Below are 144,179 nucleotides of genomic sequence, written 5' to 3'. Positions count from 1 at the left end.
TAATTAACAAAATAAAGTGGTAAACAGAATTCATCCAGAAACACAGAAGCATGAAACAGAGTGAGGAATCTCTAAAAGAAGGCTGGGGGAGGGTGGGTGCCTGGAAAGAAAACATATTTAAAAAAAAAAAAAATAAGGAAATAAAACAATGGGTGTGTGCCAAAGAATGAAGAAAGAGAAGTGGGGAAACTATGATTTTTTTTTTCAGGATGCTGGGCAGGGAGTTGGGCCATAACTGCTTCCTTCTTATGAAGAGAAAAATATTTGGAATTGGTTGGCAAGGGGCAGGATATGGAGAAATGGGAGGAGTTGTAATTCTTTAATTGAAGCAGATCAAACTCCGTTAATTGGCCAAAGATTATTAGTTTAATCCATACACAGGAAAAAAATAACCTTGAATCTAGAAAACATCCTCTGTAGCTAATAAAAACAATGTTTTAATAATATTGCTATTTGGTTGCAGGACTGTACCTGAAAAACTACGTTCTCTGGCCTTGGGTTTGGCCTATATGGTTGTGAGAGTATTTGGTATGAACTTTTAGCAATTTATTATTGCATTGAAATGTTCATATTTTCATGTATCTATATGTTTACATGTACATTTACAATTTCAAACAGATAATAATGGCAAACAGCAAAACAAGTGAATGGGGGAGTTGCTTTGTAGAAATTAGGAGACCACACAATGTAAAAATATAATATAACCCATCCTGTCACATAAAATATGCATTAATATTATATTCAAGTAGAGGCCCAATGCACAAAAATTTCTACACTCGGCTGGGGTGGGCGGGGAATCCCTTAGCCCGGCCTGTGCCTTCTCACAGTCTGGGACCCCTTGAGGGATGACCACCTGATGGCTTAGGCCTGCTCCCTGGGGGATTGGGCCTAAGCTGGCAGTCAGACATCCCCTTGGCAGCCCGGGAGGCCTCGGGGGATGTCCACTTGCCAGCAGGGAGCAGGCCTAAGCTGCAGGTGGACATCCTTAGTGCTGCTAAGGAGGAAGGAGAGGCTCCCACCACCACCGCTGTACTGGCAGCCGGCAGCCTGGCTTGTGGCTGAGCAGAGCTCCCCCTGTGGGAGCACACTGACCACCAGGGGGCAGCTCCTGCATTGAGCATCTGCCCCCTGGTGGTTAGTGTGTGTCATAGTGAGCAGTCATTCCCAGTCTTTCTGTTGTTAGGGTCAATTTGCATATTACCCTTTTATTATATAGGAGTGCCTGTCCAGCCTGAGTGAAGGGCTGATGTCTGTTTCCAGGCTGGCCACAGCCCCTTCAGTGTGGGGGTCCCCACTGGGGTGCCTGGAAAGTCTGGGTGAGGGGCTGAGAGCCATTTTCAGGCTGGCCACACCCCCTTCAGGGTGGGGGTGCCTTGCTGGGGTGCCTGGCCAGCCTGGGTGAGGGACTGATGGCTGTTTGCAGGCTGGCCAAGCCACCCAGCCACCCAAGCTCCCAGTGGAGGCTGGCTGGAAGCAGGTATCTGGGATTTATTTGTCTTCTATAATTGAAACTTTGTTGCCATGAGCAGAGGCCACAGCCAGCTCAGGACAGGCGGGAAGCTTGGCTTCCTCCATTCCCCGGGCAACCAAGCCTCCTACTTGCTCCAGCTCCATGGCTGCTGGCCGCCATGTTGGCTGGGTTAATTTGCATATAATCATTCTGATTGGCTGGTGGGTGTGGCTTGAGGAATGGCAAAGTTATGGTCAATTAGCATCTTTGTCTTTTATTAGTGTAGATTAGAAGAGATCATCTGTTTGATCAGAAGTATGTTCATCAGGCTCATACAATTGGTTTGGTAAGCTGAAATAAAACACATAAGCATAGTAATTATCCATTGCTTTATATTTGGGAAGTCAATAACTTAGACTAGTGCTTTTAAGCATTTCATTAGCAGAGTCACTGAATCTGATATTTTTAAAGATTTGTATCCAAAGTACAAATTAGTTTTGCTGAGGGTAATGTACTCTGTACTCCAGGCTTTCTTAAAATAGCAAAAACTAGCTTTCAAATCCACTTTATTACTATATTAGGATCTCTATTCAAGAAGTTGATTGAAAAAATTGGTGGGGTAAGGAAACAAGATTGGACTGAAGACTGAAAGACATGATAAATGAAGTCAAGAATGTAGAAAAATTTAAGTGTGGCTCTGATGTGGATCAGAGAAATCATTCTATAGCTACATCAGTAGGCAGGGTTAAAATTAGCTTTAATTGGGGGAAAATAGAGGATATTTTTATAGTGAACAATGGTCCACTAGACAAGGACAGGTTTGTAATGGAAGAGGGAGCATAACAAACAGCAACTGCATAGACAGAAAAGAAGCCAGTGAAACATGCATTTTTGAATGGGAGTGGGTAGGATAAGGTGATATTTCAGATATAGACCATCTCTAAATAGGGCTTTGCCATCAGAGAATTTCAGGCTGTGGATAGATATTATCTGATTTACATTTAAAATATAATTCTGCTGCTAGAGGGAGAAATAATCTACACTAATAAAAGACAAAGATGCTAATTGACCATACTGTCGCTATGCCCACCAGCCAATCGGTAGAGTATGCAAATTAACCCAACAAAGGTGGCCATTAAGTTTGCATACTGCAGGTGGGGCGGCACATCGTGAGCCGCTGCCCGTCCGCCACCATCCGGGCCTCCCATGTGCGGCCTGGGGTGGCGGGGCAGGACAGCATGCTCCGCCGCCTGCCCCAGCGCGGGATCCGGGCCTGTCATCTGCGACCCAGGGAGCGGGCCTAAGCCAGCAGGTGATTATCTCCCAAGGGGTCTCAGACTATGAGAGGGCACAGGTTGGGCTGAGGGACTCCCCCCCACACCAGTGCACAAATTTTTGTGCACCGGGCCTCTAGTAATTAGAATATAATGTAGAAAAAATGGAAATGGAGGTTCTCGATAAATATGTAAATCATATTCACATTAAATTGGATTCTGGGGTTGTCATAGAGAGAAAAATCAACACATCCAATATATGTTTGGAGTTAGTGTTACAAAGATTTATCATGGATTGGAAAATTATCGTGAGAAATAGAGGAAAAGCATAGTAGGCCTAGGATTTTTTACCTTGAGCCATTATATGCAGCATGACAGCACTCAACTGAGACCGGGATTTCTGACATTGGTTCTTAAAATCAATATTTAGTATCTATGTTTAAAATACCTTTCTCTTAAATATTTAACTCAAAAATTCACAACAATTTTGAGATGCCAACTAAATGACAACAGGCACACACCATCATGAAAAGATGCAAATCTACCAATTTTTTATATTTACAGGCAGGGGTCCTCAAACTACGGCCCGCGGGCCACATGCAAATACAAATATTGTATTTGTTCCCATTTTTTTTTTTTTTACTTCAAAATAAGATATGTGCAGTGTGCATAGGAATTTGTTCATAGTTTCTTTTTAAGCTATAGTCCGGCCCTCCAATGGTCTGAGGGACAGTGAACTGGCCCCCTGTTTAAAAAGTTTGAGGACCCCTGCTTACAGGGATAAGGAGTTTTCAAAAACACATTGATTTTAATTATTAACAATATTATCTATAAGTAAATTTTTAGGCTATTTTATGTTATTATCCAGGATCAATTCCTAGGTAATTTAAAATGTTATGTTTACAATGATAATAACTATATATATATATATATATATTAGAGGCCCGGTGCACAAAAATTTCTACACTGGGGGGGCATTCGTCAGCCCAGCCTGTGCCTTCTCACAGTCTGGGACCCCTTGGGGGATGACCACCTGCTGGCTTAGGCCCGCTCCCCGGGGGATTGGGCCTTAGCTGGCAATCAGAGATCCCTCTGGCAGCCCGGGAGCCCTCGGGGGATGTCCACTTGCCAGCAGGAAGCAGGCCTAAGCTGCAGTTGGACATCCTTAGCGCTGCTGAGGAGGCAGGAGAGGCTCCCACCACCACCACTGTACTGGTAGCCGTCAGCCTGGCTTGTGGCTGAGTAGAGTTTCCCCTGTGGGAGCACACTGACCAACAGGGGGCAGCTCCTACATTGAGTGTCTGCCCCCTGGTGGTCAGTATGTGTCATAGTGACCAGTCATTCCCAGTTTTTCTGCTGTTAGGGTCAGTTTGCATATTACCCTTTTACTATATAGGATAGAGGCCTGGTGCATGGTGGGAGCCAGCTGGTTTGCCCGGAGGGTGTCCCAGATCAGGTTGGGGGTCCCGCTGGGGTGCCTGGCCAGCCTGGGTGAGGGGCTGATGGCTGTTTACAGCTGGTCACACCCCTTTCAGGGTGGGGGGTCCCCACTGGGGTGTCTGGCCGTCTGGGTGAGGGGCTGGTTTTCAGGCTGGCCAAACCCCCCGGCGACTTAAGCTCCCAGCCTCTCCTTCTTTTTTTTTTTATTCTGAGATTTATTTACCTTCTATAATTGAAACTTTGTTGCCTTCAGTGGAGCTGAGAGCTGGCTCCTGCTTGCTCCAGCTCCGTGGCCACGGCTGGCTGAAAGCAAGTATCTGGGGTTATTTACCTTCTATAATTGAAACTTCGTTGCCTTGAGTGGAACTCAGAGCCAGCTGCGGCAGGTGGGAAGCTTGGCTTCCTCCATCACTGGAGCAACCAAGCCTCCTGCTTGTTCCAGCTCTGTGGCTTCCGGCCGCCATCTTGGTTGGATTAATTTGCATATAGTCGCTCTGATTGGCTGGTGGGTGTGGCTTAAGGCATAGTGAAGGTATGGTCAATTTGCATGTTTGTCTTTTATTATATTAGATATATGTTTAATTTTAGGATAAAAATTATACTGATACCAACCTGTTGTTTTTTTATAGAGGATTAACAATTAATGTGTTTTTTATAGGGGGTATACCTGGACCAATAGTTTTTAATATGGTAGGAGAAAGTTCTTGTACCTTTCGGGATAGTGGACACTGTGGAAGCATAGGAAGTTGTTTGATCTATAACGTGAAAAAAATGGCCTACCTATATTTAGGAATGTGTAAGTAATATCTATTGAAGAAATGTAAAGAGGTAAAGTTATTTTAAAACCTTATGGTTATTTAAAGTAAAGTACAGTAATAATAAACAATGAACAAATGGATACTTTGATGATTAAAGAAGCCTTATATTATTACATAGGAAATATTTTGGAAACTAAAGTACTATAGAATTTATGTAAACATTTGGGTCACTACATTAAATACACTGTTGTTCTATGTTATTCCTGAGTAAAGGGTGGTGATTATCAGAATTTTAATCTGGGGAGTAATTTTTCTTTTTCTTTTTTTAAAAAAATGTATTTTATTGATTTTTTACAGAGAGGAAGGGAGAGAGATAGAGAGTTAGAAACATCAGTGAGAGAGAAGCATCGATCAGCTGCCTCTTGCACATCCCCTACTGGGGATGTGCCCGCAACCAAGGTACATGCCCTTGACCGGAATCGAACCTGGGACCCTTCAGTCCGCAGGCCGACGCTCTATCCACTGAGCCAAACGGATCAGGGCTGGGGAGTAATTTTGCCTGCATACACATCTAACCAAGTTATTTGACCTCGTGACCCTTTTCCTTTCCACAGTAAAAGATTGTCTGATTAAAAAATATTTTTTTTGGCACTACTAAAGAGCATCAATGTACTCTTACCCCACTTAAATGTAAATTTCATATTGTTTCATGCTCAATGACATAACAGTGCTTGGCACATAGCAAGCATTCAGTAATGATTGAACAAATAAGAGATATAGGGAATTGAGATCCTATGGTGGTGTGAGCTATGGGCAAAATGTTGGGAAAGTCTAGATATGCTTGTATTACTTTGGAAACTTCACTAGATCTTCCTGTATTTCAATGTTTTCATTTGTAAAAGGAGGGTTTAGACTATATAATTTCTGAAGTCTTAATCATTATTAACATTGAATGATTTTAATGTATACTAGTAGATGCTATTGGTGTGATAAATATTTTAAAGTGCTTTTGTGTTTTGTGATTTTACTAAGTGAGTTCAGCAATTCAAAGAACCACATAATGATAGACTATAATATTTAACAGGAACAATGATCTGTTTGATAAACAGTATACAGTAATACCTTCTAATTCAGAAATTAATTTTCCAGCAAACTTAGTCAACACTTAACCTGAATAAAGTAAAATTTAAGAAAAACCTTAAAAAGTAAAAATGACATTTAAGGAGTAAAAATAATTTTTCCAGAGATAATTCAACAAAACCATTAAGAAAGTCCTCTTAAAATACTGCTCAGCCTTTTAATTTTCATTTTAGATAAAACTGTAACATGCTTAACTATTTTAAAACATAGCACATAATTGAGAAAGTTGATAAACTGCTATAGATCCTGCTAAGGAGCTACTAAAATGAGATAACAATAATAAAGAACATAGGAAATTACAGTAAGAAACAGAAAACACAGGAAACTGTAATAGAAATATACATTTGTGGCAATTTCATTGTAAACTAGTACATTTTAAAGTGTATTCCATGAGTCATTTGAAAAACTTGGAGTGCTTGCTAAAAATGTAAGTCATGAAACCTTGAATTTGGATACCAGAATTAGTGGTAGACATGTACATTTTTAATAAAGCACCTCAGGTTATTTTAACCACAGTAAATTTGGAAGACAAGTAAGAGATTCTAGAGCTACACTGTCCATATGGTATGCTTTAACCACATATAGCTATTTAAATGTAATAGAATTAAATGCAATTAAAAATTCAGTTTCACAGTAACAATAGCTAAATTATACGTGCTTAACGGTCACATTTGACTGCTCTATTGGACAGTGTGGATGTAGAACACTGCACAAGAAGTTCTATGTACGCTGCTACTACAGATCAAGGCTTATTCAAAAGGGATCCATGAGCCCTAGAAGCCCACACTGAAATTAAGTAGATTTTTTAATCCTAAAATTCTATTTTTGTACATTTCATGTCCAAACAAATTTCCCCTGTGGAGGAAGACTGTGGCATTCATCATCTCAAATGTTTTATTACTCAAAAAAGTTGGTAAAATTTTTATCCTATCAATCTATCAGTTCCCTTTGGCAGCAAGAAAATTCTTCTGATCATTGGAATGACTTATTACATACTTTTTATCTCAAATGAAGGATTCCCATCAGCTTTCTCCCTTTTGATAAAAAAAAAAAAAACTAGAGGCCCGGTACATGAAATTGAAATTCGTGCACGGGGTGGGGGGTGTCTCTCAGCCCAGCCTGCACCCTCTCCAATCTGGGAACCCTAGGAGGATATCCAACTGCCAGTTTAGACTTGATCCCTGTGGGGATCCCTGGCTTCTAACTGCTCACCTGTCTGCCTGCCTGCCTGATCGCTCCTAACAGCCTCTGCCTGCCTGCCTGGTTGCAGCCTAACTGCTTCCCCATGCCAGTCTGATCGCAGCCCTAACTGCGTGCTCCCCTGCCAGCCTGATCGCCCCTAACCACCTCTGTATCGGCCCCTGCCACCATGGCTTTGTTCAGAAGGAAGTCTGATGTCCATCAACCTGGTCTAATTAGCATATTATCCTTTTATTAGTATAGATTACATACCATCCCTAATTTGTTTTATTTATTTTTAGACAGAGAGAGAGAGTTAGAGAGAAACATCAATGATAAGAGAGAATCATCAATCAGCTGCCTCCTGCATACCCCTACCAGGGGATTGAGCCTGCAACCCAACAATGTGCCCTAATTGGGAGTCTAACCAGTGCCGCCTTATACCTGGGTCAATGCTCAAATACTGAGCCATTCCCTCTAGGTGTCAGCTCTTTCTTTAATTGCACTAGAGAGATGATTTATGTCTTTTGCAATATTTCTTATTTTAAATCACCATGTTTATTTTGTTTATTTTTTTGGTGGAATTTTTATTGAAATATGTATTTACACACACACACACACACACACACACACACACACATATTCAGTAAAGAACACAAATTATAAATGTATAACTCAACATATTTTTATAAAGTGAACATACCTGTAATTAACATTCATACAAAGAAATACAATATATTAGAATTAATAAGTAAAGTTAGTAAGGTTTCTTATTATACATCAATATACAAATATCAATTGTGTGTCTACATACCAGGCACAACCAAATACAAAAATAATATAACATAAAAAATGTAGTACCAAGAACAAAAGAATCTATTGAAAATGGTATAAAACCTCTATAATGATGACTACAATTTTTATTTAAGAGACATTAAAATGTAAATAAATAAAAAAATGGATATGTTTAGAGATAGGAAGATTTGAAAATGCTACTTCTAAATTATAGCATTGAGTGATCACAAACAACATCTCAGAACATATATATTTTTTTAATTCACTAGGGAATTGGAATTCATATAAAAGCCAAAGGTCCAAGAATTATCAAGAGAATCTTAAAGATGAAACAAAATTGAAGGATAGATATACTATCAGATATCAAAACCTATTATCAAGCTATAATTAATACAGTAGGATATTAATGCAAGTGTCATCACACTGACCAATAGAACAGAATAGAGAATCCAGAAACAAACCCACACATGCACACTCAACTGATTTATGGCAAAGAACGAAGACACTGCAATGATAAAAGACAGTCTTCAAATAAAGGCTAATGGCTCATTTTATATATTCATATCTAAAAATATATCTTGATCCCTACCTCGAATTGTATACAAAAATCAATTCTAAATTTATTGTAGATCTAAATGTAAAAGATGAAACAATAAAGCCTTTTGAGAAAAACAGGAGACTATCTCCATGGCCTTAAAGTAGGAAGAGATTTCATAAACAGGATACAAAGAGCACTTGCCATAAAAGAAAAATCAGACTATATGAAAAACTATTAAATTCTGAACAAAAGCAAAGTTAAGACAGAAAAGAGAGCTGCAGTGAAGACGATAATGGGAAAGGTAAAAAAGTTGAAAAAGAACTAATGTCCAAAATATATAAAGAACTCCCACAAACAAGTAATACGCAAAGGAGAGATATCTTAATAGAAAAGTGGACTGCTGGAAGCAAGTTCCAGTAGTTAGCAAAATAAATGCAAGAAGTTCATCAGAAGACTGATGGACACCTTCAGCAGGGCTGAAAATCTGCATATTATTACCTGCTGCTGGAACAGCCAAAGGCAGTTCCCTCAACCTGATGGTCCTTTATTGTTTACCAGGCCTTACCTTTGATATGTATATCTGCTTTGCTAATGGGCAAAATGTGGGAATAAAAAGCCATGGCTCCAGAGATTCAGAGAGCCCACTTCACTAGAAAGTGGAGTCTCCCCTTGCTCCCCCATGCCTCCCAAATTTATATTTCTTGTCTAGTCTCTCAATTCATTTATGCGCAGCCCTTCTCCAGATTCCTGAACCCTTAATGCGGAAAGACCCTAGCAGTGGGACAAAAGACTAGAAAGAATTTTCACATAAGTGAACAATCAAATAGCCAATAAACAATGGAATAGATAATAAATTATGATAAAATCAACAAGAGAATTATACAACAATGAAAAAGGAAAGCACACAACTACATAAAATATGAATGAATCACACAAACATAATGTTATAAGAAACCAGACATAAATGCATATGCATTGTATGATTCCACTTGCATAATTTTGACTTGCTATAAAATATTTCTAAAGCAAACAAAAATTAAACTTTTTGGATTAGTGAATGTGAAGAAGCAAAAAGAAAGCTACTGGGGTGTAGACAGTGTTTTGTTTTGTTTTGTCCTGGCTATCGTGTGTTTGGTTTGTGAAGAATGTATCAAGCAGCAATGTAAAAAAAAAAATGAGATTTTTTTTGTAATTAATATACAATTACCTAATATGGATCGTAAGTGTTTGGTTTGATGGCTTTTTGGTAATTGAATGCACCTGTGGAACCAGCACCAAAACAAGCTATAGAAATTTCTCCTGTGCCCTTTTACAAGCAATTTCCCTCCTCCACAGATAAGCCTCTTTCATATTTCTATTACAATATGTTGGTTTTGCCTATTCTATAAATTTATATATAGAAATTTTATATAATATATACTGGTGTGTTTTCTTATCATTTGTTTTTGTATGTCTTGCTTAATGTTATGCTTTTGGGAGATTCATTCGTGTTATTCTATAGCAGTAGTTTGTGCTTTTAAATTTAAAAAAATTTTTTTGTGCACGTACTGTATGTTATCTGTTCTTGTTCATGTACATTTGGGTTGTTTATGGTGTTTGGCTATGGTATTTAAATGTATGAAATATTGTGTCATTATAAATGTCATATACTCATTAATTTTTTCTATTTTAACTTTTGAAGCCACTATTATTAATATTGCTAGATAATTGATATTGTTGCTCTGAAATATTTTTTAAAATATATTTTTATTGATTTTAGAGAGGAAGGGACAGGGAGAGATAGAAATATCAATGTTGAGAAAGAATCACTGATTGGCTGCCTCCAACGCCCCCCACTGGGGATCGAGCCCGCAACCCTGGGCATGTGCCCTTGACTGGAATCGAACCTGGGACCCTTCCGTCTGTAGGCTGATGCTCTACCCACTGAGCCAAACCAGCCTGGACAATATTTTTTACTTTAATCAACATGTTTATTTTCACCCAAAGTTCAACTACTTTTAAATCATACTTGTACTATATTAACTTTCTGGAACTTGAAACATGAAAATGACTTTAAAAACACTATACAATCAATTAATATTTCTAAAATACTTCTGTTTGTATTTGGAAAATCATGAATATTTCAAGAAGAGTAAAGCTTTATGAAATGACTTAAACATGCTCCAGTTCTTATTACTAACTAGAGGCCTGGTGCATGGATTCGTGCACGGGTTGGGTCCAGCCAGCCCTAGCCCTGATCAGGGTTGGGGGGGTGATCAGAGGTGGGGTCACCTGGGTGGAGGGGCTGTGGGCGATTTGCCAGCCAGCCCCGCTCCCTGGTCAAACTCCAGATTGAACTCCCTGTCGAACTTCTGGTGGAGGGGACACTTTGCATATTAGCCTTTTAATATATAGGATTAAGTTTTGAAGGTAGAAATCTATTTTTGTTTTTACATTCTGTAAAATAATAGCACCTGCTGCATTTTTCTAATACTCTATGTTTAAGAAATTAAAAGGTTTTGTAGCCCTAGCTGGTTTGGCTCAGTGGATAGTGTGTTGGCCTGTGAATCAAAAGGTTCCGGGTTTTATCCCGGTCAAGGGTATGTACCCTGGTTGGGGCACGTGCAGGAGGCAACCAATCAATGTGTTTCTCTCATATCAATATTTCTCTCTGTCTTTCCCTCTTTCTTCCACTCTCTCTGAAAATCAATGGAAAAATATCCTTGGGTGAGAATTTAAAAAAAGAAAAAAGTTTGTGTAAACATTTTTTAAATCTCCTTTAAATAACTTGATATGTTTATGACATTAATTACATTTTACATATGGGAAATTGGTACCTTTAAAGATAAAATATACTCACCTTTTCTTTGGTGAATGACAGTCTTTCTGTAAACATTTTGCTTTAAATAAATTGACATATCTGATGGTTGTATTTTTTTTTAATTTAGGTTTTTTTTGCAAACTATCCACCATCTTCTTCACTTCTATTGCATTTAGCCTACACAAACATTTACTAAAGGAAAACACTGATATCCTCACTACAACTGCAAAGAATCCACAAGAAGAACAAAAAGAAAAACAAAAAGAACAAAAGAAGAAAGAAAAAAAGAAAAAAGGAAAAAAGAAAAAAGAAAAGAAAGCTGATTTATAACTGGATCATCATTGTGTAAGGATTATGCATTGTCAGCCTATCAGTGGAATGTTATATTAATATTTATGTATGTTATATATTTATTGTATATTTATTATATTTATTTATGCTATGTTTATTATATTAATATTTATTTAATATTAATACATTTAAATTTTAAAATAATTATAATATAATTATTTTTAATAAATGACTGATCCTTATGATCCTGTTATATTTTTAGTACAAATATAAAATATAGTCTGTGTTTTCAATTTTTAAAATATATTCTGATACACAATATTTTCTTTCTTTTTTTAAAAAATATATTTTATTGACTTTTTACAGAGAGGAAGGGAGAGAGATAGAGAGTTAGAAACATCAATGAGAGAGAAACATTGATCAGCTGCCTCCTTGCACATCTCCCGCAAGCAAGGTACATGCCCTGGACCGGAATCGAACCTGGGACCTTTCAGTCCGCAGGCCGATGCTCTATCCACTGAGCTAAACGGGTTTCGGCCACAATTAATATTTTCAATAGAATGATAATACTTTGAAGAAATGGATGAAGTGGAAGTGGGAAATTACTCAAGTTAATTCTGAGCATTTAATAATACTTGTACTATATTAACTTTCTGGAATTTGAAACATAAAAATGACTTTTAAAACACTATACAATGAATTAACTCAAGTTAATTCAAGTTACATATTAGTTATTGGCCTTTGGTTATATTGGATTACTTAGGTTGTATATGCTTTCTTTTTGTTGTTTTTTATTTGCACTGTGGATTTTTATTTCTCAATAAGTTTTCAAAATAAAATTAAATTTGTCAGTTAATTTATTATATTAAATTCATATAATAAAAATTTAAATTGAAGTTATAATTATTTTAAAAAATATTTTGAACTTTTAAAAATTAACATTTTACTTAACTTTTATTTGATCATGGAAAGGTTTTCTTAGAAAATTTCTCTGGTCAATTGGCCAGTTTACAATACATATTTTTCATGGTCCTAAAAATTCAGTTTGATCCATAATACCTCTCTATTTTTACCTTCACTTGAATTGTATTGATAAAAACTACCTGATACCTGACTTGATATCCATTTTTGTGCTTTTATATTTCATTTTGTGATTAATAATTATTTCATGTGAAGAAACATTCAAATTTGTATGTAGAAAGCATGTCAACCATTTTTGCAATTTTTCTTTTTTTTTAAATATATTTTATTGATTTTTTTACAGAGAGGAAGAGAGACAGAGAGTTAGAAACATCAATGAGAAAGAAACATCGATCAGCTGCCTCCTGCACATCTCCTACTGGGGATGTGCCCGCAACCCAGGTACAGGCCCCCGACCGGAATTGAACCTGGGACCCTTCAGTGCGCAGGCCGACGCTCCATCCACTGAGCCAAACCGGTTTCGGCAATTTTTGCAATTTTTCTTAAGCTTAAATGTGTCAATAAAATGTTTTTGTTATAATTACTTCATGTATCTTTGAACATCCATGCAAATTATTTAGCAATTTTCCAAATATTGGAATGAAAATCAGATTGTTATAAAACAAAAACTTCTTTACAATTGTTTTTATTCTCTTGGGAGAAAGAACAACTGATAACATTTCTCCTTTGTTATTCATATTAGTCAGTGATTTAGTGTGCAAGAGCAGACATTGTTTTATTTGAGGCCATATATGGAGAAAGAAATGTGAAGCAAGGAGTATTCATATCATACTATATACGTTTCTTCCTTAACTGTGACATGCATTTATAAAAATTGATAAATTAGTCTATGTGAAACTCTGTTTAACTGCTTGGCTCTTCTCTATTTGAACCAGCAGGATTGCTGAACATCTGAGGATCAGAGCGTGAAAACAGGAGTTTTTCCTTCAAAGATTCTATAAAACGTGTTGCTGTACTTCACATTCATAAAGAAAAATCAGACATAATGTTTACCTAAGCAGTATCTATAGAAATCTTTCTTTTCAGAATAAAGTACTTTCTTGTGAAACATTTCTAATATGTTTTTAATGTATATAGGATTTTCAATATTAGTTTGCAATATAGATACTTGTAAGAGAATTAAAGTTTAATTGTTTTGGGTTACTTATATCCTTTCTTAACATTCTACTGTCTAAAGTAGTATTTTATAATTTATATAATTAAAAAATAAGGTAAAGCAATAACATTCAGATCCATTTTGAAGGTACTGGTAATGTGTATGTATGTATGTATAAATGTATCTCATCATAGAATTGATGAGAGTTTATTTGTACTCTTCAAATAGCATTGTTTAAAAAAAAAAAGCCAGCAAAGGTATAATCAAAATTATAATAATTTGAGGAGTAGCATTAAGACTTTAAATTTGAATATAACGTTCTGCTACAATAGAGCATACAACAGTTCATATGTCAGAAACTAGTTCATAGAGGATTAGTAAATAGAGAAATGATGTAAATATAACTCAGACATTCCATTCATTAATACCAATTTAGTGGTTTTTGAAACAATCAGGGGAAGTTTTATAAGAGAAGACCTTAGCAATAAATTAGGTCTTAAGAAAAAAAACAGCTAAAAATTCTACAGAAGTACTCGGTACTTTTAGAGTCAGTTTTGAATGATTTAATGTTATCAAGAATCTTTGTATTTTCTACAATGTTAATGCACTTAGTGAAGCTGCAAGTACCAATGAAGAAGCTGCAAATATGTCTAAATATCATATTTTTAATTTGTGATGAAATATCACTATTGAGAATTCATGCCCTCAGGGAGCTGCATGTCAAAGTTGGATGGTGAGCTTCACCATTTAAAAATACAATTGATTGCCAAAACCGGTTTGGCTCAGTGGATAGAGCGTCGGCCTGCGGACTGAAGGGTCCCAGGTTCGATTCCGGTCAAGGGCATGTACCTGGGTTGTGGGCACATCCCCAGTGGGAGATGTGCAGGAGGCGGCTGATCGATGTTTCTCTCTCATCGATGTTTCTAACTCTCTATCTCCCTTCCTCTCTGTAAAAAATCAATAAAATATATTTAAAAAATAAAAAAATAAAAAAAAATACAATTGATTAACTATGGTAACTATGGTAGTCAATTTAAACCTACAATTGATTGACTATGCTAGGTGAAAATACTCGTGGGAATATAGCTGTACTAAGATTGATTAAGACTGATTGTTTTTGTCAGGAAGGGTTACAAAGTTGCATAGGCTTCTGAGTGGTTTACTTCTGCAATATTTTCTTCCTAAACCTAGTTATTTTTGGTGCTTGAGTTTACCTAAAAGGGACACTTTAAAGGAATTGGTATATAATATGATAGCAGAAATGCTTATATTTTAGAATTGATGAGAGTTTATTTGTACTCTTCAATTAGTATTTTCTCCAAAGTTGTGGGATAATTTATATGAAAATCTAGTTCCTCAAACTTTTCCTTTTCGGGATTCTTTTTTTATATTGGATTGAATGTTTTCTGCTTTAAATGAAGCATGTAATCTTTCTTATGTAGAATAGAAAAAGTATCAAGTTTTGATTTACTAATGGCATATATCTCCTTTTGCACTGTCTACTCTAATTTTTCTTGTTTTATTAAGATATAATTGACATACAGCACTATGTAAGTTTAAGGTGTACAGCATAATGACTTAACTTACATATGTTGTGAAATGATTACTACAATAAGTTTAGTTAGAAGCCATCATTTCATATAGATAAAAAAGAAAAAGAAGAATATCTATGTGTATTACCTTGTGATGAGAATCCTTAGGATCGCCTCTCTTAACTTTCAGCTACATCATACAGCAGTGTTAATTATAGTCATCATGTTGTACGTTACATCACCAGTCCTTATCCTATATAATAAAATGCTAATATGCAAATAGACTGAATGGCGGAACAACTGGTCGCTATGATGCACACTGACTACTAGGGGGCAAACACTCATTGCAGGAGCTGTGCCTTGGTGGTCAGTGTGCTCCCACAGGGGGAGTGCCTCTCAGCCAGAAGCCGGGCTCACAACTGGCGAACACAGCGATGGTGGCGGGAGCTTCTCCCACCTCTGCGGCAGCGCTAAGGATGTCCAACTGATGGGGAGCGGGCCTAAGCTATCAATCAGACATCCCCCGAGGGCTCTCAGACTGCGAGAGGGTGCAGGCTGGGCTGAGGGACAACCCCACCCCCACCCCCAGTGCATGAATTTCATGCACCGTGCCTCTAGTTTATTTTATATCAGAAGTTTGTATATTTGAACACCTTCATCCAATTCGTCCACCCTCAAAACCATGCCTCTGATAACCACAAATCTGATCTCTTTTTTTAAAAAATATATTTTATTGATTTTTTACAGAGAGGAAGGGAGAGAGATAGAGAGTTAGAAACACTGATAAAAGAGAAACATTGATCAGCTGCCTCCTGCACATCTCCTATTGGGGATGTGCCCGCAACCCAGGTACATGCCCTTGACCGGAATCGAACCTGGGACCTTTCAGTCCGCAGGCTGACGCTCTGTCCACTGAGCCAAACCGGTTTCAGCATGATCTCTTTTTCTATTAGTTTGGGTTTAATGTTTGTTTTGTTTTATTCCACATATAAATGAGATCATACAGTATTTATCTTTCTCTGTCTGACTTATTTCACTGAGCATAATGCCCTCAAGGTGTCCTAATTGTTTGTTTGTCCATCTGTATATCAAGGCCAGGTGATAAATGGAATGATGACATTTAAGTGAACTTAACATGGATGGAGTGCAAGGAACTCTGAACTGTGCATGGGGTAAACTTTACCATATGTGTCTCTGCACTACTCATAGTTTATCAGTGTTCACTGTTCTAGTACATGCCCAGAGCATCCTACCACAGGCTCCTCTGACTTCCCATCGTAGAGATTTCTTTCAGCCTATGAGTCAGGGAAGGCCATAGTTTCAAAGAAGTAATGCCTCCAGGAGTTGCCCTTAGCCTTAAGGGAGTTGGGGAATAAATGTGAAATATTTCTTGCCCCTCAGGCAAGACCATGTTTCACCTGGTCTCCCAGAGGAGTGATAATCTGCATTGGTGCACCATCTATTGGCCTCTTTGCATCATTCCCTGTCATATTTTTCCTTCCTTCTCTGGTGCGGTGCCTTTACTTCCCAAATAAACCACTTGCTCTCCTTGTCTTGGGTTGTGCTTCTAGGGGAATGCAGCCTCAGAGAAGTATGATAAAGTCTTGTTTTTTTAGTGTTCATCTGTTTCTTCAACCTCCTGTAATTTCTGCTTTCCAAAAGCAGTTATGTGTTTCTGGTACTATAAATGTTAATAACTCTATAGTCCTTTGAATGCTTTTTGTTCTGAAATTTTCCTTGTCAAATATTAAAATGTTGTAACCCCTTCTTCTCTTTTTAGTTGTATTTTCTTGTATATCTAAGCTTACTATTTTATTTTGACATTTTCTTAGTCTCTTTATTTTATTTTTACAATATATAAAATAAATCTATTACCAGATTGTAGATACAAAATAATTATCCATTTACATGCAATAAACATTAATATTTCAGAAAACAATTTTAAATATATTACATGCAATAAACATTAATATTTCAAGAAAAAAAAAGATTTCAAACATATTACCACCAAGACTGTACTCACATAGTATAATATCACAAAAATTGTAGGAAATACTAACAATCTGCAAGTAACAGGATTATTTCTATTATATTCTAAAACTGTGGTCAGCAAACCGCGGCTTCGCGAGCCACATGCAGCTTTTTGGCCCTTTGAGTGCGGCTCTTCCACAAAATACCAAATGCGGGCGTGTACATACAGTGTGATTGAAACTTCACGGCCCATGCGCAGAAGTAGGTATTTTGTGGAAGAGCCACACTCAAGGGGCCAAAGAGCCACATGTGCCTCGCGAGCCGTGGTTTGCCGAGCTGCAGTTTGCCGACCACTGTTCTAAAACATTCTTTTCCTCTGGCTCTATTTTTGTTCATCAGTTTATGTTGTTCATTATATTCCACAAATGAGTGAGATCATGTGATATTTATCTTTCTCTGACTGGCTTATTTTGCTTAGCATAATGCTCTCTATCCATGCTGTTGCAAATGGTAAGAGTTTCTTCTTCTTTATAGCAGTGTAGTATTCCATGTGTAGATCTGCCACTGTTCTTTAATCCACTCATCTGCTGATAGGTACTTAGGTTGTTTCCAAATCTTAGCTATTGTAAATTGTGCTGCTATGAACATAGGGGTGCATATATCCTTTCTGATTGGTGTTTCTGATTCCCTGGGATATATTCCTAGAAGTGGGATTACTGGATCAAATGGGAGTTCCACTTTTAATTTTTTGAGGAATCTCCATATTGTTTCCACCAGTCTGCATTCCCACCAGCAATGCATGAAGGTTCCTTTTTCTGCACATCCTCGCCAACATTTGTCCTGAATCATTTTTTATAAAAATTTGTTTCTTAAACAAAGCATAGTATTGATTTGTGTTTTGTTCATCAATCTGCCTGCACATGCAATGAGAAATATTTTATATCTCCTCCATTGTAAAATGATTTTAGAAGTACAGTATAAGAGGCCAGAAGGAATTGTGAACCAAGAAAAATGTGGCTCAATCTGAGCAAACTTGACTGATTGAAAAGGTATACATAATGATACTGATACAAGTGCAAGACAACTTTTTCTATCACATAATATTCTTTGCTTTAAATTCTCTCTTGTCTCACAATATCTTACAATAACATAGCTTTACTAGTATTTTTATTTGCCTGGAATAACTTTCCCACATATTTTAATTTTAAATTTTCCTGTGTCTTTATATTTTAATTACATGTTTCCATCCAATGCGATAACATCTGTATTTTAAATGGCAATATTAAGGCAGATACCGTAACATAATTATTGATATAGTTTTTAATAATGCCTACTATCTTGCTTTTGCTTTTTATTTTTCCTGAATTTCTATTCTTTTTTTAATCTTAAAGTAAAATGTTGGCTTATCAGTGATTCTCAACATGTGAGTCGCGACTCCTTTGGCAGTCGAACGACCCTTTCACAGGGGTCACCTAAGACCATCCTGCATATCAAATATTTACATTACGATTCATAACAGTAGCAACATTACAGTTATGAAGTAGCAAAAAAAATAATTTTATGGTTGGGTCACAACATGAGGAACTGTATTTAAAGGGCCAGAAGGTTGAGAACCACTGGCTTAGGTTTTACAAGCATTGTGTATAGTGTATAGACACATTGGTGCTCATGCCCAAAGCTCTATATAGGGTAACCCCCACTTGCTTGCAAACATTTGCCCCTTGACTACCCTTGGGGCCTAAGAGTGTGCATAGTCATTGTGGTATGACCTCCAGATGGTAGATATAGGGAAAAGGAAGAGGCCAGGTGGGTTGAGGAAGTAGGCTTAGGGCTGCTGAATCAAGAAACTTTCAAGTTCTGGGAAGTCCTGGTATATTCCCTTGGCCTCATGGACTCCTCACCTAGTGGGAAGGGGAGAAGCTGGAATATAGCTAGAGTAAGTGAGGACTCATAAAGCAGAGACCCTTAAGACAAGGATACTTGCTGCCTTGGTTTAGGGCAATACTGAATATATTAATAGACATAAATATTAAAACTTCTAAAACTCAGGCAGCAAAACACAACCCCCTAATCTATAATAATAAAAGTGTAATATGCTAATTGGACTGGACAGCTGAACAGCCTTCTGGACGTCCTTCCGGATGATCTCGATGAAGCCAGGGCTGGGAGGGCTGAGCCCCTTGCACAAATTTTGTTCATCGGGCCTCTAGTATTAAATAATAGAAATAGAAAAGGCATCTTCATGGGTTTGAATTTTTAGATCATTTAAAACATTTTTTATTGTAGTAAAGTATACACAACATAAAGTTTATCATTTTCACTGTTTTTAAGTGTTCACTGGTATTAAATACATTCACATCATGCAGTCATCACCAGCATCCATCTCTGTAACTGTTTTCATCTTTAAAATTGGAACTCTATACTTATCCTATATAATAAAAAGCTAATATGCAAATCAACCGAACAGCGGAAGGACTGGTTGCTATGATGAGCACTGACCACCAAGGGGCAGATGCTTAATGCAGGAGTTGCCCCTGGTGGTCAGTGTGCTCCCACAGGGGGAGTACTGCTCAGCCAGAAGCCCTGAGCCGGGCTCATGGCTGGCGAGCACAGCGGTGGTGGCGGGAGTCCCTCCTGCCTCCGCAGCAGTGCTAAGGATGTCCAACTGCCAGCTTCGAACATCCCCCAAGGGCTCCTGCTCTGCAAGAGGGTGCAAGCCAGGCTGAGGGACGCGCTCCCCCCCAGCCCCCCCCACCACCACCAAGTGCATGAATTTCGTGCACTGGGCCTCTAATAGAAAAATAATGAGCATTTTATAGAGGAGGAAACACAACTGCCCAATAATCATATGAAAAGATGTTTGACCTAATTAAGTAAGCATGAAAATACAAATTGAGAAAGACACAATTTAGCTCTCATTAGAACTGCAAAAATTAAAAAGGCCTGACAATATTTCCTGTAAAGGATTTGGCCAAACAGGGCTCTCTTAGACTGCTGGCAAAAGTGGAAAATGGTGCAAGCATTATAGATAGGCATTTAGTTTTATCTTCTAAATTCAAAGTATATACCCTGTAGCTCAGAGATTTCATTCCTAGGAATATATATCTTAGAGAATTCTTACAAATGTCCAAAAAGAGAAATGTCTGACATGTTTATAGAAGCCTTGGTTTGTATTAAGAAATAAAGGAAACAATATAAATATTAATAAGATAATGTACACATACAATGTGTTATATTTTTGTAATGGAAACCATACTCTATGAAAGGGAATAAAATTGATGTATAGCTATCAAAATAAATAAATCTTACAAAACATTTTTGAACAAAAAGTGCCAAATTGCAGGTTAAATATAGAAATGTTTATAACATACTATTTTATTATTTATGAATATATACATTTGTAACATAAAGAAATTTAAGGGAATAAAACATTAGTTGTAGCAGCAAAGCTAACATGCTGCATAGCATACATTCATTGGAGGAGAAAAACTATCTTCCAAAGTTTGAAAAGAATAATAAAAATACTCACTGCCTTCCGTCTGGTAGGACGACTTTTGATTCAATGCCTATCCTGAAACAATAACAGTTGCAAAGTAAATAATAACAGATTGACTCAAATTTGAGCTCCTAAATTAATTAATACCAAGGGGAATATAATTGTTATAATTGGATGGTTTAATTAGGTCCTGGCCTTGGAGCTGAAGATGCAATCAGCTACCCTATGTCCCATGGGCAGTTTGGGAGAGGTATATATCATGCACAAAATTCTTTTGAGAAGAAGAAATTTATAGGAGTTAAGTGATAGAATGACCAGGACTACAGTAGTACAGTGATATTGGTGGTAGAATATGAATGTTGAGGGATGAGAGGTGAGATAAGGAGGGGGGTCATGGAGGATAGGGAGAGAGAGAGGGAGAAAGAGAATGGGAGAAAAATTAAACTTGGCACCCTTGGAGCTGGCTTATATGTTTTGATACAGAGTGCTATCATTTATTAATACACTAGTGGCTTGGTGCACAAATTTGTGCACTAGTGGGGTCCCTTGGCCTGGCCTGTGGGATTAGGCTGAAACCGGCTCTCCGACATCCCCTGAGGGGTCCCGGATTGTGAGAGGGTGGAGGCCAGGCTAAGGGACCCCACTGGTGCATGATCAGGGCTGGGGAGGGACACGAGAGGTTGGCCAGCTGGGGAGGGACTGCAGGAAGGCTCCAAAGCATGTCTGGCCCATCTCACTCAGTCCTGATCAGCTGGACCCCAGCAGCAAGCTAACCTACCAGTCAGAGCATCTGCCCACTGGTGGTGAGTGCACATCATACCAAGCTGTTGAGTGGTCTTAGCAAATCATTAGCATATTATGCTTTGATTGGTTGAACAGATGACTGGACACTTAGCATATTAGGCTTTTATTATATAGGATAGGTAGGATAGAAGATTTAGAAGATAAGAATTCAGTTGTGGGCATATTAATTTTGAGGTATCCATGAGGTAGCCAAATGGCTTTTGGCATTGAAAATATAGATATGAAGCTCAATTGGATTCATAATTGGGGATCATCAGTATAAAAATAATTATTTATCTTTATTGGATAAAGATAAATTTGCCCAAGAAGAGAAAGCCTACTATAAACTGAGGAATTTTGAAGAACATAACATATAAGAAATAGCTAGAGGAAGAGACTAAGAGGAAGAAAGAAGAAATCAATATAATAAAAGGTAAGGTAAGAGAGAATATGAAGATGATGGGAATAGTCAAAATTGTCACATGTTGCTGAGAGGTCAAGGGAGTAGGCAGTGAAAATGTCTACTGGATTTAGCCACAAAGAATTTGTTGGAAACTAGGAGGAGAGAAATTTCTGAGGAATTAAAGGAGCAGAAGCTAAATGCTAATAGATTAAGAAATATGTTGGGGGAGAACCAAGATGGCGGCATAGGTTAACGCTGGAGTTTGCTGCTTTGAACAACTACTTCAAAAGTGAAACTAAAAGACGGAACGGACATCACCCAGAGCCACTGGAACGCTGGCTGAGTGGAAGTCCTACAACTAGGAGGAAAGAGAAACGCATACGGACACTCAGAGGAGGCGCAGTGCTGAAGTCAAATTCTGAGGTGCAGAGTGCGCGGAGCGGGCTGGCGGCGGAGGGCGCGGTTGGCGTTTTCAATCGGGAGGGAGTCGCAGACTCTGAGCTCCAGATGCAGGCGAGTCTTTAGGGACCCAGACTCAAACGGGAGAAGCGGGACTGCCTGGCTTTGGTCAGAGCGAGTGCAGCTTTCTCTCCGAGCTTTGCAGCGGGTGCTGGGACTCAGAGAGGCAGAGCCCCTGGGGACAGGACTGAGAGCCGCCATAACTGCTCTCTCCGGCCCACCCTGTTGATCCTGTGCGACCCGCCCCGCCCAAGCCTTGCACAGAGGCATTTGCCGGATAGCCTCAGGCAAACGCCAGATTAGCACCTCCCTAGAGGACAGAAGTTCTCTCACTGCTGACACAGCTGATTCTCATAGCCACTTGGCCTGGAGGTCAAACCCTCCCTGGAATTAGCTACAACAATCAAGATTTAACTATAAGACCACGAACAAAGACCACTAGGGGTTGCACCAAGGAAGCATAACAAAATGCGGAGACAAAGAAACAGGACAAAATTGTCAATGGAAGATCTAGAGTTCAGAACCACACTTTTAAGGTCTCTCAAGAACTGTTTAGAAGCCGCCGATAAACTTAATGAGATCTACAAGAAAACTTATGAGACCCTCGATGTTATATTGGGGAACCAACTAGAAATTAAGCATACACTGACTGAAATAACGAATATTATACAGACTCCCTACAGCAGACCAGAGGAGCGCAAGAATCAAGTCAATGATTTGAAATGCGAAGAAGCAAAAAACACCCAACCGGAAAAGCAAAATGAAAAAAGAATCCAAAAATGCGAGGATAGTGTAAGGAGCCTCTGGGACAGCTTCAGGCGTACCAACATCAGAATTATAGGGGTGCCAGAAGATGAGAGAGAGCAAGATATTGAAAACCTATTTGAAGAAATAATGACAGAAAACTTCCCTCACCTGGTGAAAGAAATGGACTTACAGGTCCAAGAAGCGCGGAGAACCCCAAACAAAAGGAATCCAAAGAGGACCACACCAAGACACATCATAATTAAAATGCCAAGAGCAAAAGACAAAGAGAGAATCTTAAAAGCAGCAAGAGAAAGAAACTCAGTTACCTACAAGGGAATACCCATACGACTGTCAGCTGATTTCTCAACAGAAACTTTGCAGGCCAGAAGGGAGTGGCAAGAAATATTCAAAGTGATGAACACCAAGAACCTACAACCAAGATTACTTTATCCAGCAAAGCTATCATTCAGAATTGAAGGTCAGATAAAGAGCTTCACAGATAAGGAAAAGCTAAAGGAGTTCATCACCACCAAACCAGGATTATATGAAATGCTGAAAGGTATCCTTTAAGAAGAGGAAGAGGAAGAAAAAGGTAAAGATACAAATTATGAACAACAAATATGCATCTATCAACAAGTGAATCTAAGAATCAAGTGAATAAATAATCCGATGAACAGAATGAACTGGTGATTATAATAGAATCAGGGACATAGAAAGGGAATGGACTGACTATTCTTGGGGGGGAAAGGGGTGTGGGAGATGCGGGAAGAGACTGGACAAAAATCGTGCACCTATGGATGAGGACAGTGGGTGGGGAGTGAGGGTGGAGGGTGGGGCGGGAACTGGGAGGAGGGGAGTTATGGGGGGAAAAAGAGGAACAAATGTAATAATCTGAACAATAAAGATTTAATTAAAAAAAAAAAGAAATATGTTGGATATGAGCAATTGGACACATCAAATGTAAACAACTTCTGTATATGTAGCTGTGAACAGAAGACATAGCCAGTAGTTGGCTGAAGTCCTGAGGTTTGTTGAGGGTGGCAGATGTGGTGGTTATTTTTTTTAATCTTTAAATTCTTTATTAGTTAAGGAATTACAAATGTGTCCTCATTCCCCGCCTCCTCCCCCCCCCCCCCCCATGGTGGTTATTGCTATGAGTGTTATGATGGTGGCTGAAGCATGTTCAAAGGCTGGTGAGAAGGAGCAAGTAGGAAGAGACTGTGGTCAAAGAGCAAGAAAATGATTAATAGGCTAGATTACTCAAGGAGGGAGAGGGATAGGATGGATTCCAAATCATAGGAAGAAAGGTTAACCGAGTAAAGGGAAGAACTTCTTCCTTGGCAACAGAGGGCACAAAGGAAAGGATGGGTGCGACTGCAAGTGATATTATAGATATGGTGGCTGGATGTGTAAAAGTTTAGTTTGTCACCAGTGGACTTTTAACCTAACAGATCTCAGAGGCCACTATGAAGAAATAAACAACTTAGGGACCACTGAAAAGAAATGAGCTATCATGCCATGAAAAGACATGGAGGAAACTTAAATGCATATTACTGGAAGAAGATAATCTGAAAAGACTACATGCCATTTTGGAAAAGGCAAAACTATGGAAACAGTAAAAAGATAATAGATGTTAAGTGAGGAAGGGAGGCAAAAGCAGAGAACAGATCATTCTTAGGGCAATGAAACTACTCTGTATACTATGATGGTAGATACATGTCATTACGAGTTTGTCCAAGACTGTGGAATGTACAACATTAAGAGTGAAACCTAAAGCAAGTGATAATGATTTGTCAATGTAGTTTCTTCGATGGTACCAAATGTACCACTCTGGGGGGAGGTGTTGATAAATGAAAAGGCTATGCATGTGTAGGACTAGAAAGAGGGTTTACATGGGAAATTTCTGTATCACTTTTGCTGTGAATCTAAAACACAAAATCTATTATTAAAAAATGATTGTCCCATCAGACCTTTTATCATATAACTAGAGGCCTGGTGCATGGATTAGTGTGCAGGTAGGGTCCCTCAGCCTGGCCTGTGCCCTCTTACAATCCAGGACCCCTTGGGGGATGTTGGACTGCTGGGGATCGGGCTGAAACCAGCAGTCTGACATCCCCCAAGGGATGTAACAGTGCTGAAGTGGCAGGTTGCTGGGGAGGTGGCCCCACCATTCCTGCTCATCCCGTTCCCACTGCACCTGCTGCCACCACCGCAGCTGTCACCTGCCTGCTGCTGCCACCACTCAGTAGCACTGCCATGGAGGCGAAAGAGGCTCCCGCCACCACAGCTGCGCTCACCAGCCGTGAGCCCGGTTTCTGGCTGAGTAGAGCTCCTGCTGTGGGGAGCGCACTGATCACCAGGGGGCAGCTCTGGTTGACTGGTCCTAAAAGGCACATAGGCTTTTATATATATACTAGAGGCCCGGTGCACAAAAATTTGTGCACTCGGGGCGGGGGGGGGGGGGGTCCCTCAGCCCAGCCTGTGCCCTCTCTCAGTCTGGGACCACTCAGGAAATGACCACCTGCTGGCTGAGGCCTGCTCCCCAGGGGATTGGGCCTAAGTAGGCAATCAGACATTCCTCTGGCAGTCTGGCAGCCCTCGGGGGATGTCCACTTGCCAGCGGGGAGCAGACCTAAGCTGCAGTCTGACATCCTTAGCGCTCCTGAGGAAGCAGGAGAGGCTCCCACCACCACCACTGTACTGGCAGACATCAGCCTGGCTTGTGGCTAAGCAGAGCTCCCCCATGTGGGAGCACACTGACCACCAGGGAGCACCTCCTGCATTGAGCGTCTGGCCCCTGGTGGTCAGTGTGTGTCATAGTGACCAGTCATTCCCAGTCTTTATGCTGTTAAGGTCAGTTTGTATATTACCCTTTTACTATATAGGATAGAGGCCTGGTGCACGGGTGGGGGCCGGCTGGTTTGACCTGAATGGTGTCCCGGATCAGGATGGGAGTCCCGCTTGGGTGCCTGGCCACCTTGGGTGAGGGGCTGAGGGCTGTTTTCAGGCTGCCCGCACCTCCTTCAGGGTGGGGGTCCCCACTGGGGTGCCTGGCCAGCCTGGATGAGGGGTCGAGGGCTGTTTTCAGGCGGGCCTAGCCTACAACTGAAGCTCCCAGTCTCTCTCTCTCTCTTTTTTTTTTTTTTTTATCCTGGGATTTATTTACCTTCTGTAATTGAAACTTTGTTGTAGCTCCAGCTCTGAGGCCAGCTGGCTGAAAGCAGGTTTCTGGGGTTTGTTTAGCTTCTATAATTGCAACATTGTTGTTTAGACTGGAGCTCAGAGCCCAGCTGCGGCAGGCGGGAAACCTTGGCTTCCTCCATCACTGGAGCAAGCAAGCCTCATGTTCGCTTCAGCTGCCTAGCTGCCGGCCACTATCTTTGTTGGCAGTTAATTTGCATATCACCCTGATTAACCAATGGGAAGCGTAGCGGAGGTATGGTTATTATTAGATAGGATATTGCTCATTTTTCTTTTCTTCCATATGTAACTCTTATAGCATTGATCTACATCTTTCTGCTTATTTCATGCTAAGTATAGCTAGTTATGCTTTATTGGATATGGTTTTGTCATTCTAAAATGTCATAGTTCTTGAATGAAGAGATTCTATTTTATCCCTCTGAATATTATTTCTTCCAAGTTCATATATATTTTGATCTCTGTGTGGTTGTAAATAAAATATAAGGACAAGTATATTCTGCAAAATAATGTTCAGTATTTATTTTTCCTCCCACTTTCCATCCAAATATCTACAATTTTTCTTTGATTCAGCAATGCTGACATTATTATTCTATATTTTGATTAATGTACTTCTTAATACCTTTTTATTCTAAAAGCATTGGAAGCAAGAGGGTGCATTTTTTTTTAAAGGAGAAATAAATTATAGGACTATCTAGGAAAACAGGATTTACTTGTTCCAAAAATTGGTACTGAAATGGGTATGCAATGTATTACTGAATTCAGTTTTCTTCTTCCTTGTCTCTAACACTAAAAGGAAAACATATTGTATTTTGTTTACATGAACTGATAAAAGGTAACTTGTCAGTTCTTATACTTTTAAAATTTTTTAAATATTTACCTTTATTATTGCAAGTATTACAGATGCCCCTCCCCTCTTTCTCCACCCCCCTCCCCCCGTTGATGCTCATCCCCCCCTCCCCAGGCCTTTACTACACTATTGTCTGAGGCCATAGATTATCCATATATGCATATAAATTATTTGGTTAATCTCTTCCCACCCCCCTGCCCTTCCTTCTCTCTGAGATTCCTCAGTCTTTCATTGTCGAACATAAGTATGCATTATCTTTAATATCAGGGGGCGCCAAAGCTGCACAAATGCTTTTTATATCCTACTTGGTAAGCAGAATGATGGCCCCTCAAAAACTGTCCACCTCCTAAACTCTGGAGCCTGTGAGTATGTTGTTATGTCGCAAAGGAGAATTCAGTTTGCAGATGGAATTAATATTCTAATCAGCTGATCTTAAAATAGAGAGTTTGGCCTGGTCGGCATGGCTCAGTGGTTGAGCATCGGACTGTGAACCAGGAGGTCACAGTTTGATTCCCAGTCAGGGCACATGCCCAGGTTGTGGGCTCGATCGCCGGTGTGTGGCATGCAGGAGGCAGCCGATCAGTGATTCTCTCTCATCATTGATGTTTCTATCTCTTTCTCCCTCTCCCTTCCTCTCTAAAATCACTAAAAAAAAATATTTAAAAAAATAGAGAGTTTATCCAAATTAATCACAAAGATCTTGAAATGTGGAATACGGAAGCAGAAGAGTTAACTGTCAGAATCATGTGATGTGAGAAAGATTCAACTGCCTGTTTCTTGCTTTGAAGCTGGAAGAGGGCAACAAGCCAAGGAATGCCAAATGCTGACACTTTGATTTTAATTTTGGATTTCTGAAATTTACAACTATAAGGTAATACATTTGTGTTATTTTAAGTTACTAGTATGTGGTAATTTGGTATAGCAGCAATAAGAAACTAATACATCTATCATATTAGTCCTCGGAAACTTGTAGGAATGGCATTGTCACAGAAATAATATTCATCAAATATTCCCTCTCCTCACATTTTCCGGTCCCTTTGATGTTAGATGTTACTCATTCTGATCACTGAAATGTGAGCAGAAGTGAAATGGGTCACTTTCAGATCAAGATTCTTTTCTTCTGCTGTGCCCATACAGTTCAAACGGTACAACAACTAGGCGGTAACTCCTCAGTCAACCTAGTCCCCTGAGTGACTATGTATAGCATAGCAAACACACTCAAATCCTCCTTAAACATTGATCTAGAAATAAAATTTTTATTACATTAAGCCACCACAATTCGAGTGGTAATTTGTTATTGCAATGGGACATAGTTTATCATAAAAAAATAAGGATACCAAATAATAGCTTAGTAAAAATATTTCTATCACAAACTAAGTTTCTCTAATTTCTAGAGTTCTTGGCTTGAAGATAGAGTTTATGGAATTTAGATTTTATGGCTAACGTTATGCTTAGTCTGTTACATCCCATCTACACTCTTAGCACATAATATTTACAATTCTAAATTGTGCTCTGTGACTAATGCCTGAAATGAAAACTGTATCTTGTACAGTCATATACCTTTATGAACAATGGTCAGTAGCAGATATAGTTAAACCAGTCAAGAAAGAGGTTCTCTTATTTTTCCTTAGAGTAACCTCACCTCCTCATGAAAGTGCCTGGGGCAGAGTCTACAGGAATGGCTGGCAAGAAGCCAATATTTTCTCAAAGAGCTTCAAGCCTCTTGTATGCCTGAACAAATACTTCTTTGGTAGCTACCTGCCAAATAACGAAATTTATGATTTTATCTTGGCCTAGTGGTTTTTAATGGCAAGTTGTTGCCATTTGACCCAATTATAGAATGTAAGTGTAAATCTGTTATATAAATGAACCAAAGTTGGTCCCTAAGTTGTTTATTTCTTCACAGTGGCCTCTGAGATCTGTTAGCTCAAAAAAACCACTGGTGCCAAACTAAAATTTTTACACATCCAATTTTTTTCAACATAGCCCAAATAAACAGGTGTTTAGCCATTTTGCATATCATTGGAAACTGTTTTGCATATCATAGGAAACTGCGCCCAACATCCCTAACTATAGATAAAATAAACTCTGTAGCTATCAAAGATCCCAAACTGCTGCTGACCTTTTAGAGCTCCCTGACCCAGATTCTCTGCTCATCTGCTGCATGACATCACCTGGACATGTTAGCCCCTCTCTCTGACTCCTTTCCGCCAGAGTTCCCTGGCCCTCCTCCCCTTCTTCCTTTTGCCATAGCTTCTCATGGCATTGAGCTGTGAGGGATTTCCCCCACATGCAAACTTGTCAAAGAGTTGCCTAAATAAATCTCATCTGTGCTACCGCTATCTCATGGTGATGGTCATATCTTTTTCTTTGATCAGCCCTGAAATTCCATGAATATACTACAGAATCTTATAGAATGTCTGATTTTATCTATCGTTTCTGGTCCCACTAAATGTTAATTGCCAAAAGTACTTCCAAGTATCTGAGAGAACTCAACTAAGTAGGATTATTTAATATTACCCATTCGGATGGTGGTGGAAAACATCCCCAAATCCCAGGGTTTTGCTTTGATATAGTTGCATACTAAGAGATACTTTTTTTTTTCCTTAAATTTATTTGGCAATAGGTTCAGATGTTTTGTAAACCTTTACTCTGGTTTAGAACAATTTCATTAAGAAATATAACCACACCTGGCCAGCTTGGTTCGGTGGTTGAGCTTTGACCTATGAACCAGAAGGTCGCGGTGTGATTCCGGGTGAGGGCACATTTCTGGGTTGGGGCTCCATCCCCAGTGGGGAGCATGCAGGAGGCAGCCAATCAATGGTTCTCTCTCATCATTGATATTTCTGTCTCTCCCTCTCCTTCTCCCTCTCCCTTCCTTTCTGAAAGCAATAAAAATATATTTAAAAAGAAAAAAATATATAATCACTATTTTCAGGGATCTTATGAGCACATTATAACTCAGTGATTAAAACCACAGACTTTGACTTTCTTTTTTACAGGATACATAAAAACACCGAAAATCTTAAAATTATTTACTAATTAAAGGCATATAAGAGGATAGCATTAAAAAAAAAAAAAAAAGAGGATAGCATTTAAAGTACACCACTGTGCCCTAACTGGTTTGGCTCAGTGGATAGAGTGTCGGCCTGCGGACTGAAAGGTTCCGGTTCGATTCTGGTCAAGGGCATGTACCTTAGTTGCAGGCACATCCCCAGTAGGGAGTGTGCCGGAGGCAGCTGATCGATGTTTCTCTCTCATCGATTTTTCTGACTCTCTATCCCTCTCCCTTCCTCTCTGTAAAAAAACAATAAAATATGTATGCATGCATATAAGCATAACCAATGGACACAAGACATGGGGTGGGGGGGGGGGTGTGTAGGGGAGGCCAGGGGAAGGTCAAGGGGAAGAAGAAAAAAAAAAGGAGACATATGTAATATTCTTTGTAATACTTTAAGCAATAAAACAAAATTTTAAAAAAATGCATTCAAAGTTTTAAAAAATCAATAAAATATATTTAAAAAAAAATAAAGTATACCACTGTGAAAAAATATACCTAGAATGAGTGAGCAATATTCAAGGGTCTTTTTCTTTTTTTCTAATTTATCTTTATTGTTGAATAGACTTTGACTCTGAGAGACCAGTGTTTGAATGCATTTTGTCAATTATGTAACTTTGGACAGTTATCTCTAAGCTACTATTCTCATTGGAAAAATAGGAATAATAATTGTGTAGAAACATGGGTCTTCATTATTTATTACTATGTAACAAACTAATCCAAAACTTAGTAGCTTACAACAACATATATGATCCAGTTTCTGTGGGTCCAGATTCTGGGTACAGTTTCCCTGGGTTCCATCACTCAGGATCTCACAAGGGCTGGAATCAATGTGTCCTCTGTGGCTGCAGCCATCTCAAGGCTAACCTATAGAAGAATCTGCTTTTAGGCTCAATCATCTGGTAGCTGCATGGCTGTTGGTAGGATTCATTTTCTCAAGGGGTTTCTCAGTGGCTTTGACCGGAGGCCACTCTCAGTTCCTTGCCTGTGGGCCTTTCCATGTGGGCTCACGGCGTGGAACTGGCTCCATCAGCGTAGCAAGCAAGGAGACCCAGAGAGTAAATGTAAACGAGATGGAAGTCACAGTCTTCTATAGCCTAGTCTCAGTACTGATATCTCAACCCCTTTTAAAAAACTAAACTACAGCTTTATTTAGAGTTCACCAGTTTTTCCACCGCTGTTCCTGTTCCAGGATGTGACATTTAGGAGGTCACATTGCATTTAGTTGTCTTGTCTCCTTGATCTGTAATCATTCCTCTTTCCTTGTGTGTCATGATCTTAACATTTTTCAGAACGGTAGTTATTCTGTAGAATGCCCTTCAGTTAGGTTTGCAGAAATAGTGCAAGGAAGTTCCATATACCCTTTATGTGAAGTGAAACCTATATGGCAGTACCAGTTTTGAATTATTCTTTATGATCAAATCTATTCTCTTCAGAACATCTAAAATGGTATACAGTCAGCCCTCCATCTCCCTAAGTTTTCATCCACAGATTCAACCAAGCAGTGACTGAAAATATTCTGGGGAAAAAAGAAATCCAAAAGTTCCAAAAGGCAAAACTTGAATTTGTCACCTATACCAGGCATAACCTGCTTTAGCCTATCTGCAAATATAGGTTATATGCAAATACTTCCCAATTTTAAATAAGGGACTGGAGCTTCTGTGAATTTTGGTATTCCAGAGGAGTCCTGGAACCAATCGCCTGGAGATATGGAGGGACCACTGTACTGGCCTTACTTTTCTAGGATTCAAAAATCAACATTTCTAGACCTACTACATAAGAAACAGGAACCATAATAATTATGTCACTTTTCTTTATATATTCATATAATAAATGCAAAAATGTTTGGGGACTATTGAGATTCTCTTTAGTATTTAAGTTGGGGACAGCCACAGGCTGGCACCTATTGCCTGGCGGGAAATTATTTTCCAGCCTCTACTGTCTGGTGTCATGAAGTGTCATGAAGTTTTATTTTACTACTTGTATTTCACTGTAAGATTTTTGCCTTTACTCTTGACTTTTTTTGGGGGAGAGGGGCTAGGGAACAAGAAACTATTGGTATAAGTTTCTGAAACATGGACATTCTAAAATAACTAGAGGCCCAGTGCACAAAATTTATGTACGTGGGAAAGGGGAGGTCCCTCAGCCCAGCCTGCACCCTCTCCAATCCGGGACCCCTTGAGGGATGTCCGACTTGCAATCCGGGACCACTGGCTCCTAACTGCTCACCTGCCTGCCTGCTTGATTTCCCCTAACCACTCTACCTGCCTGCCTGATTGCCCCTAACTGCCTCTGCTTGCTGGCCTGATCGCCCTATACCTGGTCCTTGCTGGCCTGGTTGCCCCCTAGCCACCCCCCTGCTGGCCTGGTCGTCCCCTAACTGTCCAGAAGGAAGTCAGATGTTCAGAAGATGTGCGGTCGACCCAGTCTAATTAGCATATTACCCTTTTATTAGTATAGATGTGTAATTGAATCCAAAACTTTGTCATCAACGATGACGTTGAATATGACATATACATTATAGTAACTAATTAATGTTATGCCTACAGTAGTTTCATGCTTACAGCATACCATACTTACTGTTTCAGTATACTGTTCTAGGCAGTCTCGAGTGGCATTCAGGCAATATAACCTTTATGTTCAGGTCCATTATTTGAAAAAGTATTTGTATACAACTGTATGTGCCTTACTGTGTTATGACTCATTCCATTCCATGAATGACATCAAAACTAGATAGTATCTTCATTCTTGTTTTATTTCCCACCCAGAACTGAATCTTTCTCTCCTTGCTAACAAGTACTTTTAATGCCTTAGACATTAAAAGAAAACAAGAGTGGGTGGGAGTAAACAGTACTCAGAAGCTTAAGAGATTTATTGTCTATTCAGTCAAGAATACTAAGAAAGGAAGATGGTCACAACAAACAAACATCTCACAAACAGTGAGTTCATGAATAGTTCCAGTTAGACTAGATAACAGTCCATTTACTGCCTGGCCAAGGTCTGGGGGAAAACAAGGTTGCTAGCTACGGGACTACATCAGGAGAAGGAATAAATATGGTCTAGTGGAAAGACAACAGAATTCTAATTATGAACCTGACCCTAAATAGTTGTTAGATGAAAAAAATTTAAATAAATTTATATTCTTGTCAGCATTTTATGAAATTGATGGATTATTACAGAGTTTTAGCATCACTAAATTTCATATTTGCAATAGGCTTCAGTGATTGCCAACCCATATCTCTATAGTTTGAATGCCTCCCATACCATCATTAATAACTGACCAGCTTGCTCCTCCAGTGATAGCAAATTTATCTACCCATTTCGTATGGCTCTATTCAATGGGTGTTAAACATTTTTGTCTTAGAACCAATCCCAACCTGTTTTTAGTAAACGGTCCCAGCTGGCAATTGAAGCAGGAAAGATGGACTTCTACATTCTCATTCAACTACCAAGCCTTCCTTACCCACAAACATATCTACTCTGCCCCCATCCTTATCTCTGCCCTGGACATCCTGCATTCCCTTCCGCCCTAGACTTCTGAACCCTATGCTCAGGTGACGTTCTCTTCATCCTCTCAGAAACCTCACAACATAGCTCTTTACACTCTCACTTTGCATTGGGTTTTACCTTTCAGCTTATAAATGTGTTCAATTTTTCATCATCCCTTGCCTCGTGTCCTTGTCTACATTAGCTCTCATCCTATATTTTCCTTTTTCTTAAAACAGTTTAATGAGCTACAAGTCACATACCATACAGTTTCCAGTATATGGTCTCCAGTATAGTTGGAGTTGTGCAACCTTCCCCCAAGTCAACTATATGTTTCTTTCTTGACGTAGCCAAATAGCTTACTAGAAGGCTGCAGGTGGTCTCCTGTCTCATCTACATTAGCTCCTCAGTGCACCACATATTGGCTTCTGCTTATACCTCTACTCAAGCTTAGATCACCAATCCTACTCTAATTGAGAGGCAGGTATTAGAATTTCCATGCATTTGTCTATTTTTCGTTACAGGTTTTGTTTTGTGCATTTTGACACCTTGTTTTTAGGTGCATAAGTCCTCCTGATGAATTTACCCCTTTACTATTAGGAATAACCTTCTTTATCTCACCTAATTTTTTTTTTTGCCTTAAAGTTTATTTGGACTGTTATTAATAACCATTCCAAGTTTCTTTTGATTAGTGTAGGCATAATATAACATTTTCAATTTTTTACTTTTAGGCTACTATAATTTATATTTAAAGTATGTTTGTTGTAGTCAGCATTTAATTGTTTCTTGCATTTTATATGAGATCTGGTAATGTTTTCTTTTTAGTTGGAATGTTTACCATATTTACACTTGATGTGATTATTAATATAGTTAGGTTTAAATCATCATCTTGTTATTTGTTTTCTTTTTGTCTTTCCATTTTTGTTCCCTTTGTCTTCTTTTTCTGCATTTTTTTGTCCTGATCCTTTAGGAGCATGCTTTAAAGGCTTTTGCAGTTAAAAAGTAGAAATGTAAGGGTTTTGTTTTGTTTTACCTATGTCTACTGCCTTGAACTCTTTTCATTAAAGCTATTACTTGTGTTTACAAGTAAATTATTTTGCTAATTAATAATAGCCTGCTGGCTTTCTCAACCTCACACTACAATTCTCCCAACTCCCAGTAAATTATGGAAAGATTACTGTGAAAGAATATACAAAAGTTACTCACTCACCACTCTCATTTCGTTATTGGCCTAGTTCCTGTTTTTTATTGCATTGAGCTTTTAGGTGCTTTTGACATTAATCTTCCCAGAAGCAGGCTGCAGAAACAAATGATATCTTGATGTCCCTTATGGTTCTATAAATCTAAATTTTAATAATGTTCACCATTTACTTTCTTTTGTTAAAAAACAGATAGGAATTAAGTTATGGGTTGGTGGGACTATCAAGAGTTGTAGTTTGTTTATTCAATAAAGATTGCATTTTGTCATGATCATAAAATTGTGATTACATATATCCTATAGAATCATGGCATATTATTGACTATTTCTAAGCATCAAAATCTGATCTTGAGTGGAAAAGCAATACGTTTTAGAAATTATATCCTAATTACTAATTTACTATAGAATAATTTCTTCTAGTTTAAAGCATTTAATATACATAAGTCCAACAATGCTCCCTTCACTATATCTAATGTTGTGATGATTGTATCATAAGTATGCTTTTATAGAGTTCATAATGTTTTGAATAAATTATAATTATCACATATTAGTGAAAAGCTTAACTTCATACAGTATAGTATTTTACACTAATACTAATTTATTTTTCATAGCCTGTTAGGTTAGCTTTCTTATGGGATTACTGTATTAAATGTTTGTTTTCTTTTTTAAAAATTATGATCAGCCTTGTTTATGTATGTATTTAATGATTTATGGTTAGTGTGACTAAAAAGTATAGCTGCAATTTTTTAAAAAATATTTTATTGATTTTTTACAGAGAGGAAGGGAGTGGGATAGAGAGTTAGAAACATTGATGAGAGAGAAACATCGATCAGCTGCCTCCTGCACACTCCCCACTGAGGATGTGCCCGCAACCAGAATCGAACATGCCCTTGACCAGAATCGAACCCGGGACCCTTGAGTCCGCAGACCGATGCTCTATCCACTGAGCCAAACTGGTTAGGGCTGCAATTTTTTAATATAAATGTCTTTCTATACAACTACAATTCAAAACATTATTTTAAATAGCATAGCTCAGTATTACATTTTTTTCTTAGATATAATTTGTTATTTCTAATTACGCATTTTGTGGGAGCATTTAAAATGGCAAAGAAAAGTGAGGAATATAAGATCACTTAGATTGTTGCATTGCTTTTATTTAGTAATATGAGATCAAGTGGCATTAATAAATTTTTAATACTGGGATTTTTTTCCACAAGATATATTTTTAATCATTTATTTACTCATCCATCTAACCACCCCTCCATCTATCTATTCAAGCAATAGTTATTGCGTACCTACTACAACTATGAGTTCCATCTATGGGGATACAGCAATGAGCAAGTTTGACAATCTATGCTCTCAAGTAGTTTACATTCCTTGGAGACAGATCAACAGCAGATAAATAAGAAAATAACATCTCATAAAAAGTGGAAGATGCACATACAGTGATATCATAGAGGGTGCTTAGGTGGGTGGCCCAGGAAAGGCTTCTGAAAAGGAAGCATGTAAACTGAGATAGGAGCACCAGGAAGTAGCCACTATGACAAGAGAAGGGAAGAGCATTCAATACTGGCTTCAACAATATTTGCCCTTGTCCATCTTTGCATTCAGGATCTCTCCAAGATCCCTCTAATTTTAATATTCTATAAGTCTCAGTGTTATACCTGTAATGGAGTCGCATCCAGTCTGCAACGTAAGGGAACTAATACAATATTAAAAGTACACAGAAAGGAAAATGATAAAATACTTGACATAGGTATATACTTCATCCTATTGGTGTATATCTACATGGAAGGCCAAATTATAATCATAAGATTGCTCTTAAGCATGGAATCAGAGCAAGAAGAGTTAGTGAGATAATCCTGACAGCTTCTGTCATTAAGCCACTCTCCTTGGTTTATCCAGTGCCTGATTAGGAAGACCTACCTATTATATATCCTAGAGAATATCCATAGGCAGGGGCTTCTGCTCCTTTGTAGATTGTTGGAGCTTTACTATAACATTTGGGTACCTTTCTTTTTTCCATTCTCCACCTTCAACAATATAACAAATAAAGTCCACAAAATTAATAGCAGTTTATTAGTTATCTTCTGAAATTTAACATGGTATATTTTGACTATGCTTACTAGACTTGCCCTAGGTTGACCAAAGAATTAAAAAAAATAATGGGATCACTGTATTACTGTAAAAGATAATTTTCCATAGAATTAGCACAAACAAAACCTATCAAGTTTTTTTGTTTGTTTTGTTTTGCTGTCTGTCTTTGTTGCAAACCTGAACCACCTTCCTTCTATCATTGCAGCATAAAGGATGTAGGGGAACAGGAAAGTGGTGTTGATAACACTTTCAGTAAGAGCAATTTGTATTTCAAATGAAGCAACAGTACTTATGCTAGTCTTTCAACAAAATTCTAGAACACTACAAGAGAAGAGATTTCTCCTTAGATAGTATAGATTTAAGTGCATGATGAGGGCACTACTTTAACTTTGATAGTATGGTTTGAACTTATTTATTTTTTTAAATTGAATTTACTGGGGTGACACTGGTTAAAAAATGATACCACTTTCAGGTGAACAATTCTACAATACATCATCTTTTCACTGTATTGTGTGTTCACCACCCCAAGTCAACCTCTGACCATCACCATTTATCCTCCCAATATCCTCCTCCATCTCGCCAGACTCCTAAGGTATGACTGTATTTAATTACCTCTGATGAAAGCAATATTTGCTTATTTGTTAAATGCTGGGGTCCAGCCCCAGCAGGTCCAGGGGTTCCCAAAGGTGTGGACGGAGTCGGCAAAGAAGGAATGACATGGAGGCAGCGTTCAGTTGATCAGCATGGTTGGGTTCTCTCTTTATTGTTCTATTACATCTATATTTATACTATTTGATCCCATAAGCATGCCTCTATAATCACATCATGGTATGTTTTGGGAAACCTTCTACAGTTCCTGCTGGAAGCTGGTCCATCCTTGCTGCTTGACACAGTTGCTGCAGGGAAGAAACATCTGCACAGCATATGTTTCAAGGGACCTGGTATATATGGCATACGTTCTTAATATGTTTGCTCACCTTGGTGCTATGTGTTTTAACCAAGGTCACCTCTCCGAGAAAGGTTGTTTCCCTAGGTGGGGATTTTTCCCTGAAGTTAGGGAGGGAATAAAACGCCTTAACTAAGTGCCAGGTGGGTAGTTAATCACTTTAACTACGAACAATCACGCTTAAGCTACATAAGCTTTACTCCCTGGAATGGAGATAAGAAATGCCCTAACCTTTGGAATAAAAATTGGCAGGATTAAAATCAACTGGTATAAATACAGATGTAACAAGAAATAAAACACTGAACTTGGCTGGAGATCCTGGCTAGGCTGCTGATCAACTGAACGCTGTCTCCATGTCATTCCTTCTTCGCCGACTCCGTCCACACCTTTGGGGACCCCTGGACCTGCTGGGGTTGGACCCCAACAAGTTCCTAGTTTCATTTCCATAATCCTGTCTCTATCTAGTTCTGTTGATTTTAATCTTGTCTATGTTAATCTCTGTGTTCCATTATAAGGGCTATTCCAAGGTCACTATTCTATTGCTCTACTGATAAGCTACAGGGAAGTGACTGAAGGAGATTATCCTACCCAGGAAAGGTTATGTCCTCCCAGCCTCGCTGCTTGCCTTCCCTGGGACTGCCCTGTGTCAGTGGGTCTCCAGGGGTACAGGCTTTGGTGCTTTCCCTGGTGGGCAGACCCCTGGGATGCAGGCCCAACAAGTCCCAAATTTATTGCCAACAGTCATAAGTCCAAGTTCTTCATAAGTAGTACATGGTATTTCTGTAACACTAGGGGGTTAACTCCAGGGAAAAATCCCTACCTGGGGAAACAACCTTTCTCGGGGAGGTGGACCTGGTTAAAACACATAGCGCTTAAGAGGAGGGAGCAAACATATGTCATATATGCCAGGTCCCTTGAAACATAAGCTGTGCAGATATTTCTTCCCTGCAGAGACTGGGTCAAGCAGCAAGGGTGGATCGGCTTCCAGCAGTTAAATTGTTTCATATTTCACAGATAAAATGGCGATCATATCTAAACCTTTAGATAACACTTTAAGTCCATATCTGTCTACTTTTTTTTGATAGATGGCCTAGGAAGATTACATACTAAACCTAATTATTTGGATATCTGAAAACTCTGGGCATTCAGAACAGAATTCGTCTTCAAACCTCATCAACATCTGGTGTATATGAGTCTTAATCTCTTATAATTTCTAGACAATAATTCTAACCAACAGAGTTAGGCTGTAGCAATTAAAAAAGAAAAATGCAAAGACCAGGGAAGATATCACTGAAAGAACTGACTTCATAGCCTTAAAAAGTGGCAGACCATTTATTAGCTATATGACTTTGGGAGTTAATAATCTGCTCTTTACTATGTAAAACATAGGTAATAACAGCTACTGCTTGTATAAAGATTAATAATGGGATATTTGGAATACATTTAAAATGTTATTTTAAAACTAATGTCACCCGAATAAATTTAACTTATTTTAAAAATGTAAAAAAAAAGTTATTTCTTATTTCTACTCTTTTCCTATATTTTTGGTTAGTCTAGACCTTTTTTGACTGTGAGGGAACAAGAAACACAGGATGTACGTCTGTTCAAAGTATGATATATTTTTATAATTTCAATCCCTCGGGCGTTTCCAAGTCTTAGAATCCTGATGGGGCGGATGGTGGAGCTCTCCTTTGTGCCCTAGACTGGGCTAGGGAAAGAATACCAGGGTTCTGGGCCAGGCTTTGCCACATTTCTAGCTTCTCCACCTGCAACGAGGTCTTCATCGGCTCTTAGGGTACCTGTGAACATAGTTTTAGAGCCTCGATTCTCAAAGTTCAAAGTGTAGCGGAATCCACCTGAGGAGCTTGTGAAAACATGTTGCTGGACCTCACAGGGTAAGCCTGGGTTGGGGCTGGAGACTTTGCATTTCTAACAAGTTCCCAGGTGGTGCACAGAGGACTACACTCTGCAAACCACTGGTTTAAACTCTGTGGGATGCTCTTGCAAGAGCTGTTGGAAGAAACACTTGCCCCAAAATTCATCCTATATGGGGAGAAGCTTCTCATTCACTTAACAGATTGATTGAACACCTTTGATGCTCCAGGCACTGTTCAGGGCACTATGGCAAGAGCAGCAGCAGAGACAGATGGGGTTCCTAGCATAGGCTAGGGGAAGAGTCAGATGTTTATCAGATCATCATATGGCCTCAGAAGCGAGGCTGGCTGAGAAGTTGGGCAGCCCATGACCTCATCCCACAAGGTTCTAGGCTAGGTCTCCAGTCACTATACCACCTGCCTGCCTTTGCTCAGAGTATGCCCTCTGCCTAGAACACCCTTTCCCCTCCTACAGGACATGATCAGAGATTCCCCCATTCTTCAAAGCTCAGCTCAAATGTCACCTCATCCCTGACACCTTCTCTAACCCCAACTCCCAACACTTGTCTCTGTTCCTTGCTTGCCCACACTACTTCCTGTTCTTCCAGCCATGCCTTATGTCCCTTTAGGACAATATTTCTTTTTTGCCCATCAGGAAACTGAGGCCCAGAGTGGGGAGGTGACTTGCCCAGATGGAATGGGCAGGACCTGAATCCCAAGCCATCAGTCATTACCAGACTCCTAGAGAAGCTGCAGACGGCAACTGGCAAGAGTTCTCTGGGATGTGAGAGGCTGGGCCCAGGCCGTGGGAGACAGCCTCTGTCAGAAATTCCTTCCCTCCAACTGCAGTCCCAAGGAGTAGGGCTAAGGGTATGGGTGGGGGTGGGGCTAAGGGGGCCCCTCCTCACCCCCTGGGGTGGAAGCAGGCCCAGCTTGCAAATGCCTGGCATGGCATCTTCCTGAGTCACATCCCCATAGGCAAGGGTGGGCATGGGAACATTCAGCTATCCCCCTACCCTCTGCATAATGTGCATACTCTCCAGGTGGTTTTGGTTAGAGTCACAAGGGCTCTGAAATCACTGCTGTACCCCCTTCCCCAATACTCATATGCCCTCCCTGCCTGGTACTCTGGAGGCCAGGCAGGCCTCTTGCCAGTCTTCAGCCCTGGCCCAGCCTGCTCTGTGAGATGGAGGCCTGCTGGGGGCCATACCAGAGCTGGGAGGATCCTTAGCTGGGGGCCCTGGCACAGGCTGCCATTGCGGGACTGGAAAGCCAGGTTGGCAGGGACACCCTGACTCAGGCTGACTCAGACTCTGCCTAGGCCCTTGCCCCACCCAGTGTCCACAGCTGCTGCCTGACTCTCCTCTGGGACCCACATCTGGCACACTCAGCCCCCCTCCACGTACACACCCACCATGCCACACACTGACACTCATTCTTCTTTACTCACAACTTGGCCCCTGCTCACAATTCATTATGAGGCAGTATAACAGTGGTTAAGAGTGTGGGCAAGTTACTTAACTGCTCAAAGCCACTATTTCCTAATCTATAAATGAGTGTCATCATAGCACTGACTTCATAGGATATTTGAAGAATTCAATAAGATCATGAATATCAGCACCAGGCTCAGAGTAAGTGCTCAATAAAAGCTTGCCGTTTAAAAAAAAAAATTTCAATCCCTTGATTCAGTAAATAAAGCATATATAACTGAAGCTAAATTTTCACAAAATAGCACTTATGCAATTCTTCTGAATTCTGGTTTATTTTATTGAGAAGTAATAGTGTTTGAAAAACATTCCTCAAGTCTAAGCCATCTTAACTGAGCCTAGTGCCTATAGTTAGAAGAAATAAGAACATCTTATTTTAGGAGGCAAGGGAGCCTTTTTATCACCATCTTCTCTTCTCTAAGTTAAAGGGTACACTGGATATAACCATCATATGCTACCAAATCAGGGCTATTTGAGATGTATTAACACTGAATCTAGAAGTAGCTTCTTGGGTAGGTAATCAGCCATGTGTGAAATGAAGATAGCAAGACTTGAAAAGTCTCTCTAGGACTTGATAGTGTGATGAATTAATATGTAGTGAAGTACTCTAATGTCTAATAAAATGGGGACCTTATATGTAAATAACAGTAGTGTATTGAAAAAATATAATATAGCAGTATAGTATCCAGTAACATCTGAGACCTTTTTGAGATTTTATCATCAGTAATTAGATCTGAGGAAGTGGGTTCCTTAACACTGTACAGTCTTATGAAGCATAACAACTTTGTATATATAGCCCTGAGTAACTAGCAAAAAGAAAATATGTATGTTTTATTACATTCCTTATTGGAATAAACATTTAATTCAGGGAAAGAAACATTTTGAGATCTTAATATACAGTTTTAAAAACATCATTGTTTAAAATATACTAATTTGGGATATCTTTGTCTATCTTTAGAAGGGGAGAGAGAATGGATCCTTTGAAAACCCAATCATGTCATTCCTTGGCTCCACATTTTCGTATATCACTCACAAGAAAAGCTGAAGTCCTGTAATGGCCTACAGAGTCTGGTCCCAATCACTTCTCCCCCACCCCTTTACCTGCCTGGACTCCTGTTCTCCAACTATCTCATTCTACCCCAGCTACTGTTCCCCAACATACGGGCTCTCTCCCTTACCTCCTTCAAGTCTCATTTAAAACTGCGTTGTGTTCCGCCCCTTCTCCAACACACACACTTTCCAGCCTACTCTTTATTCCCGCCCCCGCCCCCACCCCGCACTTATCACAATGAAATGTACTTTATAGTTTTTACTTATTATCTGTCTCTTATCAGAATGCAAGCACCATAAGGCTAGAGGTATTTGTCAATTTTTAAGCACGCTTGTACCTCCAGAGGTACCCAGGAAATAAATATATCTCCACGAATGAATGAATAAATTGTAACCACTACCGTATAATGGCGTTCAGCTCTTCAATGTGCTTTTAAAAATTTATTCCACAGGTAGAAATCACATGCCTGCTTTTAAAATTTCTTAATTTCTTTTCTTCCAGTTTGGGGGAAGTAAAATAAAAAAAAAAGGCGGCTCCGTTGTGATGGGGAGCAAGCAGGTAGGAATTTCCTTGTTTAGGGAGATGACGGGTAAAAGTCTCACCATGGTGGTCGTGGAATCCACAGTATTGTACCCGTGGCCGCTAGATTCTTCGAGTCCAGACCCAGCCTGGTGTGGTAAGCGGCCAAGGAAGAAAGCCACAGACTATTTTCTTGAATGATCTCCTGATGCAACTGTGTTTACACTTCCCTGCCAGCACCCAGGGGGAGCTTTACGGTCACCAGACTCCTACGACCTCTACGGGTTCCTAGTCCCCGGGCTCCGGGAGGGAGAGGGGCGGACGGGCGGGGACACACCCCTACCCACCCGCCCCGCCCCGCCCCGCCCTGCCTCACCTGGCGGCGGCCGCCCGCCCGCCCGCACGCCCACGCCCACGCCCACGCCCACGCCCACGCGCCGCACCCGGTTGGTTCCAGCGGCCGCAGGTGAGCCTCGGCGGGGCGCCACCTCCTCCGCCAGGAGGCGCGCGCCGGAGGAGGGTCCGGGCGGCTGCGCGGCGAGAGCGGGAGGAAGCCAGGGCGGCGGTATCCCCCCGCGCGGGGGCGCTGCCACCTGCCCAGGGGAGGAGCCAGAGCGGGACCTGGCGGGTTTTTCTTTTTTCAGCTCAGACGCCCTGGAGCGGGGAGAACCCGTCCGGACCATGAAGCGCAGCGGAGGCATTGAGAACCCGGCTTTCCTCAGCTCCAGCCCCCACTCCCCGCGCCGCGTCTCCGCCGCGCCCGCCAATACCAAGACGGAGACTTCGCGGCCACCCGAGCCGCCGAAGCACCCCAAGTCACGGGAGCCCCCTCCGCCTGCGGCTGCTGCCCCGGACTCGGGAGCGCGGTCCGGGCCCGAGTCGCTGTCGGAGTCCGAGGGGCCCTGCGGGTGGGGCAGCTTCAGACCCCAGTGCCTCCAGCTCTGCAACACGCCCCAGGGGTTCCTGGTGCACTACTGCCTCTTGGCCCTCACGCAAGGTAAGGTGTGGCCCGCTGCGGGGGGCGCGGGGCAGGGGTGCGGGCGGGGGGCGCGGGGCCGGCGTGCGGGCGGGGGGCGCGGGGCCGGGGTGCGGGCGGGGGGCGCGGGCGCGGAGCGGGGCAGGTGCGCGGGGCGAGGCGGCCCCGGCCGCGGACTCGCAGGAGCGCCCACCCACAGTCCGCAGCTCGGCTCAGACTTCCACATTTTAGCTTCTCTGTTGTCGCTCAGACGTTTACAACTTTGCACACAGCGTCGGCGCCTCGGCGTCCTGCCTCAGTTTAGCAGACTCGATCCCTCCAGGGGAGATGGAAGTTCTCGGAGCCTCCCTGTGGGGAGGGGTTGCCCTGGGGGATTCCTTCCTTCTACATGACAAAAGTGTGCATTCTTCTAACCCTCCAATTGCAGGGATTTTTTTTTTTTTTAAACAGTTTCTGGAACGGGAGGATTAAGAAATTTGCAGGTGAGGGTAGGGTGGTTCTCAGAGGAGGAAGCTTGTTGAGTATGTATAGTATCGGTTGGATATTAAGTTTTAATATTTTGTGACTATAAGGGTAGTCCAGTTAGCCAAGGTTTCAGGCGTTGTTGAAGGGTGGGGTCTTTCCAACAGAGTGAGGCAGCCTCGGTTTTGTGGAAGCGTTTCTTTGACGTTCCCTTGGGAACGTGAAGGTAAAGCCCAGGCTTCCCCTCCGGGGTGGGCTGGGAGGGCTGAGCCGCAGGGTGGAGGAGAGTGGCTCCCTGGAAGGGAGCATGGAGAAGGCAGAAGCGGCGGGGTGGTGCCTCTGCTGCTGGGGATGACAGCAACGGGAGATGACACCCACACGAACGTGCCACAGGGAGGAAGGACAGGTAGGCATGGCGGTGGGGCATGTGAAAGGACAGGCTGAAGGTTAATTAGAATTTAACGGTGTGTTCATATTTTCCTTTTTTGTCACTTAAGTCGTAGTTTTAAAATATTATGTAAAGGAGGCAAGCAAGGATTGATCGAAACAAGTGTCTAAGAAACTTTGGTGGAGGGGTTGGAAATTCTCTTTTCTAAGATTAACAGAAGAATAAATATAAACATACTTGCTCCCCTGTTTCAAAGGAACATAACGTCCCTTGCTTTGCACAAGTTAGGTGCTAAGTATTTGTTGATTGTAAGTGGGACTAACTTCAGCTCTTCTGCTAAAGGTATTTCCCTTTCCACCTTTCTTGTCCCCACCAAAGTTCACCTTCTCTCAATATCTTCATCCTAGTCAATTTCTTGATCTCAGTTGTCCAAAACCTTGAGGATATTTTTTCCATTGATATTTTTTAGAGAGAGTGGAAGGGAAGGAGGGAGGGATAGGGAGAGAGAGAGAAACATAATGTGAGAGAGACACATAGATTGATTGCCTCCTGCACATGCCAGGGGCCTGAATCGAACCAGCAACCCAGGTACGTGCCCTTGACTGGGAATGAACCTGAGATCTTTCAGTGCGAAGGCCAATGCTCTAACCACTGAACCCACCAGCCAGCGCGGTTTTTGTCTTCTTGAAGGAAAGATTTCAGTCAAGAAACAAAGTGTAGAAAAAAAAGCAAGCAAGAATTTATTGATCACAGCAAAAATTTACTTAGATCAGTGAAACAAGGGCACAGAAGAAGCAGCAGGAGGGCCTCAGCTGGGCTGCTTTGGCTCACTGGTGAAGCAGAATTTTTGGACTGGAACCCGGATTCTTTGTCTGCTGGGGTCGAAGAATAAATCCACAGACAGAAAGTAGTATAGCAAAGGTGGAGATTTATTGAAGAACAAGTATAGACTCCCACGTGGGGACAGGGAAGGAGTCCCACAGAACGGACCCCCACGTGGGGGAGGGGCGAAAGGGTCCCACTGAGTTCCTTTTCCTTACAGCTTATAAAGGCTGCAGATCTTGGTGCTTTGATAGCCCCTCTGATAGGTCACTATTCCAGACTGGTTACTATAGTAACTCCTGGGCTCAAAGGTCCAACCTCATATGGTCCCTCCTTTCTTAGTGTTTTCCTATACCCTTTGGGCTTTCTTCTTCTCCTTCTGGATGAAGGGCTTCCTTCTCTTTATTTTGTAAATAGAGACCTTCTGCTGTTCCCAGCTCCCTCATTCTATGGAAATGTACCTGTTGCAGCTTTTCAGCTCCCCCATTCTATGGAAATATACCTTCTGCTACTCTTCAGCCCTGTGCTTCTTCCATGGTCCCCTTAATTTCTAAAATTTCCTAAAACCTGTCTTTTTCACCCCCCAATATTCCCGTTTCACTGGGAAGTTAGAGAAAAGGGGGCCTTGGAGAGAAGTTCTAGGGGTTAGCCCAGGATGAGCTGCTGCTGCCATTGCTTCCCTAGTTGTAAGTCTTTTTGGGTCCCTTAGAGTTTAGGTCTTTAGGAGATAAGTGCCTGTGGGGAAAGGATAGGGGGAAGGGAATGGCCTGGGCAAGACCCCTGAGACCTTCCTTTTCAGGGGTTTTAAAGGCAGGGCATTTAGGGGGGGTCTTACGGGAGAATCAATAGAATATTCATCAGTTTAATGCTGATGTACCAAAATGAGATTGATTCTCTTAATTTCTCTGTCCTTGGTTGTGGTTGGCAAAAGGCACTAATTGGATTTCTGTTATTTGTCTCCCTGAGGTTGATTTAAGGCAGTGGTCCTCAAACTACGGCCCGCGGGCCACGTGCAAATACAAATATTGTATTTGTTCCAGTTTTGTTTTTTTTACTTAAAAATAAGATATGTGCAGTGTGCATAGGAATTTGTTCATAGTTTTTTTTTTTTTTTAAACTATAGTCCGGCCCTCCAATGGTCTGAGGGACAGTGAACTGGCCCCCTGTTTAAAAAGTTTGAGGACCCCGATTTAAGCTATAAACCATTTAGTCTTAAGTATCCTTGGTTTAGGGAAGATAGGATTTACTATGTGGCTGTAAACTGCTGTGCAGCTATCTTAGTTTCCCTATTATGCTTGTTCTGGAATTTTCCTAGCTTCTTATTCTATAACAGTTGGCCATAAGTAAAAAAATTCTTGTGTTTTATCTTAAAACGTATTCTAAAATTTCTATATTATTCCAGATGACATAATTTTATATTTAATATAACACTTTAAAAATTATTATAAAATATAATTGTCATTCTTAAGACGTGTTTATCCTGGAGCTACATCTACCTGGAGGTCCCCACTTTATTACTGTGTTTCTCAAACATGATCCTTGGGAAGACCATTTCCATTGTATATGAATACGTGTTTAATTTCAAGAGAACCCCAAAACTTATTAAGTGAGTTTACTTAACCCAACATTTCTCAGAGATAAACAGGATTTCTCTTAGAACTTAATTTCCTAACGTACTTCCTAACTTCAAGCATAATATGCAGTATTTCATATAATTATTTTTTTTTAATAAAGCAGAGTTCTTGGAACTTCTGTAGCATAAAATTCACATTCGGATTCATAGGCTTAAAGTGCCATACTTCCATAAGAGTTTACAAACGAACTTTTTCAGAAAAGTTCTATCATAAAGGCAAGGAGTTCAAATGATTGACTTTTGATCAGTATGGCAAATACGTTGGGAAGCTGATTTTTAGATGAGGAAATTTTCATATTCTTATCTCCTTACACTAGTAAATATGTCATTCCTAGGTACTTTAGATACTTTATTTTACATACAAGTATTTTAGAACTTTTAGAAACTTGTTATCAATTTTCTTGATAAAGAAAAATTTTAAAAAATTACAAATATTATGACTTCTGTATACTTTTCCTATTAATAAATAAATGAAAACAATTCATGATATTCTCTTAAGTAAAAGGGGTAACTAATTAAACACTTTGTAAATTGGTCAGATGCCTTTTCTTTCCAATTTATAGTAATGTATAAACTAAATTTAATCGAAATTTGGACAGAATATTTTTGTCATCAATCAAAATTGGATTTTCAGCTTTTACTTCTTTACATTATATGCCTCCATCATAGTTATAATAAACAGATGAAGTGTAAGGTGTTTTTTTTTCTTTTACTTTACCTATGATTTAGAATCCCAGTGGTTGAAATAATGCTCTTAATTTATGTTTACTTTTAAAAAATATATTTTTATTGAATTCAGAGAGGAAGGTAGAGGGAGAGATAGAAACATCAATGGTGAGAATCATTGATCGTCCGCCTCCTGCACGCCCCCTACTGGGGAATCGAACTCACAACCCGTGCATGTGCCCTTGACCCAAATTGAACCTGGGAACCCTTCAGTCCGCAGGCTGATGCTCTCTCCACTTAACCAAACTGGCTAGAGCAACTTATGTTTACCTTTGATCCAGGACCTTTAACTTTAATATCTTCAAGAACATTAGACGGAAAAAGAGGCTCGAGAACTCAATTTTAACTTTCAACAACTTAAGTCAAGGATCTCTTGTGATAATATAAATACGTTTAAGGACTGAATAACTTGGGAAGTGTTTGAGCATTACTCAGATGACCTCCGGAATCAGCTGTACTTTTTGTACTCTTCTAAGTTAGGGCAGTGAAAGTACAAGTGGAAACTGGCAAACTGGCCTCGTGAGACTTTACCCGTCTGACTTTTTGATTGTTATTTAAAGAAAAATGAAGTTAGCTACAATTTAGGATGTGGTAAGCATCAATTTTATTTAACACCTGCAAATTCCCAGTTTACAATTTAAGAGCAAACTGATTTTATAAGCAAATATGTTTAGGGTTGCCTCCCTTTGAAACCTTGAGTCTTTTAAAATTGGTACATTTAAAAATATCAAAAATAATAAACAACCAAACTTTAGTACTTTGTGCTAATAACTATAATCTATATGGTAAAGTTGTAATAATGCCATATTTTTTTTTTCTCTTTTAGGTGTTGTGGTAAATGGCCTAGTAAATATTAGTATTTCCACTATTGAGAAGCGCTATGAAATGAAGAGTTCCCTGACCGGCCTGATATCATCAAGCTATGATATTGCATTCTGTTTGTTGTCTTTATTTGTTTCATATGTTGGCGAAAGAGGACACAAACCAAGATGGCTTGCATTTGCATCTTTTATGATAGGACTGGGAGCACTTGTATTTTCATTGCCAAAATTTTTTAGTGGAAAATACCAGTTGGGGTCCCCTTTTGAAGGTAAGTTTCTGTTGTGTTTTTGTTTATTTTACTTTAAGAAGGAGCATGAAACTAGGCCATTAACTATATATTGCACCTCACTTGTACAGGTAAGTAGGGTAAGCTCTCTCCCACTGCTCACTGCTTTGTCTTGATGGGAATTGTGTGAAGTAGATTACAGAGGCAGATTTTGCATCAGACATCACTTCAGTGGTTCCAAACTTTTAGTCCTCTGATACTCTTTCCCCATATTATACACAGAAAACAATGACCTATTTTTCTTTGAGGTTGTGATCTCATTGGCGTTTTAAGATCTATAGTTTTTCCCTTTGTGGTTTTATTTGCTGTGCTTACAGCTCTGTACTCAGACTTGTTTATTCCTGATTTGAGATAAAAAGAGGTGAAATTTATAGAACTTAAGCATTTCCCAAGAACTGAAGGATTTAAGAGTCTCTGGAGGAGGAAGAGAAAGTGTTTTTCATAAACTCATTATCTGGGACTGTTTTCTAGCTGTGGGAGGGACTATGTCATCCTTAGGCCCCAGTGTGTGGGGGCAGTGCAGACTTGACTGTACAAAATATGTTTTATCAATGTACTATTCACCTGCAAATAAAATTGGTAACAGACACTTCCACACAAAAAAGAGTCCCCAGAGGCACAGAATTTCATGAGTTTTATAATGTGCTGTTCAAGTTAGATGAAAAAGCATTATTCAGGGTCTCAAAACAAGAGATTGATTATTTGTTTTTCTTTTTTTTTCTCTGAAAGAATGACTTTTAATGGAAAAACAATTATGGTATTGCCAGAGGAATGTACTAGTGAAAGTAGATGTTAACATTTCTATTGTCCTTCCTGGCATCTTAAAAGTAACATAGAATAAAATCAGAGGGCTACCAAATCAGAAGCTTTCAGGGCCTGGGTAAGTGAAGAAAAGGCTTAGAGTAAAAAGAAAGGAGAAGTGGGGGCTGCTGCAATATAGGCATTATTTTTTAGATTGTTATGTTTGTGAGAATTAATATTAAAAATTAATATTAAAGTGTTAACATTTCCTAAGACCAAATTCCCAATTATAGAATGACTAGAGGCCTGGTGCACAGATTCATGAACATTGAAAGGAAATTAATTAGAAGGCGGGGCAGGACTGGGATAGACTGACTGGACACGCCCTGGAGCCAATGTCCAGCAGTCCCTGCCCGGCCTGGGGCGGCACCAGGGCTCAAAGGGCTTCTGCAGAGTCTAGTGCATTATCTAAGATTGGACAAGATTTCATAAAGTTGACAACATAATTTCACTGGGGTAGTTTTAGAAACAAGGTATATAGGCTTTAGTATGACACCTTTGAAATCTTTAACAGTAAGGGAAAATCTAAATTTTAGTCTGTCACACAAGAAACGATACTGATTTTATGATGGTAAAAATATTACAATGTTTATAGCATGTAGGAGGTAACCTTTGTCCTGAATTTAATCTCTCACTTTTTTTTTTTAAATATATTTTATTGATTTTTTACAGAGAGGAAGGGAGAGAGATAGTTAGAAACATCAATGAGAGAGAAACATCGATCAGCTGCCTCCTGCACATCTCCCACTGGGGATGTGCCCGCAACCCAGGTACATGCCCTTGACCGGAATCGAACCTGGGACCTTTCAGTCCGCAGGCTGACACTCTATCCACTGAGCCAACCCGATTTCGGCTAATCTCTCACTCTTGTAGTTATCAGATGCCCTACTTGTTCATGTAGGACACAAACTTTGATAACAAACCTCTTACTCTCTAAACCATAATCACCTATTCCAGTACAAAAGCCTGATCTGTCCTCAGCAATCTTCTTAGCTTTGTCTCTTGCCACATGCACCCAGAGTTGCGGCCTATCTGAATAATTTATATTTCCCACAGGGAAGTGATTACAAGTTAAGGTATGGGCCAGAGATGAAGCCAAGAAGATTGCCGAAGCCAGATCATAAACTTTTAGTACATTATTGTATACTGTGTAAGTTTTCACCAAATTCTTAACTGATATTTTTTCTTATGTTAGCTGAAGTAGGTTAGATAAAGGTATTGGCCAATCTATAAAATTTTTACTCTAAGACTCTTAATTTAAATAATAACTTATCTGTGGCACTCAGGTTGCCCTTTTGTTAGTCTGTCATCCATGTAATAAATATTGGTATGAACTATATGTTGCTGGGAAAATAGCAGTGAAATGGTTGATGCTATCTGGATGTTATGTACTAGTGTGAAGAAATAGAAAATTAAGTAAGTAAACAAGATAAAGATTGAGGTGAGTGTATGAATGGAACAGATAGTATGAAGTAGTGCACAAAAGGAAGAATATGTGGCAAAGGGAAGGCTATTTTGATAATAACCGGAAATGAGGAACCAGCCTTGAAAGAAGCTTACCAGCCCGGCTGGCATGGCTCAGTGGTTGAGCGTCAACCTATGAAACAGGAGATCACGGTTTGATTCATGGTCAGGGTATATAATATGCCCAGCCTACAGACTTAATCCCCAGTATGGGATGTGCAGGTGGCAGCCAATCAATGATTCTCTCTCATTGTTGATGTTTCTTATTTCTCTCTCCCTTCCTTTATGCCAGTGGTTCTCAACCTTCCTAATGCCACCGCCCTTTAGTACAGTTCCTCATGTTGTGGTGACCCCCAATTTCATTGTTACAAATTGAACATAATTAAAGAATAGTGATTAATCACAAAAACAATATGTAATTATATATGTGTTTTCCGATGGTCTTAGGCGACCCCTGTGAAAGGGTCGTTCAACCCACAGGTTGAGAACCTCTGCTTTATGCAATCAATAAAAATATATATTTTACAAAAAGATGCTTTCCAGGATGGGGAAAAATATGATCAAGGGCCCTGGAGCAGGAAAGAGTGTGGCAGGTTTTATGACTGTCAGTTTTGTCTAGCATGATTAAAACAAGGGAGAACATGGCATGAGATGAGCTTGGACAGGCAGGTAGAGGCATGGGTTTTCCTTTAAATGCAATGGAAAGTGTGAGAGAGAGAGTTTTACACAGGGAAGTGCATGGTCTTATTTAAAATGATCATTTTGGCCTCTGTGGTTCTGAAGGGTAAGATTAAGTGGGAAGAAATCACTCCGGTCGATTTTACAATAGTCAAGGTAAGACACAGGTGGTTGGGACTGGGTTGGTAGCAGAAGAGATCTAGAGGAGTGACTGATTTTCAATGTATTCTAAAGGAAAAAGAGATTGGACTTTCTAGTGGATTGATTGTGAAGGAAGAAGGAAGAATGACTCTTTGATATTTGCTTTGACCAACTGGGGCCCTTTGCTAGAATGTGGAACACTAGGTAGAACAGCATATTATATAGCTGGTGTTGTAATATATATCTGTGAACACATGTGTATGTAAATGTGCAAGTCATTCTTTAGTCTCTATTCCTAGAAGTGCAAATACTGGGTTTGAAGGGCTTCCTCATTCTAATTTTTCATAATGTTACATTGACTTTTAGGAAGGAATATAGCAGCTACTCTCCCATAGTCAATATGAAAATGCCCAGCTGCTATTTTGAGTTTTTACATTATTTTTTCCTGAAAAATTTCTTTAATGGAAATATCAATATGGTATGTATGTGCAGGTGTTGACACTGTAACAGATACCAAACTCACGACTGAAGTTGCATTATATATTTAAAGGAACTCAGACATTTAGGAATATAAGAAATGTTAGAAATCATAAATCCCTTTTTTTTTGCAGTGTAGAACCTTAGGATAAGAGGTAAAGTGACTTAAAAGTGGTTTCATAGATGGTCAATAACAGCCAAAACTAATACTAACTTTTATGCTTTGTTAAATGTTTTCTAAATTGTTATTCGTAGTAGATTTTTTTTTAAAATATTTTATTGATTTTTTACAGAGAGGAAGGGAGAGGGATAGAGAGTTAGAAACATCGATGAGAGAGAAACATCGATCAGCTGCCTCCTGTACACCCCCCACTGGGGATGTGCCTGCAGCCAAGGTACATGCCCTTGACCAGACTCGAACCTGGGACCTTTGAGTCCGCAGGCCAATGCTCTATCCACTGAGCCAAACCGGTCAGGGCGGTAGTAGGTTTTTGTTTTGTTTTTTAAACTATATTGAGTAATTTAGATATTTTTATGATTTAAACTATTTTTTCCCCAATTACAAATAGCCAGTTATAATTGTCTGTACTTTATTGTTATTTTTTAAATCTTCACCCTGGGATATGCTTTTATTGATTTTAGAGAGAGGAAGTTGGGAGAGATAGAGACAGAGACAGACAGACATAAGAGAGAGAGACAGAGAAAGAGAGAAAAACATCTATTGGATCAGTCCTGCAGCCTTCTGTTGTACAGATGATGCTCCAACTACCTGAGCCACCTGGGCAGGGCTGGTCTGTGCTTCCTTTAAAACAATTGTCTGCTCAAGTGAATTAATCTGTTTTTGCAAAAAATGGGATCCTATCACCAAAATCTGAATTATTCAGTGTAGAAGAAAACTGAAGATTGATGTGGGAAAGGAAACAAATTAGTTGGAAACTTCCTGTGGATAAATTAGAAGCCAGGGAATGTACATCTGCTTCGGCAACATAATATAAATAGTCTAAAGAGTATAACATTGAGAAATTATTTTATTAGTTAAATCATACATGCAACTTGATTTGAAACTGTCATTGAAAGAATTAACATATTCCCTGTGTGCTTTTTTTGTGGCCGTTGTATTTGAATAACCAAAAGTCAGGCCTCAGTTTGGGTGAGATAATTTCTGTAAGGAGAGATTAAAGTAATTTAATATAGTTGGTAAATAGAAGAAAACAAAATGTGAAGTATGATACTCATTGAAATTTCCACAGGTGTGAGAACACAAAAGGAGGTTAGGACTTAGCAAAAGGTAGAAAAGTGTGTTTGGAAGCAGTTTGAATTTTCTGTTTTGTGAAAAAATAAATTTAAGTACTTTTGGAAAATATTTATTTATTTGTCACCCAAGGGCATGCTTTTTATTGATTTTAGAGAGATAGGAAGGGAGAGGGGAGAAGAGAGATAAAACATTGATGTGAGAGTGAAACCTCAATTGGTTACCTCCTGCACAGGCCCCCATTGCACTGCAACCCCTTAGGTATGTACCCTGACCATCAAACCTTGGACATTTTGGTGGATGGGGACACACTCTAACCAACTGAACCACATGAACCAGGGTGGGAAAGTATTTTTTAAGGGGCGCTTTTATGGAGATACAAGGGTGAGAAGTGATTATCTTACTTTGAAGGGAGTTAAAAACATTTATTAAAGGTAAGTTTTGATGGTTGCTGTTGGATACAAAAAAGGGGAAGAATTAAAAGTGAGAGATATAAATGCTTCTAAGAGCTAATTTTTGCATGTTAACCTGAAAAATAAAATGGTGTTAGAAAAAATTTTCAAGTAAATCCTTTTGATACTTTTTATGTATTTTAACATAACAATAACATAATGTAACATATTTTAATAAAACTGAAATATTTAAAAAATGTAATAAATCAATCTTTATCATATTACATTTTCTTCTTATCCAAGCACTGCTTAATTCCTTTTGGATGAGTGTTAATTTAATCTTGTTAAGCAAAATAATCATTTCTCTGAGACTGGGCAGGAGGTCATTAGTCATTAGAATATACTTAGGAATTAAAGAGAATAATTACTAAATCCAGAAAAGCTCTTTTTCTTTATTGGCCAATATTTGGATAACTTTTCTTAAGTTGTGTTCTTTTCTTTTTTCTCTTTTCCATTCCCTTGTCTTAAAAAAAAGCTCTCAACACTTTTTTTGCTTTAGCACTGAATTTCTAATGTAGATTGATATTTCAGGGAGAATTTTTCAACAAAGGACTTTGGTTATGCAAGGTGACTACTTAAAAAAGTTAAAGTAGGAAAATGATCAGACCAGAACTCAACATTGTACTTAATTTTTAGTTACTGTTTTGTCTTTTATCTTGTACTCTTAAGGCCTTTTTTAAAAGTATGGAATGCTTGCCTAGATTGGTACAGACATAGTGCTGAGAATCTTAGTTTTTCAAGCACTAATTTGATATAGGATGCCTTAACTTTGCTTGGCCTGTTCTTGATATTACTTCTTCCTTATGAAAATCACTTTTATTTTTCTTATATTTCATTTTATTGTAACTGTTCAGTGATGGTTGTTGGCGCTAACAGGAATCCCCAATCTGGGGTGCAGTGAAGAAGGAATAGTACATGATACAGCATGACTGTGAGGCAGCCCTGTGGCCAGGCCTTTCTTTAGCTGGGCAGTTCCGCTGTCTGAGCTGTTCTGCTCTGGCGAGACAATGTCTTTGCTGCTTAAGTTCCATCTGGAGAAACACAGTCTTCAGTGGAAGGGAAAATGGGCTCTGGTCACTGATTGGTCCATCCTCATGGGAATGAGGTCTCCAAATTCTCCCAGTTTGATTGGTCCAAAAGGCACTGTCCTGATTGGTTAGAATAAAGCTGCTCTAATTGGTCAGAGAAGATGTTGATAGGGATATCGCTATGCAGCTCCGATTGGATGGAGAAGCCTCAGTCTTATTGGTTGAAACAGGATTCCAGGAACTCCTCAAGGGTTGGTTTGGATCGAAGAAATATGTACAGTGTAGGAAGCAGTGTAGTGCAGGTTTCTCCCTGAAGTACAGTTTGTGTGCGAGGCCCCTCTTTAGAAATGGCTTCCAGGCTCTGTTTTTGTCTTGCTGTTTTTTAAAATTTAAGTCCAGTTAAACCACCAGGAACCCTTAGTAGGTACGTTCTCAGGGTCCATATAATTGAAGTAATAAAGAGGAGAGGTGATTTCTTAGGTTCGAAGATATAATTTTGTAATAAAACAAATTGTTCAGAAATATTATTAAAGTTAATATGAAATAAAAGAGCTAGATATGCTCCATATAAAATTATCGCAATTTTTAATATCAGAAGCACTTTAGTCTTCACCAAAATTCCTAGATAATATAAATCACTCTGTATGGTTGTTACCCTTATTTAATAATGTCCTTTGGAGATCCTTATTCAGTAAGTCTGGAGTAGAACTCAGGAATTTATATTTAAAAAAAATTACCGAGGTTATCTTATTAGTCCATTTTTGGAAACATGTCCAGTTTAGTGTTTAATTATTTTGTAAAGTTTCAACTGTGGGCATAAAGAGAAAGGTTTCTTTTTATTTCAGGATATCCTATATAATAAAAGAGGAACATGCAAATTAATGTCCCTCCGCTATGCTCAAACCATGCCCACAAGCCACACCCACAAGCCAATCAGGAGCGAGTATGCAAATTAACCCAACTAAGATGGTGGCAGCCATGGAGCTGGAGCAAGCAGAAGGCTTGGGTTGCCTTTCAGCAATGGAGGAAGTCAAGCTTCCCGCCTGCCCTGGCTGGCTCTCTCCTCCGCTCAAGGCTACAAAGTTTCAACTATAGAAGATAAATAAATCCCAGATACCTGCTTCCAGCAGCTTGGCCTCTGCTCAAGGAGGGGTTGGGAGCCTGGGTTGACAGGGGCAACCCAGGCTTCCAGCCGGACCTGGCCTCCACTCAAGGATACAAAGTTTTGATTATAGAAGATAAATAAATCCCAGGGAAAAAAAGAAAAAAGAAAGAAAGGAGAGGCTGGGAGCTTGGGTCGCCGGGGGGCTGGCTAGGCCACCCCAGTGGGACTCCCCCACCCTGAAGGGGCTGTGGACAGCCTGAAAATGGCCCTCAGCCTCTCACCCAGGCTGGCCACACCCTCATGGGGTGAGGGTCCCCCCTGGGGGGCTTGGCCAGCCTGCAAACAGCCCTCAGCCCCTCACCCAGGCTGGCCAGGCACCCCAGTGGGACCCCAACCCTGATCTGGGACACCCTGCAGGGCAAACCAGCTAGCCCCCAACCGTGCACCAGGCCTCTATCCTATATAATAAAAGGGTAATATGCAAATTGATCCTAACAGCAGAATGGGAATGACTGGTCACTTTGACACACTGACCACTAGGGGGCAGACGCTCAATGCAGGAGGTGCTCCCTGGTGGTCAGTGCGCTCCTACAGGGAAAGCTCTGCTCAGCCACAAGCTAGGCTGATGGCTGCCAGCACAGCAGTGGTGGCAGGAGCCTCTCCCGCCTCCTCAGCAGCACTAAGGATGTCCGACTGCAGCTTAGGCCTGCTCCCTGCTGGCAAGTGCACATCCCCCAAGGGCTCCCGGGATGCCAGAGGGATGTCTCACTGCCAGCTTAGGCCTGATCCCCCAGGGAGCGGGCCTAAGCTGGCAGGTGAACATTCCCTGAGGGGTCCCAGACTGTGAGAGGGGATGCAAATTTTTGTGCACTGGGCCTCTAGTTGCTTTATATCTTCCTTTAAAGTAGGAGTTTCACAACCATCATGAAATTCTAGGTACCTTACTGTAGCCACTTTTGTTGAAATTCAAATGACCAAACTTCTGAAATAGAGGAAATTCACAGAGATAAATAGAAAAGCATGTGTCAATGAGAAGTTAACACAGTCTCCACTCTGTTCATAGTTATAGTTTGTAGAAAGGTAGACATTTTCAAAATCCCTGGCCTTGACCAAGAAACTATGTCTCAGCATTTCCCGAAGTGTGATCTGCAAAGCATAGTTTCTGAAGGTATTAAGACTGTTAAAAATGTGTTCTATGGTTCAATGAGTTTTTGGGAAAAAGTTAAAGAGGTGTCTGTCTTGCATCACTGTAAAAGAGAATGAATTTTGTGAATCTTTAGCTAGGTAAATGATATAAGAATTCTGAACTTATTGACCAAGGCACTCTGCTGTTATGCTTGTCCCCTTTTACCCTACTTCCAGGCTTTGGGAAAAATCTCTTGGTACTCTTTTATATCTAAGTACAACAGGTCCTCGGGTTACGTTGGAGATCCGTTCCTATGGTGTGACGTAACACGATTTTCGCTGCAAGTTGGAACCCACCTACATAAGCACCTACGTCACTCACATGGAGCACATGCACAGCAGTAATGAAGTGGAACAGTAAAAAAAAAATGAAAAGAAAGATAACAATTTCTGACCTCTACTTGTGGTAAATAAATAATACAAAACATAAAGCACATATGTACATACGTCGAAATGACAGAACTTTTTTTTTTTTTTTTTTTTTTTACAAATAAATGGGAGATGGCGACGAAACCACTAAATGACATACTTTGAGTCCTACGTAACCTGAGGACTGCCTGTACTGTATCGATTTTGAAAGCTCTTGTTGAATTTAGAAATGTCCTTATGGCTACCACTTAGAACAGCATGTGATAGATAGTAGGTGCTCAGGAAATGTGTGTTGAGTTGTCAAATAAATTAATGAATGAATGGATCCCTTCAGTGGAGGCATATTAGGAATCTGATGACTTGTGCTTCCACAGGAGGCATTTAAGAGTAGGTAATCACAGATAAAAGCAGATTGTGATTCTCTGTTCACATTTTCCATAAACTTGGCTTAACATTTAATGGGGCATTTTCTCTTCTTTTGGCCACTGAATCTGGGAAGAATTGTGTTATCAGATACAATTTTTTGTTGTTGCCGTGAATGAACTTTTTTTGGGTAAGAATTAGGATCTGAAAATTTTACAGTGTGAACAAGGAAGCTAAAATAAGAAGAATATTCAAAAATAGTAGCTTTTGGTTTTTGTCTTAATTATTAAAATAGTGATTTCACTGTGTATCTACTGTACTTCTAAAGTGGTGCTAAATGTCAGGATTATTTATTTTATTATTTTAAAAATAGTTTATTGATTTTGAGAGAGAGGAAGGGAGAGGGAAAGACAGAAAGAAACATCAATGGTACAACATCAATCAGCTGCCTTCTACACTCTCTCTCCTCCTCACCCCCCAGACCAGAGATGGAGCCTGCATGCCAGGCATATGCCCTTGACTGGAATCAAACTGGCAACCTCCTGGGGCATGGGACGATGCCCAACCAATTGTGCCACACTAGCCAAGGCCTTATTTATCTTAATGTATAGAACAAAAGGGAATGCTTTGACAGGGCATTCAGGTGGATCATAGGCATAGTTGTATCTAACCAGATGTAATGTATGTGGGAGGTAAAGATTAAGCAATGCTTTTTGTAGCTTCCTCAGAAAGGTTGGTTAAACTGTGGTTAGTGGAAAGAACAAAATGAGGAAATTCTATTCTCTTAGTGTTCTTAAGAAATGCACAAATTAGCCAGTGTGTGTTTTAATGTATTTTTTCTTAAATTTTAATGCTATTGGCCTGTTACATTGAGTGAAAGTATGCCATAGTAGAGCAGGGATATTAGGGGCAGACAAAACTGAGCTTATGTTTTTGCTTCAGCACTGTATAACAGTATTACTGGTATGTGACCCTGGACAAATTTATGCAACCATATCATGATGATGATAAAAACTGCTACCTTGTGGGAGATTCTACACTAGGCTGTACCTAGTGTTTGGTTTGGTTAGTGCTCAGGAAATAGGAACAATGACTAATAATGATCATGATAATTCAGTAACAGCTATTCTAACGTAAAACACTGCCTATCTTTGTTTAGTTATTGGCAATGGTAGTTAAAACTAATATAAATAACTACAAATCTTTTAATATGGTACATTTTTAAACAAAAATATGTTTTTATTGATTTCAGAGAGGAAGGGAGAGGGAGAGGGAAAGAGAGAGAGAGGAACATCAGTGATGAGAGAGAATCCTCAATCTGCTGCCTCCTACACTTCACCCAGGCATGTGCCCTGACTGGGAATTGAACCTTGACCTCCTGGTTCATTGGTTGACACTCAAACACTGAGCCACACCCCTGCTGGGTTGGTACATATTTTTTTTTGTAGGCACCACTTGATATTGACATACCCCCAAAGTATGGCTAACCACTTTCAAAATAATATATTAGAAAGAGTGTTACTTAGATAATGTTTCCAGTATTGTATTCTTCTTATGAGGTAAGTAAATAAACTTATTTGATGTAGCTCAGATTAATTGGATCCACTAAAGTATCATGTTGAAATACTGCCTTTTAAATGGCCAACTTCTCTCTTTTAAAATATCTTTTTTCCTAATTAAAATTTTTTAATGTGTCCTTTGCAGGACATTCAGAAGATAGAAAACAAAAATGGAATAAAAGGAAAAAAAGTGAAACAAAAAAAGGAAATAAAAATTGCTCATAATATAACCTAGTTACACTGTTAATATTGCTCAAGCTTTTAAATGTATATACATATTCATACATGCATTCACAAATAGTCACATAAGTACACACTTATTTTGCACAGTAAGCACACAGTCATATCCACACACTCTTACTGACATCCATATATAATAATTACATCACATTTATACATACACATTCAAATGCACATTTTAAGGAAACAAGATTTTGAAATTAATGGATCTCTACTGTTTTTTACTTAGAATAATATTGGACATTGTTATATATGAAAAAAGCTATAGAATATGCTTTTATATTATTTTATAGGTAGTTTATTTAGTCAACCCTCCTTTGTTTAAAAATTTATTGTTGACAGTATTGTAGATGTCCCTCAATTTTCCCACACTTTGCCCCTTTTCACCCATCCCCCACCCCCATCTCTGGCCTTCCCCACACTATGGTCTGTGTAAATGGAGTATGCATATCCTATATAATATATAATAAAACCATAATATGCAAATTGACCGAATGGCAGAACGACAGGCAGAATGACTGGTTGCTATGATGCGCATCGACCAACCGGGAGCAGCTCCTGTGTTGAGCGTCTTCCCCATGAGAGGGAGGTGACTGGCAGCGGAGATGAGGGGGGTGGGGCTGACTGGTGGGCAGCGCTAGGCCGCCAGCCAAGGCAGGTGCCAGCGGGGGCCCCGATCGCTCCGCCCACCGGTTGCCCCGCAGGTGGCCCTGATTGCCGGCTAGGTCTAGGGACCCTGCCCTATACACAGTAGGTCCTTGGGTTGCATCGGAGATTTTCACTGTAAGTCAGAACCCACCTACATAATCACCTACGTCACTCACATGGAGCATATACATAGCAGTAATGAAGTGAAACAGTAAAAAAAATTTAAAAGAAAGATAACAATTCCTGACCTTTACTTGTAAATAGATAATAAAAAACATAAAGCACATATGTACATACGTCAAAATGACAGAAATATTTTTTTTTATAAATAAATGGGGGTTGGCAACATAACCATGAAACAACATACATCGAGTCCAACGTAACCCGAGGACTGCCTGTATTGGGAACAGTCCCTTAGTTTTAAAAATTAAAACCTGGCAAGGCTACTCTAACGCTGAAAAAACAAGATGCTGCTGCGATGACATGCATGGACTCTGGCTTGCACATTTTGTGGTTAGCCCTGATTCTGATGCTTATAACTGTAACAAAGCCAATTACTTAACTTATCCTGCTTCAGTTTTTCCACCCATAAGATGGGGAAAATGGTACTACTGCCTCAGAAGGACCATGTTATGTACTACTTTCTATAATCAGGGCAAAAAAATGTAGCAGCCCATACAACAGCATACTTTTCACCTGTATGAAAAGTATGGTGCATGCAGCATCCTGGATTGCGAGAGGGATGTCCAACTGCCAGTTTAGGCCCGGCATACCCTGAGGGGTCTCATATTGTGAGAGGGCACAGGCTGAGCTGAGACACACCCCCTCCCCCCCCCCCCCACCTTGTGCATGAATTTCATGCAGTGGGCCTCTAGTGTACATATATGCTCTTTGGTTAATGTCTTGCCCTTCCCTATAAGCCCCCTCCCTTCCTAGATCTGTTATTCTTTTTAAAAAAATATTGATTCCAGCACTTGTTATTTGTTAATTTATTTATGGTAGCCATTCTGACAGGTGTGAGGTGATACCTTATTGTGGTTTTAATTTACATCTCTCTGATGATTAGTGACATTGAGCATTTTTTCACATGTCTTCTGGTGATCTTTATGTCCTCTGTGGAGAAGTGTCTATTCAGGTCCTTGGCCCATTTTTAATTGGATTGTTTATCTTCTTGATGTTGAGTTGTATGAATTCTTTATATACTAGTATTTTGGAAATAACCTCTTACCAGAAGTATCATTGGTGAATATATTCTCCCATACCGTGGGTTCCCTTCTCATTTTGTTGGGGGTTTCTTTTGCTTTTTATTTTGATGTGGTCCCATTTGTTTATTTTGTCCTTTGTTTCTTTTACCTTAGGAGATGTATGGGTGAAAATGCTGTTATGTGAGATGTTTGAAATTTTACTGCCAATGTTTTCTTCTACGATTTTTATGGTTTCATGACTTAACTTTAAGTCTTTAATCCATTTTGAGTTATTGTGTATGGTGTAAGATGGTGATCTATTCTCTTTTTGCATGTAGTTGTCCAGTTTTCCCAACACTGTTTATATAAGAGACTTGACTCCATTGTATGCTCTTGCCTCCTTTGTCCAATTTTAATTGACCATATTGGTGTCGGTCTTGTTATGGTGTGTCTATTCTGTTCAATTGATCTACATGCCTGTTCTTATGTCAGTACCAGGCTGTTTTGGTTACAATAGCTTCATAGTATAGTTGGATAATGGTATTGTGATCCCTCTAACTTTGTTATACTTTCTCAAGATTGCTGAGGCTATTCAGGGTCTTTTTTGGTTCCATATAAATTTTGTGAATATTTTTTTCTAGATCTGAAACATGGATTGCATTGAACTTGTAGATTGCTTTGGGTAGTATGTACATTTTATTGATGTTAATTCTTCCAATCCATGAATCAGTATATGCTTCCACTTGTTTGTACCTTCCTCTATTTCCTTTTTCAGTGACTATAGTTTTCTGAGTGCAGGTGTGTTAGTGCTTTTATTAAGTTTACTAGAGGCCTGGTGCATGAAATTTGTGCGGGGGTGGGGGGGGGGTGGGTGGGGAGGTGTCGGTCCCTCAGCCCAGCCTGCATCCTCTCCTATCTGGGACCCCTCGAGGGATGTCCGACTGCCGATTTAGGACCGGCAGTCTGACATCCCTCTCAAAGTCTGGGACTGCTGGCCCCCAAACTCTCACCTGCCTGCCTGCCTGATTGCCCCTAACTGATTCTGCCTGCCAACCTGATCACCCCCTAACCACTCCCCTGCCTGCCTGATTGACGCCTAACTGCTCCCCTGCCTGTCCGATTGCCCCCAACTGCCCTCCCCTGCTGGCCTGGTCACTTCTAACTGCCCTCCCCTGCCGGCCTGGTCGCGCCCAACTGCCCTCCCCTGCTGGCCTGGTCACCTCTAACTGCCCTCCCCTGCCGGCCTGGTCGCCCCCAACTGCCCTACCCTGCCGGCCCCGAAAACTCCTAACTTCCCTCTCCTGATGGCCTGGTCGCTCCCAATTGCCCTCCCCTGCCGACCGTCTTGTGGCGGTTATCTTGTGACCACATGGGGGTGGCTATCTTGTACGAGGATGTGGTGGTCAATTTGCATATTACCTCTTTATTATATAGGACTCCCAGGTATCTTATGTATTTATTGTTTTTGTAATGGTCAATGGGATTGTTTTTTAGTTTCTATTTCTAAGAGTTCATTTTATATATATAAATGTACTTCATTGACACTTCCAAAAATACTGAATATGAAAACTTCCTAAGCTAATGCTCTCAAGATTTTATTATTATTTGCATAACTAATTCACTTCATTGTACTGATGGGGTGGTCATAATAATCTAGCTGGTCATCATAATCTGGTCACTCAGTGTATATATAAAGAGGTAATATGCTACTTGGTCCTAATGGCGTCCAAGTCCCCACCAGGCAGAAGCGGGTGGGCGGGGATGGGGGCGGGGACTTCCGCCTCACCGCCAGCATGCGCAGGCCTGCCCAGCGCTGATGTCACACTGCCTCGGAGATGGAGGCCGCTCCCAACTGGTTGGAGGGCACGGGGGCGGCCTGTGGGAGCCCGAGGCCACCCCAGCCCCCGCAGGTCCCAGGACAGACAGTGGCTCAGCAGCAGGCGGCGTCTCCATGCATGGCACCAGGGGCGGCTGCGAGGGGCGTGGGGCCTCCCCGCGGACTGCTGCGCCGCCACTGCCACTGCTGCTCGGCGGAAGCCCGGCAGCCTGGAACCGGAGTAGGTATGCACAGACTGCCAAGCCTGCTAGCGCCATGCGCCCCACCCCACGCCTACCTCTGTGGCCCAGCTGCGGACCCCGCCCCCACTTTAGGCAGGGGGAGGAGGCTCGCAGTTGCCAGTGCCCTAGGCTGCACCGCCTGCACCACCACCACCTGCCTGGCTGGCATGGACCAGAGCGTCACTGGTGAGCTGCTCCCGCCCCCAGTGGTGGAACGGGGAGGAGGGCGCTGGGTGCAGGGAGGGAACCTCATCTGGGATCCTCCTGGCACCAGGAAGGGGTCTGGCCTGGGCCCGGTGAGGATCTTGGAAGTGTGGCTGAGCAGGCGCTGGTTCATACCAACTGTTACTCTGCCATCTTCCTCCAGCTTTCCAAGCTAGCCTCCCTGCCCCACCTGCCCAGGGTAATGGGCTCCGGGCGACTTACCCAAGCATAGTCTGTGGGCTCAGAGACTCAAGGAAGAGTGCCCAGTGGGGCCTGGGCGGGGGCCAGGGCAGAACTACCAGGGCAGAGCTGCTTCGGTGTCTTGGTGAACTTGCAACTGACCCAAGGAGGAAACTGAGGGGAGAGGCTGGGAGCTGTTGATTCCCAGTGCTTTAGTCACTTGAAAACAGCCCAGCTTGCAATGTGAGGCAGCTGTACGTTCAGCTGAGAAGTGAGGGGGCTGAACACAACTGTAGCTGGGCTCCGACCGAGCGTCTACCACGAGAAGGAAAAAATGGAGGGAGGGGCCTGAAGGAAGGGAGAACAATCGAAAGAAATGTGTCTAGACTTTGCCCAGCCCTCTCCCTCTTTCTGCTGCCTGCAAAAGTCCCAGGCCCGGCCACAGTTCTGTCTCCGCCTTTTAGTCCCCTGTTCTCCAACCACAGAGAAAAGAAATAAGGAAGTAGTCCGTGTTGCCTCCAGAAAGTATCTATATACCTGATCGGTCGGTCGCCTCCACAGAGGGAGGCCAGGCTGCGGCTTAGGCTGTCATTAGGTTATCCCGTGAGGGCTCCCGGATTGTGAGGAGGGACAGGCCAGGCTGAGGGATCTACCCCTCCCCCCCTCGCCTGTGCACGAATTTTCGTGCACCAGGCCTCTAGTTGGTATATAAAAGTGCCTTCAGTTTCTTGGTGTTAATTTTTTATCCTCCTTCTTTGCCAAATTTATTTATTAGCAGTTTTGGTAGTGGATTCTTTAGGATTTTCTATGTACAATATCATGTCATCTGTGAGTAATGACAAGTTTTACTTCCTCATTTCCAAATTGGAAGCCTTTTATGTCTTCCTCTTTTTCTGATTGCTGTGGCTATCCAGTACTATGTTGAATAAGAGTGGTGAAAGCCGACATCCCTGTCTTGTTCCCGATCTTAAAGGGAAACACTTTTAGTTTTAGCCCATTGAGCATAATGTTGACTGTAGGTTTTGTATATATGGCCTTTGTTGTGTTCAGGTATCATTCCTCTATTCCCATTTTGCTGAGAGTTTTCATTATGAATAGGTGCTGGATTTTGTCACATGCTTTTTATACTTGAACTTGGACTCTGCATGTGGGCTCTAGGGTTTGTGCTTGGGGAAAAACAAAAGCTGCAGTGAAGGAAGGTGAGCAGTCCCACGGGGGCAGCTCCTGGGAAGGGCCGTGGTGAGCTGGGAGGGGTCTGTGGCCAGGTTTGTTGGCATTGCTTCTCAGAGTTGCAGACTAGAGTGTACAAGCCGTGCGCATTGAATGGCATTAAAGTTGTTGTGACCCTCTTGTGCGTGAACCTTGTAGCTTCAGTGTCCTTTCCCTGAAGCGGCGACCCGCGCGACCCCACAATGCAGGTCACCCCGACAGTAGTAAAGGGAACGTGTGCAGGCTCCCTGTCCAGGGCTGCCTCCTGCCCTGCCAGGACAGGAAGTCTTGGGTGTGTTCATCGTATTCTCATGTTGGCGTTTTTTAGAAAGTGGATGGTTAGTTAGTAAATAGCCTAAGTTTTATAATAAAATCATTTGATACTCTTATATGATCATGTGATTTTTATCCTTTTTTTTATGGGATGTATCATGTTTATTTATTTGTGAATATTGTACCAGTCTTGCATTCCCAGAATAAATCCCACTTGGTGATGGTATATGATCTTTTTAAATTTATTGCTGGATCCAATTTGCTGATATTTTGTTGAGGATTTTAGCATTTATGTTCATCAGGGATATTGGCTTACAATTTTCTTTCTTTGTAGTGTCTGCATCTGGTTTTGGTGTTAGGATAATCCTGGTCTCATAAAACGAACTTGGAAGTCTTCTCTCCTCTTATTTTTTTTTGGAATAGTTTAGGAGGATAGGTGTTAGTTCTTTGAATGCTCGGTAAACTCCCCTGTGAAGCCATCTGTTTGCTAGGAGTTTTTCTATTACTGCTTCAATTTCATTGGTTGTTACCAGCCTATTCATGTTTTCTTCTTCCTGATTGAGTTTTGGAAGATTGTATGTTTCTAGGAGTTTGTCCATTTTGTCCTGGCTGTCCAATTTGTTAGTATGTAGTTGTTTATAGTATTTTCTTATAATCCTTGTATTTCTGGCATGTCAGATGTTACTTCTCTTTCATTTCTGATTTTATTTGAGTTCTCTCTCTTTGTTTCTTGTTAAGTCTGGCTAAAGGTTCATCAATCTTGTTCATCTTTTCAAAGAACCAGCTCTTGTTTTCATTGATCTTTTGTATTGTTTTTTAGTCTCTATATAGTTGCTGCTCTAAGCTTTATTTCTGTTCTAAGCTTTATTATTTCCTTCCCCTCTGCTTACTCTGGGCTTTTCTTATTCTCTTTCTAATGCTTTTAGTTGTAGGGTTAGATAGCTTATTAGAAATTTTTCTTCTTTTTGAGATAGGCCTGTAGTGCTTGCCTCTCAGGACTGCTTTCGCCCTTTCTCAGAGATTTTAGGTAGTTGTCCATTCATTTTTGTTTGTTTCCAGGAAGTTTTTGATCTCTTCCTTGATCTCATTGGTAATCCATTCATTGTTTAGTAACATGCTATTTAGCCTCTATGTGTTTGGATGTTTTTGAGTTTCTTTATTGTAGTTGATTTCTAGTCTCATGCCATTGTGATCTGAGAAGATGCTTGATATGATTTCAGTCTTCTTGAATTTGTTAAGACTTATTTTCTGTCCTAACTTGTGGTCTGCCTTTGAGAATGTTCCTTGTACACTTGAGAAGATTGTCTATTCTGGTGGTTTGGGATGAAATGTTCTGTAATTATCAATTAAATTCATCTGATCCAGTGTGTCATTTCAGGTGGCTGTTTTCTTTTTTTTAATTTTTATTTTTTAAATTTTTTTATTTTTTAAAAATATATCTTATTTATTTTTTTTTTTACAGCAAGGAAGGGAGAGGGATAGAGAGTTAGAAACATCGATGAGAGAGGAACATCGATCAGCTGCCTCCTGCATACCCCCCACTGGGGATATGCCCGCAACCAAGGTACATGCCCTTGACTGGAATCGAACCTGGGACCCTTTGGTTCACAGGCCGATGCTCTATCCACTGAGCCAAACTGGTCAGGGCAAGGTGGCTGTTTTCTTGTTGAGTTTTTATCTAGAAGATCTATCCGTGATGTTAGTAGGGTGTTAAAGTACCCTACTATGACTGTATTTCTATTGAGCTCTCCCTTAATGTCCTCCAAGAGTTTATTTTATTTTATTGATTTTTTTACAGAGAGGAAGAGAGAGGGATAAGAGTTAGAAACATCGATGAGAGAGAAACATTGATGAGCTGCCTCCTGCACACCCCCTACTGGGGATGTGACCGCAACCAAGGTAGATGCCTTTGACCGGAATCGAATCTGGGACCCTTCAGTCCGCAGGCCGAAGCTCTATCCACTGAGCCAAACCGGTTAGGGCCTCCAAGAGTTTTTAAAAATATATTTAGGTGCTCCTATGTTGGGTACATATACGTTCACAAAGGTTATATTTTCTTATTGGATCATTCCCTTTAGTATTATGTAGTGATGTTCTTTGTCTTTTTATGGCCTGTGTTTTGGAGTCTTTTTTGTCAGATATGAGTATTTCTACCCCAGATTTTTTTTTCATTTTCATTTGCATGGACTGTTTTGTCTGACTTACTTCATTTAGAACAATACTTTCTAGGTCCATCCATGTTGTCACAAATGGCATGATTTCGTTCTTTTTTATTGTTGAATCATATTCTAATATTCTATGGTGTATGTGTGTGTGTGTGTGTGTGTGTGTGTATCATATATTTTTTATCTATTTGTATATTGATGGAAACTTAGGTATATCTTGGCTATTGTAAGCAATGTTGTAATGAACATAGAGGTAAACATATTTTCCAACTCATTCTTTTTTTAAAATTTTTGGCTAAATACTCACAAGTGGAATTGCTAAGGGTGTATGGTAGTTTTTCTTTTTTGATCTACATCTAATATATATTTAATATAACATGTACTTATTCCTTATTAGATATGCCATTTGCAAATATATCCTTCCATTTGTCTTTTTGTTGTGTTGATAGTTTCCTTTGCTATATAAAAACTTTTTAGTTTAATGTAGTCCCATTTATTTATTTTTGCTGTTGTTGCCCTTGCTTGGGGAGACGTATCCAAAAAATCATTGCTAAGAATGATGTAAAGAGTCTACTGCCTATGTTTTCTTCTAAGAGTTTTATGGTTTCTCTGTCACAAATCAACCTTTTGGCATTTCCCTTGTGTTGTGACTACTTGATATCTCTTGCTGCCTTCAAGATTCTCTTTGTCTTACACTTCGTTATTTTAATTAAATATATCTTGGTGGGTCTCTTTGGTTTCATCTTGTTTGGAGTTCCTATGTTTCCTGGACTTGGATGTATATTTTCTTCCCCAAGTGAGGAAAGCTTTCCATCATTATGTCTTCAAGTAAGCTTTTTGTCTCTCTTTGTCTCTCTCTTCATTATGTGTTTCCTATAATGTGAATGTTAGTATGCTTGATGTTGTGCCAGAAGTCTGTTAAACTATCCTCATTTAAAAAAAATCCCTTTTCTCTTTACTGTTTTTTTTTTTGTTTGTTTTTTTTGTTTTTTTTTAATAGATTTTATTGATTTTTTACAGAGAGGAAGGGAGAGAGATAGAGAGTTAGAAACATCGATGAGAGAGAAACATCGATCAGCTGCCTCCTGCACATCTCCTACTGGGGATATGCCTGCTACCCAGGTACATGCCCCTGACCGGAATCGAACCCGGGACCCTTCAGTCTGCAGGCCGACGCTCTATCCACTGAGCCAAACCGGTCTCGGCTCTTTACTGTTTTGATTGGGTAATTTCCACTATTCTGTTTTCCAGGTCACTAATCTGTTCTGTATTTTCTAATTTGTTGTTGATTCCTTCTAGTACATTTTTTATTTCAAATTTTTCCTTAGCTCTGACTGGTTCTTTATTTTCTAACACTATGTTAAATTCCTCATTGAGTTTCCCTATTGTTCTCCCAAGTTTGGTGAGCATCTTTATGACTATTACTTTAACTTTTTTTTTTTTTAATATATTTTATTGATTTTTTACAGAGAGGAAGGGAGAGAGATAGAGAGTTAGAAACATCGATGAGAGAGAAACATCGATCAGCTGCCTCCTGCACACTCCCCACTGGGGATGTGCCCGCAACCCAGGTACATGCCCTTGACCGGAATCGAACCTGGGACCCTTCAGTCCGCAGGCCGACGCTCTATCCACTGAGCCAAACCGGTTTCGACTACTTTAACTTTTTATCAGGCAAATTACTTATTTTTGTTTCATTAGGGTTTTTTTTTCTTGTTCTTTCATGTATTTGTCTTCTCATTTTGTTTGACTTTCTGTGTTTGTTACTATGAATTAGATGAAATAGCTATCTCTCCTGATCTTGAAGGAGTGCCCTTGTGTAGGAGTGACTTCTGTGTAAGATTGCTTGTGCCCAATGCTGGCTCATATGTGCTTGGGGAGCCGTGGAGGGCTGGCTGGTTGGCTGGTGCTGGCTGAGGAGGCCTGAGATGTTGGGCTGGGGGAGCTAAAATGCCTGGTTTATATTAGCTACCCTGCAAATATTTACTAAATTGAATTAAAACTTATGACTTTTTGCTATAAAATTTAATTTAATCTTGTATTCTTATCTTCTTGATTTCCCTGCCACAAATTCAAAAAGGCCTATGGGATATACATTGTACTGGATAGTTTTCATTTGCCCATTCATATCCTGGGGGGGATAGAAACTAAGTGGCTATGCTAACCTTTAAAGGAAAGCTTTGCTCAATTATTCAAACAAGTTCCAGAGATTGAATTGACATAAGTGGAAAAATTCTAAGTGTTATGGGCTAGAACTCCATCTGAATCAGTATGCTGGGGTTTTACAACTCTTAAACCAACCAGTTCCAGGCCTAAGTAAGTTTATTATTGACTAGAGGTCCCGTGCATGAAATTCGTGCATGGGTAGGGTCCCTAGGTCTGGCCGGTGATCAGGGCCAATCAGGGCCTCCGGCTGCCAACCAGGGCCTTCCTTCATGCCACGCTGGCCCCTGGTGGTCAGTGCATGTCATAGCGAGCAATCAGTCTCCCGGTCGAACTCCGGTGGGGACAATTTGCATATTAGGCATATATATATACATATATATATACATATATATATATATATATATATATATATATATATATGGAAGATAAATCTCTGTAAATAACTTTACAACACAGCCAGGAGTATATAATGTTTCTCTTCCCCTAAACCTATCTTGACACCTTTTATCCCAAGTTTGAGGGGAAAGTGTAGTATTCAAACTCATTGGTGGTGATTTGATAATGACTTTGAGCTGATCTGATCTCTGGAACTCTAGAATACTGCCATGGTCCTCTTGTAAAATGAGGACTTATTAAGGAGTTCCAATAATAAAGGTGGCCCAAGACTACTCTATCTCACAGTGGATCCATCCTATAGTCATTTTCCTAGTCTGAGGATGTAGAAAGGATATAGGTATACCAGCTGGCAGAATCCCCACATTGTTTGCCTGACTTGTGGATTAAGAGATATTAATGAAGGAAGAGCTAAGTAGAGCCCCCTGTATGAGATAGTAAACCAATAAGGGAATTATGGATCTTAGTGATACCATCAAATATTTGAAAGACATAGGGGTGGTGATTCCTAGTACACTTTCTCTCTTTTTTTAATGTATTTGGTGCAGATGTAGAATAAAATAATAGAAAATGACTTTAGATCATTGTAAACATAATCAGGTGGTCTACTAATTAATAGCTATGGTTCCACATTTGGAACTTACTTCTTCTGGAGCCAGTCAGCACAGACCCTGACACTAATCTGTGGTTGTTGATCTAGCAAATGTTTTCTTTCCCTTCTCAACTGCAAAGACAGTCTAGATAACTTGCTTTTCTGTGGAGGAACAAGAGTGGATTATCACTATCTTATCTCAGCATTACACACATCCTCTTGTTCTTTATCATAAGACTAGAGGCCCGTTGCACGAAGATTCCTGCAATAGGCTTTCTTTCCTCTGGCTGCCAGCACCAGTTTTCCTCTGGCACCCGGGACCCAGACCTTCACTCTGGCCACCGCCTTCCATCTTCGCTCTGGACACAGTCTTCGCCGTGGCTGGAGCCTTCAGTCTTTGCTCCTTGCTCCAGTGGGAGTCTTCAGTCTCCGGCCAGAGCTGCTCCTGTAGCTCCTTCCATCCCACACCCTCCCCCTCATAGCTTGATCGCTGCTTCGCCTACAGACCTCGCCGATGGGCTCCTGGGTTCCAGGGGGCCACCTTGCCTGCGGCCTGGCTTTTCGATCACGATCACGGGCCGCAGGCAAGGTGGCTCCTGCGTCCGAGGGTGCTGCCTTGCCTGCGCCCGGCTTTCAGATCACGGTCATGATCACGGGCCACAGGCAAGGCGGCTCCTGGGTCCTGGGTGGCGGCTCCTGCTGGCCCACCCTGCCTGCAGTATGAAAATTAGCCACCATCTTTGTTGGTGGTTAATTTGCATATCATGCTGATTAGCCAATGGGAGGCGTAGCGAAGGTGTGGTCAATTACCATGTTTGTTTATTATTAGATAGGATTGTCTAGAGCAGTGGTTTTCAACTGGGGACAATTTTTCACTTCTAGAGACATTTTTTATTGTTATGATTAGAATGGAGGGAACTACTGTCATCTAGTTGGTAGAGGCCAGAGACACTGGTAAATATCCTACAAGGAACGGGAGAGCCCCCCCACAAAAAAAGAATTATCTGGCCCCAAATGTCAATAGTGCCAGCATTGTGAAACTAGTCTAGAGGTACCATGATCATGCCCAGCTGTGGGCAAACTACGGCCCATGGGCTGGATCCGGCCCGTTCGGCTGTTCTATCTGGCCCGCGGAGCCGAAAGAGCAGAGGGTTCTCTTGCTCTCCCCTCCGCTCCTTCACCACCAGCAGCAGTGTTAACATGGCAACGTTGGGAAACACGGCCGCAGCTCCTTCTTCTGAGTCCAGTTTAAGAACCCATTGTGGCCCTCGAGTCAAAAAGTTTGCCCACCCCTGTGCTAGACTCTATAGTGAAGGTATTAAGCTAATTGAACTTGGTGAGTTGAATTATTTCAGTTGCCATAGTAAAGCATGTATGTACCAGAAGGTAGGAGATACACCACAAAAACTTTAAGGGTCATACCATAACAGGTAAGTTTTTAGTGGTCCAGTGGCCTGGGCCATGTCACAACTTCCACTTTGAGTTTTATATACTCTGCACTTGCACAGGGCTTGGGATTTGGGAGATATCATCTACCACACTTGTGCACATTGCTCCGAACCATTTAGCAGGTAATACATAAGGCTGGAACAAGATAAAGTTCTTGCAGCAGATACAGACAGTGATTAAGGCAGGGAGGATGTAGAAAGCCTCTGGCAAGTCTGCATGGTAATATCAAGTAAGAACCCCTAAGTTTTTGCAGTAAGATCATCCTTCTGCCTACACTAGTCTCCTTTTTAAAACAAACTCTTGGCTTGCTCCTTGATACTGGATTGTTAGATTAAAAGTGATTATGAACACCCTGTGATCTGAATTCCAATCATGAGGTATATGCTACCTACTATAACAAATCATAATATTAGATGTGTGAGGTACCCCTCATTGTTAAATGAAATCTTAGGTACAGGTAGGTTTGGAAGGCACAAGTAGCTATTTAGGCAGCTATCTCAGACTACGGCTGCTTATTTTTATTGCCTTGCATTTCTCTCTTCAAATGCAGAAAAGTTATCTTTGTAGGCAGAAGTTAACATGGCCTTACTAAAAAACCTACATGCCTTCATTATAAGGACCTCAGAGTTCCCTGTGTCTGGCTCAGAGGAGGAAGAAGTATAGCCTGGTTTACAGAGGGTGTGTAAGGTATGTAGGCACCCACCAGAAGTGGACATCTCATGAGTAACAGCCATAATTAAGCATGTCCCTAAAAGGCAGTGATAAGTGGAAATTCCCTTTGATAGGAGAGGAGAGGCAAAGGGTACAGATTTATATTGATTCATGAACTACACAATAGATTAGGTGGCCAGTCAGAAGCTTGGGATAAACTAAAAGGAAAGTTATTTACAAAGATGTGTAGTGTGCCTTTTGGCATGGACCCAGAATACAAAGATATTTTTGCCACTTGTTAATGCTCACTTGAGGACATTCTTTGTGGAAGAGGCTCTCAATCAGGAAGGAAAGATGGTCTCTCCAGTGAACGTCAATCAGTGTTTTGCACTGTCCACTGTGGTGCTTATATAATTGTCCTCTGTTAAAGGTGACTGTATAGCATAAAAAGAAGCTAAGCCAGAGTTAAAAAACAAAACAACACATGCCCTTTCCCTCTTTAAGGCTTCTCTGATTAACTCCACCTCCACTGTAGATTCATTGCTTGATTACAAACTGTAGGGGCAGTCCTGAGAGTTCCTGGTATTGCAGCATTCCCCAGAGCAACCAGTATACCCCAGGGCCACCAAAAAATATCTATCCTAGTTGCAATTTATCCTCCTGAGGTAAGTGTATATTCTAGATATGAGTTTGTTTCTCCTGGGGGCAATGTTTCTACCGGCACTCACAGTTGTTTGACTTCCAGAATGCCTTATTCATTGTGATTGTGTCATATACATCATCACTTCTGACCAAGAAACTCACCTGCAGCAAAAAAACGTACTCATGAAATTGGCTTGTTTTTTGTCTCCCAACACTCAGAAGCCTCTGATTTGCTAGAATGATATCTGTTTGTCACAACTTTCAGAATAATAATTTCCTTCCCTATAAAACACGGTATATTTGTTAAATAAGGCAGAAACTACTTATGTTGTTGGCTCCTCCATAGCCAGGATGCATAGATAAGGGAGCAAGGAAGTGTTCATGGATTGGTGTCTCTTACTACTGTACCTAAAACTTTATTTATGAAATTTTTGCTTCCTGTCTTGGTCTTGTGGAGTCCTAGTCCCCAAAGTATGAATGCTTCTATCAGGCAACATAGTCCTTATTCCCTTAGAATCAAAGCTGACATTGTTCTCTAATCATGTTTGATCTCTTCATGCAAAATAATCAAGAAGAGATGGTCACTGAACTGGCACAAGTGAGAGATCCTAGTTAACAAGAGGAAGTTGGGTCACTTCCATACATTGACAAAGAAGATGTATTTTGGACTGAGTGAATTCATTTGGGTGCCTCTTAACACTCCCACACCCAATAGTATTTGTTAAAAGGAAAACTGCAGCAACCAATAGTGAGAGAACAGCTGAAGACTTGTAAAGGCAACATAAAATCCCAGACCAACTGGGGCGCCTGTCAAGTAAAGGGAACATGACCTGCATGATAGGAAAATAAGCAATGATTGCCAACACAGGGTTTCTGACCAGCTGCAGAAGGAAGAACTTGTTAGTTGTCCTACTGCCCTTGTTTTCCTCTACCGCTTACATGGCATTCACTGGTGGCTAACATCTCAGTGCTGGGTTCAGATGGGAGAATAACTGGATTGACGTTGCCCAGGATGCTATTTTGCTGATAGGTTTTTGTGGATTTCTTGTGTTGGAGATACATTTTTCATTCTGGATGAAGATAAAAGTGTGTGCTAAGGTACCAAAGAAAAGATTGGGCAGTGCTGGATAGTCTCTGTTTATGCCCCAGATCTGCCGTTCATTATTTGTCACCCGTTGTATCACTTCACAGAAGTTCCACGGACCATATAGCCCCAGCACATTTGGTTTCCAGTTGAGTTCAGTGAAAGGGAGTTTGCATGTTGAGAAGAGACTGTAGTGCGTATTTCCCTCATTTGCTCCCCACCAGACATGTTGCAAAAGTTGCTACTAGCTTCTACCTCAGGCCACAGCTCATAGAGGATGCCCCCTACAGTATAGAACTTGCAGGGTTCCCGTAACTGCCAAGTGGTAGTAGCCCTCACTGATTGTTCTCTTAACTCTGCCTTTTTTGTTAAAAAGTCTACTTTATAGCCTGGTCAGTGTGGCTGAGTGTTGATCTACGAACCAGGAAGTCACGGTCTGATTCCAGACCAGGGCACATGCCTGGCTTGCGGGCTTGATCCAGTGTGGGGCATGCAGAGACACTGCATGCAGTCATTCTCTCTCATTATTTATGTTTCTATCTCTCTCCCCTCTCCCTTTCCCTTCTTCTCTGAAGTCAATAAAAAAATACTTTTTAAAATCTACCTCATGAAACAATCGACATTCATTAAAAAATGTTTAATTTGCTTTAGTTATTTCTTTTGTTTGTGTCCTACTGCAGCCTTGATATGTAAAAATATCCATAGACATATTTTAACTTTCATCTTTTAAAAAATATTTAAAGTTCCTTCTCACAAATGACTGCTGTTTTGAAATGAAATTTTGCTAATATACTTATATTTTTAACCCTCACCTGAGGATATGTTTTATTGATTTTAGAGGAAGGGAGGGAGAGAGAAAAACCTCAATGTCAGAAACATCCATTTGATGCCTCCTATACTCATCCAGATCGGGGAATCAAACCTATGATCTGGTTGTTGCCTCTCATACACACCCTGACTGGGGATTGGACCTGCCACCTAGATATATGCCTGATCAGGAATCATATACACTGATGGGGAATCGAACCTGAAACCTTTTTGGTTCATGAGACGACACTTCAACTGAGCAGCCAGGCCAGGGTTGTGCTAGTGTTAATTATAACAAGTTTTGAACTTTTTATTTTCTTTTCTATATTGAGACAGTTTAAGTCAAGAATTGATTGTTTTTTATTGAGCTTTAATGCAAATTCTCTAGAAAAATAATCTCAGATAGGTTGATTTCAGAGGTAGACTTTTGCATCTCACTTTAGCTTATTCCAGAATTATGGCTTCATTCAAATTTTATATCACTTATGGCCAATATTTTTATTTTAAGAGATTTTCAAATTTCTTGCTTAGGTCATGACTTTGCATTTTCAAGAAGATAAAGATTGACTGTAAGATCTTATGCCAAAAGCTTTTGTCTCTTTATTTTATCTTGATAGAAACCCTTATAGAAATGTTTTGAATTTATATCCCAGGTTATTTAAGCAACTGGTAAGATTTACTTATGTCACCATTAATCATGAGTTGAATCTATTAAAAGCTTAGCCTCTTAAACCTAAGAGATATTGTAGGAGTTAATCTAATCTCAACTTTACTGGTCTGTAAAATGAGCCAAGTAATTGTACCTCCTTCATAGGATTATTTCTGGGGATTAGATAAGATAATGCATACCAGTGAATGATCTTGAATAAGATAAGCACTCAGTAAATATTACTATAATTATTGCTATTGAGATATATGAGGATAAGAGATAAGTTAGGCATGATAAGCAAGAACCTGGTGAGTCATACAGGCAATTAAAACTTGGTTTATAGTCACTGAAAGAAGAATTCCCTTGGGCAATTTAGGGGAAAACTTAACAGGAAGTGGAATTTGAGCTGGGCTCGAACAATGGGTAAAATTTCAGTAGGTAAAGCATGTGGTGTGGTCGTTATAAACAAGGAATATGCTACTAAAGAATTTTTATGTTTTAAACTTGGTTAGAAAACGGATGTTAGAAAATCAGAGAATTTGGTTTTGTGAGAAAGAGAGTGAGTTTGTTTTAGAGGTAGGCATCTGGCATTTGAAAGTGAAGCTCGAGATCAGTGATGGCGAACCTATGACACGCGTGTCAGAGGTGACACGCAACCTCATTTTTTGGGTTGATTTTTCTTTGTTAAATGGCATTTAAATATATAAAATAAATATCAAAAGTATAAGTCTTTGTTTTACTATGGTTGCAAATATCAAAAAATTTCTATATGTGACACGGCACCAGAGTTAAGTTAGGGTTTTTCAAAAACGCTGACATGCCGAGCTCAAAAGGTTCGCCATCACTGCTCTAGATCATAAGAGATACTGGAAATTCAACTTTGAGATTTGGAATCATCTTCATAGTGTCAACATCCATGATAGTGGATGTTTATTCTAAAGGAGAGAGAGTAGTAAGGGAGAAAGTGAAAGAGAAAATCCTAAATCTTGACAGTAGGAATCATTAAGTGATTCCTTAAGGAATCATTGAGTGATGAGACTAACTCTCTGTGATTTAAGTCTATCTATACAAGGATTAAATTTTAAAAATTTTATTACCCAGAATTGTTTTGCTCTACTTGATACCTTTGTCATACTTCAGACAAGTACTTTTCAAAATTGTGTTTTATAGAGCACTGGTTCTGTGAGATGATAGACATTAATGGAGAAAATAAGGTAACAACTATATGATTGGTAATATGTAAAACTTTGTCCTTCTACATATAAATGCATGCGTATTACTCTGTAAGAGGAGAGGTACAGTGATAGAGTACAGTGTTTTCCAAACTAATTTGACCATAGAACCAGTTACAGAACAGAAAACCCTGTCTGGGAAGCTCAGTTGGTTATAGCGTTGTTCAGATAGTCTCTGTTGCAGTTCGGTCCCTGGTCAGGGCACATAAAGGAATCAACCAATGAGTGCATAAAATAGATGGAACAACAAATTGATCTCTCTCTCTGTCTCTCTCAATTGTCAAATAAATAAATAAATAAATGCATACATACATACATTCAAATATATAAATAAATACGTGTGTGTGTGTGTGTGTGTGTGTGTGTATATATATATATATATATATATATATATATATATATATATAGCGACCAGAACGGTGGAACGACTGGTGACTATGATGTGCACTGCAGCAGCCAACTAGCCTAATCTGTGCCCCAATCGGCTCCTCCCCCCGCCAGCCCAGCCCAATGGTCCCCATACTTGTCTGAAGTATGACAAAGGTATCAAGTAGAGCAAAACAATTCTGGGGTGGGCTGGCCGGACCCCACCTGTGTACGAATTCATGCACCAGGCCTCTAGTAAACAAACAAACAAACAAACAGAAAGAGTTTGTTCTCCCATTGCTAGCAGAACCAAACACTAGACACTAAGAATTGTAGTGGAGAAATATAGGTTATGTTTTTATAATGGCACCATGAAGGAGAACGGGAAGCTTATGCTCAAAAGCCTGAAGTCCCTGATGGCACATAGGTTACAGATTATATAGGGCAATATCACAGGACACTGTGGATTAGGGGGCTGGGGTCCTGTTGGGAGCTGATTGGTCAGAGGTGAAATGATGGAGCTGAATCATTTCTTCAGGTGTTGAGAACAGCTCTGAGGTCTGTTCCTGTGTCCCTTGTTCCCTCTCGTGGGAAAGTAGCCAAGAGATCATTCCACTTTAGGGCTCAGGACCTGAAACACACCTTAGGTTAAGAGGTTTTCTTTATCCTGCAATAGGAGAGGGGGAGGAAAATGTGATTTCTAGAGCTAGGATTTAAAGCTAAAAGTCATAAGGACCCTCTGTTTCAACCCCTTTTTTCATGGAAATTCTCAGAAGCCTAGGGGTTTCATAAAATATATTTGGGGAAATCTTGCTTTATACCCTTTTGGAGGATGGTTCAGCTTATTAAATTGTTGTAGCTTAAACTCATGGAGAATACATTGGAGGAGCAGAAGAATAGGAATCAGATTATTGGTTTTGTTGCACAATGTGGCTTTGGGTTTCTAGTTTCTTCATTTATTAAATGTTTGCAGAAAGTTTTAAAGGTTAGACTGGGAAATGTATGTGAAAGCTTTGAGTATTGAGAAGCACCACAAGTTTAACCATATTTGTATAGTTGTTTTTTTTTCTCCTGGACAATGCAATGTGTAAAGTAGGATATATGTTTTGTAGTTAAAGGTTTAATGGGATGTTTTTCAGAAGGTGCTATTCATATTCTTAGCTTCAATATTTTTCCTTTGTACTTTCGTAATTTGATCATTACCTTTTTAGAATTTCTTATCCCATTCTTACATTAGTTAAGAACTCAATAGCCTCTGTTCACCTGTGTATTCTGCAGTCATTTAGAAGTGCTTGTGATATTTGATACACAGTATACTCCTGGTACTCTCTAAAAAGAATACAATAGTCTCAATAGTCCATATGTCTATGCAATTAAGTATCTCTTGAAAGTCCATACTAAGCTATGTCTTAGTTGTGGCTGTTAATGTCATCTTTCCCTGACACCCAGTTATCCATATTGAAGTACTGTTTATGGATTTATATACATACTTTAACTTCTAAGAATGTTTTCTGAAATGATATATTTCAGTATTTTATTCAGTTATGTTAGTTGTTTTTCCCTTATGTACTTCACTTATGTGTACATACAGTCTCCTTTGCCACCTTGTTTATTAACATTTGTTGTTCTTTTTTTTAAATTATTATTCATTTAAATAATTTGTCATGGATACACTCCAAGTATATTTGACTTCTGAGCTTTGTTCTGAACTACCAGACTGCTTCTTAAGTGTTCTTTTTTAAAATTTAAAATCTTAATTTAATTTTAGTAATTGAATTTATTGTGGTAACATTGTTTTGCAAAACCATACAGGTTTCAAGTGTATAGCTCAATAATACATCATCTGCACACTGCACTGTGAGCCCATCGCCCCAAGCAAAGTCCTTTTTCCATTCCCATTTTCCTCCCCTTTGCCTACCTCCACATACCCTCCATCACCCTTTTTCTCTGGCTATCAGCATACTGTTTTCTGTGTCTTTGTGTTATGTATATATGTTTTCTGGCAAATCCCTTCACCTTCTTACATCCAGCCCTCCGGTTCCCCCAAAAAGCTGTCAGTCTATTCCCTGTATCCATGCCTCTAATTCGATTTTGTTCATCAGTTTATTTTATCCATCAGATTCCATATATAAATGAGGTCATGTGATACTTGTCTTTCTTTGACTGGCTTATTTCACTGAACAGGGGTCCTCAAACTATGGCCCGCGGGCCACATGCAAATACAAATATTGTATTTGTTCCCGTTTTGTTTTTTTACTTCAAAATAAGATATGTGCAGTGTGCATAGGAATTTGTTCATAGTTTTTTTTTTAAACTATAGTCCGGCCCTCCAACGGTCTGAGGGACAGTGAACTGGCCCCCTGTTTAAAAAGTTTGAGGACCCCTGACTTAGCATAATACTCTCCAGGTCTCTCCATGCTGTCTCAAAGGGTAAGAGATCCTTCTTGTTTATTGCTGCATGGTATTCCATGGTGTAAATGTACCACAGCTTTTTTATCCACTCATGGGCACTTGGGCTGTTTCTAGATCTTAGCTATTGTAAGTAATGCTGCTATGAACATTGGGGTACCTATAGTCTTTCTAATTGTTGTTTCATGATTCTGAGGATATATTCCCAGAGGTGGGATTGCTGGCTTAAAAGGTAGTTCCAATACTGTTTTTCACAGTGACTACATCAGTCTGCATTCTCACCCACAGTGCACTAGGGTTTCCTTTGCCCCACATCCTCACCAGCACTTGTTTGTTGATTTATTGATGGTAGCCATTCTGGCAGGTGTGAGGAGTATTTCATTGTGGTTTTAATTTGCATCTCTCTGATGATTGGTGATATTAAGCATTGTTTCACATATCTAATGGCCTTCTGTATGTCCTCTTTGGAAGTGTCTATTCAGGTCCTTTGCCCATTTTAAAAACTGGATTATTTGTCTTCCTGGTATTGAATTGTGTAAGTGTTTTGGAAATTAATCCCTTATCAAATGTATCATTGGTGAATGTGTTCTCCCATACCATGGGTTTCCTTTTCATTTTGTTGATGGTTTCTTTTGCTGTGCAAAAGCTTTTTAGTTTGGTGTAGTCCAATTTTTGTTTATTTTGTCCTTTGTTTGCCTTGCTGAATGAGATATATTGGCAAAAATATTGCTATGAGAGATGTCTGAAATTTTACTGCCTATGTTTTCTTCAAGGATTTTTATAGTTAGGCAACATACAGTTATGTCTTTTATCCATGTTGAGTTTAATCTTGTGTATGATGTAGGATGGTGGTCTATTTTCTTCTTTTTTTTTGCATGTAGTTGTCCAGTTTTTCCAACACCGTTTATTGAAGAGACTGTCTTTACTCCATTGTATGCTCTTGCCTCCTTTGTCCAATATTAATTGATCATAAAGGCATGTGTTGATTTTGGGGCTCTCTGATCTATTCCATTGAACTATATATATATATATGCCTCTTCCAGGCTGTTTTGATTACAATGGCCCTGTAGTATACTTTATATAGGTATTGTGATCCCTCCAACTTTGTTCTTCTTTCTCAAGATTGCTGATACTATTGGGGTCTTTTTGGGTTCCACATACATTTTTGGAATATTTGCGCTAGATCTGTGAAATAAGCTATTGCTATTTTAATAGGAATTATGTTGAATCTATAGATTGCTTTGCAGTGGTGAGGAGATGGGAAGTAGAGCCAGGGGGAGAAAATTATAGTCACTCCCTGGGAAGGGAGAGACTGTTTTTGATTAAAGTTAGCCACCTCAAAGTACCTGATGCAGGCAATGAGGCAGTCTTGATTCCCCAGAAAACTATTCTGCTTCTCAGGAGGTATGGATACTTTCTGAAAATACTGTCACAAAACTGTTGTTGGGGGTGTGGAATGTCATCTCAGATGTCAGCATCCTGCTGTACTGAAGGCAGCAGGATGAGCCCTGAGGAAAACATAGCCCCTTTAAATTTCCAAGATTTGAAGGTAAATGCCTGGGGAAGAGCAGGCTGAGGGCCTCTGAGTGGGGATGACAGTTGAGCTGAGCTTGATATTTAACTCGTAAATATCTTTCTATGTAGATTTTATTTAGCCTTGTTTGTCTTTAGTTCCCATCCATGTTAGTAGGCCAGACAGGACACTAGTTTGTTCATTAAGTGAAGTTCTGTGCCTTAATTTTATTATTAGCAACACTCCATGTTCATGAACAACAGAGGAGCTCCCTCTTGTGTTATATTGTCAAATCAGATGTTTTTAAATGGGTGATACAAGTATAATTTTCAGGTATTTTATTATTCCCCATTAGAAGTTGAAATTCTAGTTTAAATAGTTTCCTCAGAAAATAATACCACAGAGTTTACATAACAGGTAAATCTAGCTATTTTTAAAGATGTTTTTAACAGATGCAATATAATAAGTGATTTAATATTACTTATGATGAATGGTTTCCAGGTCCCCATGGCGTCTCTGAAATGCACCCTCTAGTTAATAGTTTTTGTTTTTCCAGGAAAAGTTAATTTCATGAGATTTTAAATATATTTAAATATTTTTTGTTAGCCTTTATGTTCCTATGACTGTTGGAACATAACATGTGTGAGTCATACTATCTTTCACTGGTTACTTTAGCAATTCCTTTACTTCTTTACGGGATTAGTGTTGCTGGAGAGAAGTCTGATGTCAGCTAAGTGGTTTTCATTTCCATCTGCATAGTGTGGCTTTCCCTGACTGTTCAAATAAGTGTTTCTTCATCTTGAAAATACGGTAACTTTATAAGGGACTGTCTTACTGTTGAACTTTCTGTAACAAAATTTTCTGGGATGTTCTATGCCCTTTTAATTAATTGCTTAACGATTTTTAAAAAAAATCTTTATTGTTGAGATTATTACAGATGTTCCTTGTTTTTCCTCCCATTGCCCCCTCTCCACCTGGTTCCTGCCCGCACCAGGCCTTCTCCACCCTATTGTCTGTGTCCATAAGTAATGCATATATGCATCTAAGACAGCGATGGTGAACCTTTTGAGCTCGGCACGTCAGCATTTTGAAAAAACCTAACTTAACTCTGGTGCCGTATCACATATAGAAATTTTTTTGATATTTGCAACCATAGTAAAACAAAGACTTATATTTTTGATATTTATTTTATATATTTAAATGCCAGTTAACAAAGAAAAATCAACCAAAAAAAATGAGTTCGCGTGTCACCTCTGACACGCGTGTCATAGGTTCGCCATCACTGATCTAAGATCTCTGGTTAATCTCTTCCTGCCTTCCCCAGCCCCTTGCCCTCTAAGAATAGTGCACCTGTTCCATTTCCATGCCTCTGATCCTATGTTATTCACTATTTTGTTCTGTTCATTAGATTCCACATATGAGTGAGATCATGTGATACTTACTTTTTCTGACTGGCTTATTTTGCTTCACATTTATTTCTGAATGTATTAGTTAATTTTTCCTACTATACACTGGTTTTTTCCACCCCTCAGATCATCTAACTTGCGCATATGAAGCCTACTGATTTTTTGGTACGTTAATTTTATATTTTACTGCTTTTATAAATTCTCTTATTGTTTTTATAGTTTCTTCATTTATTGTTTTCAGTGTTCCAGAAAGACAGTTAAAACTTCTGCAAATTGAGATAGCTTTACCTCTTCATTTTCAATTCGTAAGTCTCTAGTTCCTTTCTCTTTCCCTCGAATACATTATTGAAAACTTGTAGAGGAGCCTGGCTGGTGTTGCTAAGTGGTTGAGTCAACCCATGAACCAAGAAGTCACGGTTCAATTCCTGGTCTGGGCACATGCCCAGGTTGCTGGCTCTATTCCTAGTAGGGGCGTGCAAGAGACATCCCATTGCCCTAACCGGTTTGGCCCAGTGGATAGAGCGTCCGGGACTGAAGGGTCCCAGGTTCAATTCTGCTCAAAGGCATGTACCTTGGTTGCAGGCACATCCCCAGTGGGGGGTGTGCAGGAGGCAGCTGATCGATGTTTCTCTCTCATCGATGTTTCTAACTCTCTATCCCTCTCCCTTCCTCTCTGTAAAAAATCAATAAAATATATTTTTTTAAAAAAGAGGCATCCCACCAATGATTCTCTCATCATTGATGTTTCTCTCTCTCCCTTCCTCTCTGAAATTAATATATACATATAAAGTCCTGCTGTATTTTTCTTTTGTTAAACTTTTTCACCTGCTGGTGCCAATTTGTATTCAATTCATAAAAATATTTTGGTACTTTTAAACCCTTTTTCTATGTTCTGGAATAGTTTTAAGTAGCATCAAGTAGTATACTAATATGATTATTGTCATTATTATTTAATGTTTAAAATATTGGGAAAATCCATCTCTTGTTGGTGCTCTTGTCCCAGCATCAAGAAGGGTTCAGGAATCTAGAGAAGGCTGTGCGTAGATTTTAAATAAGAGTCCAGAGATAAAGTAAAATTTTGTAAGGCATTTGGGGGTCAGAGGAGCCTAGCTAAAGGAGCTAAGATCCAAGATCTAAATTCTCAGGTCTTAAAGTCTAAGGTCTTAGGTTCTCAGGTCTCCTCCTCCCAGGACCCCATGCTTTTTATTAACACAATTTGTCCTGAGGCAAGGCAGAGATATACAGTTCAAAGGGTCAGGGTTTCAGTACAGAGTCCATTGTCAGAATGGGGAATTAGCCTATGGCTGTTCAGGTGTTTGGCCAGTAGGAGGCAATAGCATGTAGCTTAAGATGTCCTTTTAGCTGTCTGGCAGCCAAACAATAATCCCTTTCAGGTTTGGGGAGATGCCTTCAGCCATTCCCAACAGGTGACTACATGTGTGACTCAACCCTGTTGAGTCCCCAAGTCTCATCAACCTTTGATGAAACTCTTGAAATTATGACATGCTGGAATTGGTCTCCAGCAATCTCTGAACTATGGGCTTGAGAATTTAATCATTTTAGATTTTCAAATTTATTTGCTAGAAATCTGCTTTAAGTAATCTCTTGTGATTTTTTAAAAAAAATTTCTCTCTTTAGAGTTTATTTCCTTTTTTCATGTATTATTTGTATACATATATAATTTTTTCTTTTTCATTATGTTAGCCACTGGCATATTTTACGGATTATTTCAGATTACTTTTTGTTAATTATAATATTTTTTTATTCTATTAATCAGATTTCTGTTTATTTGTTAATTCTTTGTTTTAATTAGGGAGGCCTCTTAATTGCTTGCCTCTTTCATTACTGTTTTTTTTAGGTATTCTTTTGTATGTTATTTTCTCTATAGATTTTTCTATAATAACCTCATCTAGCTGCAGTGGTGGTAGTGTTGGGAGCAGCTCATTAATGTGTGATTTCTTTTTATATATTTTAAATTTTGATTTCATTATTTCTGGTGTGTTTTTTCTGTTTGAATAAGATGCTTTCTTGTTAGTATTATAGTAGTTTTCTCATATAATTTTTGATGTGCATTGTTTCTAGTATCATTTCAAGAAACTTTGCAATTCCAAAGTTTTTTGATCTAATAATACTTTTAATAGAGTTTTAAGTTTTTTTGAATTTTAGATTGAAGGGCCTAGAAGTTTCTAGTTTTGTTTTATTTTGAACGTATATTTTATTGTCATTTACTCTTTGGAATGTAGATAGATATTTTTGCATTGTAATATTTTGGTTAGTGTTTCTTACACTTGTCCATGAGACCTAAATATGGAAGGCACAATTTTGTCAGAGAATGAATTTGACATGCTTTCCTAAATTCAATACTACTAATTATATTGTTCAGGTTTTCTCTTTTCTTGCCTATTTTTAACAATTTGTGCTCTTGAACTGAGAAAGATGAAAATTAAATTCTGTGTTTTAACTTTTTCTGTTTATTCTTGCATCTTCTGGTGGAATCTGCTTAACTAAAATTGCTGTTATATATTTTCGTGATTTATTTATTTACTATCAATTTTTATGAAAGTTTGAACCTGTATTTATAATGGGTTGTTTTATTCTGTACTTTAAAAAATTTTAATAAACTTGATTTTCAGAACAATTTTAGATTTACAGAAAAATTGTGAAGATAGTAGTTTCCATTTCCCCATATTATTTACTTTATATGCTACATTTCTTATGATTAATGAACTAATGTTGTTATATCATCCATTAGTGTTTGTAATTATTAACTGAAGTGCATACATTATTCACATTTCCTTAATTTTTATCTAATGTTCTTTTCTGTTCCAGAATCTGATCGAGGGCACTGTGTAACATTTAGTTGTCATGCTCAATTGGCTCCTCTTGGCTATGATGATTTCTCAGATATTTCCCTTTTTATTTCCGATGATGTTGGCAGTTTTGAGAAGTGCTAGTCAGATATAGAATATCCTTCAACTGAGATTTACCTGGTGTTTTCCCGGTGATTAGACTGGGTTGTGAGTTCTTTTAGGAGAGGACCACACAGGCAAAATGCCATTTTCATCACATCATATCAAGGGTATATACTCTCAACGTCACTTACCACTCTTGATGATGATCTTGATCACCTGACGGAGGTCCTGTTTTTCAGGTTAATACACTGCGAAGTTGCTCTTTTTGTTCTTGCCTCCCATACGTACTCTTTGGAAGAAAGTCACTATGTGCACCCACACTTTAGAAGTGGTGGGGTGTTATGTTCCACCTCTCTGAGGGTAGACTATTGACATAAATTACTAGACATGCTTCTGAACTAAAGATTTGTCTTTTCTTCCCACATTTGTTTATTTAGCCTTTTGATTTTCAGTGTGGATATTACACACACACACACACACTATTCCAACAATACTTTATTTTGTTGCTCAAATTATTCCAGCTTTGGCTATCAGAATCCTTTCAGTTGGCTCATGTGTCCCTTTGACAGACCTCCATCACTGTGGGGTTTTGTTTGTTTTTAACACTTCTTTACTTGTTGGCACTATGAGATGATCCAGGCTCATCCTGTATAATTCTTGCCCAGTCCTAGAATCAACCATTTCTCCAAGATAAATATTTAAATTATTAGCTGAATTTCTTTTTTTATAGATTTTTTTTCTGTGCTCATTTATTCGTTTATTGCATTTATTGGGGTGACATTGGTTAATAAAATTATGTAGGTTTCAAGTGTAGAGTTCTATAATACATCATCTGTATATTGTTTTGTGTATTTACCACCCCAAGTATCCTCCTGTCACCATTTATGCCCTCTTCTGCCTCCCCCTACTTCCCCTTTCCTCTGAGGATCACCATAAGTTTTTTTCTTAATCCCTTCACCTTTTTCACCCAGCCCCTCAACTCCTTCCCCTCTTTCAACTGTCAGTCTGTTTTCTGTCTCTATGAGTCTGTTTCTATTATGTTTGTTAATTTATTTTGTTCATGAAATTATAAGTAAAATCATATGGTGTTTGTCTTTCTCTGAATATGTTTATGTTCACAATTTTATTTTTCTCCCCCTAAAGATACTTGCATAATAGCAAGGAATAGAACCGGTTGTACCTCTTCAAGTTCTTCACTTTCCAACTTCTTGTACGTCTTCATCTTGGGACAACTGTTGCTGGGAGCAGGAGGAACTCCCCTCTATACCCTGGGAACAGCCTTTCTTGATGATTCTGTGCCCACACACAAATCTTCTCTCTATATAGGTAAGTTTGCTCTGAAATATGAATGTCTGGGTATCATTTCATCTGATTGATGTTTAAATTAATAAGTAATACATAACATATGCTTATTTAAAATTAGTTGTAATGTCGTAAAGAGTATCTATGAGATAAATGCAATATTGCTTTTTTTTTGTTTTATTATTTACTGACATAATATGTCTTTCCATTGAATCTCGTTGAATGTCCTGCACTATTTCTTATAGCGGGCATGCCATCCTTCCTGGAAGTGCCATTCAAGCAGTAGACTCTGTAGACTGCTTGAATTCCAGGCTGATTTACACAGGATGTGGAGATCGAGCCCTGCCATTCTGTGGGACTTACTGCATCCTATTGACTAAAGTCAACAACAGAAAACATAAGTGCCCAGAAGCTCTGTGGAGTTTCCACTTCAGATTAACCCTTTTGATATAGAACTTGATCCCCCCTCCCCCCCCCAGCTTTGTGATCTGATTTTCTGGTAGCATAAATTTCTCTCAGATTTCTTTCCTGATACATGGCCCTGCATCCAATCCATGGCCCTATAGCCAATTAATATGCAATTTATTTGAACATGAGTTTTTACTTTATCAATTTATTATTCTAATGTAGAAAACTATCTTAAACCATTGTACTGCTATAATAGAATAACATAGACTGGTTAGCTTATAGACAACATACATTTATTTCTTAAAACTTATGGAGGCTGGAAAGCCCAAGATCAGGGTACCCACTGATTCAGAGTTTGGTGAGGACTTACTTTGCAAAGTTAAAATGTTACATGTGATGAATTTTTACATATCTGAGAGAAATAAGGTCAGTTTAATTTTGCTGCAAGTAAAAATGGAAGATTCACTAAAAGCATATGGCTAAATGAATTGCTTATTTTTTAAGAAACAGACTAATGACCAGATCCAGGTTTTTATCAGCTGCTGTCATATAAAATAAAGAAGGCTTTTGTAGTGTGTACAGAGTAGAAAAGGCTTTTACTTTTATATATTTTCCATAAGGATTGTAAACAGTAATTTCTACAATCATCTGTAAAGGATAATAGTCGATGCACTACCTCTGCCACCAGTTAAAGATATAACCCTCCATGGATTTATAATAACTGGATTTATTGCAGTTATTATTATCACAATTATTATTATTATAGTGTAACAGCTTTTCAATTATATAATTTAAGCTCCTGGATTTTACAAGTGATACCATTCAAATGGTATCACATATTTTTTTTTAGTGAAAATATGCGTAATTTTCTTTTTTTGTTTCTTTTTTTGGTTAATCCTCACCTGAGGATATTTTTCCATTGATCTTTTAGAGAGAGTGGAAAAGAGAGAGGGGAAGACTGGGAGAAACATTGATGTGAGAGAAACACATTGATTGGTTTCTTCCTGCACGTTACCCTGACCCGGGTCCGGGCTGGGGAGGAACCTGCAACCAAGCTATGTGCCCTTGGCGGGAATCAAACCCAGGAATCAAACCACAGGCTGAGGCTCTGTCCACTAAGCCAAACCAGCTAGGGCTAACATGTGTAATTTTCATGTAATTCTAACCATTTTGATTTTTCTACAGTAAAATATTTGTTTCTTTACTATTGTTAGACATTTAAAGCAAACTACAGACGGCAATTTTCCTTGTCTTTGTCCTTCTAGGAATTGGCTATTCTATGTCAATATTAGGCCCTGCTGTTGGCTATGTGCTGGGAGGACAGCTGTTAACTGTGTACATTGATGTTGGTTTGGAACAAAGGCAAGGCAATATCTGTTTTTCTTTTCTTTAAATTTATTTCATTACTAGAGACCTGGTGCATGAAATTCATGGATGGGGGGCGGTGGGATGAGGGCGGGGGGTGGGGGGGGGGGGCCTGAGCCTAGCCTACACCCTCTCGCAATCCAGGACCCCTTGGGAACCGGTAGTTGGACATCCCTCTCGCAATCCGGGAATGCTGGTTCCTAACCGCTCGCCTGCCTGCCTTCCTGATTGCCCCTAACGACTCGCCTGCCTGCCTCATCACCTCTAACCACTCACCTGCCTGCCTCATCACCCCTAACCACTCACCTGCCTGCCTCATCACCCCTAACCACTCTGCCTGCCTGCCTGCCTGATTGCCCCTAACTGCTCGCTTGCCTGCCTGATCGCCCCTAACTGCCTCTGTCTTGGCCCACTGCCTGCTGTGGTGGCTGCCAGGTCATCTGGAAGGACATCCAGAAGGTTGTTCAGCTGTCTGGTCTAATTAGCATATTTCACTTTTATTATTATAGATTATTATAGATTATAGTCTTAACATCATAGACAGAAACGTTTTCACAGTATTTCCTTAGTATATTATGAAGATTTTTTTCAGGAAACAATTGAATACACACAATTTTTATGTAATGTTTTGGTTACATTGTTTCATGAGTTAATCCATACCATCTCTTACTATAAAAACATTTATTATTTATAAATAAGGATATTTAATAGTCACCTGGTATAATTTTTCTATACACATATAAGATGCCATAAATTGCTCTGAAGAAGAATTTAATCAAAATTAGTTATGTTCTTAGTAGATTTAACTGGAGGTAGATAGCTTGAAGAGTCAAGAGTGTATGATTCTCAGACTAAATTCTCTAGTATCTCTGATGATATCTTAGAGATCACAATTAAGATATCTTAGATATCTTAGAGATCTCCAACTGACCATAGAGGATAGTAATAGGTAATATTTATTTGTCTCATACAGAGACTATAGAAAAAGGTGTCAGGGGAAGCCTTGAAGCAGAGAGCTGGATTTTAAGAAAGGACATTTTAATTTTAGTGGAGAATTGCATAAGTTTTGTGGGAGTGGAGTATTATGGGGAAGAGTCTATTATAAAATATGAAAGCATTATAAAAAAAATGTAATGAATCATTTTACAAAGACATATTTAAAAGAATGCTGTAATTTGAAGCACAGTATATGGGCTTTTAACATAGGTCAGATATGTGGGAGACGTATTTAATATAGTAGAGAATGAAAACTTAGCCAAAGAATGTTCAGAAATTCTATGTATACTTTCAATAGTATATTTAGTATTAAATAGTTTAAATTTTTATGTCTTATTTGCCATTCTGAAATATGTTGCAAACCATTATTCTTATAGCTCTCATTTATGCTTGCTGTCTGTCATCTGATTCATCAGAATGGCTCCTCTTAAAATTTTGGATATTATAAAAATATTCCTCTATAAATGTACTTGAATTATAAAGTATATAATGATTATAACTGAGTTTTAATGAACAAAAATAGAGTTGACTTTGACCTTTCGTTTTTCTGTCGTATAGCACTGATATCACTGAGAATGATCCGCGATGGCTCGGAGCGTGGTGGATTGGATTTCTTATTGCTTGTTTCTGTGCTTGGTGTTTGATAATACCTTTTTCTTGCTTTCCAAAACATTTACCAGGTAAAAATAATATCTTTAAGACAAGGAAGTTTTAGTCCAATTCTAGGTCAAGTGTTGCTTTCTATATGATTGGTAAGAACTCTAGAAAATTTATTTGTTTTTTAGAATCTGTTTTCTGCCTATGCAAACTTTTGAATACCTTTCTCTATTTTGGGAAATATTAGGTAGCAATCTTAATATTCATGGTTTCTTTTAATTTTCCAATTCATAATCAGCAAAACTATACATATTCACCTATTTACTATATACTTATTAAATTTGTTGCTTATTATCTGGAATCGTGCTGTATATATCTATATAAGATACAATATCTTTTAAACTATTAGTCTGTATTTAGCTAGTCACTAACTTCAAGAGCCCATCTGCTTTAAATTATTAATGTTTATTTGCTGTTGAAAGTACAAGTTCTTTTCTTTTAATTATCAAAGACATGCTGTAGTATACTCATTTTCACTACAGTCTGTTCAAAAAAGAAAAGATTAATAGAAGAAAATATCTTTCTTTCTCTTTGAGACTTTGCTTCTGTATAATCATGAAGTTCAAATATATATATATATATATATATATATGGCCTGGTGCACGAAATTCATGCACTTGGGGGTGTGTGTCCCTCAATCCAGCCTGCACCTTTTCCAATCTGGGACCCCGTGGTGGATGTCCAACTGCGGGATGTCCCTCTGGGATCGGGCCTAAACCGGCAGTCAGACATCCCTCTCACAATCCGGGACTGCTGGCTCCCAACCGCTCACCTGCCTGCCTGCCTGATTGCCCCTAACCGCTTCTGCCTGCCAGCTTGATCACCCCCTAACCACTCACCTGCCAGGCTGATTGACGCCTAACTGCTCCCCTGCCGGCCCAATTGCTCCCAACTGCCTTGCCCTGCTGGCCTGGTCGCCCCCAACTGCCCTCCCCTACTGGCCTGGTTGCCCCTAACTGCCCTCCCCTGCAGGCCTAGTCCCCCCCAAATGCCCTCCCCTGCTAGCCTGGTCACCCCCAACTACCCTCCCCTGTGGGCCTAGTCATCCCTAACTGCCCTTCCCTGCTGGCCTGATTGTCCACAACTTCCCTCCCCTGCCAGCCATCTTGTGGCTCTGGGTGCCGCCACTTTTGAGGGCGGGGCATCAATTAGCATATTTCCTTCTTATTGGCTGTGGGTGCTGCCATCTTTGAGGGCGAACAGTCAATTTGTATATTCCCTCATTGGCTGTGGGTGCTGCCATCTTTGAGGGTGGGGCAGTCAATTAGCGTATTCCCTCCTTATTGGCTGTGGGTGCCGCCATCTTTGCATCAGCGTGAGGGTCAATTAGCATATTCCCTCTTTATTAGATGGGATATGCATTGTTGTTTGAATATTTCCATAATGCATAGTTGTTTGCTTACATAGACGTATGTATGTTTCTCTAGGCCAGTGATGGCGAACCTTTTGAGCTCGGCGTGTCAGCATTTTGTAAAACCCTAACTTAATTCTGGTGCCGTGCCACATACAGAAATTTTTTGATATTTGCAACCATAGTAAAACAAAGATTTATATTTTAGATATTTAGTTTATATATTTAAATACCATTTAACAAAGAAAAATCAACCAAAAAAATGAGTTCTCATGTCACCTCTGACATGCATGTCATAGGTTCGCCATCACTGCTCTAGGCTCAGGTATTGTTTCTATTATTTACCACAGGATAGATAATTACCATTTGGAAATGGGTAAAACAAATATTGACAGAGTAGAAGTAGATGAAACCATTGCTTTTTTTCTTTTTTAAAAAGATGTTCTTATTGATTTTTTGAGAGAGAGGAAGGGAAAGGGATAGAAAGAAACATCGATGAGGGAGAAACATCAATCAGCTGCCTCCTACATGCCCAGTACAGGGGGTTGAGCCTGCAGCCAGGCATGTGCCCTGACCTGGAATTGAACTGGGGACCTCTTGGTTCATGGGTCAGTGCTCAACCAGAGAGCCACACTGGCTGAGCTGATTTTTTTTTTTTCCTTTTACCTTAGAATATCCAACTGATGATTCAATATATTGGCTGTTTTCTCAGATTTATTCACAGAACCATTATTAAAAATCAAAGGGACTTGGTAATAGATGTTAAACATTGTTTCATCTGCAAAGTATGTTAGAATTAAAGAGCGTAAAAGAAAAAAAAGCCACAAACATACTTTATTTAATATATAAAAGATGTGAAAGAGAAACATTTGAACAAAAGAGATATTTTTAAAGAAAGATTTTTAAATAAAGAGAATGGTATGTGATTAGAGGAAGAGTATCTAATCTTAAATTTTAGACCAGTTGGAACTTTCTTTGCTAATTGTAATAATATTAACTCTTGCCAGATTGCAAACATGAATATTTATACAGTTTTTTTGACAAAAAGGGGAACTGGCTTCTTAAGTTATGGAATTTTATATACGTGTAGAAGTGTGTGTCAATTAAAAAGCATTTTTTTAAATAAAGAATGAAGTGATAGAGCAAGTACATTTACTATTTTTTAGGTACAGCAAGCATTCAAGATGGAAAAACTTCCCAGACTCATCAGAGTAATAGTTCCTTAGATCATATAGACGAGGATTTTGGGAAAAGTTTTAAAGATTTTCCAGCTGCACTAAAGGTAAAATAACATTGTTCATACACCCACCCCCTCACACATGCATATGTAGATATATGTATACCTTACAAATATACATAAACACATATATATCTATACAAATATTCTCACAATGCATTGTTGTTTGACTATTTCCACAATGCATTCATTGCTGTTTGCTTATTTACTATTATTCTAGCTCTTGTAAAAAACTCTCCAGATTTAATTTCTTTGAGCTTTGAGTAAATGAAAACTATTTCAGAGCAGAATGGTTGAAAGAACATGAGTTATCTCATTGGCAATATCAATATTAAGTGGTTCCTTATTAGCACAATAACCCGTTATTCCATGCCATTTCGTTTATGTAATGGATCGATCAATTATCATTGAATTGTAAATATGTATTTGAGAATGCCAAACCTGTATATTTGCCTGTGAAGGAAGTGGAGGTTAGTGGTTACTTGGATTGAACTTGAGGTTAAAGAAACAAGTGTTAATGGTCAATTTCTTTGAACTCAGCAGAAAAGCATTCTTTCTATTTAGCATCATAAAAGTTTTATACAGAAAGAAATTTATAATTTTACCTTTTTGAGATTTGAAATTATTTACTTTTTCTTAGATCATCTGCCTCTGGCTCTTGTGTTTGTGTGTGCGTGCGTGTGTGTGTGTGTGTATTGTGGTTGGTTTTATGAATTTTTTGTATTTAATATTCCAACTATACTTTGGTTTTCAATGTGTGGTAAAGTATATTGAATTAATGAATGTCTATATTCCCTTCTGATAGATTGATAACATTCTGAGAAGTCTAGCAACATAGACACCTTTTTAAAATGACTTAACTCTGTGCCTATTTAAGGTTCTGAACTACTGAGATGTAGACTCATAGAACAATACTACAAGTTTGATACTTAAAGACCATTCTTATGCTCACAGTCAAGTTCTTCACTTACTGGACATAGTAATTCAGAACACAATAAAAATGTCAGATAAGGGACAGATTTGTTGTATGGAGGTTTTACAGTAAGACTAGGTAGGGAAGGTCGGCTTCCAAGTGGGCTCTTACCTCCTTTTTCTGGTCCCTTGCATATGACACAGGCACAGTCATCCTACTGATGCATCATTTGTCAATCCTCTCAAGTGCTTCACAGGTACATTTTCTCAACATTCTCTAAATAAAGCTTTTTAACCCATATTTATACTTTTATGCTGGAGGAAAAAGCTGAAATGTTATGGATAAGTATATGGTTTTTATTAAAAAGTTGCCATTCTGTGCTGTATTTTGCACATTCTGTGCTGTATCATAGTTATTCATTTGGTGAACTGTATTTTTTCTTTAGAATTCCTTGAGGAATACTGTCTTTATGTGTTTAGTTATATCAACTTCTACAGAAGCCTTAGTTACTACTGGATTTGCTACATTTTTACCTAAATTTATAGAAAATCAATTTGGATTATCATCCAGTTTTGCAGCTACCCTTGGCGGTAAGACATTTTCTTTGTTCTAATGTAATCTTACTGTACCATGTTAAATGTTTAATGGAATAGCATATACTTTTAGATAGCCGAGTCCTTGAAATTTAAACTTTATACTGATGTTGATAAAAGTTTCTGATTTTCTGACATCAAACAATATTTTACATGAACTTAATAGGTACAGAGGCTGTATAGCTATATAGCTAATAGACTATATATTAATGTTAATATTTAAAACATTTATTTTATTAATCTCTTAATATAACAAATCATTCATTCATGTGTCTAAATCACGAGTGCTTTGATATGTTAAAACCAATTTGCTGTTTGTTTTTGATATTTTCCAGTTGTTGGTAGGAGTTACTGAGTATATTTGTATGTTTTCTGTCTTTCTCATTAGGGGCTGTTTTAATTCCTGGAGCTGCTCTGGGTCAGATTTTAGGTGGTGTTATTGTTTCGAAGCTCAGAATGACATGTAAAAACACAATGAAGTTTGCTTTGCTCACATCTTTAATTGCACTTGTGCTCAGCTTTGTATTTGTGTATGCCAGCTGTGAAAATGAGCCATTTGCGGGAGTGTCTGAATCATATAATGGGTAAGTATATTTCAATGTTTTTTGATATTAATATCAGTAATAAACTATGTGTGTATTTCTAAATATATGATAAAATGATGAGAGATTGGCTTTTTAATTTTTTATCTGAAAGGCTTTTTCTTTTGTAAGCATAGGCACCTTTTCTTTTTAGTTTAAATAATTGACATCTTATTAAAAGTTGGGTATTTATTCAGAGAGCAACTATTCTGTACTGGGTACTATGCTTAGATTACAATGATTTAATATAGTAGATTCTTTGCCCGGAAGGGATTCACATTATAGGAAGGCTTTCACATTGTTTGTTCCTATTAATTTAAATTTTTAAAAATGAAAATGCCTCCCTATGGTGAAAGTCTTGTATTAGGTGGGCTGAAAATGGGTTAGGAGAGAAGTTAAAATGAAGCTAGTCCTAGATGATACTAATCGTTGCTTTATCTGCTTTAGAAGTTCATGTTTCTGTAGAGGAATAAATAACTTCTTATCCTTCTGATCTGTAAACATGTTTCTACCTATGACTGGTTTAATCATTTTACTTTTCTTTGCCTTGTTTGTTTCACACTTAACAAACAAGTTAAGTTTGGTAAGCTGAGCACGGGTTCAGGCAGGAGGTTGCATGACAGTGTACTAGTATTTTATAGCCTGCAGTGATGCCTTAATTGTTTGAGGCTGTTGAGGGAGATGGTAGTCCAGGCCAGGGACTCCATGACTTTGTGTGACTTGGCATTCAGATAACCTAAGGAGATACACTTTGGAAAAGTTTGCCATTAACAGTTAGGACTGGTAGTTGCTGTTCATGTCTGTCATTCTTTTACATGAATGAGATGTGAGTGTTCTAAAGCCGTGTTTAATTCAGCTCCGCTGCATGTGGTCAGCATTTGTTGACTGCTCCCTCTGGAAGAACTTATGGCAAAATTCCATACACTAAAGGAGTTTTCCGCGTAAGAGGAGAGACTGGGAAACAAAACAGCGAATGAACAATTAGGTAATGAGAGGCATACAAAGGGCTATGGAATTCAGAAAGAGAACTTTTCAGTTTCCTTTGACTAGATTCAGGAAAGGCTTCATGGCATAAGAGAAAAATGGGATTAAATATCCTTTCAGGATGTGAAAAGTTTTGAGAGATAAAGATTTTAGAAGAGGGAAGAGTAGAGGAGATATGTTAAGCCAATACATGCTAGAAAGTGAAGGCTAGGTTCAGGGACCTGTTTGAATGGACTCAGTCCCGTGTCTGGAAATAGTAGAAAAATATCTGGGACTGTGGAAAGATAGATGGAGGTAAGTTGGGCAGACCTGGCTTTCACATTTGTAAATTTCACCCAAACCTGTCCCAAGAAATGACTGTTCTTCCTCTTGGGAGAACAAAAAGTTTTGGATAGTGTAACACTAATTTATCACCTTGACAGATGAATGATAGAGATGTGAGTCCCTTTGGTATTTTCTACCTTAAACAAGAGTTACTCCCAGATGAGTTGTCCTTAGTCTGATCAGAAGGCAAGGCCGGAGAGATGTTGTCAGTTTGAGGTGCATGTGGAGGGTGGGGGGCTGGTCATCCAGAGATGGCAAGAGCTGGGACACAGAGATAGTGTTTAATGTATATACACATTGTTAGTGATGGGAAAAAACAAAGTGAGTATACACTCACACACACATACATGCACATTCACGTGTGTGTTTATATAGATATCAATATAGGAAGAAATAGACATTGATGTCGCATAGGAGATGTGATGTTGTCAGATAACTGTTTTCCCTGTACCACAGATTCTTAATTTTAGCTCTGTAACCTGCATTTAATGTCCATATCATGGACAGCTTGGTCAAAATAGTCTCATTCAAGAAACATGTATAAGGAAAAATATATGGAAAGAACAAACTTAAGAAATTTAAAAATACGCCATGAGTGAGTAGGAGAAAGAACAAGGAGGTTGCAAAGATGTAGGGTTTCTAGTTCAGTGGTGTGATGAGTCTTTGCTCTTTGCCATGTAGCACAGGTGAGCTAAAAACAGCTTTTGTGACTATACATGAATGAATTAGGGTTTTTAATAAGTTCATGTAAAGTATACCCAAAAAGCTTAATATCAGTAATACTGATTATGTCAGGAGATATTTTTAATATTTATATTTTTTCTATTTGAAATAATATTATTTTATTATTTTTATTAAATTTACTAGAGGTCTGGTGCATGAAATTCGTGCATGGCGGGGGTGGGTGGTGGGTGGTGGTGTCCCTCAGCCCGGCCTGCACTCTCTCCAATCTGGGACATCCCTCTCACAATCCGGGACCACTGGATTCTAACTGCTCGCCTGCCTGCCTGATCACCCCCAACTGCCCTCTCCTGCTGGCCTGATCGTCCCCAAACTGCTTGCTCCCTTGCGCCAGCTTGATCTTGCCCCTAACTGCTTGTTCCCCTGCACCGGCCCGATCTCTCCCCTAACTGCTTGCTCCTCTGCCGGCCTGATCACCCTTAACCTCCTCTGCCTCGGCCCCTGCCACTGTGGCTTTGTACGGAAGTAAGTCAGACATCCGGGAGATGTATGGTTGACCTGGTCTAATTAGCATATTACCCTTTTATTAGTATAGATTGGAGTGACACTGGGTAACAAAATTATACAGGTTTCAGGTGGAATTCATTATTAAATCTTTATTCAATATGGGGAAAATACTAAATTCAATTGAAAGATGATTAAGCATGTTTTCAGAAATCTATTAATTATTAAAATTTCCTATTGTTCTTATATTGCTTTGACAATCTTTAGGATCTTTGGGCCTGCTTTGGTAATCCAGTGTTTGAAATGGTGATTTGTGCTTTATTTTGCACACCTCATAAACTATGATAATACTTATTGTCTGGGGTATGGTAACTGGTCCTCTTTTTTAAAATTCATACTCTGTATAGCTCAGGGGTGGGCAAACTTTTTGACTCGAGGGCTACAATGGGTTCTTAAACTGGACCGGAGGGCCGGAACAAAAGCATGGATGGAGTGTTTGTGTGAACTAATATAAATTCAAAGTAAACATCATTACATAAAAGGGTACGGTCTTTTTTTTCTTTTTTAGTTTTATTCATTTCAAACGGCCCGCGGGCCGTAGTTTGCCCACGGCTGGTATAGCTCCTAGGATTATCTTTTAAAATGGCCTTTTGACAATGTCACTTTGCAGTCTGAAAATACTTTTATTGCCTTTTCAATATAGGTTAAAGTTAATTGTTTTTAACAAGGCCTATCAGGCCCTCAATAATCTGGTCCTTGACCCATCTCCACCTGCATTTCCCATCACTCTCTGTCACAGATATCATTAATATTTTTTGTAGAGGGTGATATTTTTCACCTTTATGCCTTTGTACCAGCTTCTCTGAAGTTCCCTTCACCTGCCCCATTAACCCAGCTAACTCTAACATATCCTTTAAACTCATTTCAGACAGTAGCCCTTTCAGATCCACTTATCTAAATGTTGGCTTGCTTTAAATCTCATTGCCCAGTGCTTCTAAAATACACTTTGCATTTTTATAACCACACTCACCAGACTGTGTATAATTATGTGTCCATCTCTCTCTACTCCTAGATTGAAATCTTTGAGGATCATGAGTAGCGTACTCAGCTTTGTATTCCCAATAGCTAGCATGGGGCCCAGCACTTGCTTAATGTATATTGGCTGAGTCAGTGAATAAATATGGGATTGGAGAAGTTTCCTTGCTTAGGGTAACCCTTTAAATTGCCTCCTATTTAGAGGCAGCTCGGAACAATACTGAGCCTGGGAACCAGGAGTATTATATTTGACAAAGAAAGAAAAGTAGTAAGTTAATCTCTATGGGCCTCATTTTTTCCTGTTGATAAAATGAATATGTTGAACACCATGATTTTACTCATCTTTTCAGGTTTAAAAATTTCTTTGTATTCCTGGGAAATTTGGCAATGTCTAGGGACATTTTGGTTGTCACAACTAAGGGGATGCTATGGCATCCAGGGGTGGATGCTGCAGAACACCCTACAATCTTCAGAATCAGCCCCTCCTCCCTAAAAAAAAGGAGTTCTCTGCTATCAAATGAGAAACTACGTGTGCTTACTCTGCCTATTTTTCTTCTCACTGACAGACATAATCTATAACTACTAGGGGCCCAGTGCACGAATTCATGCACGTTGAAAGGAACTGTGGGCCACGTGGCTGTGGTGGGCACAGAGGCGGGCCTCAGCCCATTCTCCACACCCTGCCTGGCCTCTCCTGCTGCAGCCCCTAGTCCCATGTCTGCCGGCAGCCTTGCTCCTGCCACCGCCACTCCTACTTGCTGATGGTACCAGCCCCACTCACACCCGCTGACAGCGCGGAGTGATGCGCTGGAGCCGGCAGTGGGAGCAATCAGGGCCAGTGCTGGCAGCATATGCAAATGGTGGCTGCTGCTCAGATTGCACTCAGGAGTGGGGGGGTGGGAGTGGAGAAGCCCTCAGGGGTGATCGGGGCTGGCAGCCACCGCTTGTACCTGCTGATGGTGCCTAGTGATTGGGGCCGGCAGTGGGTGCGAGTGGTGCCTCCGGCGTTGGCAGCAGGTGTGAGCGCTGGGGTGGGACCGTGGAGTGCGGGAGCAAAGAATTTTCAGTAACCATCAGAGGCTTGCCCTGATGACAGCGACTGGTGCCCCATCTTGGTCTGGCACACTGCTCACCTACTCCGTCATCCTGCTGGGGCCAACGGCTGCCATGTTCCGCGCACACCCCCTGGTGGTCAGCACACGTCATGGCAACTGGTTGTTCAGTTGTTCTGCCGTTTGGTCTATTTGCATATTAGGGTTTTATATAGATAGATTGTTTCAAATCCTTTTCTTTTCCACAAGAAGTTGAGCTCTATGGGAAAAGGCAGACATTTTGTTTTATTTATTTATTTAGTAATTAAATATATGCTGAGTGAGTGAATAATTGACTGCATGGTAAGACATAGCAATGCTTCGGAACTGTTCATTAAATATTATAACAGATAATTAGCTTGTCTTTCATTTCTTGTTGACAGGACAGGACACATGGGAAACTTGACCACCGCTTGTAACGCCAACTGTAACTGCATGCGGTCACATTATTATCCTGTCTGTGGCAGAGATGGAGTCCAGTATTTTTCTCCCTGCTTTGCAGGTTGTAAAAGTTCTGTTTCAAGGAAACATTCAGAGGTAACTTGTGTCTGCTACTTCACCTTAATGAGGCAATGTATTTGTCTAGGTATGGATGGCCTTCTTGATCCCTCTATGGAGTCACACAATGCCTGTTCTTTCCTTTCGGGCCCACCTCCTCCATTCAGAAGCCAGGCATAAGGTTTCAGTCACAAGATGAATAAGCTTTAGAGATCTGCTGCACAACATTGTACTGATAGTCAACAATTATGTATCGTACACTTAGGATTAGTTAAGACCGTAGATCTCATGGTAATTGTTCTTACCTTAAACACACACATGCACACACACACACACAAAAAAAACCCACACACACTAAACCTGACCACACCAATTTGTGCATGGGTGGGGTCCCTCGGCATGGCCTGCGGGGATTGGGCCAAAACCAGCATCCAACGCTGCCTGACGCCCCTTCTTCCTCCTCCTGCCTGCCACTCCCGCTCATTCCGGCCCTGCTGCGCCTGCCATGGGCTCACGCTCAGTCAGTCCTGATTGGGAGAGGCTTGTGCCACTGCAGCGGTGCTCGCCAGCTGTGAGCCCTGTGTCCGGTACCTGTCCTGAGGGAGCTAATGGGGGACCGGGAAGTGATCGGCCCTCTGAGTAGGGCAGTCAGATGCCCTTGCCTGGCCCAGGATCCAGATCCGTCCCACTGATGTTCACGCCAGTTGTTGGGAGCCACCTGGGGGCCGCTTTTATATCATTTCTTCCTTGTGGAGTGTCTTGCGAGAGGAAGTGGCCACAGTGCCTGAGGCCAAGTTCCAGGAGGCCAGCAGTGCAGTCAGGATCATGTTGGTGGCGCCAGTCTGTCAGTGCCTGGCCTGTTCCAGAGATTGGACCTGCAGGACTACTGAGGGAATGAGTGGGTTGGTGGGCCACTGGGAGCACACTGACCACCAGGGGGCAGCTCCTACATTGAGCATCTGCCCCCTCATGGTCAGTGGGTGTCATAGCAACCGGTCAACCAGTCGTTTGGTCGTTTAGGCTTTTATATATATATATATAGATATTCCATGTAAACTCATTTTTTCTTGGGATTTTTTTCTTACAGAATATTTCAGATAGGTGAATGCACTGATAATAATGTAATAAATATCTATATGCATTTGTTCACAGAAATATTAGTTTTATATTTAACACCAGTGACCCAAAATATAAAATCAGATGCTGACTAACTGCAACTATATTTAGGCAAATGCATACTTTTTATGCAAGAAAGTTGTAAAGTTTCATCACAAACAGGACAAAACTGGAGAAGGACTAAGGGGGAAAAGGGGACATCTGTGATACTGACAGTAATAAATTTTTTGAAATTAAAAATATATACATTTGAAAAAAGACAGAGAAAACTTCTCATTTTTTCTTCTGAAAAATTTGAAAGGTGACATTACTTCACGGTTTGATACATCTGATTGCTGAGTCTCAAATAGTCTATTTTGGGGGTGTGATCTGCATGTTTGGGTGTCCTGAATCAGTACCAGTGGCCATAGAACATTTTAGACCCAAAAAGGTCTCTGACTTCAGAACAATAAAAGCACCACTTCCTTTTGACTTCTCTGGCTCTGCTGACTTCATTGAGTCCTTTAATGTGTAAAAAGATTTATTGCAGGGATGGAATTGAGATATAAAAAGGCTTTAAAAAATAATCATGACTAATTTTTAAAATATCTGATTTTTTCATGCAAAAGCAACACTTGTGATTTATTTACATGTTGCCTTTCAACATTTCATATTTTTAATTATAACATAAAATAATATTTTATATGTATATGTTATTTATACATAAAATAGCCTACCAGGTAATGTAATCACTTCTAGTTTTTGATATTCATAAATATGTCCTTAAGAGAGAGACAGTTTGCTTTTGGTAAAACAATTCAACAAGTTCAGAAAATTAGAGTAAAAAGGTTTAATTGAAAGCAACAATTTTCCCGCCAACTCTTGTGACACGTTAGTTAATTTTATTGAAGCACTTATTAAAATTATAGTGTTTGTTCTTTTAAACTAGTGTAGTGGTGAGATTGTCACTATGCATGCTTTATTTGTGTGTCCTGTAATGGAAATGAAGAAAGTGAGCAGGTAAATTATTTGAACAGTTAAGCTCATTCAAAGCAGTGTAGAATGAGTGTGATAACACATTGTTATATTCTTGTCAATTTGTTTTATAAATCCTGAGTCAATAATAGGTTAAAAATTGAAGTAATGAACACAAAAGTCAAATAGAGATGATTCTGCTTCATAAATATGGCTGCTTGTTTTCCCTTGTCTAATTTCTGAGTGTTAATTACTCTTTCTCACATTATTTGTTGTGTATGGATGAAGACTGCTGGAGAGAACCATGTCAAGAGATCACCTAATTTACAATGATAAAACATGTTTTCAAATTAAACACTTTCGGTATTTTTATGTCTAATATTCTAGGTATATTACAACTGTTCCTGTATTGAAATGAAAACAGAAATAACACCTCCTGCAGAAAGCTCTGGTTATGAAGCTAAAGCTGGAAAATGTGAAACTCGATGTACAAACTTGCCCATATTCCTTGGCATTTTCTTTGCTGCAATTGTTTTTACCTTTATGGCTGGTACTCCTATAACTGTGTCCATCCTAAGGTATGTATTGTATTTTGAAATTTGTCATCTCTAAGGCAGCATGTTGAATGAAAAAGAAAAAAAAGGACTCGGTTTATATTGACCATTAGTTCTAATATGAATTCAGCCCTTACAAGATCATTAGTTTGATGCTTTTAAAAAAACCTACTTTATTGAACGCCGGATGTCTGAGGTTTAAATGAGACCATGTATGTGAAAGGTGTCCTGACATTGTCCACCTGTTATTTATTTAGTTAGCTTCTCTGCTTCTTTCCTGAGGCTTCAGTTGTAAGCTGAAATATTTTCAACTGTATCTGAGTATGATGGAAATGCAATGCATTCCATATATGTCAGAATCAGAATGACATGCATTCTACCTCATACAGTAGGTGCTGTGATTTTAAATCTTCCTGTGAACAGCGCTAATAGATAAGAAGCCAGCTGTCATCTGACTCTTCACAGTGTTTTGTACTTTTTGTTGCTCTTCCTGCTACATTTCGTTGTAAAAATATTTCCTATCTGCCCTTCCATAAGCTTATCAGCCTTTCTATTTCTCTCCTAATAAACTTTGCCCCTTTCACTTTTGGTTCCCTGATACTTACCTTTTCACATGCTTCTTGATGAATGGAAGTTTTAGAGGCTATGTCTAAAAACATTAAAGAGTCTTTTAATATTTCACTACATGGAAATTGGAGTTATTTAGAAAATAGGGACTCTGCTTTTTTAAAATTTATTTTGAAAAAAATTATGTCACCTTTCAACTGCAAGTTTGTTTTTAAAGACTAGTTGACCTCTTTTCTCTCTCTAACTCTTGTGTCCCAGCACTGTGTCTCATTCATACTTGAGACATGATGTGAATGTGCTATACAACCATTTTTGGCTTCATGTGTATTTACTGTCTCCAGGTGTGTTAATCAAAAGCAACGGTCTCTAGCCTTGGGAATACAATTTATGATGCTTCGATTATTAGGTATGCCATTTTTCTCAATTCATTAGTAACTTGGTTATTTTTGTTCATAGTGTTATTGATTTATTTATTTATGGTATGTGCCAAGAAAGTAATTAATTTAAATGCAGTAGAAAACTATGTCATTGCTGTTGAAGAAACTATTTTCCAATATTAAAAAGATACATTATTTGATATCACATAAACAAATAATGACTTTACTTTTTACCTACCTGCTTTGTTGACTATTGTTTCTAATTCAATTCCAAATATAACCTTAAAGAGTATATCATATTTATTTGAAATGTAATATTTGATCATCAATGCATTTCTAATAGAGCATAGTAAGTGACATTTTTTCCTATTCATATAAAACCCATTACCAACAAATTCTACTAATCTTATCTATAACTACTGTAATGTTTTTTATTCCTGCATTTATCTCTGTTTGGTGCATGATTATGATTCATCAACAATGAAAAATAGTTAAGAATTGATGGAAGAAATAATTTATACCAGAAAATTTTATAAGATACCAGATGCAAGAAGAATAAGAAAGACAAATTAAGCACATAATATTAAGATCATTTTTTAAAAAAAAACTCACCAAAAGTAGGAACATTAGAAGTCACCTGAACCAACTTTCCCATTTTTCAGATGAGTACATGAAGGCCCAGAGAGATTAGGGGCTTGCCTATAGTTATATAATGAATGGTGCAAATGAGAGTAGGAAAGTGGTCTCCTTACTCGGTCCAGTGCTCTTCTGACTCTATCATGCCACAGTTCATGAAAGAATAGGTTGGATGTAGCTGAAACCTTTGTCTAAAAAATACCACTTTGAATCATGTATTTGATTTGTAACAATTGGAAGTTCTTTAATTATGTGAAAGCTTTGTGCCTTCTGACCTCACATGGAGGAGGGTGTGTGTTAGACATAGCAGTACTAAGCATGTTAGTATTAATATTGGTGTGTACACATGCATTCTCATGCATCCACATATATGTTGATATGTGTGTATATGTAACACATATAAACATACTGTTTTTAGTCCTTACTTTGTGCATCAATAATTTATTTTGATTCCTTAGAAGTATAATAGCTAATTTCAAAGACGCTTATTCAGTTAGAAAAGCAGTGAATTAAAATATTTACTTTTACTAAATGTCAGTGCACTATATGCCAGAGATTTTTATTACAATAATTTTTAATTGGTTAGGCAAATATAATTATGTTCAATTATTTTAGAATTTTTGCCTATGTTTCTTTCTGTCCATATTACTTGTACATGAACTGATTTATTTACAAATGGACAGATTAATACCTATCCTTATTTGTATAAAATATATGTATAATCATGGGCATAAAACTCTGTAACTATAAACTGTAATCTTCACTTTATATGTGTGTTTCACATATAATCCTCTAGGCTCAATACCTGGACCAATTATTTTTGGTGTCACAATAGACAGCACATGTATTCTCTGGGATGTTAATGAGTGTGGAAGGAAAGGAGCCTGCTGGATTTATGATAACATCAGGATGGCCCGTATGCTTGTGGCTATAAGTAAGTAGTGACTTCTTAATAACTTCAGAGTAAATGGATGATGTCCAGATTAAAAAAAAAAAAAAAAGTTACTGTTACTTACTTCGGTTTTGAAATGTCCAATCCTGAAGCAGAGATTGGGTACAGGCAGGATACAAAAGCTTTACTCGGAGTCTGTAAGACTCAGTCTATAATGGAAGAACATTATAGCTTTCATTACATCACATATTTAATTTTCCTTTAACAATTTCTCTCAGAGTTTTTTGGGAAATCTAACAAAAACCGAAGGAGAATTCTAAGATGCTGGCATGTGTTCATCTCGGTACCTGGGCTTTGGAAAGCATATAGAGCGGAGGCAGGGAAGTGTCCTCGGCTCTAAGGCATGTTATGAGAACCTTTTTATAAGTTTAGAAAGTCAGCCATGATATTTAACCTCTTTACCTTTGGCAGTCTGTTTTACAGAGTCTTGGTTAAGCAATAACTGAAAATTAAGATTAAGGAAACAAAGCAATGCATCTAGTTTGTAAGAGTAAGATAATTTTAAATCAACCTAAGAAATTAGAATATTTTTAAAACAGAAATTCTAGATAGAAAATATTTACATGATGTTACATGATGTGTTATTTTTATTGCAATTGTATTCGCAGTTATTTTGGCAAATGTAGCAGGATAGCTTATTGCTCTTATGTGTTTAGACCCAGAGTACGCTGTCTGAATTTATGATGACAGAGTAATAAAATATCCACTGCCAAAATAAATACATAAATTACACACATACAAAAAGGAGATTAAGTATTGATTAGAATAGACAAAATTAATCTTCCTACTACTTTTACCTGCTAAAAAGCATTTTTTATTCAAAATGTCTTCATGTTTAAAAATGTAATTGATTATGTTTGTACTCTTTCACCAGAAGATACAGATAAATTGTTTCTTTTCCTACTGTGATAAATGTGACTAATTTTATCCCCCAAGCATACAGACCTTTACATTTTTCAAAAACATTGTAACAATGGTACTTATGTAATTAATTTTCCTATAAACCTAGAAATACTTAGCTCATTCCTGTTTTTCAAATACACATTTTGAGTAAAATATTAATGATTAACACAAACAAAGTAGCTACACTGCAAAAACTACATTGTAAGACCATTTAGCTTTTTGACTGGAACTTAAATGCTTGTGATGTGGCCAGAACTAGTTTCTCTTAATATAGCTGAGCTCAAAATCTGAGTTCTTTCAAAACAAATCAAAGCTTGTGAAGTGAATCTTGATGTTTCATATTTTTAGTTGATGCTTATAAGTAAATTTGGTTGAGTATTGAATGTGATATGTTTTCATAGAGGCTTTCTCCTAAGAACTCCAAAGCTTTTTTATTTTTAGAGTTATTTTCCATTATGAACATGAAAACTCTGCAACTTTATTTCATGTTCAAGGATGTTGTAAGCTGTTTTTCTTTGTCATTAACTCTTGATTGTAGTTTTTTATAGATAAGGTATTAATAAAATTAGAAATGGAATTACTTCTATACAACATTTATTTTATAAATACAGAGGGGCCTTGACTTACGAGTTTAATTCGTTCCGTGACGGAGCTCGTAACTCAAATTACTCATATGTCAAATCAAAAAGTGAACGAGTGAGACATGTGATGCTGGGCTGATGTTGTGGTGTTCACTGTGACCTTTGCTGCGCCAACTAGCGGTGGGGTATCTGAAGCTGGCTCGTAACCCGAATTTTAGCTCGCAACTCAAAGCAAAAAATTGGCTGAGAGATGGCTCGTATCTTGAAAAACTCATTAGTTGGGACACTTGTAAGTCAAGGCCCCACTGTATGTACAATTATAACCAAGAGTAAAATAATTATTGTATGTTTTTATTGTTTAGAAAGAAAATACAGGATAGTTCATTTAAATGTGTACTTTTTTTTTTATTGAAGAATATCACTTTTCATCCTAAAGTTTTAAAAATTTAAAACATAGAACTATAATGCCTATCCAATTCTACTTTTTAATGTAATGAATTTCTAGTTGGGAAGAATTTCTCAGTGAGAATTAATTTTTGTAATAAAAGCCCAATGCATAATTACCTTTTCTTTTTATATTTAGGTGTTATTTGTAAAATTATCACCATTTTCTTCAATGGGCTTGCAGTCTTTTTGTATAATCCTCCACCATTAGACACAGATGTGTCATTTCAAAATTCGAGTTCAGTTTTGACTTCTGTTTCATTGGACTGTGACCTCAACAAAGCAGGAAATGAAGGCTGAAATAGAAAAAGAGGAGAGTGTTTTACAGCTGGAGAATTGGCCTCCATTTGTAAGAATGCACATTGCCATTGCAGCATTATCTATTCAACATGGACAATCATTTTAAAAATTGATGTTTTATAATTAAATGTTTTTTTGTATATTTATGGCATATAAATATATATGGACTCATTTGTTTTATTTTAATGTAAGAAACAGACCTGTGCCTTCAAAACCCCACCAAAAGCCTCAAAACACACACACACACACACACACACACACACACACACACACACACACACCATTGTCTAGGTATGAAATTCCCAACTAATAAACTAAACTAGAAAAAAAAAATAGCCAATGATTAGTTAAAATCTATGGTGTAAAAAGTTTGTTAAATTTATGTGTGATTTTCAAAAACTATTATTGAAAACCCATGAATTTAGAACCAGCTAAATAATATCATTTGTTTTTAAATTGACATATACTAATCTGTCCTTTATCACAGAAAGTTACCGAACGATTATAACACAGCTTATCTTCTTTGTGTCCCACTATATAGTGAATTTAGAAATATCAACATTGTAGATACATATTTTCACTTTAACTCAGGAAATCTAGGAGGTAATCTGTTGATATTGCTGATTTTTAACACTTACCTCTTAATATGAATCTGTGAAAGTGTTATTCAACTACATATCTTCCTGGGGAAAATACTAGCTTCAGCAAATAAAAGTGCCAATTAGACACAAAAAGATTTATTTAAAAAAACAACACATGACTTAGATGTATTTTATTGGTTTTCTTTGAGAAGATTTCTTAATGAACTTTGACCAATGTTTAGATACTCAGTACTTTAATTTTTATCATTAAAAAATGATTAGCTAGTACATTTCTTATAGCACCTAAAATAGTGCTTTGCTTATAGTAGGCATGCACTATTATTGTTGATTAAAACAAACTACTCTGTAACCGATCCATTCATTTGAAAGATAGGCTATTTCACGTGTCTGATAACGTTGCAACACTCCATCAATTCAGGTCGGACTTGAGCCAACTTTGTCTACTCAGGATGTGGAGAAAATAGATCAGTGAACATCATCAAAAACAATATCTGCCTGGTCAGGAATTTTACTGATTAAGGAAAGTGTTGAGCCATACCCACTTGAAATCTTTGTGAAGTAAGGTTACTAACTTAGTAAGGTTAGCTTTTTTACAAGCAGTGTGTTATATATACACTGTGAGCAGAATAACAGACAATAGCAGACTGAGAGGAAAGGCCTGGTAGGGAAACCAGGACCAGAAGCACTAGTAATTCACAAAATTTAAGAGATTATGTTTCATGGTAATCTGTGGCCAATGATGATTGAAGAAACCAATAGCATTTATGTCTTGAAATGCAAGAAGGAAGGAATGCAAACACACTTGAGTGGTAGACTTAGAGGAGCAGTGGGTCAGGAATCAGAGAGACAGATGAACTTAAACCAGGAGCATATAAAAACCAGAGGCTGAGGCCAGATGGGTAGTCAAAAACCAGATATTTGGGAAGCAGGAGATTCATAACAACCAAAGAGACAGTGCAAGGTAACACATGATACCTCGATTCAGAATCAGTCTCCCTTCCACCCAGCCAAACACATTTAAAATGCTGCTCCTGTTGGAGCCAAGGCGAAAGGACAGGCTAGGCTCTCTGTGTCTATATGTGGAAGCAGGGGATTGAATAAAAATAAATTTCTAGATGTAAAATAATGGCAAATTCCAAGGAACTCATTGATAGAGATGTGAAACAGCAGCAAGAAAGGAAGCAATAACTATGAAAACATGTTCCTCTAAGGCAGCGGTTCTCAACCTGTGGGTTGCGACCATCGGAAAACACATATAGCTTATCAGATACTTACATTACGATTCATAACAGTAGCAAAATTACAGTTATGAAGTAGCAACGAAAATAATTTAATGGTTGGGGGTCACCACAACATGAGGAACTGTATGAAAGGGTTGCGGCATTAGGAAGGTTGAGAACCACTGCAAGGCCAAAAAATAGAAGAAAAAAAAGCACCCCATACAAAAAAAATAATTTGTTGAACAAGTCACTAGATAATTGGCATTAATAATGATAGTTTCAGGGGTTTTATTGTATTCTATGTACTTACTCAGTTTTCTGATACATTTCACAAACTTTTAAATAATGTTTAAAGTGAAAATAATTTTGGCACTTGAAGGAAGTCAGTCTCTTATTTATAATATATATATATATTTACAAAGAATACCTCCTTTCATGATTGGGCAGTATCGACACTACTGTAATTTATAAACATTGTTTATACTTTTGAATTCACCTAGATTATACGGGTTGGTATGATGCTACTTTTAAAAACAAAATTTTGCATAACATGTATTTTTCACAATTTGTAATGATTTTTAAGCAAGCTTGAATCTGTCAGTTGACCTGTGGTGATTTTGGTATGTGATTAATTACATATGTCTTAAACTTTTATTTTAAGATATATGTAATTTATTTTAACATTTGGATTTCCTCTCTGTAGGAAATCCAAATGTAAAACTCTTATACAGGGAGAGAACTTTACAGTTGGTTTAGCTATGTAAATTAGAGGAAAATATAAATAAAATTTTAGCTCTATTTTCTTTCAAAAATGTTTCATTGTAAACAGTTGTGCAAAATGTATAGACATATTTTTCTTAAAATCAAACTATACTGGTTTGTTTTAAATATTTAACCTTATTAAATGATACAGATTTTGAAATATGATTTGTCTGTTTATGAATACATGCACGTATGATGGTTGGGAGAGGGAAAATCAGTGTACTTTTGAACTTGGTGAATGTGATTTAGTTAATCGGGTGATTTGTGGTATCTCAACAGATGTATTTAATTCAATATAAACCACATACATTATGAAATATATATTAAAATTCTTCACACAGTAGTTTACATGTATGAAAGATAGATATATAAGATTTATGAGTAGGATACATGTTACAGATGGTTGGTTGTGAAATACCTGACACTGCAAAGTAATGTTTTGGAAAGGTTATATTAAATTCATTGTGGGTTATCCAAATCCTATATAAAAAAGCCTAATATGCAAATTGTCCCCTCTACTGGGAGTTCGAACGCTCACTATGACGTGCGCTGACCACTAGGGGGCTTTGCAGAACATGGCGGGTGTCAGTGACGCGGTACTGGCAGCGGGTGGCAGTGGAGGTGCTTCCGGCCCCGATGGGCCCTGATGAGAGTGGGACCACAGCGGGATGGTGGAGCAGGTGAGCAGGCGGCACCAGGCCAAGGCGGGTGCAAGCAGGGCCCAATCGCCCTGCAGACGGCGACCAGTGGGGGCTCCCAGGTGGCTCCCAGGTGCTAAGGGAGCTGGGCGGGGCCCAATGACTCAGGCGGATCGGGGCGCACAGGGTCCTGGGGGCCCAGATGCTGCCCAGGGCCTAGAGGTCAGCTGGAACCTGCCCTTCCACACCAGACGCTTGTGCTTCGATCACCGGCCAGGCCTAGGGACTGTACCTGTGCACGAATATTGTGCACCGGGCCTCTAGTAGTGTAATAATTTTTAAAGAGATCATATTGGACATTAATTTGAGATGTGTCATTTTCCCCCTCACTACAACACATTCAGGCTCTTTCAGCCTTTTTGTGTGCCACAAACAATAAACATTAACTTATATGTGAGTGCTGAAAAATAAATAAAATAATATATTTTAAAAAATGGAATTCGTATATTGGATCAGAATATTTTAGTAAAATAAATTTACCTTATAAAAATCATCCTCAGTAATTGAATCCTATCTTTTTTAGATTTAGCTTATCTGACTTTAAAACTTTGTAATAGTTTTAGACTTATTAAAAGTTTTAAAAATAGTACACACAGTTTTCTTATGTTTTACTCAGCTTTCCCTAATGTTAACCTTTTATGTATCCATAGAGCAATTATGTAACACAGGAAATTAGTATTGGAGCAATAGTAATACCATATTTGCAAAAGGGCATGGCAAAACTATTTCCTGCAGTGGCAATGTTAGTGTCTTTTTTAAAAAATTGAACTTACATATTAAAATGATGCACTTTACCGTGAGTGAATTATGCCGCAGTAGAGTTGATTTGTAAAGGAGAAATATTAGAAACAATATTTCAAAACAAAACAAAACAAAACATTGCTGGGGATCATGCTAGTGATAAAGATGTTTCTCAGAAAGGAGGCTGGTAGCTCCTCCGTAATTGGCCGTTTGCTGAGTTCATTACCATCACAATGGAGTCTGTGCCCCAATATGTTGAGGGAAGAAAGGATCACAGAATTGGGTGCCTGGCTTAAGCCTAGTTTAAACCAGACGGGAAGCCTCAGGGTTAGCTGCATTGATCTGAAGACAAGAATTTCCCTGCCCTGAGAGGCCAGGAAACATGACATTCCTGAGCAGTCTTGGTGGGATTCTGCCCAAATGAGCTGCCTGCTGTGAGGTCCTGCAGAGGGTCCCCGACTTAACAATGGTTTGACTTAGGATTTTTCAGTTCTGTGATGATGGAAAAACAATAAATGGTCAGTAGAAACAATACTTTAAATTTTTATCTTTTCCCAGGGTGGTGATACTGGTCAGTGGAAGCAAGAGGCAGGGCCCAGTCAGCCAGGCAGTCAGTAGGGTAAACCGCTGATAGGCCACAGTGCACTGTGTTACCAGCGTGTCTTGTAGTTCAATGCTTCAAACGTTCTTCAGGCCCGGCGTGCTGTCAGCTGTGTAGGTGAACGGTGAGCACCTCTGAAACCATTGTTCTTCACTTTCAGTGCAGCATTCAATAAACTACATGATATGTCCCATACTTTTTTTTATAAAACAGGCTTTGTGTTAGATGGCTTTGCCTCGAGTACAGGCTAATGTAAATGTTCTGTGCATGTTTGAGGTAGACTGGCTTAAGCTATGATGTTCGGTAGGTTAGGTGTATTAAATGTATTTTCCACGTGTGATTATTTTAAATTCATGATGGGTTTTTTGGGACGTGATCCCATCAGTGGATAAGCATCTGTCTAGGCAGGAGCTAGTGTGAGTAGGTGTGTTGTTACAGAATTTACCGGGCGACCGAAAAATACACAGGGAGTACTCAGAAATTCAGGAAAAACCCATTTATTTTCAGATGTACTAGTACAGTGACTCAGGGATGCCTGTTTCCAAATCCTGAATGAGTGAATATGGAGGGAGCTTTCCCTTTATACCCGTTGGTTTCTTTGTCCCCCAAATATGGATCAGGCTTCCCGACCTTTCTCAGGTTTTGCAAAAAGCCCCATGTGTTGGGATGGGGGATGTGAGACCACACCCAAAGGCCTGGCCTGGCACCAGCACTGATAAACCCTTGTGCGGTTTGTATATGGTTTATGGTTTATGGCCTCTGTAAAATGGGAATATTCCAGGAAACAGGTTCTGCAAGACAGGACAGGCATCAATGGAGTTATTATCGGCTAGCAAGAGTGTGTGTTAGAAGGCAGGTTACTGGCACAGATTCAGATTGCTAGGCACCCCCTCCCCCAAATGTCTTATATTCCCCATCAGTGTAAGAAGTCAGTTCAAGACAGCACCAGCCTGTCTGGGAACTGATCACTTCAGGAGTCACTATGGACCTACAATTGCACCCCATAATTTTTTTTTCTTTTTTTTATTGCTTAAAGTATTACAAAAAGTATTACATATGTCTCCTCCCCCCCCCCCTTGACAATCCCCTGGCCTCCCCTACCCCCCCCCCCCCGTGTCTTATGTCCATTGGTTATGCTTATATGCATGCATACAAGTCCTTTGGTTGATCTCTTACCCACCCCCTTCCTGCCCTCCTACCCTCCCCGGCCTTCCTGCTGTAGCTTGACAGTCTGTTCGAGGCAGCTCTGCCTCTGTATCTATTATTGTTCAAAAGTTTATAATGGTCTCTATTATCCATGAATGAGTGAGATCATGTGGTATTTTTCCTTCATTGACTGGCTTATTTCACTTAGCATAATGCTCTCCAGTTCCATCCATGCTGTTGCAAATGGTAAGAGTTCCTTCTTTTTTATAGCAGCATAGTATTCCATCGTGTAGATGTACCACAGTTTTCTAATCCATTCATCTACAGATGGGCACTTAGGCTGTTTCCAGATCTTAGCTATGGTGAATTGTGCTGCTATGAACATAGGTGCACCCCATAATTAAGCCAGCATTTTACAGGCCTGCCAGAAAGGAGGGCATGGAGGTCATCTAGGTCCTGGTGGTGTCAGCTTTTGCCTCTCTCCCACTCCCCTGCAGAAGAATAGAGAAAATGAGAAGGACTAGTGAGTTTGTTATTCCTCTTCTAATAGGACAAGTTAGTTCTACAAGCTTTTCTACAAGTTAGTTCTAATTTGGGGGTATGAGGTCACCGAGACCTTTCTGATACTTAAAAACAGGCCTCATAGATATGGAATCTATCCAAGAATGTTGTCAAGGGTGTGGAGCTAATACAGGGGTGGGCAAACTTTTTGACTCGAGGGCCACAATGGGTTCTTAAACTGGACCGGAGGGCCGGAACAAAAGCATGGATGGAGTGTTTGTGTGAACTAATATAAATTCAAAGTAAACATCATTACATAAAAGGGTACGGTCTTTTTTTTTCAATAGTTTTATTCATTTCAAACGGCCCGTGGGCCGTAGTTTGCCCACGGCTGACTAATAAGATCCTATAGGAAGTATTTGAAGGTAGCAGTGGGATAAGGTTGTTTGCATGAGTTCCACCTTTTCTAGTTACCTAACTATCTTTGTATCCTATTACTTATTCAGAGGAAATAAACACTATGATTTTAGTATATTTCTTTTTCTCCAGTGAGAAAAGTTATTCTTTAACCCTTTGAAAAATTATTAACTAGAGTTTGGGTTGAATGATTAACAATGCCTGAAATTGAAATCACCTGTTCAGCCCCCTCCAGGACCAATTAAATTCACATGTTAAACATCTAGATGATTCTAAAGTGAAATCAGAGCTAGAAACTGCCAAATACAGTTTAGTCCAGGGGTGGGCAAACTTTTTGACTCGAGGGCCACAATGGGTTCTTAAACTGGACCGGAGGGCCGGAACAAAAGCATGGATGGAGTGTTTGTGTGAACTAATATAAATTCAAAGTAAACATCATTACATAAAAGGGTACGGTCTTTTTTTTTCAATAGTTTTATTCATTTCAAACAGGCCGGATCCGGCCCACGGGCCATAGTTTGCCCACGGCTGGTTTAGGCAAAGGTCGTGGATCACATTTTGTGAGTGGTTTAGTTGTGTCTTATTTTTAATTTGATCTCTAAGAATAAAAGTTTGGATTGAAAGCAAAGGATAGAAAAGGAATAATGGGGTAACTTTGGGGGCTTCTGAAAATAGGAAAGTATTGACTTGTGGCAGAAAGGTGCCAGAAAGTTGGAAAGCAATACAAAGAAATTTACCAGTTTTTTAAATTTTCCCAAGGCTCTTCCTTTCAGCAATAAAAACTTAGAGATGAGCACTTGATAAATTCCTTCTTTTCGTGCATAAGTGAGCCATTTCCATAATAATGTGGGCATAACACTCACATAGGATATTTCCTGGAAAGATCCAAGGTTAGGGTTGGGTGTATGGTATCATGTGGTGATAATGTGAGGAATTCTGGTAAAGGAAAATGGAGTAGATTTGACATAAGTGGAGAAGGTTAACACACGGACAGACATGAAACAGACATCCCTGCACATATTCTTCAACTATATTCTTGAGATCTTCCAAAGAATCTGGAAACTGACCCATTTGGCTTCCCAATGACAGAATACTCTGACTAGTTTCTTTGCTAGTTGTCAGCAAAGCAGAAGTTTACCTAAGGAAAGGAAAAGAATAAATCACTGTATCAAATATATCAATTTTTTTTTTTAAAATCTTCACCCAAGGATATTTTTTCCATTGATTTTTTTAGAGAGAATAGGAGAGAGAGGGAAAGACAGAGCAAAATATCCATGTGAGAGAAACATACTGATTGGTTACCTTCTGCACTTCACAAGCCCCGGCTAGGACCTGGGCCCATGAGGAGTCTGCAACCGAGGTATGTGCCCATGCCCTTGAGCAGAATCAAACCCGGGACCCTTCAGTCCACAGGCTGATGCTCTCTATCCTCTGAGCGAAACCGGCTAGGGCTATCTACATTTTTTCTTCTTCTCTTTTTCTTGTCTTATATACATCTTGCTTTTGCCTTGCTTAGATTAAGTTAAGCTATTATTGACTTTCCTTTTATTTATTTTTTATTTTTTAAAAAAAATATATTTTATTGATTTTTTACAGAGGAAGGGAGAGGGATTGAGAGTTAAGAAACATCCATGAGAGAGAAACATCGATCAGCTGCCTCCTGCACACCCCCTACTGGGGATATGCCTACAACCAAGGTACATGCCCTTGACCGGAATCGAACCTGGGACCCTTCAGTCCATAGGCCGACGCTCTATCCACTCAGCCAAACCAGCTAGGGCATTGGCTTTCCTTTTAAATGTATATGTAAATTGTGTAATGATAATTATCACATGCCTTTGACAGGCAATTGGAAGGTCTGAAAAATAAGCAGCAAAACTTGTTGGCTAACACTGCTCATGAAAACACTTAAAAAAAATATAACAAGCCCTAACCAGTTTGGCTCAGTGGATGGAGCATCGGCCTGCGGACTGAAAGGTCCCGGGTTCGATTCTGGTCAAGGGCATGTACCTTGGTTGCGGGCACACCCCCAGTAGGAGGTGTGCAAGAGGCAGCTGATTGATGTTTCTCTCTCATCGATGTTTCTAACTCTCTATCCCTCTCCCTTCCTCTCTGTAAAAAATCAATAAAATATATTTAAAAAAATATATAACAAAGATCAAGTAATTCTAGTGAAAATGAGGCTGCTATTGCTTTTTGAAAATACCAGTTATTGCTTATCTATTGAGTATGAGGAAATGTGCTAGTCGTATTACACATTTTATACTCTCTGTAATACTAAGAGTTATTTCACATGAGAGACAACTAAAGCCCAGGAAAATTACATTTTCAAGGCCAAAAAGCTAGTAAGTGTCAGAGCTAGAACTTGAATCCAAGTATCTGTGGTTCCAAAGCTTGGCCTTTTTTCCCCACTGGCGTATGCTGAGGATAAGTACATAAATTAAAATAAAAAAGCCACAAATTTAATTATGAATATTTTAAATCCTAAAAAGTATATTTCATGAAGTTATAGTTAGTAAGCAAATCTGAGTCACTACGTATAAAATTTGCTGGTCACAGAAAAAAGTGTTATATTTAAATCCTTTCATATTTCCAGGTTGCAATTTATATTTTTACCAGAAGGTGGCAGTGTTGTTTTTAATTACCACAGTAAAGATACTTTGCTTTCAGAACCTTTCCTTTTCTTAAAGAGGAGTATTTCTTGTTCCTTGGTCAAAATTTTATTTGCATTTTTTAATTATCATTGTTCCTATACTTCTGGTGATTTTTCCAGAATTATTTTTTCATTGCAGGTAATGGGAAGGATTTCCAGTTAGAAGAGAAACTATTTAATGAGAATTATTTGCCGGTGCAACTTTCACTACTTCTTTTTTTTTTTTTTTCTCATTTGAAACAGAATGACACACATTTCTGATTTCATTGGTTTTCTATCCAGATATTGGCCAAGAATTAATTTTAGATAGTCTATATTTTATTTTAAACACCAAATAGCTGTTTAAATGATCTTCCATTAAAATAGTATTTCTTATAATGCATAGAAAAGAACTAGCAAAAATAATAAATTTCTAGGTTTTGACCAGTTAGTCTCTCCTTTGGCAAGCATGAATTCTAAAATTATTAACTTTTTTACTGTTATACTGGAATTTCCTGCCATTAATATCTATAAGACCATCTGAAAATAGAATTTTAGAAAATGAATCTGAGGATATAGATAATATGTTCTCATATTTATTATATACAAGTATGTTTCTAATTCTCAAACCCTTCTTGGCTAGCCAGGAAATGCATTATGTTCTGTAGTTCTCTTAAAAAATGTCTCTCTCATAGTTTCTCTTTAATTCAATTGGGGCTATAATACGCAGTGCTGTGACTAGAGTTACTGTCCTCAAAAACTTAGTATCTAATTGGTGAAATAAAGCCTTAGTTTTTGCAGAGATAACAAGTACTACATTTCAAGATTTAAATAAACGTCAAAACATTCAGCTTCCAGAAACATTTATTGGCCTTTTACTTAATTCCAGGAACTGTTGGATCTCCAAATCGGCTATATTCTTTTGGGTCTCATGGACTTTGGTAAGTAGAATTGTGGTTAAACAATTATATTAAAACTAGAGGCCCAGTGCACAAAAATTTGTGCACTGGAGTTGGGGGGGGGGGGTCCCTCAGCCCAGCTTGCCCCCTATCACATACTGGGAGCCCTAGGGGATGTCTTACTACCTGCTCCCTGATCCCCTTGGGGAGCGGGCCTAAGCCACAGTCTGGCCTCCCTTTGTGGGAGGCGACTGGGCTGATCAGGGGAAGGCACCAGCCCCATCACCGCACTGTTGCAGCCACTGCCAGTCACCACAGCCACCAAGGTGCTTTCATCAACACGGACTCCAGTCCCTTTACCATGAAAAAATGACAACTTTCTTTAGGCATTTTCAAGAAGTTTCTTTCATAGGATATGACCTTTCTTTCTTTCCCTTTCTTTCTTTCTTTCTTTCTTTCTTTCTTTCTTTCTTTCTTTCTTTCTTTCTTTCTTTCTTTCTTCCTTCCTTCCTTCCTTCCTTCCTTCCTTCCTTTCTTTCTTTCTTTCTTTCTTTCTTTCTTTCTTTCTTTCTTTCTTTCTTTCTTTCTTTCTTTCTTTCCTTTTCTCCTCACCTGAGGATATGTTTCCATTGATTTTTAGAGAACGTGGAAGATAAAGGGAAAGACAGAGAGAAACATCAAAGTGAGAGGAACACTTTGATTGGTTGCCTCCTGCATGAGCCCTGACCTGGGCCTGGGCCAGGGAGGAGCCTGCAACCTAGGTACATGCCCTTGGTCATAATTGAACCCAGAATCTGCGTTGGGCAGGCCAAGGCATTATCCACTGAGCCAAACCGGCTAGGGCGGGATATGACATTTCTTAACCCTCCAGCAGCAGACCTTCCTTTTTTTCTCCAGGAGTGTGGTAAAGAAACTCTAGATCACCTAATTGGACTCTTATTACCCAGTTACTAAGAATATTATCAGTGGCATAGAGGGAGCTTAACCAATCAGCAGTCAGAAAAGGTGTTTCCTCTGTAGTTCACACCAATTGCCAGCTCGGCCCCTGCCCAGGCCTAACACCTCTGGCGAGTCATTAACCCTGGGAGGGGGCACTCCCAGCTCCCTACTGCCGTGGCCATCAAGGATCGCTGGCTGGCTCTGCCCCGGCTCCCTGCCGCTGCCGCCATCCACAATCGCTGGCTGGCTCCTCCCCAGACCAATCCTAAAGCCTCTGGCCGAGGTGTTAAGCCTGGGCCGGGGCATCCCCAGCTCCCCGCCGCCGCCACCACCCATGATTCCTGGCTGGCTATGCCCCAGTTCCCCGCCGCTGCTGCCATCAACTATCCCTGGCTCAACAATTGCTGCTGGCTCCTCCCTGACCTAAGTTTAAAGCCTCTGGCCGAGATGTTAGGCCTGGGCCGGGGCACCCCAGCTCCCTGCCGCTGCCTCCATCAAGGATCGCTGGCTGGCTCCGTCCTGGTTCCCCACCGCCGCCATCAACGATTGCTGGCTAGTTCCTCCCCAGCCCAAGCCTAAAGCCTCAGTCTGTGGCTTGGCGCCTACGTATGCAAATTAACCGCCATCTTGGTTGTCAGTTAATTTGCATATCACCCTTATTAGCCAATGGGAAGTGTGTCGGAGGTACCGTTAATTACCATGTTTGTCTATTATTAGATAGGATAGAGTTTACTTTTGTCACCAGGCTTTTTATGTAGAGGAGTTTGGTGTCAAGCACAGCACTGATAATACAGAAATATCGATCCTACCCTCCCCGCCCCTCCCAAGTCGGTGCCTACAGTCAATAAAGCTGTAACGAAATATAATATGGAGTGTTGAAATTGTTACCAGAATGCACAATGGGAATGACTCAACACTCTATCTAGAATTTTTATGCAAGAGAATGACAGCTGTGTTAGTGATTTAGAAAGTGATAGATTGACGTTATGTTACAAAGCAAAACCTGATCACAAATGACTTGCACAGCTTTATGCTCAAACTGGTTTAGTTAGAGCTTGCTCCATAGTGGATCAGGCATTTAGAAGCCCTGAGCCTGCATCATAACATCATTTTCCACAGGCGATCCTGCTTTTTGCTTTACAGAAAGGAGACAGACATTAAATAAGACTCCTTTCAGCTTCTATTTACATCTCTTTACACCCTGTTTACCAATTTTCATACCACCTCTGTGGAAAAGAGGCCCTTCCGTTTCAAAGGTAATCTACCTATCTAGTCCCTTCCTTTCATTCTGAGTCCCTCTGATCGTCTTTCTCAGGACCTTGCTCAGTACTCTGTAGAATGCCTTACTCTCTCCTCCCTTCCTCTTTCACATCTAAAGAATTCAAGGTTCTCCCTTCTCTAGAAAATTCACTCACTCCTCTTTAGTCTCCTAAATGCCCACCTCCTGACCTCCCTCCCACATCCAGGCGCATGTATAGTGGGCATGTCCCTTGCACTAAATCATAGGCAGCATAAACTCCGTTTGCAGCAACTGAGCTCACCATCTACGTGTCTCCCCCAAGTGGGCCTCTTTTCTTTTTGTTTTCCCCACTTTGGGTAATGGCTGTACCTAGTGACTCCCAGACTCCTCTGCTTTTGCATTGTAAACCCATCGGCAGTCCTATTCCAAACCCCTAAGTGATCCCTATCTTGACAACAGGCTATAACCCAGCAACAAATATTGTGGCCATAATTTCAAAGAAAGCATAACATATAAACATAGTTTTAAATTTCTTCAATAAATATGTATTGGGTTATACCATATGAAAGCAGAATTCACAGAATGTCATATCTAGATTAAGCTGAATTTTTATTTCTCCATTATCTATATATGTTGTCCAGAAACAATTGAATTCAGAAAAAAAATCAAGAATGATAAAATACTAAATTTAATTTCTTGGCTTAATTTTCATTTTCAAATAAGAAATTATGATAATTTAGTCATCTGAAATATGAATCACTTGCTGATATCAACTCAAAATGGAAATGCTTATTCTCTTGAATTCTTCTTTCCTGCTCCACAGCACCCAGCTGATTGGCTAGAGCCAGTCCTGGGGAAAAGCTATGAAACAAAATAGGTGGTTTTGAATATTTTAAAAAGAATTTCATCAGGCATTAGGGTGTCAAAGCAAAAATTGTACTGGGCATATCTAAACAGGCAAGAAAGACTTTATTTACAAGAGATTAGAACTCAGTCTCTCAACTCCACAGAAACAAAAAGCAGCATTTATTTTTTTAAGAGGTGAGGAGAGGGAGACATCACAGGCCATGTGTGTTTTCCAACTGGCTCTAGCCAAAAGTAAACTTTCTCTTATCTTCATGACAGGAGGTAGTTTTACAATGCAGATCAAGGAACCCACTGAGGTGATGCTCCTATTCTTCCACAGAAATGGGGGGCCTGAGGTAGGGGTGTATCTTCCTAGGTTGTAAAACAGGCAAGAAGCTTTTAAAAATATTTACACCTCAAAGGGGCAGAGAAAGAATTTACAATGACCAGGTTTCTAAGGTACTATAAAGGCCTAGAGTCAGCAAGAAGCTTTTCTGACATTGAGTCCAGCTGAGGGAATGGAAAGGCTGTCTGGGTCAAGGGGAGGCAAATTCTTTGACTTCATTTCACATTGCCCCGAAGCCTCTCTGAGCACATTTTATACAGCATATCTGTGTAGCTACTTGGTGTTTGATTTTGGATTTAGGGAATCTGTGCTATAATAGCCCTTCTTAAGTTTTAGTCTGACTCATCCTATTACTTTATAATTAAACAGTACATCTGTCAATGGATTTGTGTTTTTAATCAAAAGAGTATAATAGAACAATAGAAATTAAATTTGCTAGAAACGGTGAAAAACTAAGCCACAGTGTCCTTAACAGACATTGAGTTTGGCTCTTTACATTCTCAATGAAGAGGAGAACGCATAAAAGACTGCTGTGAACAGAGCAGGCAGCGACATCACAGGCTCCGACACACTAAAGCTAATTACGTACAGTAAATGGTTTGAATGTGGGCCAATACGAGGTTGGGGAGTAAGCATATTAAAGGCACTATAATAGAAGACATGAAATGAGACAAAAGAAATGAAGGATGGAAATGTAATGCACGGAAGGAAAGCCATACGGGAGATTAAGAAAATTACATTGCTATTGTGCTTCATCCCAGTTACAGTGAATGACCTTCTTTGGCAATGGTTCATGAATCCAGTCTCTATAAGAGAACGCAGACACATACAATGGCATGTAGGTTAGCTTCTTTTTGCCTTTCTGTTTCTTTCCTTATTCATCCTTCGGTAATTAGTTGCATTGCAGATATGCGATTTTATACATAAAAGCTTAAAAAATGGAGATGCAATAGGCTATGCTCAATTAGCTAAAGACTTTTCCAATGTCACATCCTCTTCACTAGTCATGAACCTGCTGGATTTATACATTAATAACTGTTTAATTGATGAAGAAATATGTTGTATATTCCTGGATTAAAGGGGTCCGTTTGCCTGTGCGCATCAAAGCCCACTAAGACATGAACAGGAGCTTACAGCAAAGAAAGCAAGGGTTTATTTCAGGAAGGGGCCCATGCCCAGAGACAGGTTAGCTAATGCCAAAGACCTGGCTCCCTAATGGCTTCTAGGGGGTGGTTTGTATAGGGGAAACGTCATTAATCACGGCGATTAAGGCAGTTGGGATCATGGTCAGGGTTGTGTTCTGCACTGATTGGTTGGTGCCGGGGTGGTTGGTCCTGATGTCAGAGTTTTTGAAAAAGTTTCTTGACCAGAGTAATAGACATGCATGGGAACAGAATGCTTTATTTTTATGCTTAGAAGCACAACCTTACATTTTTTTACTTGAAAACTAAATACTGGCAGCTTATAGCATGAAAATAATCAGGAGTTGCTCAGAAAGGCAAGCTCTGTGAGTCATTCATATGGGATAAATTTTAGCTCAATATATGCCTTAATAGTTATGGGCTCCAAAGATCTTTGTTCAAAAATCTGTGTGTAAGTAACAGTAAAGCACTGTGAAAATCAAAGTAATCATTATTTCTCTGTTACTGATAAGCAGTATTAAGCTATGAGGCTGAGAAAATGAGAAATAACTTACTAAAATCATCACTGAGTTCATTTAATATCTAGATACCAGAGGCTTTAACATTAAACTAATCATAAGAACACAGTTCATTACACTGCTAAGATACTACCATGGGAGATAATAAGCCTGAAGAATCTTCTAAAAAAATCCTCACAGTCTTTTTTTCCCCTTTTTCCTCTTGCTAGTACATTTCTAACGTGCTTTTATCACACCCGATTTTCTCTAGTTACAGAAATGCTAGGTACTCGTACTGGAAATGTGACATTGATTAGAAGAACAACACTTGCTATCCCAGAAATAGCTAACTTTGCAATGGCAGTGTTATTTTAGGTTATTGCTAAATTCCAAAAAATTAAAAGAAGATTTTTTACTAAACAAAGGCAAGGGAAAGTCATCTGACCATCTGGCTGTGTTATTATGGGGTATGTGATAATGAATACAATAACTAAGTTTACAACTAGCTTTCAATAAAATAACTTGTTTTCAATAACTGTGAATTAATGAAAATAAAACCTAGTTTTGATTTCAGTCTTTGAACATTTGTTCTCACACTTTCCTGAGAGTAATGATTCTGAAAATAGAAGAAAAATTTATTCAGCAATATTGAAGAACGGATGTTTTAGGGAATGTCTACTTCTGTAACTATTAATTTATATATTTTCTCATATAACCGCTCTTAAATCAGTGATGGATGAAACTTAACATTGCAAAACCAAATAAACTTTTGGTATGTCTCCAAGTTAATGTTATAGGCAAATGATCTTGGATAAATAATCTGAAGATTGCAAAACTAGCATAATTCCATTAGTTTAATAAAAATACAGATAACAATGTAGTAATATCTAGTTCTTCAGCCTTTAAGCTTATGCTCTTTTTTGGGAGGTGGGGTGGCTCTACGAGTATTCTTCTTGCCTCCTGGATGTCCATTTTTCTCCTGTTCCCAATCTTCTTGTTTATACTGTTTAAGGGTCACCCACATCAGTTCTCGAGTTCCAAACACACATTTCTGATTGTTCCATTAGCTTCATGTACCCAGAGTGCTATTGAAACTGGACTTAGAGTCTACTCATTACTCTTCTTTCCAACTATATTTATTCTGTTACTCACTTCTGAGTCACAAAGATTTAAATCGTCTAAGATGTTTTGGACTCTTTAGCATTCTTTGCTGTACAAAGAGATTGTCAGTGCCCAGCCACGTGTCCTCAGCCCATCCCAAGGAGGCCACTCACAGACGGCCGCCACACTTGCTGGCACCTGGGGCTTCTCTGGCCACGGGAGCAGTTTTGACCTAGGAATAGAGCAGACTGGCAGTGCCAGGAAGTCAATTGCTTATAATTTAAACTAATACTTTAACATTTAAAATGTATAAACTATACAGACTGAAAATATTCAAGTTAGTCTTCTAAACGAAGGCTTTTGGTGATTTTGCAGAAACTACATATTCACAATTTTATATACTCAGCTACTGATTGATGGAAATATCAGAGACAAACTTGCAAAACATCTGTCAGAAAATGAAATTTCAAAGTGCCCTCACAGGGCTAACATAAAACACATATTTCTTTTTATCATATTGCCCATTTTTGAAAGGAAGATGTGGAAATTCCTGTCTTAAACAAATCATACAAATTACATTTCTTGCCACATAAATCTAGTGAATGGGTCTCCTCTCCACCTTGTTTCCTTCCCAGGGCATTATCTGCCAGTCATTTTGTTTCATGGCATATTTATTATGACCTTGCTATTTTCAATGTGGCTTATCTATGACCTGTTCGAAATTATCCCTAAGCAATAAAGCAAGGCCATGACTGAAATGATGATGGAGCACCATGAGTGGGGAGAGGAGCAGCACACGGGAACTTGATCTGGGGTGCCTGACACAGACGTCTAGCCCAGCTGACTTTAAATCTTCCATATGTAGGCGGTGCTGAAAGAGTTCTGGTCTCTTGGCAGAAAGGCTCCTGTGGCCCAGGCAGAAAGTATGTCAGGGACCTCGAGGAAATCATTGCCAGGGACAGAACGCTGATATGTAATAAGTTCATTGGTCATGCTTCCAGTTCTGCTCTTGACTTAGTCGTGATTGTGCCTTAGGAATATAAGGTAGAGAACATGCATCCCAATCACACATGTTCCTGAAACCAATGCAGGTGTCTTCATATATAGTAACTTATTTAGTCCACACAACCTGTTGGGAGGGTTCAACAGATGAGGAAGTGGAGATTTGAGAAAGTTAAAAGACTGTAATTCAAACAGTCTATAAAATGAATGAAATAATACATTTTGAAGCTGTGTATACCCAGTAATAAGAAGATCTAACTCTTTCTTTCTTGCACACAACACACACAAAAGGTATCTTTTTGAGGCTGCTTTGGACTCAGCAAATAATTGTTCTGAACAGCTCTATAACTAAGCATAGTCCAAGAAATGTTTCAATCCTTAGAGATAATATCATGCATCATAAAATTTACTGTATATTAGCAGAAACCCTTGGTAAAGAGAAGAGCACAGGAAATTATCAAGATTATATGATAACATTTTTTCATAAATAAACTGCAAGAGCAATATAAAACATCAATTATAATCAACATTTACCTTTTTAAACTTTGACTTTACAAAATAAATTAGAAATGAAGTTGTTGCATCAGCGGTAACTAGCCCAGCCCTGCCACCGTAAGAGGATTTAGAATGGAAAAGGGATACTAGTTCCCCTCCAGATGCCTCTTCATACTCCTCTAATCTCCACTTGACCTTTTGCCCACTTTCTCAATCCATCCATTTTCTTGGCTTTTATCACTGCTGGCAATTTGAAGAGTTGCGGAGAGTTGACAATACTTAGAGATACTCTGCAGGATTGTTGTCCTCTTGAAAGAGAATTGCGTTACTTTCACTCCTTTGGCCTTTGTTTTACTTCCCAATATCCTATTTCCCAAAAAGAACCCTCTGGAAGATTTGGTTCTTCCCTACCCCCTTCATCGCATTTGAAATAACTTCTTCATTAGACTAATGTTTTTTTCAAAGGACAGAGAAAGACTTGGCTGCAAGATTTTGTTTGCCTACCCTGCAAAACCCTCTCAGCCAGGAGATCCTGCAGGTCTGGTTGCAGCCTTGAGATGGGAGAAGGATACCTTACAAAGAGTACAAGCACACTGGCTGTTTTCCTCATTCCCAGCAACAAGGCTGCTCGAAAGTTCCAAATTCAGAACTTAACATGAAAGGTCTGATTTGTCTTTCTCTTTTTCATGATTAAATACATTATATTCTGTGGAATTGGTAGTTAAAAGGAATAAATATTAGGAAATGGAGATCTCAATTAAGAGTACTCTTTTATTTTTAATTAACTATGTCTGTGAATAAAAGGACCTCTTAAAAGGCAAAAGATTTATGCGATCTGAAGAGAAACCAGAGTTAAAAAGGAGCTCTTAAACGCACTCATTATTCTTTGTTTAATGGTGAGATTTAAAGAATTTAAAAGTAACCATAGATTAGAACATGGATGCTTGCACACTACTCACCTATCCCTCAATTAGAGTGAAATTATGAAAAAAAAGTGGATTTAAGCAATAAAATATGGAATTCTTATCATAAAAATAGAGCCTCAATGCTTTGTAATAATGACTACCATAATAATGTTGTATTCATGTTTTGTTTTGAATATTTGACCCTGTTCTTTTATGTTACTTATCTATAACTTTAGGAATGCAGTTGTTTGTACTTTCCACTTTCACAGTATGCGGATGCTTAGAGAAACTGAGTTTGAATCACTGCTTTCCAGAATGAGGCTTCTCTTCATGTAGCAAAAAGTTAAATAAATAAATAGCAAGGGGTCTTTGCAAAAGCATTATTATAGTAAAAAAAGATAAGAGAACATGGGGTTTCTGGAAAGTTCTTGGCATCATTATTCAGTCTTTAAAGATTCCTTCTAGTAGAAGAACTTTAAAATGAATGAAAACATAAAATAAAATTCTACTTAAGAAGCAAATTCCTAACCTTACAAGTAAATCCAGCTATTTGAATATTTTTTTAATTCTATGGGGTTGCATTATTTGTTCAGTTTTTTTCTCTTTCTACTAGAGTCTAATCCTTTTATTGATCTTCTATTTAAAGGTTAAAAGTTACATGAGTTTATTTTATTTTTTTCTATCTTGATATATCGAAAGGGTACAGAATTGTAAGGCTAAGCATTGTACTACCATCCTTTCTTCACTAAATAAAGTACTGCCATAATTCCAGATTCTTGCTGCTTATCTCTGTCATTGATGTTTTACAAGAGTTATATGGGAAAGTGGAGCTTAATTTCTATCTCCAGTTATAATATTTTAGAAGCGGGCCTAGCAGCAAATAATGAGAGAAAGATTGCCTTCAGAATAATGCAAATAAACTTAGTGTTTTCCTTTGTAACATCACCGTGGTACAAAGATGAGATGGGGTAGCCATTATGAGCAATGACAAGTCTTATTTAATCTAAAAGCAAGGGCAAAGTGCTTTCTTATCATGGTGGATAGCATGTAAATGTCATAAAAGCAAGGACAAGCCTACTGAGGGTGGAAAAGCTACTTTACCCAAGTCAAATTTTCTTTCTCATTTTAACATCATCCAGCTCTGCAGCCATGTGCTTAAAAACCCCATTAGATCATTGCTAGTATTCCCAAGTTTGCATATTATCATTTAAAATTTGGAAATGGGAGAAGCTAATAGTAAGAAATAGCGAAGCAAATTCCTAACCTTACAAGTAAATCCAGCTATTTGAATATTTTTTTAATTCTATGGGGCTGCATTATTTGTTCAGTTTTTTTTTCTTTCTACTAGAGTCTAATCCTTTTATTAATCTTCTACTTAAAGGTTAAAAGTTGCATGAGTTTATTTTATTTTTTCTACCTTGATATATCGAAAGGGTACAGAATTGTAAGGCTAGGCATTGTACTACCATCCTTTCTTCACAAAATAAATTTTATAGAAATAAGAAATACTATGTGAAATCATGTACTAGGGTTGAACATTTATTTTTTTATAGTTATATGTTTGAATTAAAGTGCGTCTTTACTTTCTATAATATATCTGATTTTTCCGTGCAATGCCTTGACCCTGTAGGGAGGAACAGAGTTCTCATGATCTCCCAACCCCGCTTCAGTAAATTAATTTACAATAAAGTAAACTCATTCTAATTCAGCAACTTAAACAATTTTAACTTAGGTAACTTGACAACTAATTCTTTGGGGCATGATTTAATATTTCAAAAAAATTTCATCATCATAAGCTATTTGCCAGGCTGCCGTCGGGTACACATGATGTGGGGCTTATGTGATCGCCTAGTAGTGTCAGGAGCCAAGATCTATGGAGTCAAGTGATTTTGTCTGGTTTCTGCTTTGGAGTGACTGCTCCTATATATTCCTTAAATTAGTGACTGCTGTGCTAATTCACGGATGTTTGTGCTGTTAAAAGATAAATAGAAATTTTAAAAGGTAAGGCATATTAAAAATTGTAAGAGTTTATTTGAGCAAAAACTGATTTCAGTCAGGCAGCATGGTTAGGATGCTCCACCGACAGGAGCTGGGGGAGAGGCTTTTATAGAAAAAAGGCAGAAGCAAAATTTAAAACTTATTGATTGGCTATCGCGAAAGCCTAGTTGGTTGTTTGTAATCCCTTGCCCTTAGGTTTCAATTCTGTAACCTTGAGGGATTTACAGGCTTAGATTTTGGTTTACTTACACAGGCTGCCATAGCATTGGTGCCACCTCAGTCTCATGGCCTCCTTGTTTAGTTAATTAAACAGGGAATTATGCTGAGATTTACTATTGGAGTGCATGAGTTCCACCTTTCGCCACCAATCATGGAGTCTCTGCACATAGCATTTTCTTGATACCAATCCCTCACTCTTCTGCTGATCCACTGTGTCTCTTTGCCTAGGGTACAACAAAACTGTTGACACCCTTCCACAGCTTCCACAGTTTGGGGCAACCTGAGGCTACGTGTCTAACTACTTCCATCTTCCAATACTGTATGATCCTGACATGCCATGTTGAATATGACCTCATGCAAGGCTCTTCCTAGAGGTGGGGTAAGCAAACTACTGCCTGTAGGGCAAATCCTGCGGTTGCCTGATACTGTAAAGAAAGTTTTATTGGAACACAGCCATACATACTCATTTGTGTGTTGTCTGTGTCTGCTTTCATGCTTCAAGGGCAGAGCTGAGTAGTTGTGACAGAAATGATAGATGCCACAGAGCCTAAAATATTTAATACCTGGGCTTTTACAGAAAAGATTTGTTGACTCATCTCTCAGAGGCTTGAAGCCTTCCCAGGGTATTCTGGGTAAACATGTCACTGTCCTCTCTCCCTCTCTCCTGTTCTCAAGATCCACCATTCCTGGCAGGAATTTTCCAGAAAGAAAAAATGAGGATACAGGTTTCTCCCCCTTACTGCCTTCCTGTCTCTTCTATTTAAATGTCAGGGAACATGGGGTAGGTGTGGGGTGGAGGGATTCTCTTCTTGTCTCGTAGGCGTTCCCTTAAATAAATGTCTCATTTTTGTAATGGTATTTACCTTGTTTTCTATCTTGAGATCCTAGTGGCAAGAAGGGATTGGGAGGGAGAAGCAAGCTTACAAAGAGGAGAATATAAATCAGGAGATTTTCAACAAACATTGTACTTGTTACACATGGCCTACTTTTATTTTCCTACTTGTGTAAATAAATGCCAGTAACTAGGCATGTGAAAGAGTAGATTGTTACTTCATTCTTCTCAGTAATGCAAAAATATTCACTTGAATTCTTTTCCTCAAATTAAGTAAAACATCATAATTACAAGTGATCAGATAAATGGAAAATAAATCAGGAAGACATTCTAAGATATTGTGATATTAGCAAACATGTGGAATGTTCAAATTGTGTTTCTTTTCTTTCTATTCTTACACATTTGGATATATTTCTATATATAAAATCTTTATTTCTATCTATCAACTCTAAATTGAATAATGCCATACACATTAGGAGTGGATATTCAACTACATTTAGGCTAATTTATATAGAATAATGTAATAGACTTCAGTGATGAGAAGATAGTAAATACTTTTATTTATGCAATTTAGGGAACATCTGAATGAGATGTTTCTAGTAGCTACAGTACTTATGTACTTATTTTTTCACTATAATTTTATGCTGTAGTAAAGATCAAAACTAACATTCACAGATATTAGGTCTAATCCAAATAGTTTTTTTCTTATCTCTTTAGCTAAGCATAGTCAGCTTTAACAGTGGAATTCTTTTTAAAAAAAATATATTTTATTAATTTTTTACAGAGAGGAAGGGAGAGGGATAGAGAGTTAGAAACATCGATGAGAGAGAAACATCGATCAGCTGCCTCCTGCACATCTCCCACTGGGGACGTGCTCAAAACCCAGGCACACGCCCTTGACCGGAATCGAACCCGGGACCCCTCAGTCCGCAGGCTGACGCTCTATCCACTGAGCCAAACCGGTCTCGGCTAACAGTGGAATTCTTAAGAATAGTGTGTAGAATCAATCTTTTTAAAATCATAATTTAGCCCAGTTCATGTAGCTCAGTGGTTGGACATCAACACATGAACTAAGAGTTCACTGGGTGATTCCTGGTCAGAGCACATGCCAGACCAACCCCCAGTAGGGGGCGTGCAGGAGATAAGGGATCAATGATTCTCATCATGTCAATGATCAGATATGTCAGGATCATGTCATCATCATTGATGATGTTTCTCTCTTCCTCTCTCTCTAAAATCATTAAAAATATATTTAAAATTCATAATTCATATTATCCCATCACACATACTTATTTACACATTACTCTATCTCCTATCAAGGTGGATCCACTGCTGTTTATATTATTATTAATTGGGGTAGGGTTTGGTCATAATCTTTATATCAAAAATTATTCACACAGCGTCTTGCTTGTATGTTTGAAATTATAACTGTTACCTGATTTCCATGAGCTGATCAAGAGCTGTTTCAATTTGTCAGCCAAATGTTGTGTATCTGTCTCCTTCATAAAGGTTCAACTTAAAATGATTTTAAAATTCTCTCATTCTTCTCTTACTACTAACCTTTACTCATTCTTCCCACTCCTAAGCTGAACTATTTTATCTCAGATTTTTTCTGAGGAAATCTGAGCAATCCAAAGAAAACTACCTTATCTCTCATTTGCAAATCTGCACACCTACTTGCTTTACTATATTTTTACTACACATTCTTCTTTTTTATTTCCCATTAAAAATAATCCTCCTATTTTCACATGGTCCGTTAGCTAGGTGTTGCATGATCCCTTTTATAGCAAAAGTCATCCACAGATTTAAAAATACCCATTCTCTCTCCATAGTCACTTCCTATTCTCTCCTCAACCCTTTCCAATCAGAGTTTCATTTCCACTACTCCATTCAAATTACTCTTCTCTAAGTGCTCTGTGATTTCCATCTTTCAGACCCAATGGACAATCCATGGTATTCTTTTTCTAGAGCTCTTAGCATTTAACACCATTGATCGATATCTCCTTTTAATAACATATATCTTTTAAATCTGGCTTCTGGGCTGCAGCCCTCTTCAGAATCCTGCACAGTTTTCCTCTTACTTCACTAGTAGCTACTTTTCAGATCATTTTTCTGTGTTTTTTTTTTTTTCCTCTCTTCTGATTCACTAAATATTGGAACACTTGGTGCTCATCCCTGTGTCTTTTCTTTTTATCCATTTATACTCACATTCTACATGCTCTGTTCTATTTCATAACTTCAAGTACCATCTCTATACTTGTAATTCCCACTTTATATCACAAGCACTCATTGCATTCCTGAACTCAATAACTATAAATGCTTGCTTGATTTTTTGTACTTGAATGTCTAATAGAGCTCTCTATGAAATTTTATTATCCTAAGCCTTTCCCCCCCCCCAAAACCTGATAGTCCCTCAGTCTCAATATATCAGAACCTGATCACGAGCAGTAGTATCTCAGTTTTCAAAAATGCATCCTGAACTCATTTCTTGTTCTGCTACTATGCAGCGCATAGAGATGGTATTTTGGGAATAAAGTAATGAAGTGTTCTGTGGTCTCCTGCTCAGTGGGAGGTTGTGCCCTGAGGAGTGTGGAAAAGGAAATGACTCTGACATTCCAAGGGTGTGTTATCTCAGATGCAAAATAGACGTCTTGGACAGGCTCACTTAAGTCAAAGATTTACATTTGTCAAGGAAGCTAATGGCCTGTGACTGCCCACCATGACTTGCTTTTAGTTGGAAATATTTTTTAAAATATATTTTATTGATTTTTTTACAGAGAGGAAGGGAGAGGGATAGAGAGTTAGAAACATCGATGAGAGAGAAACATCGATCAGCTGCCTCCTGCACATGCCCCACCGGGGATGTGCCCACAACTGAGGCCCATGTCCCTGACCGGAATCGAACCTGGGACCCCTCAGTCTGCAGGTCGACGCTCTCCACTAAGCCAAACTGGTCAGGGCAAGTTGGAAATTTTTATGTTCATACCATCGTATGTGGTTACTTTTGAGCTCTGGGTTTGTAAAGCTACTCTACAGGCCTCTCCTGAGCTTTGTCAGGTTTAACTATGTGGGAGAGTGTCAGAGACACCAGGTCAATCCTCGGTGGTGGGGCAGACGGAGAGGCCATGAGAGGTTGTGGGGTATAAGAATGAGTCTTTATTACAATTGCCAGTGGCCATATAGCCATCAGACAAGACAATTCTTCACAGCAAAGTCCATATACAGACAGGCAGCCAGACACCGGCTGGTAAATACAAATCCTTCCCATAAAGCAGCATCAGTCTGTGTACCCACAGTTACTATCTATGCAGCTGCATGCTGCCTCTAGACCCCTAGCTTTACATAGCAATAGTACATAAGCTCTCCTTTAGACCTGCTGGCTCAGCAGCTTCTCCCGTCTTCCTTGCCCAGCACACTGCCTGGCTAATATGGTGGCTACATCTGAGCTCTCTATGAGCTCTTAGCCTCACATCATAGCAGCACCAGCTCTCAGCTCCATCTGAGCTCTCTAGCCTCTCCTGCTCACGTAGGAGCTACCTTCTCTGTGCCTATCGCCTCTGCTTCTCTCCAGCTTCATCTTCATAATCTGCTTCTTGCACAAGCTCTGCCCAGTTGCTCTTTTAGCTGGTCTCTAACTTGTATGTATATATTCCTTAGACAATGAAGGCTTCGTGCCAATAGTTACATCAATCATATTTTGGCTACAGAAGGGAACAGTGTATCCTGTGTCCTTGTACCCTTTCATGGTATCTTGGCCTTGGGCACCCTGATTAGGCTCATGCTCAGAGCGGCCTTGGCCATTCTGGTGTATTGACAATAAGGCCTCTGTGCTCTCATTGGCCTTGACTATCTGGGGACTCAGGTGTGGTTCCCACAGAGAGAAAGAGGAGAGAGAATTCTCCTTTCCTTTGCCTGTTTGTTCTATTGAGGTCCTTGGTGGGTTGGGTGGTGCACACTACAATGGGGCGGTGATCTGCTTTACCAGCGTGTATATCCCAAAGCTCTCTCTTTGGAAACACTCTCACAGGCACACCCAGAAACAATGTTTAGCTGTATATCTAGGCAATCTGTGGCCTAATCAAGTACAACATAAAATTAGCCATCATACTTTGCAACTTAAAAATGGAATCAGAAGATTTTGTTAAGGAATGAGACAGAAATAAATAGTAATATTGATTAGGACTTATTCAATTACAAGTAACAGAAACAAAGTTTGAACTCCAGTAAACATAGCAAAATAATTAAAACTAAATAAAACAAAAATATTTATTAGAAAAAAACCTGGAGGAGACTTGAAGAAATAGATTTTGAAAGCAGGAAAGCCCTGTTGTCTTCATAGATGGAAATTAGGACATTTATGCACAAGGGTCCTTGCTTTTCCCTCAGGCCTCTTTGCTGGATAAGAGGGGTGGCCTTGAGCATCACTGGGGTTTTTTCCTTTTAGTGCACATCCTGAGAGGAAGCAGGTCTTTTCCATCAATAGCAACAGAAATTCACCAGGGAAGGATTCCGTTTAGCCTGGTCTATGTACCTTGCCCAACACTGGCCTGTGTGTGGGGTGAAGAGTGAGGTGCTATCATTGGCAGCCTTGTTCATACTGGCTGCCACAGATTAGCTGGAGAATAGGGACTCTTGCTGCTGCAGAAATGTCATTATTTGTTCGTGTGTAGCTTCCTCTAGCCTTTAAGGTAACACTGCATGGGTGGAACAAACTTCTTGAAGTCAGGCTCTGGTTTCTTTAATGTGCAATGGATTAGAAATAGGGGAAGGAAAAAATGCTTGTGGGTGTGTGTGAGGAAGAAAGGGGAGAAGAAAGGGCAGGAGGAGGGAGGGAGAGAGAGAGAGAGAGAGAGAGAGAGAGAGAGAGAGAGAGAGAGAGAGAGAACAGAAAGGTAACACCAATAAATGAAGGAGAGAGGAGAAACTGGAAAAAAAAACAACAGCAATAAGGATCTCTACAGGAGTAAAGAAAAAAATGATGGGGATGGAAAGAATATGCACTGTTAACAAATTCAAGGTACAGGCCTCCTCAGAGCTCTGTACCTTGGCAAAAAGTTATATGTCCATGGAAAGTTTTTATTCCACTTTGGAAAACATGGCTTTAGATGAAAAGCATTGCTTATTTGGAAGAACAGGAATGAGATTTTACTAAAATAATTTTTGAATATTGCTGCCTGACTGGATATAATTGAAAATTGTTAAGTGTTTTATAATGTGTAATGAAATGTGCCCTGAACTCAACCCCTTCAGCAAGTCTATACTTCAATTATGAAAAGCAAAGCACCAAGTACATTTTGTACCCTTGGCTTTAAAACCATACACAAAAGAGGGAGAAATGTCCTGCAGATTGGAACTTTTTGGCCTGAGACCACATAGAAACATGACAACATGTCAACCAATGATCCCTCTCAAACTGAAATAAATTAGAAGATCAACAAAACCACTCAAAGGGCTTGAGATCATGCATCATTAATTGACTTAATTTCCACCTGTCTAATGGGTTCCTTAAGATGATCCTAGATATGCACTTACTTAGTGGTTAATATGGACTCAGGTTCCATAACTATAAATATGCTGCCTCATGGAATGGAGGCTGGAAAGCTGTGTGGCATTTGGCTTTATTGACATTTTGACAATGAAATGTTTATGTACAAATGTCCTTTGGAACATATTGCAGCAAGATTTTTGGCAGGGTGTTCCTTTTCAAATATCAAGCTTGATCTTACAATCAGTTTTTGCAGCAAAAACATGGGCACTGTTTCCTTCTAACTGATGATGTGACTCCTAAATATGACCATCTGTGTAGTATAATTTGTAGTACTGATGTCATTTTTTTTCTCCAAAACAATTGTGCGTTTCTTGATAGCAAGGAGAATATTTTATCTTTTATACACTTAGAAATGTTTAGCATAGATCTAAGGGGATGGCATTTGTTTAATCCATATTTTCTGACTCGGTGTGGTTTTCCCTCCCTTAACATGGTTGCCTGCAAGGTGATGTGGCCCAGCCTACAAAGTGATGTCTTTTCATATTTTTTCAGATTCCCAAGCACCTCGTCCTTAACATTGCTCCCAAACTAACAATATACTATCCCCGGACTCTAACCTGGGCCACAGCCTTGAAGAGTGCATATGAGTATATATGTCATTGTTTATCCTTTCTCCTTCTATCTCTTTTCTTTTTTTGTTTATAGGGTCATATTTTATGTGTTTTTTTTTTTTTCCTGTGCTGAATCACGGAGACTTTATATGATTGGAAAGATGTATTGTTTATGGCTTGCTACTCTCTCATTGCTGTATCCTTATTCCTGAATCTGGGCTCATGGCTCTGCATCACATTTTTCACATTCTATTTGATAAAGCAATCACGTTTCTGGGCCCCAAAATCTTAGTGGGTGATACTATAGACTGAACTTTGTCCCTGCATAATTTATAAGTTGGAACTCTAACCCCTGATGAGACTATATTAGAAGACAGAGGCTTAAGAAGATGGTTAAGGTTAAATGAGGTCATTAGGGTGAGACCCTAATCTAATATTACTCATGCCCTTAAGAAGAGAAAGAGAACCAGGGATGCAATAGCAGGAATAGGCCTTTGTGAGGACACAGTGAGAAGACAGCCATTTACAAGCCAACGAGAGACGCCTCAGGAAAAAGCAAACCTGCCAACACCTTGATCTTGGAGTTCCAGCCTCTGACTGTGGGAAATAAGTTACAATCATTTAAGCCACTCAGTCTATGCAGGGGTGGGCAAACTTTTTGACTCGAGGGCCACAATGGGTTCTTAAACTGGACTCAGAAGAAGGAGCTGTGGCCGTGTTTCCCGACGTTGCCATGTTAACACTGCTGCTGGTGAAGGAGCGGAGGGGAGAGCAAGAGAACCCTCCGCTCTTTTGGCTCCACGGGCCGGATAGAACAGCTGAATGGGCCGGATCCGGCCCGCGGGCCGTAGTTTGCCCACGGCTGGTATGGTATTTGATATGGCAGTTCTTGCAGATGATACATTGATTAACATTGTAAATATTAACTATCTCTAATCCTTGGGATAACATCCAGGTGAAGATGAGATATTACACTTTTTATGTTTTGTTGGTTTTGATCTGGTAACATTTAAAAAATTTATGTTCATTAGAAAACTCAAGAGGATAAAGAGTTTATTTCATTACCCAGTTTTATTTCTTTCCTGATGCTCTAAGATTCTTTCTTTTATCATTTACTTTCTGTTTGAAGAATTCCTTCTAGCTTTTTTTTTTTTTTCTGGTTGGATTCACGTGACTTTTAATTCTTATTTTACTAATGTTTTATAGTAAGTCTAGGGAGTAAAGACAGGGATGGAAAGAGAAAGGAAGAATAGAAAAGTATCTTCCAAGTTCCTTAACCATTGAAGCGTGTGCTGGCATAAGGGAGTTCAATGAAAGCATCGTGTCCCTATCCCCACAGAGCCCTTCATAGAGATGTATGGCAGAAACATGGCAACGCTTTAGCTCTGGTGGAAGTGACTCTGACAGAGAACCCTACACCACAGTTGGCACAGGTGGAAGGCTGGGCAATGCCACTGCTGCATAGTTGAGCAGATGAGAAGTTAATGCTCCAGAATCTACTTCTTAGCATACAAGTAGGAGCATGTGTATCACTTCTCTGGTTTGGGTATCTTTTCCTCTCCAGCAGGGAAGGAAGAGCCCACCAATCATGCAGCAATGGGGAAACTGCTGGGCAAGATGCTTTTAGAAAACAGAAAGATTGTTTTTTCATACTTGTTGGTGGTGTGGATTGGCCAGAGTAACTTCTTCTGTTACTTTTGGGCAGTAAAATTGTGTCCTGATGATAAAATTGTCTGCACTTAGCACTCCTAAAAGGCACAGGAGAGTGAAAACACAGCCTCTTTAGGACTTAGACTCGTGGGAAGGGGCAGATATGATTCTAAGTGTAAGGGCATGAACAGCCAATTCTATATCACCACAGATGAACTGGCACAGAAAAATGAGACCTTGGCTTTCCCCATCCATGCAAATCGTCACCTCTTCTAGCTGATACTACTCAATCTGATGTCAGCTTGGTCACAGCTTGGGTTAACCAGGACTGTGCTTCTCAAGTTAAGGTGAAAAGCTACATTCCTAATAAAGTGTTTCTCCTCTGATTAAATGGATTTGAATAAGTGAAAAGCCTAAAACCTAGGGACTTTTCATTATTTTATTTGTTGGGGCCAATCCTTAAAACTTTTCACTGCCGTTATTTTTAACCTAAAATAGAAATGGGCAGGGAAAAGTCATCGCATGAATCATAGAAATGGTCAACATGCATCTAATTTTACCCATTGAGCAAAGAGAGCTAAAGGCAAGTTCTTCTGAGAAGAACCTAAATGTGTTTAAAAGAGAAGAATACTACACCAGTCTTCCCTTCCCCCAACATGGAAGAAAAGAATATATGGAATTGAGGGTGCGTGGGTAGAGTGAAGGTGACCATTAAGCAGACACCTATCACTTGTGAAACAGTTCTATCCAAGAGACATCAGGTGTGGGCCATTGGTTTATCGTTGGCAGTGATTTTTAGGCTGTAAGTATCAAGTAAGATTATATAAGTAGGTAATGGCTGGGTAGAGTTAGTGAATATAGGTTTTAATTTCAATTCACATCCAATGACAATGATCACAGATTTAGCACCTTAGTTTATACTCGCCCTGTATCTGAATCTATTGCTGGGCAGCCTGAGGTTTGGGTGAGAAAGCTGTATATTTTTAAATACATAATGCCTCTGTGATTGCTAGGGTGGCAGTTTGCTCCATCAGAAAGTGTGGTTTTCTTATTAGAAAATATAAACTATTCAATGCTAAACGTGAGACTGATGCCTTGAAGAAGTGGTAACAGGTGCTTGAGTTCAGGAACAGGCTATTTAATGAGTCAAATGCAAATTACTCTCTCATAAGAATTAACTTATTTTTAAGCAACAGAATTATATTTTTTTGGTTTGAAATAATGCTTTTTTCTACAAATGATCTATCAGTTTTCTTTGTAGATATTACTGCCCCCCTCCAATATTGTTTCCAAACTTTCCCATTTCTGGGAAGTTTTCTTAGAGGCCACCTTTGATGTCCTGTGTCTCCAGCTGATGCTATTTTAGGAACACAAGAAGCAAGCAGCATAGAGGCCCTGCAGCTGCACCTCGTCAGTGTGGATGATTGCCAAAGCGTGGTCTGAGCAGCCACTGGGCTCACATGCGGCACATAAAACGCCAAAGGCTTGCCAAAGCCGCTCAGGTGCTGGAGGCCCAGAAGACCCCATTGCAGAGCGAAGGCCACTGCGAGTGGAAGCTGCCCACGCCGCTGGCCTTGGAGAGGCGTGAGGACAGGCGAGAGCGTGGGGAACACCTCAAGGTAGGAAAAGGCGGTGCCCAGGCAATGCTGTGAGCCGCTGCTCTTGGTGCAGGGACCCAGGTTGGGGTTGGTCTGTGGCTGCATCTGGAGATTCACAGAGGAGGTGCGCCAAGCGAGGCAGAAGCCATCCTTCAATGGTAAGTCTTTTAATGTCCCTTTTCTGAGAATGTCTTTATTATCCTTTGTGGTTGAGAGATAGTTTCACTGGAAAGCAGTGTTTGTACTTTTCTCCCAGGACTGTGCTACTTAGCAACTGCTGTGAACCACTCTAAACATTAGTAGCTTCGGACTACAAACATTTATTTATGATTCTGTAGGTTTGTGATTTGGGCTGGACTCTGTTGAGGACTTTTGTTTCAGCTGGGTTTTCTCCTTTCTTTTAAACCAGTTACAAGTAACTGGACAGCCCTTCTGAAGGTCGGTTGCTGTTAGCCTGGGCATTGTCGCTGTTCTCACCTTCCATGCGTCTCATCCACTAAACGCGTGCACACGGCAGTGGTGGTGGGGGTCAAAGAGAAAGAAGAAAACTTCAGTAATGTCTTGCCTATTAGTCTTGGAACTGGCACAGCACGTCTTTAGTTGCATTCCATTGGCTAAAAGTGCATCACAAATCCACCTGTACACAGGCGTGTGGGAAAAGCTTCCGTCTTTAGACAGGAGGATGTATAGAGTCGATTTGCAATGGTAGTGGATGCAAATGGGAGGAGTAGGAAACTGGGACACTTTTGAAATCAGTTTATCACATGTACTCTTTAAACCTCAAGCCTTGCCTGCCTTGGTAGGCCCTTGATGTTATCAAAGAGATTAAAAAAACAACACAACACATTGTAAAGTCTTATTTAACTATATGTTTAATTTTTAATTAAGTGTATTGGGATGACATTGGTTAATAAAATTAAATACATTTCCAGTGTTAAAAAGTATTTTATTTATGTTTTCTTTGTTCTTTTTAGGAAGGTTGGTATGATATAATTTAATCCTCTATAGTTAGAGATAGAAGTCCTACAATGGTATTTTTAAAACATGAATTTTGGAGGATGTGGTGGCAAAAATTCAGAAATAACGGAGTAGTAATTAGTAAAAGTTTATTGTACACACACCAAAAGACAGTTCATGAACTGGGAGCATTCAAGCTGAAACGTCGCAATTAGGTTCAGGGGTTTATTGTTATAAAGCAGCCCATATAGTGAGAAAGCAGTGACTGTTTATTCTTCACAGTGACTGGTTATCATATTAATTTTTTTTTCTATGACAAAGAATTGGTCAGTGGTTACTTCGTATCAATCTTGGGAAGCAGTTTAAGTTTACATATGATTTCAGAGGCATAAACAAGAAATGACCCAGGTCAAGGTAATCTTGTGGAATAAGCCAAATAAGCTTTGCTTGTGTGTATGACTAAGCTGGTTTTGTCTGCTCAGGGAATTTTCAAGGCTGATCTCCATTTGTTTCTTATTTTAACGGAGAAAAGCGTATTTGAACTTTTGGAAAAAGTAGGCATCTATACCATAATACTGTAAGTGGTATAAACTCTCGAAATAAAGTTCAAAACACTTTTGATTTCCTTTGTGTAGGATGAATGTGAGAGTTAAGATAATTTAGCAAGAGCTTCCTAATCATGATAGAAATAGAGCAGTTACAGGAACATGGCAATCATTGTTGGGAGGAGAGAAATCAAATATAAATGGGGAATTAAGATGAAGCAATGGATCTATGACCAATATCATGACTAAATAGATGAACTTACATGTCAAGAAACATGGTAAACACAAGGAAATTGGTAAGGTAGAGTTGTTTTCAATGCTAATGCTCATGGTTTTTACTATTGCAATAGAATTATTTTCTACGGATAAAGAGCCATAATAAGGTAAATTACCCACCCTTAAATCTACTTAGCCTGAATTTAACACAGTATTTTTCATGACATCTATCTGTTAAATTTGAAAAAGCAGTTTTATTCTTTTTTTAAAAATATATATATTTTATTGATTTTTTACAGAGAGGAAAGGAGAGAGATAGAGAGTTAGAAACATCAATGAGAGAGAAACATCGACCAGCTGCCTCCTGCACATCTCCTACTGGGGATATGCCCGCAACCCAGGTACATGCCCTTGACTAGAATCGAACCTGGGACCCTTCAGTCCGCAGGCCGACGCTCTATCCACTGAGCCAAACCGGTTTCGGCAGCAGTTTTATTCTTTAGTGTCCCTTAATAAAAGTAAATAATGTCATTTTTATTAAATTATCACAAATATACAACTAACCAAAATATTTGTGAATTGTGTTTAAAATAACCCCTAATAAAGAAAAGAAGTATATTTTCTTTGTAAATAATAATAAAAACAAATATAAATATATCTAGCTCATACCTTGAAAATAAGCTTTTAAAAAATTATATGTGTATATATATTTTATAATAATGTAAAGGCACCACTTTACATCGCCAACAAATTGAAAAACTAAACTGCAAAGAAGATTTTTCAGTAGAGATTTGTATGAAATCTCTAATTTTAATGATACAGTAAAAAGGGAAAATGTAAAGTTACTGATGTCTTAGTAGAGCTCAATTAAATGAAGTGTTGCAGGTGAAAGGTAAAATTGTGATCTTTACAAGGAAAATGTGATCTTTAAAAGAACAGTGATGGGGCCCTAGCTGGTTTGGCTCACTGGATAGAACGTCGGCCCGGGGACTGAAAGGTCCCAGGTTCGATTCCGGTTAAGGGCATGTACCTTGGTTGCAGGCACATCCTCAGTAGGAGATGTGCTGGAGGCAGCTGATCGATGCTTCTCTCTCATCGATTTTTCTAACTCTCTGTCCCTCTCCCTTCCTCTCTGTAAAAAATCAATAAAATATATTTTTAAAAAAAGAACAGTGATGGAGATATTGCCATAGAATTTCTTAAAATATATTTTTAATTTCAGTGACTACAAGTCTTCAAAATTACAAATGACTATGATTTTGATATTGATTCTCAATAACAAGGTAAATGTATTATCAAAAAGATCAGTAAAATCTAATTGGTAATAGGAAAAGGTACATTTCTTAATATTAGATGGGAATGAGCAAATATTTCTGCTTTTTTATCATAATGGATTATGATTTCTACTTCTCTTTGCCTATGTGTTTGATATTCTATAAGACAATTTAGAAGCTTAGTGTTTTTTGTTTTTTTTCTTCTCTGAATTATTTGGTTGACTGGTTCGTATTTAAATACAAGATATCTTGAATAAAATTTGAAAAAAGTGGTTGTGCTAGTTAGTTAGTCCATATGGAGTTTGAAAAAACGAAGTGGCCTGTTGAGCTTGAGTTGAGACTGTTCTCTCAGACTAGAGTTGAGAATGACAACATGATAGTTTCTGCAGCTGTCACTGGGGTAGGTAAATTCAGTCTTAACCTTTGACCACACCTGTGTTTGCATGTCATTTTAGTGGTTATCTGTGGTCAAGGTCAAATTTCTCCCTCTTGCTTAGTTGTCTTCCTGTTTAATCTTGGCTTTATTCTTCATCTCTACTTAATGCTTTTCTTGCTAATCCATTTCAGGCTTCTACTGAGAAAAAGGAAACATGATAAGCAAGACACCAGGATTACACCTATACTTTCATGTATTTTTAGAATTTCCTGAGCCAGCTAAGAATATTCAGAGTGACTTTTTTATTTTTTTCTGATCTGACTATTTTACGCCTTGAGGAATGTTGGTCATCAGTAACAAGATCCCGAATGGGGCCAGAATACCAGCAGCCTCGTGCTCATTATTGTCTAGGGCCGTGGTCAGCAAACTGCGGCTTGAGAGCCACATGCGGCTCTTTGGCCCCTTGAGTGTGGCTCTTCCTAAGCCTTAGGAGCACCCTAATTAAGTTATTAACAGTGTACCTACCTATATAGTTTAAGTTTAAAAAATTTGGCTCTCAAAAGAAATTTCAATCATTGTACTGTTGATATTTGGCTCTGTTGACTAATGAGTTTGCTGACCACTGGGCTAGGGCAACTGTAGATGTATATATTCCTGTTATTATGAGGTTTATTCAAGTTAGTGTTCATATCTTTCCTATTTTGGTAAATGGAAACTCCAAGTGAAAAATATGTGATAGTAAAACGAATTGAGAAACCCCTGAAATTAAATTCAGAAAAATGAATGTTATTCCAGTGTTCTATATTTATTAACCAATTATGATTTTTTCATATTAATTGCACTGTCATATCAAATGTGTAATTTTTTCAGAGGCCAACTGGGAGCTCAACTGATTATCACAAAATTAAGTGCATGCTTCCAAATTAATACACATCAGCAACAAAAAATTCTGAAGTCTGGATAAGTTTACATAAGGAAGATTAGCATAGTCTTGCTTTGCAATACTCAATCTTGGTAAAGGCTTCAGGTGAGTAACCTGCACTAGTACTGCTCTATACATTTGTGAGGCAGTTAGGAGGGGATAGGCTATGGCTTTGTAACACGTTGAATTCCAGGCCAGATAAATGACTTTCTCGGTTGTGAGCTCAAATCATGTTAGAAGCCTTGCTCTTCAGCATACTGTTTATGACAAACCACCAGGAGGGGAGAGGCAGAAGAAGCAAAAGGCTTCTCTCTCTTCATTCACCCTGTGAACATCTGCCTTATTCTTCCTCTGTAGCTGCAGCCCTTTCCATAATGCCTGTTGGCGATGAAAAGCATGGGTATGTGTATGTCACTATGGCTGATGCACACCCTGACAATATCAGTCAGTACCAGAAACTAGATTCTGATACTTGCAAAGTTGGGACTCAAAATGGTGGGTGCTAGGCCCTAGAGCTATGATAAGTATTAGCAGAACTG

General features: G+C 39.2%; 1 protein-coding gene across 1 annotated transcript; it reads left to right on the top strand.

Moving 5' to 3' along the window:
- Window positions 1-43,578: 43,578 nt before the first annotated feature.
- Window positions 43,579-108,543, top strand: SLCO4C1 (solute carrier organic anion transporter family member 4C1; the record flags this gene model as incomplete). Its single annotated transcript, XM_081090398.1, has 13 exons — window positions 43,579-43,894; window positions 48,731-48,994; window positions 87,462-87,644; window positions 89,294-89,390; window positions 90,948-91,069; window positions 93,564-93,679; window positions 94,993-95,137; window positions 95,529-95,724; window positions 100,724-100,877; window positions 103,296-103,486; window positions 104,371-104,435; window positions 105,839-105,976; window positions 108,062-108,543. 13 exons carry the CDS (start codon window positions 43,579-43,581, stop codon window positions 108,220-108,222), a joined length of 2,148 nt encoding a protein of 715 aa, XP_080946524.1. The 3' UTR covers window positions 108,223-108,543.
- Between the last annotated feature and the right edge of the window lie 35,636 nt (window positions 108,544-144,179).

Source organism: Myotis nattereri (genome assembly GCF_964212035.1).
Source record: "Myotis nattereri genome assembly, chromosome: 4".
In the NCBI taxonomy this organism is placed as follows: domain Eukaryota; kingdom Metazoa; phylum Chordata; class Mammalia; order Chiroptera; family Vespertilionidae; genus Myotis; species Myotis nattereri.
The sequence above is the reverse complement of the archived record's forward strand: the minus strand, read 5'-3'. Positions and strand labels throughout refer to the sequence as shown.